General features: G+C 43.3%; 1 protein-coding gene across 1 annotated transcript; it reads left to right on the top strand.

The window, feature by feature from the left end:
• Nucleotides 1–13,560: 13,560 nt before the first annotated feature.
• On the top strand, nt 13,561–95,816 carry pou2f2a (POU class 2 homeobox 2a; the record flags this gene model as incomplete). The annotated part of the gene is made up of 16 exons (XM_079258877.1): nt 13,561–13,660; nt 79,022–79,087; nt 80,095–80,123; nt 80,772–80,828; nt 81,678–81,812; nt 84,219–84,494; nt 84,567–84,681; nt 84,755–84,846; nt 87,496–87,744; nt 87,830–87,971; nt 89,522–89,670; nt 90,709–90,906; nt 91,018–91,066; nt 91,528–91,666; nt 93,313–93,386; nt 95,443–95,816. The coding sequence occupies 16 exons, from the start codon at nt 13,561–13,563 to the stop codon at nt 95,814–95,816; spliced, it is 2,244 nt and encodes a 747-aa protein (XP_079115003.1).
• Between the last annotated feature and the right edge of the window lie 29,528 nt (nt 95,817–125,344).

Here is a 125,344-nt window from a genome sequence, read left to right as displayed (position 1 = left end):
CGGCGGGAGGGGGCGGGGCCGAGCGGCCGTTAAACATTTTTCTTCCCTCTTAATTGTTTTGACTCGAGCCATCGGCATCCCGATTAGGAAGAATCGATTTCCCACCGCTAAGTGCATTGATTTCTACATTTCTCATTGATCCCCACTTCTAAATCTACCCACACACACACACACACACACACGCAGTGTGTCTGTCTTCCCTCCGCTCAGGCTGAACGTGAACATGTGTGTGTGTGTGGGTGTGTGTGTGTGTGGGTGGGTGATGAAGAGATAGGAGGCGTGTAGAGACCGACTGCAGGGAGGAAGAAGCAGAGAAAAGAGATTTGAGAGGTTAGTCAGGTGTTTATGGAGCACAAGAACCGGGATTAGAAGGTTTTTCTGAATAAGACGTACATCTCAAAGGAGACCTGTGGTGTGTGTGTGTGTGTGTGTGTGTGTGTGTGTAGATTGTGTGTGTGTGTGTGTGTGTGTGTGTGTGTGTACATATAAAATCTTCAACCTTTTATTTTCTTTTTTCAAGAAACCGTTTGTTGCTTATTCCTCATTTCCAGAAAGGTTAGCAGGTTTTCCGATTGAAAGACAAACTGAACAGGATCCATTAGAGCTTTAAAGGTGGAGTACGTAAGATTTTCAATATTTTCAAAATAAATTAACTAAAAAATAACTACGATCATAATTAGATAGTTTTTTAAACATGTAGGTTCCAGTCTGTCCATATTTGATGCGTTATTAAATTACAAGTTTAATTAATGACAACGACCCTTCTTGAATGTTTTCCTGACCAGTAAAAAAAAAAAGTGCTTTTTGTCATTAATTAAACTTCCATCCATCCATCCATCTTTTGCCGCTTATCCGGGGTCGGGTCGCGGGGGCAGCAGCCTAAGCAGGGAAGCCCAGACTTCCCTCTCCCAAGCCACATTTGCCAACTCTGTGGGGGGGATCCCGAGGCGTTCCCAGGTCAGCCGAGAGATATAATCCCTCCAGCGTGTCCTGGGTCTTCCCCGGGGTCTCCTCCCAGAGGGACATGCCTGGAACACCTCACCAGGGAGGCGTCCAGGAGGCATCCTGACCAGATGCCCGAGCCACCTCAACTGGTTCCTCTCGATGCGGAGGAGCAGCGGCTCTACTCTGAGCCCCTCCCGGATGACCGAGCTCCTCCCCCTATCTCTAAGGGTGAGCCCGGCCACCCTGCGGAGGAAATCCATTTCAGCCGCCTGTATACGAGATCTCGTTCTTTCGGTCACGACCCACAGCTCATGACCATAGGTGAGGGTAGGAACGTAGATCGACTGGTAAATCGAGAGCTTCGCCTTCTGGCTCAGCTCCTTCTTCACCACGACAGACCGGCGCAGAGTCCGCATTACTGCAGACACCGCACCGCTCTGTCTTTCGATCTCACGCTCCATCCTTCCCTCACTCGTGAACAAGACCCCGAGATATTCAAACTCCTCCACTTGAGGCAGGACCTCACTCCCGACCCGGAGAGGGCAATCCACCCTATTCCGGCTGAGGACCATGGTCTCAGATTTTGAGGTGCTGATTCTCATCCCAGCCGCTTCACACTCGGCCGCGAATCGCTCAAGCGAGAGTTGGAGATCACGACCAGATGAAGCCAACAGGACCACGTCATCCGCAAAAAGCAGGGACCCAATCCTGAGGCCACCAAGTCGGATCCCCTCAACACCTCCGCTGCACCTAGAAATTCTGTCCATATAAGTTATGAACAGAATCGGTGATAAAGGACAGCCTTGACGGAGTCCAACCCTCACCGGAAACGAATCCGACTTACTACCGGCAATGCGGACCAAGCTCTGACACCTGTCGTACAGGGACCGGACAGCCCGTAGAAGGGGGTCCGGTACCCCATACTCCCGGATTACCCCCCACAGGAGCCCCCGGGGGACACGGTTGAATGCCTTCTCCAGGTCCACAAAGCACATGTAGACAGGTTGGGCAAACTCCCATGCCCCCTCCAGGATGGTATAGAGCTGGTCCACTGTTCCGCGACCAGGACAAAAACCACACTGCTCCTCCTCAATCCGAGATTCAACTATCTGGCGGACCCTCCTCTCCAGGACCCCTGAATAGACCTTACCAGGGAGGCTGAGGAGTGTGATTCCCCTGTAATTGGAACACACCCTCCGGTCCCCCTTCTTGAAAAGGGGGACCACCACCCCAGTCTGCCAATCCAGCGGTACTGCCCCCGATGTCCACGCGATGCTGCAGAGGCGTGTCAGCCAGGACAGCCCTACAGCATCCAGAGCCTTAAGGAACTCCGGGCAGATCTCATCCACCCCCGGGGCTTTGCCGCCAAGGAGCTTTTTGACCACCTCAGCGACTTCAGCCCCAGAGATAGGAGAGTCCACCCCTGAGTCCACCAGCTCTGCTTCCTCATCGGAAGACGTGTTGGTAGGATTGAAGAGGTCTTCGAAGTATTCCTTCCACTGACCCACTACGTCCCGAGTTGAGGTCAGCAGCTCCCCACCTCCACTATACACAGTATTGATGGAGCACTGCTTCACCCTCCTGAGCCGCCGGATGGTGGACCAGAATCTCCTCGAAGCCGTCCGGAAGTCTTTCTCCATGGCCTCGCCGAACTCCTCCCGCCCGAGTTTTTGCCTCGGCAACAGCCGAAGCCGCATGCCGCTTAGCCCGCCGGTACCCATCAGCTGCCTCCAGAGTCCCACAGGCCCAGAAGGTCCGATAGGACTCCTTCTTCAGCTTGATGGCATCCCTCACTGTTGGTGTCCACCAACGAGTCCTGGGATTACCGCCACGACAGGCACCAACGACCTTACAGCCACAGCTCTGGCTGGCCGCCTCAGCAATAGAGGCACGGAACACAGCCCATTCGGACTCAATGTCCCCCGCCTCACTCGGGACATGTTCGAAGCTCTGCTGAAGGTGGGAGTTGAAGCTCGCTCTGACAGGGGACTCAGCCAGACGTTCCCAGCAGACCCTCACAACACGTTTGGGTCTACCAGATCTGACCGGCCTCCTCCCCCACCACCTGAGCCATCTCACCACCAGGTGGTGATCAGTTGACAGCTCCGCCCCCCTCTTCACCCGAGTGTCCAAGGCATGTGGCTGCAGGTCCGACGATACAACTACAAAATCGATCATCGAACTGCGGCCCAGGGAATCCTGATGCCAGGTGTACATATGGACACTCTTATGTTGGAACATGGTGTTCGTTATGGACAATCCATGACGAGCACTGAAGTCCAATAACAAAACACCATTTGGGTTCAGAGGGGGGGGGACCATGCCTCCCAATCACTCCCCTCCAGGTCTCACTGTCATTGCCCACGTGAGCATTGAAGTCCCCCAGCAGAACAATGGAGTCCCCAGAAGGAGCACCCTCCAGCACTCCCTCCAAGAACTCCAGAAAGGGTGGGTACTCTGAACTGCTGTTCGGCACATAAGCATAGACAACAGTCAGGACCCGTCCCCCCACCCGGAGGCGGAGGGAAACTACCCTTTCATCCACCGGGGTAAACCCCAACGTGCAGGCACCAAGCTGGGGGCTGATGAGAATGCCCACACCTGCTCGGCGCCTCTCACCATGAGCAACTCCAGAGTGGAAGAAAGTCCAGCCCCTCTCGAGGGTTCTGGTTCCAGAGCCCAAGCCATGCGTCGAGGTGAGTCCAACTATATCTAGTCGGAACCGCTCAACCTTGCGCACAAGCTCAGGCTCCTTCCCCACCAGAGAGGTGACGTTCCACGTCCCTAGAGCCAGCTTCTGCAGCCGGGGATCGGACCGCCAGGGTCCCCGCCCCTTGCTGCCGTCCAGCTCACATTGCACCCGACCCCTACGGTTCCTCCCGCAGATGGTGAGCCCACGGGAGGTGGGGCCCATGTAACCCTTTCGGGCTGAGCCCGACCAGGCCCCATGGGCGAAGGCCCGGCCACCAGACGCTCGTTCTCGTACCCCACCTCCAGGCCTGGCTCCAGAGGGCGGTGCCGGTAACCCGCGTCCGAGCAAGGGAACATTCATGCCCAGGTTGGTCGTCATCGTAGAGGTCGATGAGCCGTGCTTGGTCTGGTCCCTCCCCTAGACACCTGTTTGCCATGGGTGACCCTACCAGGGGCATAAAGCCCCCGACAACATAGCTGCTAGGATCTTCGGGACGCACAAACCCCTCCACCACGATAAGGTGACGGCTCAGGGAGGGGTTAATTAAACTTGTAATTTAATAACGCATCAAATATGGACAGACTGGAACCTACATGTTTAAAAAACTATCTAATTATGATTGTAGTTATTTTATTAGTTAATTTATTTAGGAAATATTGAAAATCTTACATACTCTACCTTTAAGAGACACGAGAAATTATTTTAATGTTTTTACCGGATGTGCTTTTATTACGACTAAAACTTTTAATAAAATGCAAATATTGCTAAAAGTTTTTATTTTCTCTAGAGGTGCTTTTCAGACGTTTCGATCCAGAAAAGTGTGATGGAATCGCGTTCCCTGACGTGACGTTTGAGGATGATGCCACCAGTTCATTTCAAGTAAAGCTAATTTTTTAGACAAGGCAAGTTTATTTGTATATCACCTTTCATGTACAAGACAATTCAAAGTGCTTTACATAAAACATAAAAGCATTGCTGGAAAAAAAAAGTTTTTCTATGAATTAAAAAAGGAAATGAGGCAGAATCACTTCAAAAAGCTGTGGCAAATTCTTCTCAGCAAGTAGAAAAAACGTTAAATTAACGCTACATGGCTACTTTGCATCAGCAGTTCTTGTAAAATCTCGTCCAGCTGATGAGATTTTCTGATCCGCTAAACAATGGAAATGCCTGCAGATAGCAATTTTTTTGTCAAAACTTACAAAATATCGCCTCTTTTTAGCAACAAAACTGTGACGGAAACGCAGCTACTGAGTTGGAAAAGAGGCAGAGAAATGTAGAAGATTTTATACAAGATTATTCAGTCCGAAGATTAACTGGTGACAGGTGAGGGTGTCAGCGCTGGGTATAAAACAGGCATCCACCAAAGCTCAACTGCTCCAAGCAGAAATGGGATGTATCTCACTGCTTTCTGCCAAACAACATCAAAGAATCATCAGTGAGTCTGAAAAGTTCTCTTTAATGACAGATTTGACAGAATTTCCGTCTTTTCCAGAGCAGATTTTTTAAGAAAAAGGTGGGGGGCAGGGATAGAAACCACTTTGGATGACTATGACCTTTGACTCCTCTGTCAGCGTTGCAGGAGAAATCCTCCTGACACGATAATAAATTCAGCTCCATGGACTCAGGAGGACCTTGGAGAACCATTTCAACCCAGTCCACCAGAGTTCTCTGGACCACCAGTCCATCAGATGGTCAGATGGGTCCACATTTAAACTGGTTTGGCATCGGTGTCCGTGGCATGGAGGACTTCAGGTGACGTATTTACCCAGCAGTTCTACGGCCGTTCCAGAAGGACAAAGTCAGACGTTGAAAACATCTGGAACATCTCGAATAACGGAACAACAGCCATCCTCAGACTGCTGAGCTGCTGGTTCCACACATTCATCTGAAATAACCCAAAACCAATCAGAAACTCCAGAAGATTCCAAACCGGCGAGAAGTCACATGACGTGGAAACTCCAGAAGATTCCAAACCGGCGAGAAGTCACATGACGTGGAAACTCCAGAAGATTCCAAACCGGCGAGAAGTCGCATGACGGGGAAACTCCAGAAGATTCCAAACCGGCGAGAAGTCGCATGACGTGGAAACTCCAGAAGATTCCAAACCGGCGAGAAGTCACATGACGTGGAAACTCCAGAAGATTCCAAACCGGCGAGAAGTCGCATGACGTGGAAACTCCAGAAGATTCCAAACCGGCGAGAAGTCGCATGACGTGGAAACTCCAGAAGATTCCAAACCGGCGAGAAGTCGCATGACGTGGAAACTCCAGAAGATTCCAAACCGACGAGAAGTCGCATGACGTGGAAACTCCAGAAGATTCCAAACCGGCGAGAAGTCGCATGACGTGGAAACTCCAGAAGATTCCAAACCGGCGAGAAGTCACATGACGTGGAAACTCCAGAAGATTCCAAACCGGCGAGAAGTCGCATGACGTGGAAACTCCAGAAGATTCCAAACCGGCGAGAAGTCACATGACGTGGAAACTCCAGAAGATTCCAAACCGGCGAGAAGTCACATGACGGGGAAACTCCAGAAGATTCCAAACCGGCGAGAAGTCACATGACGTGGAAACTCCAGAAGATTCCAAACCGGCGAGAAGTCACATGACGGGGAAACTCCAGAAGATTCCAAACCGGCGAGAAGTCGCATGACGGGGAAACTCCAGAAGATTCCAAACCGGCGAGAAGTCGCATGACGGGGAAACTCCAGAAGATTCCAAACCGGCGAGAAGTCGCATGACGGGGAAACTCCAGAAGATTCCAAACCGGCGAGAAGTCGCATGACGTGGAAACTCCAGAAGATTCCAAACCGGCGAGAAGTCACATGACGTGGAAACTCCAGAAGATTCCAAACCGGCGAGAAGTCGCATGACGTGGAAACTCCAGAAGATTCCAAACCGGCGAGAAGTCACATGACGTGGAAACTCCAGAAGATTCCAAACCGGCGAGAAGTCACATGACGGGGAAACTCCAGAAGATTCCAAACCGGCGAGAAGTCGCATGACGTGGAAACTCCAGAAGATTCCAAACCGGCGAGAAGTCACATGACGGGGAAACTCCAGAAGATTCCAAACCGGCGAGAAGTCACATGACGTGGAAACTCCAGAAGATTCCAAACCGGCGAGAAGTCGCATGACGTGGAAACTCCAGAAGATTCCAAACCGGCGAGAAGTCACATGACGTGGAAACTCCAGAAGATTCCAAACCGGCGAGAAGTCACATGACGGGGAAACTCCAGAAGATTCCAAACCGGCGAGAAGTCGCATGACGTGGAAACTCCAGAAGATTCCAAACCGGCGAGAAGTCACATGACGGGGAAACTCCAGAAGATTCCAAACCGGCGAGAAGTCACATGACGGGGAAACTCCAGACCATCCCGGCTGGTCCAGAGAGTTTTTACCGCTTCAAATGGGAGAGCTGCTATTTCAGCACCACAATACTTTCAGACGGATGCTGGTTAACACCTTTAACTTCTTATTTTTCTGAGCTATATCAGTCCACACACACACACACACACACACACACACACACACACACACACACACACACACACACACACACACTCTTTCCTCTTGATCGTATTCCATGGTGTCCAGGAGAGCTGGGTCTGATCCTCTCGGTGTTTAAGGCTCTCTTCTCCCCCCACCTCTGCAGTGATCTCTCTCTCTCACACACACACACACACACACACACACACACACACACACACACACACACACACTCCAAGCTGCATGTCATCGGCATTACCTCCAGCCTTGATGCTGCATTTGTGCTAAGCTAAGCTGTTTGGGCTCAGCAACCAGAGTGTGTGTGTTTGAGTTTGTCTGGTGTTTTCACACTTCGTTGCATGTTTGCATGTGTGTGAACTTGAAAAAGAATAAAAGAGGGGGGAAAAGTCGATATGCCCCCCCCCCCCCCCAGTTCCCTCCTCCTCCCACATCTTAAACCCATTACAACCAGTCCAGGATGAAACGGGATGCAGAACATGTGTGAAAAACCAACAGCAGCAAATACCTTCAAAGCAGGGAATAAAATTACTGCATGAAGTAAAAAGAGAATATACATGACGCCACCCCCCCCCCCCAAACCCGGTCAGATAAGAGTGCGCACGGCGAGGGAGCAAATGCGTATGCACAAACCGATTTTCACGCTCGCCGTTATTTCCAGCGAGGTCGAGGCGAGCGCACGAGCTGTAAGCAAGAGCATTGATCCGCCTCGATGATCGTATCGAGGCGGCGTATCGTGTTTTACTCTTTTGTTTGTCCTCGGCGGCCTGAAAGCGAATAATGGATACGTAGCGCAGGTATCGGCAGGGCCCAGGCGGCTTATTGACAAACTGTCACCATTGATTACTTAGTCAGGCTGCAGGAGGAAAATAAGAGAGATGTACAGAATAGGAGGAAGAAAGCAGAAAATAATGCGCTTTTATAATGGTCTGCTACACAATACAATACTCAGGCATGTGCAGGAGTGTGTGTTCAGGTGTGTGTGTGTGTGTTTTATAATAATCCAACAAGAGTGTAATCGCTTCTTTCCTCCAGAGTGTGTGATTATTTTACAGCTTTTATTAAGACTCATGTAGCAGCCTGGTAATGATTCTTTCCTTTTATTTGCTCTGTCTTGCTGACTGTGTGCTGTAGCGGAGGAGTATGTGCTGATATAATTGTAAGCTGGTATTGATTGGCCCCCCTTGTTATTGATGAGGGAGAATTTAATTCAACCAACTCGTTTGTCAACATGACACTGCCATTTAACAATGAACTCTCTCTCACACACATATTTATAGACACACACACACACACACACACACACACTCGCAGAAGACGGATAGAGACCAATAAGATCCATTCCCGCCGTTGTGGAGAGGGTGAGCTTTGTTTGATGTGTTTCTTTAGAAGCTTTTATTCTGCTAAACCAGCCTCCTGCAGAAGGTGGGACTTATGTGGATGTTGTGCTTTTATAACTGTTTAATTATGAGTCATAAACACTGAATTCCTTCCTGATAATGTGACAAATGCAGGTTTCTGTGCCTCGTTTGCACTGATGAGGTCTGGATTCAGAAACAACAGGTTTGCTCTGGAAGATGAAAGGAGTCTGCTGTGTGTGTGTGTGTGTGTGTGTGTGTGTGTGTATGTGTGTGTGTGTTGATCAGAAGTCCACACCGGCCCATAAGCCTGCGATGTCAGACAAAGTGACCGCCGCAGCAGGTTGCAGAGTACTTCTAAAAGGAAAGATATTACAGGAGGGAAAAAGACCATATTGCTATTGATGAGGCTCGCCAAGCGCCATATTCTTCACCTCTCCTTCAAATCCACACATTCCTCCTCCTTCCTCCCCCTCCTCCTCCTCCCCTCCCTGCGATGGACGCACAAAACACACTATATTCTGCAAGAAATAATTGCTTTTGTCTGGAAGGAGTTTGGATCGGGGCTCCTGTGTGCTTTGCCCTCTGCTGGAGAGGGGGGCTCTGGAGGGACAACCGGTCGCTTCTTTATTTGACCGCCTCCTCCTCCTCCTCCTCCTGCTCCTTTTCTTTTTGCTCCCCGTGTCTCTTGCTGGGCACGCGGATGTCATCTGTCAACGGGGAGTGGGCTTTTTTTTCCCTAATAGGAGGCCCTCCTTTGTGATGTGACGTGTGTCTATGCATAGGCGACATCAAAAGCTGCAGCTTGTAACGGAAATGCTCTGAATCAGACACACGCCTGAGATTAAGAACAAATACTGTACGAGTGCAAAGCAAATGGGCCGTAAACCGGACGAGCAGGAGAGCAGAAGTCAGGAAGAGTAGGAATGTGGCTGGAGTTTTACCCTCATGAGCCACACAGCAGCAGAGAAGAGACATTATTTTAATAAAAATCAGTATTATTAGCAAAGAAGCAGCTGTTTGTAGCAGCATCAGTTAAAGTTCAAGGACATTTCTTAAAAACTATCAGGATTTATATTTTAGTTTAAGATAAGTGTATATAAAGATATATTTATATATTTATATATATATATATATATATATATATATGTATATATATATATATATATATATATATATATATATATATATATATATATATATATATATATATATATATATATATATATATAAAATCATGTCAGATGAAGAAAAACAACAAAATGTTCAAGTAAAATAATAAAAGTATTTTGTGTAATTCTAAATGTGATCACAAAAACACGTCAAAGCATTTCTGCTGATTGAGAACTGCAGTTTAAAAACAGTCGACTGGCAGTCGGATGTGTTTCTGGATCAAGTCGCTGGTTGTTGAGAGAGGAAAAAAGTAAAGATCAATTCTCACATGTATACATATAATCTATAAGTCATGCTTTCAGTGTTTACAACGACAAACACGTACAGGATATCTTTAGCATTTAGAAGATGTGTATTAAAAAGACAAATCTATCACACTTTCTTGAGGCTTTTTTTTTTTTTTTTTTTTCCCCATTTAGATTTTTTTTCCAGCAACTTTATGAATCATATCCGAGTTGTCAGAGGTTAAAAACACTCATCAGCTGCTTCAGATCTGAGCTGGTAAACTATAAATGAAGCTTCCTAAATCATGATAATCAGGCTAATACAGTCTGATTACGTATAAAGAATATCCGCCCTCTAGTGGTCATAGAGCCAACTGCGCCTGAATGGATGGTTGTGATGTAAGAAGAATGTATTTCAGCTCAAACACTGATCTGTTTCTAACTCTGCTAAAGTAAAGTTTCAGCATTTAGCTGCTCCATCTCGATTCTGTGGCTTAATCAACTGAAACAAATGACAGGTGTAGTCGCATCATCCTTTACAGGATGGAATTATAAGTCATATTTAAGGTAACCTATGTAGAAATATGAGTGTTTTCATTTGAGAAATTGTTGCAATAAAATGGTAAATTAATTATAGATTTTAAAAATTTTAAATATTTTATTTCAATTCCTGAAGACCATTTTCTGTCTTCCACTTGTGGATGTCCACTGCAGTTGTTTATTTTAAAAATGTTTTTTTTAAAAATGTCCTTATTGTTGCAGATGACTTCTAATTAAAACTATAGTGACTTTGGAAGCGACTAAAAGTCCCAGACAGGCAGAGGTTCAGAAATATGCTTTATAACTTTATATTAGAGGAAAAATTCAATAAAATATACTGATAATAATGAATCCAAATCAAGGAAACTGGCTCATATTTGCATTCTCAGCAGTAAAAGTCTTAAGTATTATTACCCGTATCCATGTGACCCATAGTCCCTCTGATATAAACAAATAGGAAAATATCAATAAACCATTATGAAATACATTTTCCTTCAGCTCCTCAAAGAACCACAAGCAACAGTAAATCACTGCCAGCCTTTGGCAACAGCATCACTTCTCAATTTCACAACTTCAGCAGCGAATAAGACTCGCTAGTTGATCTTAAAAGATGAGGTTAAACCCAACAACATAACATTAGTCCCAACTTATTGGCTCCTTATTTCAGCCAACACGCATCATGACTGCAGCTGCTGGCGGAGGTGCACGCTCCTGCGTTACACTGGCTGTAATTAGGTCCGATGTGCATGCAGCAGCTCGTGCAGCAGCAGCAGCAGGAGAGTTTAGGAGCTGAACCTGCAGAGCTGTGAGGAGCAGGAATGTCAGCAAACTGCGTTGCAGCTGTAAAGTCAGACCAAGAGGCTTCTGATGATCCGTGTAGCAGGTGGTTTATGGGCTTTTCTTCCTCTCCCTGCATGCGCATTAGCATTGGGAAAGAGCCCGAGGCCTTTCTAACTATGAGGGCCATAATTGATCGATAACTTATTAACAGCTCAGTCTCTCCTCGGAGTGTATGCAGGAGGAGGGAGATGGAGAGGTGCGCGCGCTTTGGTCGATGTTCTCGTATTGACTGCGATATTTAGCGCATAGATTTTTCTATTTAAAAAAATCCATGTTGGTGATAATCTGGAGTGTGAGCGCGCGGCGGAGAGCATAGGAGAGCCGCTTTTCCTCGGACACGCACATGTGTACACCACGCACCTCTTAATGGGAAAAAAACATGCAATTTAAATTCAGCTCAGCTGACATTTTACGCACATTTTACGCATAAACGCACGTGGCCTTCCCGAGCCCCTAAAATAATGACTAATTTAACACCGGCGCGTGACTCTGCAGGCTTTGATTATCCAGCTCTGAGGAGAAGAAATACATTAGTTGAGTGCTGCAGGTGACCTTGTGTAGCCACGTAAATCTATGTGAGGAGAGATCCACCTGCTGAAATATGCATCACCCCCCCCCCCCCCTCCCTTTGAATCCATGTCGGCACATTGTGAAGAGGCTATCGATTTTTCAGAGGCCGGGGATGATGTGATTATTGGCTTCATTATAATGAAATAATCAGAAGATCAATTGGCTGAATCAGAGGCGGGCTTGTACAGGATGGAAGGAAATGTCTGACTGGAAACACAGAAACTTTAACATGTTCATAAAGATGTATTCTAATAGATTCGGACATAATTACGTAAAACAACACATGTGCTGTCTTTGTAGGTGTCACGTGAGGTCATGGAGAGCGCGCGCTAATGTTTATGTATGTAGAAATGTTAGTGTGCCAAAAATGAAGAGTTCCCCTGAGGATGGAGCTGCGGGCTCGCGCATATGGATGTGGATATTTCAGTGTGTGTTGGGGTGAGGGGGGATGCAGAAGAGAGGGGAGGGAAGATGGGGTAAAAGTAAAGGGGGGTGGGGTGATGTGGGTATCTCAGACTGTCTCGCGGCCACAGAGCTCCGACGTGCCAGAGTGCGTTCAGGCTGCGCGGTGTCGGACCGAAAACCGCCGGGATTCCCGAAATAAAGTAATCAGCGCGCGCACAGACACGCGGGATACACAGTGAGAAAGGACCGGGCAGGTGGACAGACACACACGCGCGCGCGCCGGCGGATGGAGGAGAAGACACCGCGGCGAAGCAGAACCGGGGTGCCGCTTTTCTGTGTCTCTCTGCCGCTCCACGCGGGGAGGAAACCGGAGGAACGGCTGATATGGATTCTCTCCTTTATTTTTCTATCGATTTAGCTTTAATTAGTGACCCCCGCTAGAGGCAGGGGAGCGCGAGCCGCGAGGGGAGGAGAGGGAGGAGCGACAGTCAGAGTGGGGGGGGGAGGGGGGGTGCCTGCGTAGCCTTACTTTATTATTTCATTAATTCCATCTTTTACCAAATTATGCTTTTTATTATTGACTCGCTTCGTGCGCGTGCTTGCTTCCACAGACCAGCCAGCTACAAACCAAATCTGTAGGAGAACCAAAAAAAAAAAAAAAAAAGGAAACTCCAGTTTTCCACGGACACTTTTCCTCCCTTTTCTCCTGGATTCACGGGTGGACAAGAGTTTGAGACTTTTGATGACAGTGCAGGAGGAGAGATCCATCTCATCCCCAAACGAACCAAAGCAGAACCGGACAGTCTCCGCGAGATCTGCACGCGCAGCTGCGTGGACACAATAAAGCAGCGAGTCTGGTCGTTTCCACGCGAGGAGTGGGTGCGATGATAGCGGACATCCTGCCAGCCTGCGTGGATAAACACTGAGCTTTATTCCTCTCCCAGCGCCAAACCGGCTCCGCTGCGCGCTCCGGACCAGCCGACAGCAGGGAGGCGCAGACACGGAACCGCCGCATCCACCTGCGCGCCGAACCGGCTCAAAGTCTTTCCTACAGAAAGAAAAAAAGGAGGAGATGTGAATCTGTTTGAGTTGGAGGTTTGATTCACCGAAGAAGAAGAAGAAACTTCAACTCTTTTTTTTTTTTTTTTCCCTTCATTCATCCCGGCATCCTCATCCTCTGCGCGGCTGCTCAGAAGCCTGGAAAGCAAAAGGCCGAAGAAGGACGGCAGGACGAGCAGCAGAGGAGAGGAAGCGAAGTGAGACTAAAATCCAACAAATCGCAACGACCAGCAGGTCGACAGAGGACCATGTTTGTCCCCCTGCCGGTCCCCTTCGTCTTTCAGAGAACAGCGTCCGACTTCAGCGCCTGGAGACTCAAGTCCTCGCTGGCTCCGCGGTCCAGCCCCGGTAAGCTGCCCCCCCCCCCCCCCCCCCCCCCCCCCCACCCCCCGCCTGCCTGCCTGCCGGCACACAGGACAGCATCAGCACTCACAACCTCATGTCTCCATTTCAGATTCTTACTTTCATACATTTAGTTAAAACCTTAAACATTTTTATTCATCACTAATTTTCCTGTTGGGAAGTTAAAATGCAAAAATCCGTTTATGAAAGTAAATATTTGACATAAAATTTCACAAAATAATTTTTAATCATTTAAAGCAAAAAGACAATTAGTTACTTCATTGTTTTTTTATTTAAAAAAAATCCTGTCAGACTGTTTTTTAATTTAAAATTTTTCTGTATGTCTGATATTTTTTTAATTAAAATTTTCTCGTTCTGCTTTTGCTTTATTTAAACTTAATAAAATTATTTTCACAATTGTTTTAAGTTTTAAACAAGAACAACTTAGTTCAAACATTCTTTTCACCTTTTAACTCCCCAAACATGGAATCTGAATAACGTAATACTCCTACCAGGACGACGTGCGTGCAGATTAATCCGACATGTGAAACCGGAACGTCGGATACGGGAATCCTCGGCTCATTAGCATCCATCACAGTCTCACACAGCCTCCACGTCTTGTCCTTTCATTCATAGCTATCTATCCATCTCGTCCTCCATCCCATCTGTCTCCTCTCCTATTGTCCTTCTTGCTCTGGTCTGAGGTGATATTCATGCTCATCTATTGATCAGGATGCATTGATCCCTGACTGGAGCCACGTTGGGGAAAACGGGATCATAGCTGAGGTGTTGAAGGAGGGAAAGTTTGGCAATTTGGAAAAAAAAAGGAAAGTGATTTAAATTAAAACTGCTGTGAAAAAGGAGCTAAAGGCACACAAATGTCTATTTTTTACATTTTTTTTACTTTTAAAAGAGTTGATTGGCTGATTAGATTTACAGTGTCAATCAATAGTTCCTATAATAACCTGCCTTTAATAGCTTATGATGACTGTAATATTGCTTCAGCGATGTTCGCTCTGACCTGCGATGACGACGCTTCACACAGTTTCTGCTTATTTAAAGTGAATGTGCGCACCTCATTCTGCTCCGTCATGGAGCATTTTTAGTGTTTTTACAGTCATGTTGGGAGTTTAAAGCTGCACCGTGTGTGTGTGTGTGTGTGTGTGTGTGTGTGTGTGTGTGTGTGTGTGTGTGTGTGTGTGTGGATCCACGCGGTGGTAATTTAGCCCATCAGCTAAAGTAGGTGTCAGGAGGAGAAAAACTGCAGGTTTTAATGAGACCTGCTTCTGGCGGCGTTGACAGACGACATGTAAGCACTAGCTGCTACTTTTGGGGGTGGGGTCCACTTCTCTGCTGCTTCTCTAAGAAATTAAAGTAAAAGAACTGTTGGGGGGGGGGGGGGGGGGGATGAATGGATGATGTGGTGCATAAATGAATAATGAATGAATGAATGAATGAGGTGGGGGGTTAAAGTATCAGGAAATTAACAGGTGACAGAATGGGATGAATGAAAGGGGCGATTCAGACAGAAGGGACAACTGAAGGGCTTAAAATGAAGGACGAAGGTGTTGGTCGTCTAAAGAACAAGACGAATGGACGTTGGATTCGTCTACGAGCAGATGAAGTCTGTTCCAGAAAAAACCAAAGAGTCGCAGTTCTTTTTATTTATCGGAGTGATAAGCAGCTGACACACATGAGAGAAATCAACTGGATCGTCCCTCCTCCTCTCTACTCTTTCCTTCCTCCGTTCGCAGCGTTTCTCCGGAGAAAATCCTCTGTTTCCTGTTCTCTCTCATTTCTTTGAAGTGTTCACTTGACAGAAAAATGCAAACTCTCCCGTCTTGGCTTTGGTCTGCCTGCGTCTCGCTCCCTGCAGACGGCCGGCTTGTTGCATCGGATTTGCCTTGTGCGCTTTGGCCGGGCCCCATAAGCCACTTTAGCTAAGTCTGTTACCCACAATTCTTTGCCTCTCTCTGATCTGAGTTGTGCATGCGTGCGTCTCTACAATGGCCTGCACCTGAGAGCGTGCACACATCTGTGTGTTTGTGTTGGAGCCAACACAAAATGGGGGTGTCAAAAGTCTGAGATGGGGTGAGTGAGGTTCAGAGGAGGAGGAGGAGGAGGGGGGGGGGGGGGGGGGGGGGGGTAATAAACAGCAGACGCTGCAGACCGCGGCTCGACTGGATCTGAAGCTTAAGGCTTTTTTTTTTCTTTCGTTTTTTTGGGTAAACGCTGCAGAGTTACAGCGACGGGCTGCACAAGCTGCTGGAAAAGTTGCTTCATTTAGTTTCTCTGTGTTTTAACAAGAAAAGCAGCGTGAGAGCGCAGACCTCGATCAGCAGCTCGTCTCCACACATCCAGGGATTCCCAGCCGATGTTCCAGTCCTACGTTCATCTATCAGATTCCAGATCTATCGATAATAAATCAACAGTGTCTCGGCTACATTGTGGTGTTTGTTGCATGTTTGTTCTCTTGCAGGGATAAAAAAGTTCCTGTTGTAGATGGTAGTATCCAGAACGTTGTTCCCGTTCTGGATGGTAGTATCCAGAACGTTGTTCCTGTTCTGGATGGTAGTATCCAGAACGTTGTTCCTGTTCTGGATGGTAGTATCCAGAATTTAGTTCCTGTTCTGGATGGTAGTATCCAGAACGTTGTTCCCGTTCTGGATGGTAGTATCCAGAACGTTGTTCCTGTTCTGGATGGTAGTATCCAGAACGTTGTTCCTGTTCTGGATGGTAGTATCCAGAATTTAGTTCCTGTTCTGGATGGTAGTATCCAGAACGTTGTTCCTGTTCTGGATGGTAGTATCCAGAATTTAGTTCCTGTTCTGGATGGTAGTATCCAGAACGTTGTTCCTGTTCTGGATGGTAGTATCCAGAATGTTGTTCCTGTTCTGGATGGTAGTATCCAGAATTTAGTTCCTGTTCTGGATGGTAGTATCCAGAATTTAGTTCCTGTTCTGGATGGTAGTATCCAGAACGTTGTTCCTGTTCTGGATGGTAGTATCCAGAACGTTGTTCCCGTTCTGGATGGTAGTATCCAGAATTTAGTTCCTGTTCTGGATGGTAGTATCCAGAATTTAGTTCCTGTTCTGGATGGTAGTATCCAGAACGTTGTTCCTGTTCTGGATGGTAGTATCCAGAATGTTGTTCCTGTTCTGGATGGTAGTATCAAAAATGTCATTCCGGATTTGGATGGTAGAATCCAGAATGTTCCTGTTCTGGATGGTAGAATCCAGAACGTTGTTCCTGTTCTGGATGGTAGTATCCAGAATTTAGTTCCTGTTCTGGATGGTAGTATCAAGAATGTCATTCCGGATTTGGATGGTAGAATCCAGAATGTTCCTGTTCTGGATGGTAGTATCCAGAATGTTGTTCCTGTTCTGGATGGTAGGATCCAGAACGTTGTTCCTGTTCTGGATGGTAGTATCCAGAACGTTGTTCCTGTTCTGGATGGTAGTATCCAGAACGTTGTTCCTGTTCTGGATGGTAGTATCCAGAACGTTGTTCCCGTTCTGGATGGTAGTATCCAGAATTTAGTTCCTGTTCTGGATGGTAGTATCCAGAATTTAGTTCCTGTTCTGGATGGTAGTATCCAGAACGTTGTTCCTGTTCTGGATGGTAGTATCCAGAACGTTGTTCCTGTTCTGGATGGTAGTATCCAGAATTTAGTTCCTGTTCTGGATGGTAGTATCCAGAACGTTGTTCCTGTTCTGGATGGTAGTATCCAGAATTTAGTTCCTCTTCTGGATGGTAGTATCAAGAATGTCATTCCGGATTTGGATGGTAGTATCCAGAATGTTCCTGTTCTGGATGGTAGTATCCAGAACGTTGTTCCTGTTCTGGATGGTAGTATCCAGAACGTTTCCAGGATCCACATCTATCTTTGACATCATGGCATCTCCTGGATTTTCTCACCATTTATTGTGGAGTTATTTGCAGATATACTGAAAATGGTCCGATCTCGCAATGAGGAAGAATCCTTCACAACATTCCTGATCCAGATGCGGATCCGGATCACTCACAACATTTAATGGGATCTAAGTTAGACCAAGACCCGTTTTCTCAGAAAAACATGAAAATCTGTTTCTGCATGAAGTTTTTAACGATCAACAAGCACCTGAACGCACCACCAACTCCTTGTTGGAGGTAAAGTTACTTTTTATATAAAAGCTGCGAAAGTTTCCTTCATATATCTGTGCCGAGATTTATTAAAACATGCAGACATGTGAATGCATCATATGAGCCAAAAGCAGCTTTAATCTTCTTCCATCTGAACCCTGCAGGACAAACCTTCCTCGTAGTCTTCAGGAATAGTTCTCCAGTCCGCCTAAAGGACTCTCCAAAGCTCTTCTTTGGATGTTTACGCCTTTTGTTCCGTTCTCTGTGCAGATGTTGCCACGTTGTCTAGGTAACGAGGTGCAGTTCTGCACAACAAGCCTACATTTTGTTTGAATGTAAACTTTTTGAAGCGGCACTGTCTCATTATTTGGGCAGAAAGGATGTTTGTGCTTCACAGCACTGTGCGGTGATGATGATTAGCAAGGAGGACTTAGGGCTCCTTTCTGGACCACAGCGGGTCGTATAGGATGCACATCAAGCAAGAAGTTAACCTTTAATGATTGCTGTGCTTTCAATCTGAGTTATGTGCTTCTCTGTTGGTGTTTTGTTTACATTCAGACGATGCTGTTGGGATGTTTGTTCTGATTGAGTGTTAAAGTCGGCGCCATGGCGATGGTGGGCGGTACAGAGGTAGCAAGTTGCTGACATTTCTTCATGTTATTTTATCTGAACGTGCAACGATGCGGCTTGAACATCTCCTTTAAAAGCTTCTTTTTTCATCTCCTCTGAAGAGCTTCAGCGGGAAGTTTCATGGAAAGTTTGCAGACTCTGACTGATTAATCCAAACGGCACTGATTTAGGTTCTTTATTTGAAATAAACTAAATAATCTGAGCAAGTCTGATTTAACCCTTTAGGCATTTTACTGGAAAATTTTCAGTTTATATGAAGACTTAAAAAGGCTGTAACTGATAGAGACAAAGCTTGTTGTAAACGATGGGAGTAAATTGATCCTTCCATTAAAACAGTTGTCTGACTTTCAGTCCAGTTCATCTTCAGCCTTTTCCCCCTTTATTCCAGGGGAGCCCAGTAGCTCTTTTAGATGCAATCCTCCTCTAACACACCCGGATGTCTTGTTACCTCTGCAGAGCTGAGATGGAGATGGGATCCATGGAAAAGTTGCAGGATGGGACCGGACCTCTTTATCCGAGCCTCACCATCACACTTCAGTACGTCTAACTTCCACCACAGAGAAGCGTGTCGCTGTGGTTTTAGGAGACTCTTTCTTTTATTTATTTATTTTTTTTAATACAATTTAAAATTTCCACTTTAATATTGAAAGCCAACCTTCATGATAGAAGCTCAAATAGTTTTAGCATTTAGCATGCAGAGGCATTTTAAATGTGACCAAATACGGGCTTCCACCTTCCATGGAGACAGGGTTTGAGTGGCAGAGAGGCGTTTCAGAGCAGTCAGAAACATTATTTTCTGTCTGTATGCACCTGATACAAGCAGAAACTTCTCGTACACGGGTGGAGAGTTCCTCTAAGAGCCACAAAGCAGAAGAAACTAAAGCATGTTTGGGTAAATCGGTGAACTGTGCTGCTGTCCACGGTGATGGAAGACAGAAAAATTGAGATTTATTAATAAATATAGAGACAAACTGACTCATTATTGGCATCTTTTTAATTTATTAGACTTAAAGAACCTTCTGGAAAGTAAAATGAGACATAACCTGGAGGGGGGGGGGTGGTTTCTCAGTGTTTTCCAGCTCCTTTTAGCTCCACTGTAAGTCAGACTCTTTCTAATGAGGTTTTACTTGCAGTAAATGGATCACCTGAAGGTCCAGATGCACCTCTCAGGTCCTGGTTCAGGTCTGGATTTGTTCCTGTTTCTTCAGGACATCGCTTTCAGATCCTGCGAATCATTTTCCTTTTTTCATGCTGAGATATTCCAGGTTTTCAGCTCGCGTCTGAGAATCGCCTTGTTGCTGCGAAAATCTTGTTTAATCTTGTTTTGCACGTGTCAACTACACATTCATGTCTTATTTCCTCAGTTTGGAGCTCTTTTTATGTCTGGATGGTTCATATGTCACCGTGAAGTGTTGAAACACCTTCGTCTGAAGATGATCAGGTACAAGGACCGGACGCAACATGAATGGAATACATTATTAAGCCCTAAAGACCTTCAGAAAGCTGGAGAAGCACTGGCTCAAGACCACTTTACAAAGGTTATGCTCCTGTCGGTCTGCATGGAAGAAAAATCTGAAAGAAATCTTGAATTGGTTTGCTTTTTATGTTGCATAAAAATCTCATTTCAGATGAGAAACTTCCTGTTTTTGTTAGTTTACAGGTCATAAACCAGCAGGAAGACAAAACAACTGATGTTTTTGTGTTTGCTTGTCATCAATGCACCCAGAAAACTTACCATCCAACTCCTTTTCAGCATCAGACACTTGCAGCTAAGAGTTAAATCCTCCTGTTTTGTGCAGCTCAGATCTGATCAGAAAGTGTTTCAGACGGCAGGCGAGGCAGGAGGGACCTGTAGCCGCTGCTGCTCTGCAAAAAACAACAAAGCAAATCTAAATGCTCTTTTTATTTTATCTACACTGCCGCCGTATCCTCCAGGGCCGCTGTGGCCCATATAAAACTGAGAGATGTCAACTTGTGGATTGAGAGAGATGCTTTATTTATGCCGGCGACTCTGAGAGGCACGTTGCTGGTTTTAGCCTCTGGTCCGACCGGCCCGCTTCCAGCCCGCTTGCCTCGCTCGTAAAACACGAGTAGCGTGTTGAGAAGTCGTGATGATGATCAAACAAAAAGAGCTGTTGGGAAAAAAAAACTTTATTCATTAAATATACAACAAAGAAAACAAACATATGATGGTTATAAATCACCATGGGATCAAAACACTGCATGCTGAAAGTATAAGGCAATATAGCAGCAGATGTACTCCTTTAACAACACTGCAGAGAAACTTTTTATTGCAGAGTTCAAAGCACAGACCTCCTGCCCACACACACACACACACACACACACACACACACACACACACACACACAATGCTCCGTGCTGCTTGATAACTACCTCCCCTCACACCCAGGATCTTCACCTCGCAGAGCCCAGGAGGGGGGTTGTGGTGCCGGGCTGCACCAAACCGAGCCTGAGCAGAGCCCACCGCGCCTCAATTAACTGCCTTTCAGTGTGTTTGTGTGTGCGTGCGCATGTACATGCACGCTTTCTTTCTGCAAGTGTGTCTGAAGAAGGACGTATGTGTTTGTGAAAGGAAGACAAAGCATTTTGTTCAGGTGGGGAGCAGCCAGCATGAGGTGTGTGTTTGTGTGTGTGTGTGTGGGTGTGTGTGTGTTTGTGTGTGTGTGTGTCGGCAGGTATTTGGACTCCTGTCTGGATGAAGCTGCACACATTGTCTCAGCTGTGTGAAAATATTTGCGATTTTAGAGAGCGAGGGCAGAAAATTCATGCAAGTTACAATTTATTTGGACAAACTTAGGTGTGTGTGTGTGTGTGTGTGTGTGAGAGAGAGAGAGAGAGAGAGAGAGAGAGCGCATGCAGACAGGTAGATGATTCAATAATTGCACAATGAGGTCAGTTATGGATCTTTCCGGCATGTGTGGTAAACCACAAGCTCATTGCTGCCCGTTGTGCGAGTGGTTTTAACCTTCCACCGGTATTGATTAGCCAGCATTGACTTCTCCCACAACCCCGTGTGTGTGTGTGTGCGCGTGCGCAAACTGTTGATGTGTGTGCATGAGAATTTGTGGTCGTGGGGGAATCGGGACTACGTGAGTGCCATGTGGTGACATGAACAATTGCCATGAATGTGTGGGAATGTGAGAAAGTGTGTGACAGTTGCCTTAATATGCGCACGTGTGTGTGTGTGTGTGTGTATGAGATTTTAAAGGGCCAGCGTTGTCGGTGAGTCCCGGCGTTAACGTGATTGCCAATGACAAAGCGTCCAGGCGGGTTTGTTAGCTCCATAATGGGGAATCAATAGACACAACACAGATGTCAATACAACATGCTTTATTGCGTTAAGCCGCCTCACTCCCACCCTGGGCTCTGCAAACACACACACACACACACACTTAAACTCCTTCTGAGGATGCATCTGAAGCTGCCGTTGGAAATGCATGCAGGTAATTAAGTCATTAACACACCTGCCATGTTGTGTTGCGTATTTACCATTGTCTGATGTGAGTAACTGATCAGGTCTGTGTGTTCTGATCAGTTTTGTCCACCTCTTGTTGAAACCCTCCGGTGAAGAAGTTTGCAGACACTGCAGACACCGATCCCAACATGCAGCATAGCAACATGATGGGGAGAAACTGAAGCCAACCTGACCGTTGATCAACATGATGACTTCCTGACATATTTACCTGCGTGGTTTTTCCTGCAGTGTTTCTTCAGAAAGTTTCCAAACACCAAATTTGTCAGCAATTCTGCTGCTTTTTTCTTCTCTTTTCTTTATCCGGAGCTTAAACCGAGCCACCTGGAACACATGAAGCATCAGCGGCTGGTTTGCCTTTTCCTTGTGTAACACATTTATTCCAGAAGCCTCACCTTTTCATCGTTACGATGTGTCGCTTTGGTCTGTCAGCGAGCGATGGGAGCAACCGCCTCCCTGGTGCAGTGATAAGACTTTACATGTCTTATTCTTTAAGCCTAAATGCTGAATAAAAACGTTCATGTACAAAGCGACGAATCTATTCCACTGTGTAGACAGGTTGTAACGTCTTTGTGGAGTGTTCAGGTTCAGCATGCAGCAGCATGTCTCACCATCACTGATTGTTCTTCACATCAGTTTGGTGAATAAAAGTCCTGAAAACTTCCTAATTGTAACCGTTATAAAAGCTTATGAGCAACATTTAAAGACTCGGTCCACTCCAGTTCTGTCTGGTTCACCATAATCCAGTGAAAGAAGATGATAAAACCACTGGAACACCTCCACCAGCACCAGGAGGTGCAGCGTCGGGTGGGGAGGACAGGAAAGACTGGTCAACAAGCACCATAACTGTAGATCAGGTTCAGTCCATCATGAGATACCTTCCCTCCCCAGCTGTGTAACACCAAACCACCCTAAATATATCGCTCATATTTGGGTTTTTATCAAAAAGGAAGCCTCGTCTGAAACATAGAGAGGATGTCCACCTCCTGAACTCAGACTGGCCTTAAATTAAAAACCATATTTATATTAATATCTCACTGCTTTTTTAAAATAAATTATGTTTAGTTGCATTAGAATCAACGTTTTATGTCTCCAGGTGGGAAAATGATGTTTATGTCATAAAAGAGAGGAAACAATTCCACTTTTCAGACGATGATGATTTCAAAAGAAGTTCAACTTTATTCAAGTAGAAAAAAAAGATTATAATGTCCTGTTTTTTTGCCAGATAAGGTTTTTTTTTTCCTACCACACACATCCTGTTTAAAACTAATGTCAAGCTGGAACTATCAATATATACAAGCAAAACTGTCACTTATAATGATCATAGAAACGTCATGGCCTGTGTGTTACCTGCACACATGCATAAACCTGTTTATGTACCCCTAAACACACACACACACACACACACACCGTCTGCGCAGACCTTTTGTTTTTGTTCCAGATAATAAAATCCATTTCTCTCATGGACACCACCTGCTGCGCACATATGAAACAAAGAGTCCCTGCAACCAAAACCGCTCGCCTGAACTCTGCTTCCCCTCGCCGCTGTCCGCGAACCGGTCCATCCAACTTGCTCATGCGTCCGTTGTTACCGTGGAAACATTCATAGGCCATTAGTCACACATATAGACGGAAAAGAGTCCAGGTAAACACGGTCCTCTTCCACACATGCTGCATTGGACAGACAACTTGATGGTTGCCCTTAATGGCACCAAAGACCATTACGGGCTAAATTGGCTGTACTCAGGCTATGTCTGACTGCCCCATGTGTCCTGCTCTCTTTGGGTATGTAATCAGCAATCATACATCAGTGTGTATCTGCAGCCATTTGTGGCCACATCCTGGTATGTCTGCCCATGGAAACACCAGTACTATATGTGTACTTCTTAAGTACTTATATTTTGTGCATGTGTGTGTAAAATTGGTGTTTCCCTAATGGCTTGTTTTGCTACTTGTGTCTGTGTCTTTATATGGCCAATGTCCATTTTACACTTCCGCTATATAATGAATAGCGGCTGCAGCAGGGGACCGTTTTTGGTTTAACACCAATGCGCACCCTTAATCGAATGCACTCAGCGTGTGCGGCCCCCTTTGTCCAACAAGGTGTCTGTCGATAGGCTTTCTCCTCGGTGCACATAAATGCCATAAAGAACCCCGTGCCTATTCATTCGCCTCATAGCTCACATTCCTTCCCTCCGTGCCTCTCTCCCTTCTTGCTTTCACTTGCTCCATCGCTGTAATTCCCTGCCTTTGCCCGCCGTGCAACCCGGTGTGGTCGGCCCACAACTGGGAAAAGAAATAAAAAAGGAGAGAAACATGAAGGAGCTCCGGCTGATCCGCAGTCAGGGCTGCTGTTCGACTTCTAATTAGGCAGGTTTCACACCACGCATGAATCGAAGTTTGTGTTTATGTGATGTTTATCACCAGCAAGATAAGACCGGATGCTGAGGGAGGTCTCTGTGAGAAGGACGTGGCTTCTAAGAAGAGGTGATGTTGAAACCGACTCAGCCAGAAGAGTTTTGGATAAACGCTTACACTTACCATCTTCCTAGTTGTGTATTCTGTCAGTCTGGGTGGATATTTCTCAGCTGAACTGCAATGGAGCCTAAATGGGAAGCCAAAGCTAAGTGATCTGAGGAAGACGGAGCCAGTGCTGGCGTTAGCAGCAGGCTAGCAGCCTTTTGAGTGGGACTGTTACGTTCACTTACATTCACATGTCTGCAATCAAACCAGCTGCTCCTAAAGGTGTGCACTCTGGAAAATAAGATCAAATAATCGTAATTCAGACAGACTTTTTGCAAGATTTACTCCCGTCAAACGCTGAAATCATTTAATGCATTGTAGTGCTTCACCTTTTCGAACAACAGTAGAGGCGCCATGTGTCAAAAAACCTCGACTATACCGATGAAACCATGACATCTGATGTTTCATGGAGTGTTCACCAGGTTAAGAGGTTCGTGTTTCATAAATATCGCAAACTGCTTCGGGTTATTTGTCCGGTTACATCCGGTTATACTCCTCTAGTGGAACTATATGGGATTTTAGGATCTTTCATGGATGCGGTAAAGACAGAATAAAAGTTGTTTGAAAGGTTGTATGAGCTGCATTTACTCTGACAAAAATCCAGCGTTTATTGCGACTTTAGTAGCTACTGAAACCACGTAAACATTCACTAATGTACCGGCCAGTCTTGTGTATTGTAGCAGGATCTATTGTTATGCTGCGAATGGTAATGATCCACAAAACTTCAAGGAAAAAAGTCAACTTTAGGCTAATTTAAGAAGTACAGTTGGCTCCATTGTGGAGGATAAAGTTGCAACTTCAGGGTCCTTTTTTAAATCTTTTGTCGTGTTATAGATTATTAGGAACACCAGCTATATTTGTATGTGTGAAACTTCATAAATGGAGGGCCCTCGTATATTGCAGGGGGGTTATGTTCTGAAAAAACCCTGCAGTAAATAAAATCTGCAAAATGACAACCTTATTAATTTTTCACAATTCAAATGCATGTAGAGGCTTAATTATTTCTATTATTCCCAAACTATAATAAACATTTTCAACATCCACACTTTATACACTCTCAAAAACCTTATATAGGCTGTTATGAATTGTCTTTCATTATGTTTTCTTCTCTGTCTGTAAAGCGTCTTGAGATGGCATTGCCGTGATTTGACGCTATATAAATAAAGTTGAATTGAATTGAAAAACCTACATATATTAACAATGTGAATTTCTTAGTAATTGCTCGCCATATAAACCATATTCCAGCTTCTCTGCTGGCGCTGCCTCCCCGCCATCGTCTGTAACATCGCTTTTCACAGAAATAAAGCAGCGCATTAATGTTTACCAACCCAATCAAGGAACAAGGACTCCTACAGTAAAATTTGGACATAGAATGATTGAAATAGGACTTAAATGTACTTAAATGTGCAGCGCTACATTAAAGAACAGCAAGACCGCAGAAGGTAAACCGCGATATGGCGAGGGACCATTGTACTCTGGTCACGCTGCCTTTTAACTTCTCTTTCTCTTTTTCTTGGCGATGGTGAAAACGGCTCCTGCATTTTGTAAAAATGAACTTTCCGGGGCAGTAAGTCTCTCGCTGATCTCCTCTGGCGCCTCGATCACTGTAGGCTCGCTGGAAAACGCCTTCTTATCCCAACTTGGTGCTTTTTGTCCCTTACCAGCAGCCGTAATTTCAAGATGGCAGACTGTCATGGCGCTTTAGTATGAGCTTTGCCAACGTATGTATTAACAAATATAAAATTAATCACTTATGAGAATCCAATCCAATCCACTTTATTTATAAAGCACATTTTTAAAAACAATGTCGCCAAAGTGCTGCACAGAGTCAAATATCATGGAATGAAAATAAAATGAAATAATAATGTTGTTAAAATAATAAAAACAGGTAAAACAATTAAAAATAAATAAATACCCAATAAAATAATTAAAAGGGAAAATAAAACAAATAAAAGACACAGAGGACCACACAGCTCACACAGTGTTGAAAGCCAAAAAATAAAAGTTGGCCTTTAGACGAGACTTAAAGCTTTCCACTGTGGTGGCAGCTGCGGACATGGAGGGGCACAGTCCAGAGTACAGGACCGACTACGGAGAAAGGCCTGTCTCCTCTCGTCTTAAGTCTCGTCTTAGGCACCACAAGCTGGGACTGGCCCTGAGACCTCAAAGTGCGAACTGGGGTGTAGATTTGCAAGTATTCGGTAACATATTGAGGGGCCGGTCCATCTAAAGCTTTAAAAACAAACAATAAGATCTTAAAATCAATTCTAAAACATCCAGGCAGCCGGTGGAGAGAAGCTAAAACCGAGGTGATGTGATCATGGATCAGGTTATTAACAGACGCCATAACACACCAGTGTTAACATATATAAATACAAACAAACCACAGAAAACGTCCCTTAAAAGAGAAATTTTTTAATGTTTCAAAGTTTTTGTTAGCTTTTGCTAATGTTTAAACTTTGTGTTGACGCCATGTTCTAAAGGTGTGACGTAGTTCTGCATGAATAATACACCATTTTATCCAAAGGTAGCTGTTTTCCATCCTTGTCCATGTTTAGTCTGGTCTGAAGCGTTGACTGGGATGACTGGAATTACAGTGTGGTGTTTTAAAAAATGAGACCTTAGGGGGAGGAAGTGGTTGCCCAGCGGTAACAGAGCTTGGATCTGGAGGACCCAGGTTCAAGTCCCCGGTGACCGAGATCAACCACTCTGGTTACCAAAGCAAGGCCCCTAACCCCTCATGGATTCAATGCAAAGTAATTTCCCTGTTTATCAGAACCAGCTGGACTGTGAGGGTTATCTCCAGAACCTCCAGAAGCATCTAGAAGTCACATCTGACTTTTTCATCTTTACCTAAATATGTGGAGGTTTCTGGTCTTAGTTTCCCACATTATTGATGCTCCAGATCATGATTTTGGGTTGTAGCTCGTTGTTTGGTCCACGTCCGTCTTTTTACCATCATGTGTAACTTCCTGCACAGCTGCGCGTTTAGTGGTGCAGCAGTGAAAAAGGTCCCCCTTCAAACAGTTTTCTCCAAATTCCCTTTGATGTTTAATCTGTTTTAAACAAAGTTGTGCATATAATAAATTCATAGCAAAGCAAAAAAAAAAAAAAAAAGTAGTTTTCAGCCATTTATCTGCTGCAGAAACGACCCAACAGGCTGAATGTTGAGCAGCTTTCTTCTTTTCCACCAATAACAGACAGTAAAAGTTTATCATCATCGTTCAGTTTAGGATAAAGCCTTAACTTAACTTTCATTTGCCTTAAATTTGTCTCTTGTACTTTGCCACACGATGAAGACTCCATGCCTTCAGCGTTTGTTTGATGTGAACCAATCAAACAGCTGAAATGTTTTTTTTATTTTTCTTGACTTAGTTTGTGGGTTGGAAGTCTTAGGTGTTTGGCTGCACCAATATGTTCATGTTTAAGGCTGCTTCTTCATATTCCACAATTATATTTATATCATACTATTTATATTATTTGTTTTAATTTATTAATGTCTTTATTAATGTCTTTACACATTGTTTTTTTTTGGAGTCCATAGAAATTAAGGCTTTAAATCGTAATGATAATTCTATCTTCTTTAATATTTTCATTGTATTTTAATTTGAATATTTATTTTTATTTTTTATTTTATTTCATGTTAATAAGCAATTAAACTCCAATCCAAAGGTTTTAAATCCTTTTGGATTGAATGAATTTTCTATTCGTAATAAACACACAAATTTTTTATTCTGTTTTACTTTCACACAGTTTTGCTCTGGTTTATGGTTTTATAAGGTTTACACATTTAAACTACATGTTTACGTTTAGGAAATAGTAGGTAGTTTAGGTTTATGGCTCTGCAGATACAGTTATGTGGTGTAGGAACAAAAAAACATCTTCCTCCTGGAGTAAATGACTTTGACAATATCACAAAAAAATGTTGTATTTGTGTCCATCTGCAGACAAAAATTGATTTTTGTCTTGTGCCTGTTGTAGAAATCACCGTGAAACCAGCCTGCATGAAAGAATTTAGTCTTTTTCACATCTCTGTAATATGATGAGCAGTATCTACCAGGACCAACAGCTCACAGACAGAAAGGAAAGTAATTCCGGGATTATATTTATGTATTTTGTCACGGTTTGACCGCTAGTCAAAAATTTTCTGTGCCTTGTAGTAATAATGCAAAACCGTGGCTTTGAAGGTAATTTTATACACGTTGAAAGAGCAAGTCTGGTAAATACTGACGGGTGTGTGTGATCCAGCAAGTGCGAGTGTCATCGCCTGCTGCTGGTGTGTGTTATACACATGTGTAGATGTTTTGTGCAGACGTGAAGGCAGCAGTCTGGCTCCTCTGCCTGCATGAATGGAGCGAACAGAGCCGAGGAAGAGCTGCTGTCCTCCTTCACAGCTTTCTGACATAATGAAGCCAGTTTGGGATCTCACAGAAAAACCAGTCTGTGGCGGTGGGATTCATCATGTTGATGCAGGCTTTTGCCATCTCAAAGGTGTTGGACTCTTATAGACATTCAGATGACAGGGCTGTGGATAACGATGCGTGTGTGCTTGAGTGTTTGCATGTTTGTGCGCGGTGCTTTGCAGGACCAAAGGGACGTTAAAGTCGCCAATATAGTTCGCAACGAGGAAACCACATTCAGCGAGCAAACATGTCCTTTGTGCAACACTTTTGCATGACAATTGTGCATTTATACATATAGGACTCTGTGTGTGTGTGTGTGTGTGTGTGTGTGTGTGTGTGTGTGTGTGTGTGTGTGTGTGTGTGTGTCACTAAGCAGTGGGAATCCCTGCAGCCAACCATGTGTTTCTTCCTGCCTCTGATACATTTAGCTAATAAAGTCAGACGACAAAAGTGGGGTTAGTTAGATTGGATTCCGCCTCTATTGTCCCCCCTCCCTCCCCAGTCCGTCCTCTTTGCTGGTGGTCAGTGTTGTTTTGGGGAAGAGTGCAGATTTAGACCCCCCCAATTTAATTTAGCCAACAGGAGTTATGGAAATGAAGTTGAGGCTATAAGAAAGGGGCTTGGGATGAGAGGAGAGGATGGATAGGAGGGAGGTGCAGGGGTCCCCCCCCCACTCATTTACCTCAGGAACACCACGTCCTCCTTGTCCTTCCTGGCCCCAACCCCTCCTTCCTTAAGCCTGTCTTATTGAGGGGGCCAGTGGTTACTCTGAAGGGTTTTTAGTGGAGCAAGTAATGCAATGCAGGATGGGGTGTTTTGGGGGGGTCTGCATGTATGCACAGAGACAGAAGTAAAGTGACAACAATAGAAGATGGAGAGTGAAAGGAATTGTAGGGGAGTGGACAGTCTGGCCCTTTTTAATAAATCTGAGTGCTCTGGTTAGTGCTTCAATCTTCTGTACTCAACTAACCCCCTGCCCACATCACACACAAACACACACACACCCCACCAAATCACATGCACTTATTCTCTGTGACTCATTTTCACCCACATATGCTGCCGCCGGACCACGAGCTCAAGGGCTTTTAGAAGGTGTTTTTACCAGATTGTGCAGCTGATGCTGCCACTAATTGAACCGTCCTCCAGATGTGGACACAAAAGAAGGAAAAACAAAAGTATTAGTGCTTTTTATTCTTTGCTTTTACACTAATTCAGACTTTTTCATCTGTTGAACTTCCTTGTTTACTGTTTTCCCTCAATTGGCTCAAAGTGGTGTAGATGTGCAATTTCACCAAGCGTAGAAATTGTCAAGAAAGCCGAGCTGGACAGGAAAGCACTCCTCACGAGCACCTGCACGGGCACACTGAATCCAGTTTGGAAGCTTTTTAAGTACCTGTTAAATTAAAGCGAGGGGGGAAAAAAAAGCTCTAGCTGGCTCCGTGCCTTGCATTTCTGGGTCCATTTTGTTGTTCAAAGGTGTAATTTTCTTATTCGTCAAAGATAACTGGCCCAGCAGCTGCAGTGGAGTTTAATAGCAGCAAATCTTTGGCCTGTTAGGTGCATCAGCACTAAACAGCAGGTTCTGGTCTCAGCCACTCAGATGGAAAGAGCGAGAGCCTTGTTATACACCTTCCATTTTGCACCGGTGTTTAACACCCGGCACTGTGAAAATCACCGCGCGTTCTCCATAATGTGAAGTCAGAGACGTGTTGAGTTTCGTACATAATAGGTGTGCGTCCTTGGATCATTGATGCTGCTTTTACCGACACATCTGACAGTTGGGATCAGAGCTGCTCTGTGTGTGCCGTCAAAAGGCAGAACAGCGCATGAAGGCGGCCACAAAGCGGAGTAATATTCGGAGGGAGATAAGTCGGAACATTAAACCACTTCATCATCAAATAACTCTCTCGAGGTTTAACAGTGTGAGACCAAGTGCAGCTAAAGCAGCTCGCACTTGTTGAGGATTCTCTGGACGACAAGCCGCGTTTTCGTCCTGTCGTCGTGTAATTTGATTTCAGACGCTTACATGGGACCATGTTGCAGAGGCGCCCAACACCTCCCGCTACCTGCTCATCTCATCTGGAGGGATGCTGATGCATTTCCCAGCCATCCGAGGGATCTGATCCCTGAGGAGTCCTGTGTCTACCCTGAGGGCTTCCTCCTGGTGGAACACGTCTATAAAACACCCGTCCTGGAAGGTATTTTTAACCAGATACCCAAACCATCTCAAGTGAGGAGAAAATATCCTTCGTGTTGCCTGGTTTGGATTGAAGGAAAAGAAGCTGCAGAGTGTTTCCAGCAGGTTCATACCGTCCTCCGTGTACAGAACCAGTAATCTGTGGCCTCGGATCGTTGGTAACCCAGGCTACAGAGGCGGGCTTTGGTTTGGAGAACCAGGCCTCGAGTCCCCTGATGTTCCCCAAGAGGTGAACCACTGTGGACCTTAACCCCCTCCCCCCCTCAACAACTTCTCCCCAGACGCCAAACCGAACCCTGGCAGCCCTCCGCTCTCAAGAGACGAGTTCAAAGCAGAGCTGGATCCAAAAACCTCGATTTTATTCTATTTTGTTTACTTTGAAGCGATCGATGATTCACATTTGTGTGTTTCTGATTTGCTTTGCTGCTGAACAGAAACCCGACACGCGCGGCGGTTTGATGGCGACTCCTTTTGGTTTAAATGAAAGCAGGAAAAGACGAAGCTCCTGAGTTTTTAGTTCAGGCTTTACATAAGAGAGAAGTTGCAGCGTAATGTATTCCTGCTTGCAGACTCACTTACTCTCCGTTTTGAACACATAATCGTCTTCACACACTGTGGATCCAATCTCTTCCTCTTACAGTACACACACATTTACTACATCAGATAAAGAGGAAATCTCTTTTTTTTTTTTTTCCCTTTGCGCTGTTTTTCTCCTCCCAACTCACCTTCTTATCACTGCCCCCCTTCTTCTTCTCCGCCTCTATCCTCTTATAATATCCCCCTCTTTTTTTTCTCTAAGCAAAGCAGTGCTCAGCCCCGAAATGAAATTAATCTGTTGTACTACTCCCCCTCTCCCCACCTCCTTCCTCCTCCTCTTTCTCCTGCTTTCCCTCCTCCTCCTCCTGCATCTCAATCTCATCCTGCCTTTGCTCTGTGGGGAGGATTGGACTCGTCACTTTAACCTCTTCATATTGGATATGAATCTGTTAGCCTGCTTGGCCCTCTCTCTAACACTCCCCACCTCAAAGTTCACACACACACACACACACACGTCTATGTATACAAACACACACAAAGAGAAAGGTACTGTCACACTTATTTAGGCGCATGCATGCACACACTGCAGTGAAAACTGCACTCACACACTTCATTCCACACCAGTATCTAAACAAATCTTCCGACAAATCCCAATCCTTGTGCACACACACAAACACACACACACACGTGTGTGCATGTTGACATCTCTGACAAACCGTCCTCCAGCAGGTTTCTCCCGGTGCTTCAATCAAAGCCATTGATATGAATCTGGGCTGTTTTCTCCATGCTGGCAGCAGCAGCAATACAGCCGCTGTACTTTTTAGCAGCAACACATCTTTCATCGAGGCCTGTGTCTGGAAAATGGCTGTTTACGGCTGCCCTGATCCTTTTATTCCACACGCTTCTACATACAGACCGGCGATATTGCTGGATTTTAGCGCTGGCCTTGGCTGAACCGTCCTGCCTTATTAGTGGGGATATGGAATGAATGAGAGAGGCTTCATACTTCATATGAAAGAGGAAGACAGGGAGATGCATGGAGGGAGAAATGGGGGATGAAAGAGAGAAATGTGGGGACTGAGCGAGGTTCTCCTTAATGGTTCCCCCAAGGGGTTTTAGAAGCCATACCAGCCACAGTAAAATGGTGAAGATGTTCTCCCTCCTCCTCCTCCTCCTCCTCCATTCGAAAGAGTGGTATGAATATGGTAAATCCGCTGTCCACTTGGCGGCACGATTCTCTCCCAGAAATGGCCCTGTGCCTGCATCCCTTGGGGGTATAAGCTAAGGAGATCTGCATTTAGGCCCAGCACTCTCTCCCTTTCTGCTCTCTCGAGGGTTTGAAAGGATCCCGGTCAGCCTCAATCCGCCTATCCATCTCATCGCCACGGCAACAGGATCGCACACGACTCAGCAGCCCGGCTTAAACACGGTGCCTGGAGTCGCTGCACAGCCAGCGATATCTGGACGCACAGCTTTTCCACTCCCACAGATGCAGAGCCCTCTGTGCGTCTCAGTGTCTCACTGACTGGGGTGAGGTCCATTTTACTGGTGTCCGCCTCAGGCGGGGAGGAATCACTGACCAACATCATCATGTTCTGTTGCACACACACACACAAACACACAAACAACACACATGCATACGCAGGCTTGTTTTGCGCTGCCAGCTCTGCAGCAGCAGCCTTGTCGAGGTCAGAGAACATGGTTGGATGGCAGCTCAGTCAGACAGTCTGTCAGTCATCCATTACTGGAGGAGACAAAGCATTCAGTTTGTTTGCACCTAGTTGGCCTTAGTTGTACAGCTGGGAATTTCTCATGCAATCAAACTGCCTCGCTCGTCTCACACAACACTTCAATTTCAGCGATGTGACAAGCAAAGCTTGAAACTAATGAAGTACAAATGCTCCAGCAGAGTTTTCAGGTATGTGGACTTTGCCTGAGTGGACATTTTTACACCAACTTTTCACTTTTTCTACCAACATGTAAACACAAAAATCTGCACTTTCAGTTATTTTAGCTGATGGACATTAAGCTGTGTTTCCACCAGTGGGGTCTGGCTTGGTATGGGATGAATCGGTACGCTCTCTTTTTGTGTTTCCACACTTAAAAAGTGGGAAGATCCAATCCCACTTTGTTGGGATCCATTTGTTGGGGTCCTAGTCTGACTAATTCAACCCTGCAGATTAATGTACTGATTGGATGAAAGAGAGATAAAACTTTGTCTGCACCAAATGGTGATGGAAATTCTTCTCAGACAGGCTCGTGGTTTCATGTTTAAAACATTTAAAATATGTATAAAACACAATAAAGATGTACAAGGAAGGAAAAACGACCGTGTGCCTACTTCACGGTGGTTACAGCAGAGGAATAACGGATTTGTCTAGATGTTTTTCAGGCCAGTCGGACTTTGTAATGTTTGCTTGATGGTAACAACTGAAAGAAGGTGTAGGTTGGATGATCAGGGTCACCGAGTGGCTGTACATTTCAGACGGAGATGTTTAGTTTGATTATTATACTGGCCTGATTGATTTGAGTTTTGTTTTGTTTGATGCTGAGGTGGCTGACCCAGGAGGAAATGTTCAAGGTGAGTATTGAGTATAGATTTAATTATTGTTGCCAGGAAGAAAGAACTCAAACTGCTCAATGTCCGCCATTCTTCTGCTTTGTTTCGGTCTTGTTCTTTGCTTTAATCCAAGGAAGTTGTCCAGCTGTGATATTATGTAGTTGACGCGTCCATCGCTATCTGGCTTTTACCTGGCCTACCAGGTAAGGAAATGATCTGTTGTGGAAAAGTAACGTAGAACCAAAACCATATGATGAACCGTTTTGTCTTGAGTCGGGTCTTTTTGGTGAAAACGTGGCTTTCATGTTTACTTTTGATGATTGAGAACCTTCCCATCATCAATATCAGCTCATATGGATATGAGAGAAACATTCACAAATGACAGTCTCCATGCTCAATCCATTACAACCACGCGGCAACCTCCGGCGGTTAAAAGTAAAGCCTAAGTGGAAGTGCATAAAACTGCAGTTCCCGCTTCATCCACTAGGGGCTGCAAACACGAGCAAATCTCTATAGACTCCCATGTTAAAAAGACCAACTTCACAGCAGAAATAAACATGATTACAGCAGGAATAAACATGTTTACAGCAGAAATAAACATGTTTACAGCCTGGTACAAAAATCTATTTTAGGTTTAATATGTGAGGTTTACCTTCATGACAACTGTGGGGGGAGTGAATTTTTTCTATCTCATCCGTTTAGAAGTAATTTCATCTCTAAATTTGACATATTTAGGGACGTGTCCCTTTGATTGACAGGTACCTGATATTCCACTGCAAGAAGGCAGAATGTAGCGTTATTTAGCTTTAGCCTGCCTACCTCCGTTAGCTGGTTAGCTCCTGTTATCTCCGGGTTAGCTCAGTTAGCTCTAAGCTACAGGCAGGTCGAAGTTTGACCAATGTCAATCATCCACCCCCACGCTCTCAGCCCTCCTCTCAGCTCCACCTCTCCACCATTTGCCCATCACACGTGTGATGCTGCCGAGATGGCGACGGTAGGAACTGTCCAAAGTTCTTTAATTCTGCTCTTCAGAAACCTACGGGTGATGTCACGGAGGATACGTCCATTTTTTACATACAATCTATGATAACATTTTATCCTTAAATATTTTTGTCATCTTTAATGATTTCTGTAAGGAAATTTTTAATATTCCTCAAATGATGTCAATATTTGAGGATCATTTGACTTTTCAGTGAATTAACTTCATTATAAATGGATGAATATTACTTATACCTGATGTAAATTTCAAGTCCTTTAATTTTGATCACTTTCAATACTTCTACTTTTATCAAATCCTTTTTTTAATGTATCACATACTTCACTTAAAACTGGGGTAGATAATGCTGCTCAGAGACATTTTACTCTAGGTGAAGTGGTTCCCTGTCCTGATAGTAATCTATACATTTTGTAATCATAAACAATAAGAAATAAAGTTAGACCCCTCAGTTTACTGTAAATCTGTAAAAACTCTGACCAATCCAAACGTTCCGACCAAAATGGAGTTGTTCATTTCTTATATTTCCTAAGCTTCTTCTCCCGGCTCCCCTCCTCCCCCTCCAGCAGCGCATACCTGATAGCCACACCCTGCATATAAACATAGGATGAAAATACAAAGTAGTGAAGAATAAACTCGGAAGGCAAACATGGCTGAGAAAATGCAGGAAGGATTTCCCGACCCGGCTCGGTTTATTTGCCTCCTCCTGCTAAACAGCAGAGAAAGAGAAAATCATTGGAATAAGCTACGAATAAAAAAGCCTCGGATCACGCAAGGAGCAAAACCAGAGGGGGAGGAGCCAAGACAGGGCGCCACCTTCACATCTCGCTAGCTCCCCAACATTACCTAGCCCAGCTTTAATGAGACATTTTGGTTGTTCTGAAGCGGGCTTGTTGGACATATGAGTAGAAAGCATCTCATGTTTAGCAGGTGCTCTGTTTGGACAATCAGGAGGAAATCCTGACGTGTGAGCCAAACTAAACGCAGCACGAGGCCGCAGAGGTGAAAATTATTCTGCAACTCAAACAGCTCAAACTTTTAACCTTTCAAAAGCTTTTGCATTGCAGACTCGACATGCTAAGTGCTGCTTTTCACTGCATGCACAGTGGCTGATCAGGTGTCATGCAGAGTCTGCTAGACTTATCTCAAAATACCAAAGAATGAAAAGCCTGTAAAGAGACAAACACTTAACCGTCTGTGGGACGTTAATGCCCAGCGGTGAGCTCTCCAGCTGCTTATCGGCGGTAAGATACGCTCTGCATCGCTGATGTGAGGTCACATGATGTATTCAGGTTGAGAGAACGGAGAAGTGATCTAATGCAAAAGCCAAAACCGTGTTAAAGTCGCTGCAGAATACATAAATTCCTCCAAACGTTCAGCTGCAGCCAAAACAGTGGATTTTATACAAACTGAGTTTGACTGTTTAATTCTGCTCCGTTTTGAATGAAGTTTGTCCTAATCAGCTGCCATACTGGTCTCATCTGGTGGGAGATTGATGATGAAAGTGTTTTTTCTGCCTGATCTGTTGGAACAGTTACTTTAAATGTCAGCGTTTGGATGTAGATGTGATGAAAGTTGGTGTTTCGCTGCATTGTTTTCTGATGAAATGGGCGTGAATGAACGTGAGGGGCGTCCACGTGAGCCGAGCAGAGTTTGTTTGGTGCATCTGCCTGTGTGTTCATTTCCCTCTCACCCGTTTGCCCCCTCCCTCCATTGTGGCAGAGGTCTGAGGGCCCCGTGTCATCCAGAACCCCCCCCTCCTCTACGCTCTTTGTCTGCTCGTCAGTTAGGGAGCGGTCCACGCGGCACTCCGGGATGCGGGGGGTTGACCTTTTACCCCTAACCCCACCCCTCCTCCTCTGCTTTGCCGCCAACGATTCATATGCAAGCGACCCCCGTCACCCTCCTATTCTTCTCTTTCATCTGTCCACGCCTGGCCGGGCTGTTGTGTCACGTCTCAAGTTCAAGTCCCGGGACGGTCTGGGCCATGCGGGGTCAAGCCAGACCACAGCAGACCAGATCTGGCAGGCAGCGAGGACCGGGGGGGCACCTGTGTTTGGATGCTCATTTTTTATCAGGGGTCATTGAGAGGTGGTTGGCCGGTGGTTTGGGGATAGGCTGGGGGTCATGTGCAGGGGTCAGCTCCGCTGTAGTAAACATGTCTGCCGGTACTGGGATTCCATCTGTTACGAGACCCGGATGTCTTGTTAGTTGGGAATAAACTAAACGTTCGAGCTGATTAGAGATTCAACCATCAGACTGTTGGAGTTTATTTTAATTTAGATGTTTAAAACAGATAAAATTTTCAAGATTTTGGAATAGAAACATAATAATTTATTCGTTTTTTTTTATTATTATCATCCTTATTTATTTATTGCACACAGCAGTTCCTGTTTTCTACTCTTCATCCACTTATTTTGTTTTTATTCCTTTTATTTTGTATTCTTTCCAGAAATGAGGCTGCATCATGTTAATGTTTGCAGCGCATCACTTTGTACAGCTTTTCCATTTTATTACAGAAGCTCCTTTGTCCTTAAACCAGAGGCCTGCAGTGGGGGTGGGTGCGTTTGGCTCAGGGTCAGGGTCAAGGTGGGTGGAGCTTGGGTCAGCTAGCCAGACGGACGCGCAGACGGTGGACTTGACATTGAGTGGATGAGTGGATTAACAAGATTGGGAGGCTCCTTGCGTTTAAGTGTATCGTCAGTGAAGAAGGCCAGAAAATGTTTTTGTTTTTAGTAGAAATGAATTATGCTGAATTCAGTTTCAGCTCTGCTGCTGGAGATTAATTTAACCTTTTAAACTCCCAGTTAAAAGTCTTAAAACCACTGCGTTTCCACTTAAACAGGGCCATTTGGACATTCACCGACACAGCTCCTGTTATCTCCTGGAAAAACTTAATCATACACACACATTGTCCTTCAGCTTGTAGATGAAAAATAGTGAATGAATGCAATGATTGAGCCATCTGCAAAAAAATAACTCTTTCATTAAGCAGAAAAAATCCCTCCATTGTCATGGTTCAGCACTGCAGAGGAAACCCTGAAATGAATAAAACACCCAGTTTGTGTGGAATAATAATAATAAATAATAAATAAATAAATAATACAAATATGTATTTTTTGGGGGGGTGTTTTTGTTTAGTTTCTCCTTTTTCATGGGAAAAAAATGCTTAATGTGACATTCCTTGAAGAGATGCACACAAAGTCCAAGGATACGCTAAGTGGGAAAAGCATTTCTGCAGGAATCTGACATTTAACCCGCTGCTAGTGTTTGTGGCATTCTTGCCGATAATGGGCTGGAGTTTGTTTTGAAAGCATCCCCAATTGACAGTTGATTGAGCTGGCCTGAAGGTTATCCAGCAAATGGAAGATGACATCTGGCCTCTTTGAGCCAAAACTAACCAGCTGGTAATGGCTGTTCTCAGATGTATGTAGTCAGCGCACAGACAAGCCAGGCTTGTTATTTTTCAGATGAGCCTGTGCTTTATGCTGAGGATACAAAATGAATGCAACAGACAAACGAACCCTTCTCTGCCCATGTTTTTGTTTGTTTGTTTGTACCGTTTGTGTCTGTGTATGAATAATATATGACTGATGGTCTTATTTACTTGTGTTTTAGCAGCTAAAAAAGTGGTAGAAATAATTGTTTGAGGCAGAAATGTTTAATTAAAAGCATAAATCCACATTTTTACTTATAGCCTGTATTTTTGACATCTAACAAGATGAATTGATTGAATAGAAAAGCAAGGAAAAAGCTTTCAGGCTGCTGTAAGACACTATTCTGCCTCGAACATCAGTGAAACTCGAGTTAAAATACTGATTTCTTGTCTTTAATGATTCAATTAGTTTGTATTCTCTGCTTTTTTTTGCAACTAACTCTTATTATGTTGGTGGTTTTACACTTTTCAGAGTTAAAGCAGACTTCTGTCGCTGTGTATGAATGTACATACATGAAAATGCTCTGGCCCTGACCCGTCTGACAGCATGCCAGGATGGCTTCAATAGAGACTAGTTGTGTTTAAATAGAAGCATTATTTACTTCGTATTTACTTCAGTGAGATTCCTTATTTGAATCCAGTCAGGAAAAGAAGAAGGTGAGAGAGAGTCAGTGTAAATCACCCATCAAACAGGGAAATATTGATGAGATTCACAGAAACGGACAATTCTGTGACCGAAGCATTCAGAAGAGCGAATTCTTTATGTTTTAATCAAACATAAGTTTGTAAAAGATTCACCGCTTTTTCATCTTCATGAAGACATTTTTGTATGTTGATTTTATAAGCAAAACTATTCATCTTACAGCTGGTAATTATCACAACTCCACATTTAACCATATTATGTACACAACCAGTGTGATAACGAGATTATGGAAAGTTCGGTTCGTTTCAAAGATTCGGTTCTTTTGACTCCTTCGGCTGCCAAATGGCTTTTTCTTTAGTTTCACTCTATTTAAGTCAAATCAAGCAGATGTAGCCATTATGACAATTCATTTAATAATAATAATAGTATAAATAATAGTAATAATAATAATAAATGACCAGTGAAAATTGCATCCCCTCATTTTCATCATCATCTTGAGTCATTATTCTGCATATGCATATGAAACGTCCCTGATGCTGTCCAATCAGTGACTTTCTGTCTCCCGTCACACAAAAAAAAACACAAAACATCTTGTACCGTGATGGTTAGGTGGCGGAAAACTCTGCATTGTTGGCTGCAGCTGGAAAAATGGACAGGTGACACCACCTCCAGCTCCCCCGTTGTCCAACTCACAGTATTCTAAAGCTTATTGATTATTTGGTCGGCATTCGATGCATTTGTTGTTGTTTTTTCTTTTTTTTTTTCCTGAACTGAAACACAGCGTGCAGGTCGGCACATCGACTGCCGGTGTTGTGAAAGGGTTCTGTGGAGACTGCGTCATAAAACGAAGAAGCATCGAGGTTGTTCACGTTAAAAGAGAAAAGGTTGCGTTTGCAGAAGTTTTTATTGCTTCTGATGTTTGCAACAGTTCTGTGTTTGCTATCTTCATAAGACGTCGTTTTAAATAGTTTTCGTGATATCATCGGCTGCCACACGCGCTACAAATTAAAACCTTTTGGGCAGCTGTGTTTCTGTAACCATGGCGATTAGCTGTCCTGCATCATTTTGACCCCATGTATAAGTGATGGAAAGAATAAATGACATAAACAAACCTGTTTATTTAACATTAAAGGTGTAACTACATCAATATGTGACTTCTAGATTGAATGAAATGTCCCACAAACCAGACAGCTGACTGGCTCCTGCCATGTTTGTTACGCCTAATGTCTTAAACCGAGACGGGTTTCTTCAAATTACATTAAATACAGCATGGATTTTATAAAAGTAGGAAACACCAGACACAAGTTTCTGAAGGACTGATTTAGGTGTCATAATTCTTATCATTGAAGAAACTGAACATTTTTCTGAATCAGGCTGAAGCAGGAAGTATTCCAGCTGTAAAGTTTAGCATGTTGACTCAAGCTGGTTTGTGTTTTGTTTTGGTGCAGGCTCTTAAAGAAACTTCCATCTAACGTTGGAAAAGCTCAATCTAATCTAAATGTTCAAACCAATAATGCATTCTAGCACAACACATGTTGTAACAACGAGCTCGAAAAGTCTTGACTGATGAAAGCACGTCTGCCGATACTTCATGGAGTGATTTAATGCATGAGCAGAACAAATTCATGGCATGGAGATGACTTGTTGAAAACATACCAGGTTTTTCGCATCAGGTTATGGTTATGGTCAGTGATAAGTCTAATGCCAGTTGGCATTCACACGTAGTTCGGCAAGTTAAATCACCTTTACATTTCTCGGTCACCATAGCAACACCTTAATCAGCTGGTTCAGATCAGCTGGCTTTTGACAGCTGAATAAAAGAAACGCGTTGTAGCTCGGCTACAGTTGTTTAGCATTAAAAGTACATAAAATAGTTCCTATACTGTATCATATTTGGCAAGTTCTGTGATAAAATGCTGTAAAATTTGCTATGAAATGTTTACTGTGTGAGATAATGGTAAAAGTAGATTAAACAACTCTTTGCATTAAAACTGTGCATCGTGGTTTTGTTCTAGATCCGTGTTTTGTATTAAAAGTCCCATTACCAGCATGTTGAAGCACAGTATGTATTACTCCTCCAGGCTCCTGACAGCTGTAATGCACCAAAGCAGTGCATCTTTGTGGCTTACCAAAGTCATACAAAAAGATTTTGACAGCTTTTTCAGCGCTACGTACCACAAAAAAGGCGTTTTAGGTAATTAAGCACAACCAGAATAAATTCATACACAAGGTGCGCCGGTTCTTCTCTAGTAAAAATGTATGTTGATGTAGTTTCAGTAGCTTTCATAGTCTCGGCTTTTGGTGGCGGTAACGCAGAGTAAAATTAGGGCGGAAAGCTGAATTCACTGTGACAAAAAGCTGGCATCTACTGCGACTTTACAAGCTAAAATTTACCTGAACAGATTGCCGGTGTATTTTAGCAGGATCATGTTGCGCTGCTATGGTAACAAGCCGCACTGTCTAACAAATCCCAATGAAAGAAGTGAGCTTTAGGCTTAGGTTACTTCACAAGGAAAAAGCAACGTTTAAATCTTTCTCCTTCTTGAGGTCCTTCCTCCTGAGACGGCCAGCTCCCTGTTGATCCTCCTCTCTGGATGCTTCAGTCACGCTGCCTTTTTAAAGACGCATTACGTAACTTTCTGACCTTAAAGCTCCACGTTTCAGGCTTGTTCGATGACACAGTGACATCTATCATGTGCATTTCTAGAGCTGCTGCTACCGGCCTACCAGCAGTGTCTGAGAATCCGACAGTATACAACTTTTGCACCCGAGAGGCGACGTGACGTTGCAGCAGAGTTTCATTTCACGCTTCACACTGGATGTTTCAAATGCGCAACGTCGTTGATTCAGGAAGGAAACGCAAGGAGATTAACAAAGAAAAAGGGACAAAACAAGAGTCATTGTAAAATTGTCTTCTGCTGTCTGTCCTCTGCCGGAGGTTTCCTTCCTGTTAAAAGGGAGTTTTTTCCTTCCCACTGTCGCCGTGTGCTTGCTCAGGACGGGAGATTGGAGCCTCCAACTCACTGTGTTGGTTTCCTTATATAGGCTGTTATGAATTGGCCTTCATTATGGTTTTTTTTCTGTCTGTAAAGCGTCTTGAGATGGCATTGCTGTGATTTGACGCTATATAAATAAAGTTGAATTGAATTGAATAGGAGAGAGCTAACAGGTCGGGTGAGTTAGCCGTCGATAGGGGGCGCATGACGGGTTAGGTCTATAATGTCCCTTTTGGCAATGTTGAAAATGGCATTTTGAACATTTTGCCATCTTGTCTTGGTAGTAAGCTTCTCGCTGATCCTCTCCTCTTGCGTCTGGATCACTGTGCACTGCCTCTCACGGAAAACGCCGTCTTATTCCACGCTGGTGCTTTTTGTCCCTTACCAGCGGCTGTAGTTTAAAGATAGCAGACTGTCATGGCGTTTTCCTAACGACTTACCCGTCATATGTATGAACAAATCTAAAATTCTCACGCTCATGAGAATATGTCAGATTTTTAACACATAGATAATAACATAAATGCAGACATGCATTTTGTTTAAAATATTTTTATCGAAAGCAGTGGAAATTATGAACAGGTTTTCCATATGACATGTGCTGCTTGGATTTTTTCAATATATGCACACATATACACAAAAAGGGAAAAAAAAACAAAAAATGTAAAAATAATAATAATTGTAATCGGGGGGAAAAAAACCGCTCACATTTTAGTCCAACAGACGAGAACAGACATGGATTTTAGGTAAACAGCAGAAAATTTTACGTAATGTTCCTTTAAGGAGCTGTAGTTTTTTTCCTTCATGTTTCCATCCTATAGCTTCTTCCCTGTATGTCCAGGGTCTCCAGCTGGTCCTCGAGGTCCTGCAGGTCATGTATCCCTGTTCCAACACTCCTGACTCAAACTAATCACACATTTTGCTAAATTTTATAGGCTGTCGGATCCATTTAATTGAAACCAGGTGTGTTGGAGCAGGGATACATGGAAAACCTGCAGGACAGCGAGACGAGGACCGACTTCTTTTTGTAGTTTGGTCATAAACTAATAAACTTCATTTCAGACATTTAGCATTCACATTTTGTTAATGAAAGAAAATTTTTCTTTTTTTTGTTGCTCACATTTTATCTAAGTAGAGCGATAAAAATAGCTTCAAATTCTGGTTTCTGAGTTTTAAAAAATGCCCTGCTGCTCATAAGAAATGCTGTGAAATAGTATTTTTATATGTTTACCACAACATTTTACACCTGCTGCTTTTTGTTTTACAAAAACTGCAGAAAACCTTCATCCTGTTCCTAAAAAGTGAGTTTTTTTCCTTGCAGAAAGAGACTTTTAGCCTGCCGCTGATGACACGCCATCAGTGCTGACAGAAACACGCAACCTGCCATTGATGGCAGCTGACACTTTCTCCTCCTCAGTGCTGAAATTACTATCCTCCAGCTTGTCAGTTTTCACCTCCAAGCCCTGTGTTTTTCCTTCATAATGATCAAATTACACACAAAACGTATATTTTTTACTTTAAAATGGGGGGAAAAAGTGTTAAAGTTGAAAGGCGATTCCATGTTTGAGTTTTTCTGTGGGTTGAGGTGGTCACCGTCGGCTCCTCGCCGCTTTAATAACCATCAAAAAGCAGGAAAAATCCAACAGATCTCCGCTGCAGTCGCAGTCAAAGCTAAGACTGTGTGACGCGCCTCGCTTCTGTTTCACACCTTCTGATTTAAGGAAAAAATAAGATTTTTCTCAGGTGCTTCAGAAAGTTTAAAAGCTTTTAAATGACACAATAAATCCAAATCTTTCCTTCTCCCAGATTCCCCCCCACACCTGCCTCCTCTGTTTTCCTTCCCTCAGGACAAAACCTATAAAAAAAAAAACCCAGTCAGAGAATGGTGGTGGGTGGTTTGGTCATGAGAAGAGAGCCAGATCACTGGTCAAAGAAGAAAGAAGGAAGGAAGGAAAGAAAGTCAGAGGGAAAGGGACATACATCAGAGCGAGGGGGAGGAAGAGACGGCTCTTTGAATAAAAGGAGAGGAGGTAAAGATGAGCAGGAGGGCGACAGACAGACAGACAGACAGACAGTGAGGCATTAAAATTCATGGCCTTTTTTATTTTCCGTGCTGAAAATCAATACTGTCTACTATGGATGAGGTGAGATGTGGACAACAGCGGTTGCCGGCCAAAGCTGGCAGGAGGGAGGGAAGGAGGGAGGGAGCCTGGGGAGGGGGGGTGTCGTCAATATTAGCAGTGACACAGCTACTGCAGGCCAAGGTAGAGCTGGAGAGGAGAGGGAGGACTGTGGGGGGGATGGGTGGTGTATGTTTAGATGTATGTATCTATGTGTGTGTGTGTGTGTGTGTGTGTGTGTGTGTGTGTCGGGGGTGGGGATGGGGTAAGGTTCATTAAGTCTGACCAGCAGAGGTTTTGGTCAGCGTATAGCAGCAGCAGGCTCTTTGTCCGATGCTCTGGACACACACACACACACACACACACACACACACACACACAGATGGATGGACTGATGGATGCTGCTCCTCGTTCTCATTGTAATTTACAACCCCCTCAGAAGCTCCATCATCTAGACGATGGTGTGCCTGACTAATGTCTGGCAGATGTTCTAACGCCGCACACAAACTATTGTCACTGGGCCAGGGTCACTTCTCTTCTAATTCAGGAAATGGAGATTCTTGTGCGCTCGCAAACTATAAATCTTCCACCATGAAAAGGCTCATCCCTTCTAGACTCTGTGCTTATTACATTAGTTTCATTTTACAATTTAGCCGCATGCAGGGCCACCGGGACCGCAGCGCGCACGTCAGCCCTCCAACAATGCCGCGCTCCGCGCAGTTCAGCCACCTTTGAACTTCAGGAAAGCAGCTCAGCCTGTTAAACTCTGTCCTTTCCCGTTTGAATTATGCTCTTATTATGTTTTCTTGTCTCTGCTTGTGGTTGTGTTGCGGCTTTGCTCTGAGGAGACCATAAACACTGCAAAGATGATCCTCAAGGGCACCGTGGCTTTTATGCACTGCTTATTGAAGTGTGCAAAATGTGCCCGTCAGTATTAATGCTATAGAGGCGGAAAGTCAACAAAGATTCTGTTTTGTTGTAATAATTGGGTTAAAATGATCTGAATCTGGGTAATTTGAGCCTTTTTCTCTGTGTGTGTGTGTGTGTGTCACCGTGGTGGTTATGGCATTTTTAATGCATCATATTTAGGCAAAGCAGGTTTATCTGTAAAACATATGTAATGTCCAAGACGATTCAGTCTTTAAAGAAAACATTAAAATCAGTGCAGACGGTCTAAAGAAGCATATAAAAACAACAAATCAGTTTAAAGTCAGCGTTCAGGTTTCATGCAGGGAACAGAAATGTTTTAACATGGATGTAAAAGGAAGGTTTATTTATACAGCACCTTTCATGTACAAGACAATTCAAAGTGCTTTACATGAAACAATAAAATCATTGCAGATGGTGTGAGAAAAAAAAAGCATAAAAGAAAACACAAATAGCAAAATCACTATAAAATCATATTAAATATTAAATATTAAATAATTAAAAGAATGAATTAAGTAAAAGTTACTGTGCAGATGTCACGCAGGCGCAGGAGAAAAAGTTTTTAACCTGGATTTAAAAGTTTCTACATTTGCAGAGAGTTTCATCTCCTCTGGAAGTTTGTTCCACTTGTTTGCAGCGTAACGGCTAAAGGATGCTTCTCCATGTTCAGTCTGGACTCTGGTCGGGTTCCTGGTCTGGACTCTGGTCGGGTTCCTGGTCTGGTCTCTGGTCAGGTTCCTGGTCTGGACTCTGGTCGGGTTCCTGGTCTGGACTCTGGTCGGGTTCCTGGTCTGGACTCTGGTCGGGTTCCTGGTCTGGTCTCTGGTCAGGTTCCTGGTCTGGTCTCTAGTCTGGATTATGGTTTGGACTCTCTGGACTCTGGTCTGGATTCTGGACTAATCTCTGGTCACGTCTATGGACTGGACTTTGGTCTAGTTTCTGGTCTGGTCTGTGGTCTGGACCCTGGTCATGTCTCTGGTCTGGTCGGGGGTCTGGACTCTGGTCTGGACTCTGGTCGGGTTCCTGGTCTGGACTCTGGTCAGGTTCCTGGTCTGGACTCTGGTCGGGTTCCTGGTCTGGACTCTGGTCGGGTTCCTGGTCTGGACTCTGGTCGGGTTCCTGGTCTGGTCTCTGGTCAGGTTCCTGGTCTGGTCTCTAGTCTGGATTATGGTTTGGACTCTCTGGACTCTGGTCTGGATTCTGGACTAATCTCTGGTCACGTCTATGGACTGGACTTTGGTCTAGTTTCTGGTCTGGTCTGTGGTCTGGACCCTGGTCATGTCTCTGGTCTGGTCTGTGGTCTGTTCTCTAGTCTGGATTATGTTTTGGAGTCTCTGGACTTTGGTCTGGTCTCTAGTCTGGATTATGGTCTGGACTCTGGTCTGGTCTGTGGTCTGGACTCTGGTCTGGTCTCTAGTCTGGATTATGGTTTGGAGTCTCTGGACTTTGGTCTGGTCTCTAGTCTGGATTATGGTTTGGAGTCTCTGGACTTTGGTCTGGTCTCTAGTCTGGATTATGGTTTGGAGTCTCTGGACTTTGGTCTGGTCTCTAGTCTGGATTATGGTTTGGACTCTCTGGACTGTGGTCTGCACTCTGGTCTGGTCTTTGATCTGGACTCTGGTCTAATCTCTGATCAGGTCTCTGAACTGGTCCGTGGTCATGTCTGTGGACTGGACTCTGGTCTGGTTTCTGGTCTGATCTCTGGACTCTGGTCTGGACTAGCTGACCTGAGTCTTTGGATCTTGGTTTATCTTCTCTAAACGTGTCACAGAGGGACCTGGGAACCATCAGTAGGGTTTAAAATCTACCCTGTGACTGACTGGAAACCAGTTTACAATCTACTCTGTGACTGACTGGAAACCAGTTTAAAATCTACTCTGTGACTGACTGGAAACCAGTTTAAAATCTACCCTGTGACTGACTGGAAACCAGTTTAAAATCTACCCTGTGACTGACTGGAAACCAGTTTACAATCTACCCTGTGACTGACTGGAAACCAGTTTACAATCTACCCTGTGACTGACTGGAAACCAGTTTAAAATCTACTCTGTGACTGACTGGAAACCAGTTTAAAATCTACCCTGTGACTGACTGGAAACCAGTTTAAAATCTACTCTGTGACTGACTGGAAACCAGTTTACAATCTACCCTGTGACTGACTGGAAACCAGTTTACAATCTACCCTGTGACTGACTGGAAACCAGTTTAAAATCTACCCTGTGACTGACTGGAAACCAGTTTAAAATCTACTCTGTGACTGACTGGAAACCAGTTTACAATCTACCCTGTGACTGACTGGAAACCAGTTTACAATCTACCCTGTGACTGACTGGAAACCAGTTTACAATCTACCCTGTGACTGACTGGAAACCAGTTTACAATCTACCCTGTGGCTGACTGGAAACCAGTTTACAATCTACTCTGTGACTGACTGGAAACCAGTTTACAATCTACCCTGTGACTGACTGGAAACCAGTTTAAAATCTACTCTGTGACTGACTGGAAACCAGTTTACAATCTACCCTGTGACTGACTGGAAACCAGTTTACAATCTACCCTGTGACTGACTGGAAACCAGTTTACAATCTACCCTGTGACTGACTGGAAACCAGTTTACAATCTACCCTGTGACTGACTGGAAACCAGTTTACAATCTACCCTGTGACTGACTGGAAACCAGTTTACAATCTACCCTGTGACTGACTGGAAACCAGTTTAAAATCTACCCTGTGACTGACTGGAAACCAGTTTACAATCTACTCTGACTGACTGGACACCAGTTTACAATCTACCCTGTGACTGACTGGAAACCAGTTTACAATCTACCCTGTGACTGACTGGAAACCAGTTTACAATCTACTCTGTGACTGACTGGAAACCAGTTTACAATCTACCCTGTGACTGACTGGAAACCAGTTTACAATCTACTCTGTGACTGACTGGAAACCAGTTTACAATCTACCCTGTGACTGACTGGAAACCAGTTTACAATCTACCCTGTGACTGACTGGAAACCAGTTTACAATCTACCCTGTGACTGACTGGAAACCAGTTTACAATCTACCCTGTGACTGACTGGAAACCAGTTTACAATCTACTCTGTGACTGACTGGAAACCAGTTTACAATCTACCCTGTGACTGACTGGACACCAGTTTACAATCTACCCTGTGACTGACTGGAAACCAGTTTACAATCTACCCTGTGACTGACTGGAAACCAGTTTACAATCTACCCTGTGACTGACTGGAAACCAGTTTACAATCTACCCTGTGACTGACTGGAAACCAGTTTACAATCTACCCTGTGACTGACTGGAAACCAGTTTAAAATCTACTCTGTGACTGACTGGAAACCAGTTTACAATCTACCCTGTGACTGACTGGAAACCAGTTTACAATCTACTCTGTGACTGACTGGAAACCAGTTTACAATCTACCCTGTGACTGACTGGAAACCAGTTTAAAATCTACCCTGTGACTGACTGGAAACCAGTTTACAATCTACCCTGTGACTGACTGGAAACCAGTTTACAATCTACCCTGTGACTGACTGGAAACCAGTTTACAATCTACCCTGTGACTGACTGGAAACCAGTTTACAATCTACCCTGTGACTGACTGGAAACCAGTTTACAGTCTACCCTGTGACTGACTGGAAACCAGTTTAAAATCTACTCTGTGACTGACTGGAAACCAGTTTACAATCTACCCTGTGACTGACTGGAAACCAGTGTAAAGATATTAAAACTGGTGTGATGAGTCCAGACGTGATCCGGATCCCGCCTGTATAAATACTTAAAAACACGTAAACCATTTTCACAAACTAGATATTTAAACCACACTTTAAACATCGTTTATACAAAGAAATCTGAACAAAAACATGCAAAACTCTGATAATCCATCAGGGATCCTCAAAGCCCAGCGTCCTGCAGGTTGTAGAAGTTTCCCTGCTGCAACTCAGACGTCTGCAGAGATCAAATCAAGTCTACTTATTACTCACTGATTTGAGTCAGGTGTGTTGTAGCAGGGAAACCTCTACAACCTGCAGGAAACTGTCCCTCAAAGACCAGGACTGAGGATCTCGGCCTTGTCGGACATGTTTGCAGAGTTTAGTCTTTTTGCATATTTAAATGGGGGTACCCATGGGGGTACTTCAAGGCATTCCAGAGGTTACGTGAAATTTTTTTCATCCTTAAATAAAATAATAAAACTATAATATTATATAAGTATTTAATATATTTCAATAAATGTTAAGTGTGCATTCATAAACTGGATTTACATTTAGGTTTACACCATTTCATTCCTCCCAAAATCTCGAATTCCGACGCGAATTTACGAGCAAAATCATATCCGTTGGTCACTGTTGCCTTGACAACGCAAACAATGAAGTCCTGGTTGAGGTGGAGTAGAGACATGCACAGTTTAAAGTATAATAAACCAAACACAAATGATAAAATGCTGTATTTCATGTGTTTTCTTAACCAAAAATACTTTGCAGTGTTGAGGGGGTACTTGGGTAAAAAATTTTTTTTACTTTTACTATTGCGAAAAGGTTGAGAACAGCTGATCTAGATCTCTCCGATGTGACGACACTGTTTTAAAATCTTCAGAAGGTGATGACAGAGGAGGGGTTATGCCGTTCTCCTGACATTTACAGATAATCCACAAATATCTGAGACAGAAATGTGTCTTTTTGCATCTGTAGGGACTTAAAGATAAACATCAGAGCTTTGGTTTCAGCCACTGTGGAGATTCTGCGCTGTGTTCGATGTGCAGCATCCTGCTTGTCGAGGCGACACTACGAGGCAGAGTGAACATTTTGACATGGACGCGCAGCATCTCTGGAAAGTAGAAACAGTAAAGACACATCAGAATTAAAGTTGAGAGAAGCCGAATTGTCCAGCCGGTCTCCTGAGATGCTTAAATGTCATGTTTTTAGCATCTTGTGGTGTTTTGAACTACCTGCGTGATGTGGCCCATCAAACACCTGCTGGTACCGAACCATCCCGCAGGCTGCTGTCTGACTCCATCTGTAGCGTTGCTGGAGACCGGGCTTAGTGGTTACTATGGGGATGAGGTGGTGGAGAGAGTCGGAGTGAGTGAGGTAGGCTGTGGTTTTGAGGTGTAAAGCGTTATAAATAATGGAGGCTGCACCTCACATTGAAATGCAAAGGCTGGAGCTCAGGCCTCAGCAGAGGTAATGCTGGCTTTCTGAAATTTATTTTTCATAAGCATGATCCCCCCCCAGCTCTGTATAACCACGGCAACCCTGCACACCTCGGCCCCTTATAGAAAACATACTTTAACATGCGTTTGCGTTCCGAATTTCATCAAGTCTGCCGGAGCAGATTATATTTTATTGAATTCAGTCGTTCATCAATCGCCCGTCAGAGGCAATATCAAAGTGAGCCTAGTTACTGAGGCATCTTCACGGCAGCATATTAAAATATTCATCTTTTTTCTGTCTGTAGAATGAAAATGCGATGCAGTAATAACATATCTGCATATCATTTATGTGCAGCAGGTATTAAAAAAGCTGCTTTTCTCATTTTGAGCCGTTGAATTGAACGTTATTCTCTGAGGTTTGAGGCGGCGAAGAGATTTCTGAACTTTTAAAGACGAGGAGTTTGTGTGACGGTGAGACGGCGGACTGAAGGCTCAGCGTGTGCGTGGAGGGGGTGCATGCACACGGCTTTGTGTTGCATTATGTCCACAATAACATGCCAGCGTCAGCTGGAGAGAAAGAAGGTAGACATTCAGCCAGAATGTGGATGAGAGTCCTAACCATGTGTGACTGACTGAGGCTGTTCACATGTGTGTGTGTGAGTGTGTATCTGCAGAGTGAAACTCAGAAGAAATAGAAGAGATATAAGAGATTTGTTCTTTCTTTTTTCACTGCATGCTGATTTCTGGTCTGGCTTAGAGATGACTGTGTCATTTGTTTAGAAGACTGCTGAAAAACTTTCCTTCCAGCCTTCGTTTCTTTCCTTAAATCCAGAAAAACAGGAAATACATGCAGGATTAAAAACATATAAACATGAATGGAAATGGAAATGTGGTCTAAAGGGACAGAAAACGGCATTTATACAATTCACACTCATCTTCTTTTAAAGCCTTTAAAGAAGATTTCCTGTCATTTCTCTTGAGGAACAGTTCTCCGTGCTTCATGAAGGACTTTGTTTCTGCCTTTTGCTCCATTCTCCGTCCAGACGAATGTTCAGGTCCGGGTTCTAGTGGGGGGATCCAACCCCCCATCAGACCTGTTGCTGCTGATTTCCCGTCCAGTTCTTGTGTCATGTGACAAACCTGTGACATCCCTTTTCTCCTCGTTTCTCTTAAGAATGGCTACTTGGTGGCTGCGTTTCCATGGAAACCGTTTCTGATGAGGCTTCGGCAGACAGTAGGTGGATCACATGAAGGTCCAGACACATCTGTCAGACCCTTTGTTTGAATTTGTTCCCATTTCTTCAGGACTGGTGTAGATTTTCTTCTCTTATCCTCCAGTTTCAAGCTGAGATATGCAGAGTTCTCATCTAACGGCTGTTTGGGAATCACCTTGTTGCTCCAAAAAAATCTATTTTCCACCAATTAAACTGTCTTATCTTTCATTTTCTAAGTTTTTATATCATGTGTTGGAACAATTCTATTTAATCCCTTAAGTTTGGACTCATTTTTATGCTTGAAGGAGTCGCAGGTCCGTATGTTAACCCCTGAATGTTCACACTAAGAAAAGATTTTTTCCTAGGAATAACATTAATTACACCACTGTCAGTGGGAATTCCAATGACAGCTGGTTGCAATATTTTCGTATATATGTACAGTAGTAGTAGTAGTAGTAGTAGTTTGGTAAGTTAAATCATCCTTATATCTCTCCGTTATGGGGCGTTACCATGGCATTGAGTTAATGAACTGATTCCGATCAGGTGCTTTTGACATGTTTGTTTTGCATAAGAAGTACCTCGAGGCAAACATGAAATAGTTACAATGCTTTAGCATATTTAGTGAGTTTTGTAAAAAGACAAAAAAAAACATTTGTTATAAAATGTTTACTGTATGCGACCATGGAGCTCGAAGCTGTGCATTACACGGTTATAATGCATGACGCGGAGTCTAGAGCACCACGACGCGCAGCGGAGAATCAAAGCTTTTTAGCAGATAGTTGCGATAAGGTAATATGTACAGCTGCATAATCAAACCTTGAAAAAGTCATGTGATAAATAAAGTTACTTCTGGCAGTAGATACCCAAACTAAGCAGGTTTTCTTCCTCAGATTTCTAATAATCATTATGGTTCCCAAAAACTGCTCTGACAAACGGTAGAACGGGACATGGAAAGTTTAAAGGGGCTTAATTAACAAAAAAAAAAACAATAGTCTAGTACAAGAAGTAGACGGAGGATCAGTGAGAAAGCAGCCAATTTCTAAAGAATTTACGATGTAGGAACATTTAGTTAAACATACGACATCCCCATAGAATGTGTGTAAAAAAAAAGTGGGCGGAGTCTCTGTGATGTCACCTGTCGATTTCTGAAGAGCTGAATTGGGCGGTTCCTACCATCGCCATCTTGCCAGCGACACGCGTGTCGTCTCTCCCTTAAAATACAAAAATGGGCAAAGATGTGGAGCTGAGAGGGGGGCTGTGAGCGTTTCGTGAATGATTGACATCGAGCGAACTCTGACCGGCCTGTAGCTAAAAGCTAACCAAGCTAACCCACAGCTAACAGGAGCTAACAGGAGCTAACCAGCTAACGGAGGTAAGCGGGCTAAAGCTAAGTCATGTTGTTAACTGCCTAAAAGCTGTGGTTCTTCAACATTCCCCCTTATTGAACACCTATCAATCAAAAGGACACGCCCCTAATAATGCCTAATTTCGAGATTAAATTACTTCTAAAGGGAGGAGGTAGAAAAAATTCACTCCCCCCACAGTTGTCATGAAGGTTAACCTGACGTATTAAACATAAAATGGATTTTTTGAACCAGGCTGTAAACATGGTTATTTCTGCTGTAAACATGTTTATTTCTGCTGTGAAGTTGGTCTTTTTAACATGGGAGTCTATTGGGATTTGCTCTGTTTTGGAGCCCCTAGTGGATGAAGGGGGAACTGCAGTTTATGCACTTTCGCATAGGCTTCCCTTTTTTAATCAACATAGGTTGCTGCTTGGACATCCCTCATAAAAACCTCATGAATTTTGTGTAACGTCATGTCAGAGTTTAATACTGTACCGTCATGTAAAGTCGTCCAGTTTCTCCACAATCTAGAAGCGAAATCCATCCAAATCGTTGTCGGCGGTCTCGGACCATATCATCATCATGGAAGCTTCTCACCTTTTCTTCTTTCTTTTCTACTCTATATTGTTTAATAAACAATACACTATAAATAATACTTCAGCAACGTCTTTCCCTCTCATGTTGGAAATATTTCAGACCTCGCTGGGTAGATTCCAGTGTGGAAATATCTCACAAGATTCCAGATTCTTCATCATATACTTTGTGTCCATTAAGTTTTTAGTGTAAATTGTGTAAATTACGTTGTTGTGGTGATCTTGTTCATAAAAAATCCCATCAGTTTATTAATCATAATCTCCTGAATCAGGCTGATGTTAGCATGGTGACACTTTTATAACAGATTTGTGTTTTTTCTTTTATACAGCATTTTTAGATGCTCACATATATGCTATGTTTAAAACATCTGTTCTTTCCAAGCTGGTGTAACTACAACAGGAACTACCTGGTAATGACGTCACCTACTCTGGAACGCGTCATCAGTATCTGATTGTGTACAACAGCATCTTTTCTACCATGAGTTGATGCAACTCATGAAGTTGTTCGTCTCCAAATCAGCTGATTTCTGTTCATTTTTTAACGTTGCAAACATATGAGCAACTTTTTACTCCTCAGGATCTTCCAGATCACTAAAAAAAGCTTTGATTTAGATCATCCGTAACTTTCACCGATAGTTTCTTCTTCTTTGTTGGAAGTCCTTCACAAGCTGAGAGTTCAGGAGGAACATCTTATATTATACATAGATAATCGGAGCAGTGTGAACCGGTGCAATGCTTGCAGCGTGTTGCAGCATGAAGCCTCATTGAACACATCAAACCCTGAATTCAAAGCTGCAAAAACATGAACTCTGACTTTATGATGATTTTATATGTTTTTTAAGCACGCTTCTCTATTAGCGGTGCTTGAAAACTCAAGTCAGCGTTGTGTTTTTCACCCGTCTCTGCAGCATTTCAGGGAGGCGTGGGACTGCTCTGTGTCATCAACATAGCAATCAGTGCCACACACACACATACTGTAGCTGGCTGGCGTCAGGCCAGAGCATCAATAAAGCCAGTGTGAGTTTCAGAGCCATTTAAGGGCCATTTTGCCCCAGACCTACAATCCTCCATATTGCTCACTACAGCACCTTGGTGACCATCAGGCTGACCCTGTGGAAGGCGAGATGGATGGAGAAAGAAGTGAGGAAAGAAGGATAGAGCAGGGGGAGGCGGGACTGAAGAGAGAGGCAAGCTGTGATGGAGAAATTGTGGATGAAAGTTAAAGAGTGAAAGAGTGGCGAGGTGTGTGTGTGTGTGTGTGGGGTGGGGTGGGGGGGGGGGGGGGTTGTATCGTGGGAGTGTTCAGAAAGAAAGGAATGATGCTGCAAGTTTAAGTTGTCAACATCAGTAAATGAAAGGAGTTGCACTTTCCTCCAAAAAAAACCCAACAAACGAAAAAAATCAAGCAGAAAAAAAACATCCAAGGAGATGCAGGAACGACCAAAACCGTGTTCAGAACCGTCGAACATTAAAAACTGGAAGGATGGTGGGGAACCGTCGTCTTCCAGGAGGAAATGTGATCCTGAATGATGGAGACCAGTTTGACGTTTGGAGAAACCAGATGGAAGAAAAACAACAGTAGAACTCAGGACCATGTTTAACATGGAAGTAAGAACGTTTCCACGGCAACAGCTGTGGAACCAGAAGAAAACCACGGATCAGAACCAGCAGAAAGACTGGAGTCTGGAGCTGGAAGAGGGTCATGTGGTCTGATGGGTCCAGACCGACCCTGTTCCAGACTCATCATGTGGTCTGATGGGTCCAGACCGACCCTGTTCCAGACTCATCATGTGGTCTGAGTCCAGACCGACCCTGTTCCAGACTCATCATGTGGTCTGATGGGTCCAGACCGACCCTGTTCCAGACTCATCATGTGGTCTGATGGGTCCAGACCGACCCTGTTCCAGACTCATCATGTGGTCTGATGGGTCCAGACCGACCCTATTCCAGACTCATCATGTGGTCTGATGGGTCCAGACCGACCCTGTTCCAGACTCATCATGTGGTCTGACGGGTCCAGACCGACCCTGTTCCAGACTCATCATGTGGTCTGACGGGTCCAGACCGACCCTGTTCCAGACTCATCATGTGGTCTGACGGGTCCAGACCGACCCTGTTCCAGACTCATCATGTGGTCTGACGGGTCCAGACCGACCCTGTTCCAGACTCATCATGTGGTCTGATGGGTCCAGACCGACCCTGTTCCAGACTCATCATGTCTGATGGGTCCAGACCGACCCTGTTCCAGACTCATCATGTGGTCTGATGGGTCCAGACCGACCCTGTTCCAGACTCATCATGTGGTCTGATGGGTCCAGACTGACCCTGTTCCAGACTCATCATGTGGTCTGCTGAGTCCAGACCGACCCTGTTCCAGACTCATGTGGTCTGACGGGTCCAGACCGACCCTGTTCCAGACTCATCATGTGGTCTGACGGGTCCAGACCGACCCTGTTCCAGACTCATCATGTGGTCTGATGGGTCCAGACCGACCCTGTTCCAGACTCATCATGTGGTCTGACGGGTCCAGACCGACCCTGTTCCAGACTCATCATGTGGTCTAACGGGTCCAGACCGACCCTGTTCCAGACTCATCATGTGGTCTGCTGAGTCCAGACCGACCCTGTTCCAGACTCATCATGTGGTCTGATGGGTCCAGACCGACCCTGTTCCAGACTCATCATGTGGTCTGATGGGTCCAGACCGACCCTGTTCCAGACTCATCATGTGGTCTGATGGGTCCAGACCGACCCTGTTCCAGACTCATCATGTGGTCTGACGGGTCCAGACCGACCCTGTTCCAGACTCATCATGTGGTCTGATGGGTCCAGACCGACCCTGTTCCAGACTCATCATGTGGTCTGACGGGTCCAGACCGACCCTGTTCCAGACTCATCATGTGGTCTGATGGGTCCAGACCAACCCTGTTCCAGACTCATCATGTGGTCTGATGGGTCCAGACCGACCCTGTTCCAGACTCATCATGTGGTCTGATGGGTCCAGACCGACCCTGTTCCAGACTCATCATGTGGTCTGATGGGTCCAGACCGACCCTGTTCCAGACTCATCATGTGGTCTGACGGGTCCAGACCGACCCTGTTCCAGACTCATCATGTGGTCTGACGGGTCCAGACCGACCCTGTTCCAGACTCATCATGTGGTCTGATGGGTCCAGACCGACCCTGTTCCAGACTCATCATGTGGTCTGACGGGTCCAGATTGACCCTGTTCCAGACTCATCATGTGGTCTGATGGGTCCAGACCGACCCTGTTCCAGACTCATCATGTGGTCTGATGGGTCCAGACCGACCCTGTTCCAGACTCATCATGTGGTCTGACGGGTCCAGACCGACCCTGTTCCAGACTCATCATGTGGTCTGACGGGTCCAGACCGACCCTGTTCCAGACTCATCATGTGGTCTGACGGGTCCAGACCGACCCTGTTCCAGACTCATCATGTGGTCTGATGGGTCCAGACCGACCCTGTTCCAGACTCATCATGTGGTCTGATGGGTCCAGACCGACCCTGTTCCAGACTCATCATGTGGTCTGATGGGTCCAGACCGACCCTGTTCCAGACTCATCATGTGGTCTGACGGGTCCAGACCGACCCTGTTCCAGACTCATCATGTGGTCTGACGGGTCCAGACCGACCCTGTTCCAGACTCATCATGTGGTCTGATGGGTCCAGACCAACCCTGTTCCAGACTCATCATGTGGTCTGATGGGTCCAGACATCATCCTCAGTCCCACCGGCTGGTAAAAACTTTCAGGATGTGCCGGCATGATCTGGGGTTGCAATAGCTGCTCAGGTTTAGGTTCAGGTCTAGGTTCAGGTTTAGGTTCAGGTCTAGGTTCAGGTCTTGGTTCAGGTCTAGGTTCAGGTCTAGGTTGAAGTCTGGGTTCAGGTCTTGGTTCAGCAACATTTATGTGTTTAATAAATGAGCTCAGCTGACTCCCTGAATATCCTGAACAAGCAGGTTATTCTGTCTTCCTGATGGGGCGGCCATACTGCAGGACGACAGCAGCAGGATTCATGAGGTTCAGATTGTTACAGACCAGTTCAGGGAACAGGAGACATCAGTCTCACACCTGCAGAGTCCAGACCTGAACCCCACCCAGGATCTTTGGGATGTGCTAGAGGTCCAAATCCCACATCAACAATACAAGAACTAGGAGGAAAATGAACGCAGCTGTGGATGGAAGTAGAAAAGATGCGACAGAATTCTTCTGGAATTTAAGCGAAAGGTCTGACAAGTCCGACTTCTTTCCTTTTTGTGTTGTTTTATTCAGTTTAGTAAAAATAACAAGTTTTTAGGTAATTAATTTTTAGGTATCCAAGCCGGCTGAAGCAAGAGTTGCGTTACCATGGCAACTGTTTGACACATTTCCGACCGGTGACACAAAAAAAGCTGATCGTACGTGATCATTTGTGTTTCGCTCATGTTCATCTTCAGCTTCTCCATCTTCCTCCGCCGTCCCTCCATCCCGAGCATTCCCTCATCCTCCTCTCCCATCCCCAAATCCCGCCATCTTCAGGTACAGTTGTTCTTATCGATCTCCGCGCGCTTTCTTCTTCAACTAGATTACAAGCTAAGTCATCAAACATCCAGCCATCATTTCCATTAACACTTTAACCGTCTCCCCGTTACATCCATCGACCTCCTTCCTCGCGCCGACGTCTTCTCACCACTCATCTTCCCTCCTCTCCTCCTCCATCTGGCTTTAATTCATTTTCTCTTTTTATCCGCTCGTAATACTCCGTCTTTTTGCCCTTTTTTTCCATCTGTCCCGTGTCTCCCGAAGCCCTCGCTGCTCCGTCAGTCTGCAGCGATCCCTCTTTCTTCCCCCCTCCCCTCCATCCCTCCCTCGCTATTGATCCAGCCATAGTTTTCTGTCTTCTCCGTGCTGGCTGGCTGGCTCTAATCAATATAGATAATTGTCTGCTTTCTCTTCATGCCAAACACGCAGTGTTTTTTCTCAATGAGTACAGGTCTTTCCCTACGCTACCTGCCAGCTCCCCCCCCCCCCCTCCATGCGGGAATCCCTCCGTTAATGACGGTAGATAACCTGCTTTCCTTACCGATTTTTTTTTTTCTCTCCCTCCCCCCTTTTTCGATCCCCCGCTTCCCCTCCTCCCCCTCCTCGTTCCCTTGTTCATTGATTACCGTGAGATATCACCCAGTGTGCCCCCTGTCAGTAAATGTAAACACTCCAGCCCGCGTGGCTGGCCTCGCACTGCAAACACACACTCCTAAACAAATATTCAGATGTTCGACTGTACAAAGTTTGGTCACCGTGCAAACGCAGACAGTCAGCAGGGAGACGCCGCAAACATCCTGATGACAACGTGCGTGATTATTCAGACCTATCCCTGCAGATCTGCAGCAGCGTCACGACTTTAAACCACTTTTTTCCTCTTTTGATGGAGTTCAGAAGCTGAAATAAGCTTCGTTTTACAGCGTCATGCCTCAAACTGTTGAGTTCAACTCATTTTCTGGAACTTTTTTTTTCTTTTTCAACTTTTATTAAGAAGCTTTAAAGAGTTAACACATGCTGAAAGATATGAATAGATTAAAAAAGCCTTAAACAACAACTTTGTAGCATCAGCAGAAACATTTACAAGCTTTAAAAACTGTGGATAAACCTTCTCCTAAATGTTAAAAAGTTGTCTTAAAAATTCATTTGTGATGTGGAAAGTTTCATTTTTAGTTTATTCATGATGTGAACATGAACTGTGAGTAGGTATTAGTGAAGTTTTATCATTGAAATCGTCCAGTATCGCAGCAAGTCTGGCTCAGTCTGTTAAAGCAAAGCTTCATGGTTGTAAAAGACATGAAGCTTTCTGAATATAAGGCTCCTTTTCACACATTATTATTCTTTATCTTTTCAACTGGCTATCTCTGATTTGTACATAAATGACCCGACGGAGGGACAGAAGAAGTTAAATGAAGAGAAAAGAAATTTTTTTCGTCTAAAGATCTTTAGAAGCATCTATAAGAAGACAAACACAGAAGATCATGAAATATATGTCAACATAACTGAAGATGCTGGTGATGAAACAAGTAGCATGACACACTGACTTCATGTGCACGCGTTAGTGTGTGTGTGTGAAATGATCTGATCATGCAGATGCAAACATGTTCCCTCCTGCAGAGTGATGGAGGTTTACACCTTTTAAAAAGGATGATTTCTCTCCATAGAACAGGCCTATTCAACTCTGCTGCAGGCCTGCAGGTTTTAAATGTGTCCCTGCTTCAACACACCTGAATGGATCCACCAGCCTGTGAAGTTCTGTACGGCGGCACTGTGTGGTGCAGGCATGCATCAAAAAGCTGCAGGCCTGCCATGCATGACGCCGATGGAAAAGCTCTGAGCTCCCGAAAACAGAACGAATGAGGTTACATGTTTAAAAATGTTGTTTATTGCTGGACAAACAACGTAACCGCATGCTCCTCATGAATGATTACAGCGTGGAAATGGCAAATAGAAACGCAAAGAGACGATTTCTCACTTGGACAACGTAACGGCATGCAGTTTATTCAGGTTTCAGTCACAACAACACAAAACAACATGATGCAGCTCATTCAGTTAAACCAGAAACCCCGTTCTTAAAGGGACAGTGTCCTTCAGAAGCCCACTGCGCTCAGCGTTCCTGAGTGATCACCAACATATTATAACATCAATCAATCAATCAAAGTTTTATATCACTTTTCATACAAAAGTAGCAAAAAAGTGCTTTACAAAATAAAAAGCAAGAATAAAACAAGGTTAAAAACCTGCCTTCACATACAAAAATATACAATTTACCCAAAGTCTTACACATATACTCACTTTTCACACACACTCACGTAGATAAAACACATAAAACACTCTCATCGAACCAATCAGCCTATGGAACATAAGGCTACACGGTGTTACTGCATTATGAGTCCACTACAAGTTTATTTCTGAAGTGACACGGCCATAAGATCAGGACCAGATGCGTAATATTGCGTAGGTTGTCCATCTGAAGGTGTCGGGTACCAGGATGTTTGTGGGTTGAGCTCTCTTCCCATCAGAATCTAAGCTGGAGACTTCAGACCAGCGATCGCCAGAACCATCCTTCAGAAACAGCTTTCTGCAAGCTGATTGTTAAAAATGCACCATTTAAAAGTCCAAAACTTTTCTTCAGACCTCCCTGGAAAACATGCTTCAAACACGGAAACGTGCATCGCTTGTTTCACAGACCTTAGTGTCCCTGTCATCTAGGTGAACACAGTATTTTAATGTAACATGCTAGCTAAAGTAGCTAACCAAGCTCTGGTCCTTTACAAGAGCTCCAAGCCACTGAGAGCGCGTTATTCGTACATGAAGACGGGCACTTGTAGACTGGTACGGGGGAGGAACAAATGGCAGCTGAGTTTGATTGACACATCACCGTCCAATCATCCAGAATGGGCGGGTTAAAATAATCGGATGGTATTTTTTCAGTCCTGTCCGCTCCATTGGGTAATAAATGTTTTTAATTTTGTTTTAGAGCCTTTAATTAGCTTCAACCAGGATTGTGAACAGAATTTCAAGGAATATAGAAAGAAAATGCTTCTGGAAAACATCTCCAACTATTTTTAACTTAGCTTATTTTGCATTTTACTGGTCAGACACATTAAAAACATGAAAATAAACGAAATAAAAGACATCTTCTGTTGGTTTTTTGAGCCTTTTTTCTGCCTTCATTCATAAGACTGTTCAGGAGTTGTTGGTTTTACAGTTTGACATCCAATCCTGCAACAACCAAAACAAATTTAATCAGGTGTAACTGAGACGTTCTGAGACTCCTGTAATCGTGTTAACGGGCTCGGCAGAAGTGTGAGCATACAGGTGGAAAAGACGCTTCGCTCAGAGTGTGACAGAAACAATAAAATCTCTTTCTGCGGTCAGATTTATTAAACGTATCATTTACAAGGTAAAAAAGGCTTTTTGACGCTTTTATTTCCCTTGTTTTAACCTGTTTGGAGATAAAAGGCTGCACTTAGTCGGCATTCTTGATGAATTGTTTGCTGTGGTTTCATTCTGTTGGCGTCGAGTGTTTTCAGATTAGCTGTAATTTAACTGCTCAAGTGGTTTGATATTTCTGCCCTTTCATTCATTCTTCCAGTTCTTCTTATTCACTCTGAGAGGGGCTCTACAGTGTCATCCAGCTCCTATGTATTACATATTCAAACATAAAGTAATAATATGAATATGAAAATGAGCTTTTACATCAAAATGCTGATGAAAACCAGGTAAAATACTCATGAAATGAAAGAATGAATAAATGCAGTCATTCTCCTGCCAGTCGGGAATTTGTGCTGATTTAAAGGAATTTAGTTTGATGTTAAACAGCTGGTTAATACATTCCTGCTAGTCTATCTGTAACACTTGAAGCCAATACAAACTCCCAATTTCATAAGAGGACGCAGTTTAAAATGTAGATAATTGTCCATGTTTTATTATTTTATAGAACATAACTACATATCAGATGTATTAACTGAGATATTTCACCATTTCATGGATAATATGAGCTTATTTTGAAATCTGATAGCAGCAACAAATGTATTTAAAGCTGGAACAGGAGCAGGAAAAGTGCTGGAAAAGTAAAAACTGCAGGACAAATGATTGGGTTAACTGACAACAGATCAGGAACAGGACCGGTCTCTGGGATGGAAAGACGGACATAGCTTCACCACTCGGAGGCAAACTGGGTCAAAAACCTGTGGAACAATTTCAGAAAAATATTCCTCAGCTTAAAATTGTGAAGATTGAGAAGATCCCACCATCTACATGTGCAACATTATCTAAGCAGTGACGGAATCAGGAGGAGTCTCTGTATGCCGGGGACAAAGCTGAAAGTCCGAACTGGGTGTTGGTGATTTTAGGATCCTCAGGCAGATTCTCTTCTAGAAATCACCACATGGACTCAGGAACACATGCAGGTTAAAGCTCCATCATATGTGCAGAGGATCCAGAAACACGCCGTCTTCTCTGGACCAAAGCTCATTTAAAATGTTCTGAGTGGAAACCTGGATGAAGATGTGGAATTGTTTGTGGACAGCATGGACGGCGTGTCCTGCAGACTAAAGAGGAGAGGGAGCATCCAGCTTGTTATCAGCCTGCATCTCTGATGGGATGGGGTTGCATTAGTGCCGATGGCGTGGGCAGCTTCCACATCTGGGAAGCTCCATCAATGCTGAAACATCTGCTCCCATCCAGACAACGTCTCTTTCAGGGAAGACCTTGCAGGTTCCACCATGCTGGACCACATCCTGATGGTGGAACAGGAGAACTGGTCTGCTGCAGTCCAGTTTCACCAGTACAAAACATCTGGAGCGACATGGAAGCAGCTGGAATCCTGCTTCAGACCAGAACGGGACGACATTCCTCTCCTAAAACTCCAGCAGCTGCTCTCCTCACTTCCCAGATGTTTACTGAAGAAGACATGATGCTAACGAAGCTAAACGTCACCCTGGAGCTACTTTCAGACGTGTTAATTCCTTTAAATGCAAAAAAAAAAAGCTCATATTTTCCATAAAATGGTAAAAATGTCTCTTTCAACATCTGAAATTCATGAGATTCCCAGATTATTCTGTTCTGCGTTTTTAGAAATTGGGGTCAGAAGATTGTAACGTTTAGTTTTTTCTGGCATGTTTATAGAGCACTTTTCAGCACACTCAAAAACACTTTTCAGCAGGAAAAACTGAGAAAAATACAATAACTTCAAGAACATAATCAGCAAAATCAAAAACGTAAGACATTCCTGAGATGCCTCCTCGCACCAAATCATTTAAAATCATTCAAATCAATAGAGGCAGCTCTAAAAAGATGTTTTGGTGAGTTTTTTTCTAACAATGTCAGGTCAGAGTCTTTGGGGAGTGAGTTTTAGCTCGGGTCCCTCCAGGTTCCAGGTTGTAGGTTAGACTCTTAATTTAACCTCTTTCATGTTAATAAAAAACTCAACAAATCTGCTTTCAGACGTGCTTCAAACTAAAAAAAAAACAAACTATGAATGAGAAAGATTTGTGCTTCAAAGCTTTCGGCTCTCTTTTACTCCACAACGGCTGAAGAATTAGCTGTAATCTTTAAAAGCCGGATTTCTTTTCAGGTAAGAACAAATGCATTGCAGGAGCGACGTATGAATAGTTTGCTTCCATTCAGCGACTTGTGCGGATGTCAGAAGCCCAGTTCTGCCAATAAAGGCAAACATCTGACATGAGCGCAGCATGCAGACAAGCATCCACACAATCAGGCAGGGTTGAGGAGCAAGGCCACGCTGTAATTACATAGTTCTATATGAAGCCGAGTCGGACGGGACAATGAAAATAAAGGTTAACGCTCCGTGTTTACGCTGCCGCTTCGTGACCAGAGTCGCCGCCTTTTGTTGGGCGAAATAGAGGCGTAAGATGCAGGAATATTCAAGGCCATGTTGGTCGTTAATAAAGTCAGGAAGTGATCAAACAAACAAGCAGAATCACAAGCTTCCAAACGGTCCCGATCAAAGCAGAGCGATAAAATATGCAGCATTACTTCGTTCGCTCGCGCGAGCGTGTCGTCTGGAGGAAGGAGGAACAAAATGCTGGAAGTTTAGCCAGAAAATGGGAGCAGGAAGTTTTCTATTTCCTGTTTCACGCCGGAACATGACTCGCACCGAATCGCTGGTGTCAGAAATCCTGGAAAATACTTGAATTTCATTACAGTCTTTTTATTTATTTATTTTTTATTATTATTATTATTATTTTATTTACTAATTTGTTGGGTTTTTTTTTTTTTTTTTTTGCTTTTTAAGGAAAAAAAGGAAATAGAAAAAAAAAAGAATTTCATTATCATTTTTAATTTTGAACCGTGGTTTTGAAAAAAACACTTATAGAAAATGTTTTTTTTTGTCATTTGCAGGCAGAAATCGGTGCAAATACATTAAAATTTTTGCATTGTGTTCAAGTTTTTTTTCCTCAGAGGCTCAAACAGGCGGAAAGACGACTTTCTGTACGACTAAAAATCTCCTTTATTTTACATCTTTAATCAGGCGTTGATCTGATGAAACGTCCGTGTCTTTCAGCCTGGTTGCAGGTCTGTATGACACGCTAACGTCATGTGACACGGACCTGAAATCACCACGATGAGCCCTTTGAGTCATTTATCACTGGGACAAAATGCCGGAAAAAAGGGAAAATTCACCTTGGAAAAGGCTGAATTTGACTTTGGGAAGGATGTCGGAACGCCGCTCCTTATCTCGGCTCTCCGCGCTGCTCTGTAACTTTACACACCGGCTCCAACCGCAGCATTTCAGCCATTTTGAGCTTGTTTTGTGGAGCATTTTTAGTGTGCGTGTGTGTGTGTGTGTGTGTGTGTGTGTGTGTGTGTGTGTGTGTGTGTGTGTGTGTGTGTATACATGCACTTGTGTGCGTTGTCGGCGTGTGTGTGAAAGCGTGCCGGTGCAGAGAGAATGGACCCTTATCCAATTTGTACTGGTCAGTAGTGTGAAATGGTGGTAGGTCAGTCAGCCAGGCAGCGTGTGCATGTGTGTGTGTGTGTGTGTGTGTGTGTGTGTGTGTGTGTGTGTGTGTCACACACCGTGGTGGTCTAGCATGTGCCAGTGGGCTTTCATCTGCGGTGAATAAAGACCACTGTGCTCAAACACACACAATGAAAGAGGAGATTATAGTGCAAATGACCAGACATACATTGTGTATTATTGCGGTGAAAAGTAAACGGCGTCACACTGGCATCCCTGTTGTGTGTTGCAGTCAGGAAACACACCCAAACACCCACAAAAACACACACTTTTCTATTAAATTGCTCGTTACTGTATAGCCGACCCCCTATGGATCTGATCCATACAATGACTCCAACGCGCACACACACACCTTTTCCCTTTGTGTTGTTATAATTATCTCTGCCCCGGGAGCCTGTACGTGTGTGTGTGTGTGTGTGTGTGTGTTAATGTGTGTGTGTGCAGGTTTGTTGCTATGTGATTATTTTCACAGCATATTTCATGTGTTTACTCTCAGGTGTCGCTTCTGATTGGACCATTTAAACTTTTTACATCAGGAAATAAAATGTTTGTGGTTACAAGGTAAAGAAAACGAAGCCGCCGCATCCTTTGTCGTTCCTTTCCCTACTTTTCCTTAAGTTCAGATTAAATGTAAAACGTGGAAAGATGGCGTTTTGCAGGGAGGTGTGGAAACCAGTGTTAATGCAGAGGGAAGCAAACGGCAGGTCTGGACACGGCCGCGGAGCCACACACTCGCCTGATGACTCGGCAGCACCGCAGTCCTGCTCTACATCTGTAATTGTGTGTGTTTCTGTGTGTGTGTGTGTCATTTGGTGAGTGAACATAAGTGGGTCTGGGGCGGTCTGTTGATGGAAGGAGTGTAAAAATAGAGAGATAACAGCCACTCTGGAGCGAGAGAGTCGGAGGAGGGGGGGGGGTCAGAGCGCGGTGGCCTTGAGCACCCATTCTTCCCTCCAGCCGTCCACTCGTCTGTCCCTCTTTCTCTCTTTCTGTCTTTCGCCATGGTTGGCACGGCGATTCGTTCAGCTCACATCAACAAAATGGAGTTTGTTAGGAGGAAGGTGGCGATGGAGGCCAGGAAGCTTAATTCAGACCATCGGTCGGGAACGCGGAAGGTTTGATGTCCAGATCGGGGGGGGGGGGTTCTTTACTTTGACTCGTAACGATGCTGTTTGCATACATTACTGCAGCTCATCCATCCACCCAGCAGGTATCCTGTGCTTGTTATGATCCACCTGGAAACCAGCTCAGCTGCTCAGAATCTGATTCATTTCACTGAAAAGTTAAAGCAAAAAATAAAATAAGAAATGGAAATGAATGAATGCAATAAACGTTTGGTTCTGATGTCTGTTTACTACAAGATGGAGCATTTAGTCTAAAATTAGTCTAAATGATCATTTCATGTGGCTCGTAAGAACCTAAGGCGCCTAAGGTCTGTAAGGCAGGTAAGGTCTGTAAGGCAGGTAAGGTCTGTAAGGTCCGTAAGGTCTGTAAGGCAGGTAAGGTCTGTAAGGTCCGTAAGGTCCGTAAGGCAGGTAAGGTCTGTAAGGCAGGTAAGGTCTGTAAGGTCCGTAAGGTCTGTAAGGCGCGTAAGGTCCGTAAAGTCCGTAAGGCGGGTAAGGTCCGTAAGGTCTGTAAGGTGCGTAAGGTCCGTAAGGCGGGTAAGGTCCGTAAGGCGGGTAAGGTCCGTAAGGCGCGTAAGGTCCGTAAGGCGCGTAAGGTCCGTAAGGCGCGTAAGGTCCGTAAGGCGCGTAAGGTCCATAAGGCGCGTAAGGTCCGTAAGGCGCGTAAGGTCCGTAAGGCGGGTAAGGTCCGTAAGGCGCGTAAGGTCCGTAAGGCGGGTAAGGTCCGTAAGGCGGGTAAGGTCCGTAAGGCGCGTAAGGTCCGTAAGGCGCGTAAGGTCCGTAAGGCGCGTAAGGTCCGTAAGGCGCGTAAGGTCTCTAAGGTGCGTAAGGTCCATAAGGCGCGTAAGGTCCGTAAGGCGCGTAAGGTCCGTAAGGCGGGTAAGGCGCGTAAGGTCCATAAGGCGCGTAAGGTCCATAAGGCGCGTAAGGCGCGTAAGGTCCGTAAGGCGCGTAAGGTCCGTAAGGCGCGTAAGGTCCGTAAGGCGCGTAAGGTCCGTAAGGCGCGTAAGGTCCGTAAGGCGCGTAAGGTCCATAAGGCGCGTAAGGTCCGTAAGGCGCGTAAGGTCCGTAAGGCGGGTAAGGTCCGTAAGGCGCGTAAGGTCCGTAAGGCGGGTAAGGTCCGTAAGGCGGGTAAGGTCTGTAAGGTCCGTAAGGTCCGTAAGGCAGGTAAGGTCTGTAAGGCAGGTAAGGTCTGTAAGGTCCGTAAGGTCTGTAAGGCGCGTAAGGTCCGTAAAGTCCGTAAGGCGGGTAAGGTCCGTAAGGTCTGTAAGGTGCGTAAGGTCCGTAAGGCGGGTAAGGTCCGTAAGGCGGGTAAGGTCCGTAAGGCGCGTAAGGTCCGTAAGGCGCGTAAGGTCCGTAAGGCGCGTAAGGTCCGTAAGGCGCGTAAGGTCCATAAGGCGCGTAAGGTCCGTAAGGCGCGTAAGGTCCGTAAGGCGGGTAAGGTCCGTAAGGCGCGTAAGGTCCGTAAGGCGGGTAAGGTCCGTAAGGCGGGTAAGGTCCGTAAGGCGCGTAAGGTCCGTAAGGCGCGTAAGGTCCGTAAGGCGCGTAAGGTCCGTAAGGCGCGTAAGGTCTCTAAGGTGCGTAAGGTCCATAAGGCGCGTAAGGTCCGTAAGGCGCGTAAGGTCCGTAAGGCGGGTAAGGCGCGTAAGGTCCATAAGGCGCGTAAGGTCCATAAGGCGCGTAAGGTCCGTAAGGCGGGTAAGGCGCGTAAGGTCCATAAGGCGCGTAAGGTCCGTAAGGTGGGTAAGGCGCGTAAGGTCCATAAGGCGCGTAAGGTCCGTAAGGTCCGTAAGGTCCATAAGGCACGTAAGGTCCGTAAGGCGGGTAAGGTCCGTAAGGTCTGTAAGGTGCATAAGGTCTGTAATGTCCGTAAGGCTTGTAAGGCGGGTAAGGCCCAGAAGGCGCGTAAGGTCCATAAGGCGCGTAAGGTCTGTAAGGCGCATAACATGTGTAAGGCCCGTAAGGCTCAGGGAGTGAAGATGCGGACCATGAACTGGACCAAAGCGAGCCGGGTCAGGGTCTCGTTTCCCGTCTTCTCACTTGTTCCCTGCCATCTTCCTTCACTTAACGGCATAAAATGACCAAACGGGATCTTCTGATGTTCTGTCAGTATCACCGCTTGTTTCCATCCAGGTTTATATTTATTTTAACACTTAAATAAGTAAAAAATTAAATCAAAGTGTTGCTGATTATTTCTGATCTTTTCCAAGTCATTTTGACTCATTGCTGGAACAAATAGTTTGATGTATTCATCCAAAAGAACAACACAAAACAGCTTTATTTTACTTTTAAAACAGGGTTTTTCATTTTTGTACATTTATTTACAGCTTATAAAATTACAGCTATAATAACTGTGATATAAAAGAACAGAATATTGATTTTAATAGAAAATTTTTGAACGGTGATCAGGTGTATTGGTGTTCATGGAGTTAATGTTAGGGGAAAAAAAAGAGTGATGCAGGAATGTTTTATTGTCATTCACTCAGGCATAGCAGCAGAAACATGTCTAACGGTGTAAAAACGTCCTATGAGGTCTCCACATCTGCCTGAACATCAATAACATGAATATAAACCGTATTACTGTGGACCAGTTCTTCGTATAGTTTGAGTCTTTTCAGGAATTTTATCTGAAAGTACGTCCAGAGCTCAGCAGGAAAAGCTCAGCTGAAGGCATCATCATGCTTTCATTGATTCGCATCCGGATCCTTCCATGATCCAGAAACGACCTCAGTCAGGATCATCTGCAGAGATTTTTACCTGATGCTTGTATCTACTGGCTGATTATTGCGTGCGTATATAAGTAATAGGAGTACAGTGTACAGTGTTGCAGCTTCCAGATGTGGAGGTGTGGACGGGGAAAACTGGAAAACAGGAGTGTGTGTCCTTTTGTGTGTCCACTGAGAAGTTGTGTTCACAGAAACGTGGCACAAGAGGGAAAACTATACCTCTCTGCTTCCCTTCAACACCTCCCTCTTTCCATCTCCAGCTCCATCCCATCCCTCCATCCCTGGGGGCGATTTCCAAACATGCATCCCCATCCCGTCTTATCCTTAAATTCGGAATCTGCCCGGAGCATCCTGATCCCTGCCTGCTGGAACTGAGGACGGTCACGCTCCCAGATTAGGGATTTCTGATGCAACTCTGGTCAGGACGGCGGCTCAGCCCTGCAGCCGGGGATTGTGCTTTGCCAGCGCGCATGTGTGTGTGTGTGTTCGTGCACGTCTTCCTGTGAGCTGCAGATACACATGAGCATATTCATGCGCTCCAGGCGAGTGTGTTTCCACCTCTGCTCGTGTGTGCGCGCGAGGTGGAGAGTCTTCACGTCTGCATCGGCTCTAGTTTAGACTCTGCTCCTGTTTGAGGCGTGTCTGTTGCATGCAGGTGAATTTAGAGGGGAAAAAAAGCCCCCGCTTTGTCTCTTGACCTCTCCGAACCGGAGAAGGAACCAGCAATTCTGAAAAGAAGATGGATCGGAGAGAAAGCAGAGGGAAGGGTGTGTTTGGCTGCTGCGAGGGGGGGGGGGGGCGCTGCAGGCAGGAATCGGCGGCCTTTGCGAAAGGGCCTCCAGTGTGCACGGGTCTGGCTACCCCCTCTGTGGGGCCCCGATCGATACAAACTCAGAGCAATAAAGCTTTCCCCCTGTCATCTCCACAGAATACAAAGCAGAGTGGGGAAGGGAAGGGGGGAGGGAGGGGGAGGAGGTAGTGAGGGGATGGGGTGGTGGGGAAGGAGGGGAGTTGTTCCGCTAGCCACACCAATTTCCTAACCCCCCCGCGTTTTCACCTTCTTCTTCTTCTTTTCTCTCTCCAATTTTCATCCCTAACCACAAACCACCTTTCCTTTACCACCTCCTCTTCCTCCTCCTCTTCCTCCTCCTCCTCCTCCTCCTCACCCTCTCCATCCGCGGCCGGTTCGACTGACAAGCTGCTTGTATTTTATAATTAATGCCGTTTGAATAAATACGCTTAATAATTCATCGTTGTTATTTAAGAAGAGATTGATGGATTGAGTTGAGAGAAAGTCGGAAGGAGAAACCGAGCAAAGATCACATCTGGGGAAAGGTGGAGAAAAGGACAGGGCTGTGTGATGGGGGGGGGGGGAACAGAGGATGGGGTGATGGTCACAGATGAGGGGGGGAAGGGAGCGGAGGTATTACGCAGAGCGAGAGATGGATGTGTCGATGGAGGGAAGCTTGGCGTGAGGGAGGTGGGGGAAATAGAGAGGAGATGGAGGTGGGGGGGATATTTAACGGGACAGGAAGGAGCGGACAGGAAGGGGGTAAAGAGGTCAAATAAGTGCTCTGTTTAATTGGGAGCCAATTTAAGTCGGGTCCAATCGATAAACCTGTAAACCCTGACAACTAATGGCTCGCAGCGCGCGCCATAGATCACCGGACGTCCACAGCTGGAGGGGGGGGGGTCCGCACACCTCAGCCAGACATCCGTCCGACACTTGTAGAGCTGCAGACCGGATGGCACAGAACCGGACCCGGAACTGAAGCCGATCATCGCTACGACGGAGAGGCTTCGTCGGGGTCGCTGCTCACATGGCGGGAAAACAGGAGCACATTCCGGACCTGGTCAAGCTGCAGGGCTTAGACCCTCTTTCACGTTGAACATTAAAAAAAAAAAAAAGGGTTTTTTTAATTAATTTTTAATCAGATTTTTGAGGGAATTTTCCAGATTTGGGATCAGGAATCTGTCCATCAGGAAGCCGTGGCACCGGTCGTCTCTGAGGCCTTTTTTTCTTCCTCTCAAAGCGGTGTTTCGGTTTTTCCGTCATCTTCCCGTCCACCCTGTCGGTTCATTTTGTCATTTACTCTGTTGCCCCCCCCCCCCCATCCAAGCCATCAAGGCGAGGCTGTGTGTCTTTGTTAGTCCAATTGTCACCATCTTCTCCTCCCTGCTATTTCCTGTGAGGATGCTCTGTCACGCTGCCGCTCTCGCTCCTTCTTTCACCTCCTTTCTCCTCTTTTCTTTCTTTTTCACCCCGTCGCTAATTTAATGTTTTCTTTCTCTTGTGTCTTTAATTTTCCATCTCTTGTTGGTGGTTTTTTCTGACCCGCCGTCCCTCTGTCCGTCCATTCCTCCATCTTTTCTCCCTCTAATTCTCTCTTGGCAGCGCTCATTATTTTTCCACCTTCATCCCCAGATTCCAATTCTCTCTTTGTTTCTTCTTTGTTGCCTGTTTATCGTATTATTTGTTGATCTGCTCTCATTGTTTCTGCACCTTCTTCTCATGTGTCTTCCCTACTGTCCCATCAGTCCCCCCCCCCCGCTCCTGCCATCATCTCTCCCTTTACTCTCCTTATTTTCTCTCTTTGAAACCCTCCCCCGTCACGTCTCTTTGCCTCCTCTGTTCTCCTCCAAATTCCCAAATTTTCCAGCATCTTTCGCTCATTTGTTTCCACCTTCCGCCCCGGCATCCGAGCGCCTCTTTCCTCCGTCTTCACACCCCAACACGGTGGATTCTGGGAAAGGAAGTAGCACGCAGTGGCCATTTCCTCCTTCCCCTTGTCCTCCCTCCCTGTATTTCTCTGTTTTCATCCCTCCATCCATGCCTTGTGCTCCTCGGGGAGGGCAGTAATAATGGTGGAGAGAAGGAGAGGGGGGGGGGGCGGTGCGATTATTGTCTTGTCGGGAGTCAGAGGAATCGATCGGCACAGAAATATGTGGTGCGAGAAAGAGGTACTGTATCGGATATAATAAACACTCTGGAGACATATTCGGAAAGCGCTCACCCCTTCGCGCGCGTTCACGTGCACGCATGAGGCCGCACACGCACGAGCACGGTATACACGTGCACAGGACATCACACGCGTGCAGTACTTTTCCAGCTGTGCATAAAGTGTAATGAAGAATCAGGGACGGATCATCAGCGTTGGGCAGCAGCTCCAGAGCAGCCTCCTCTGTGAGCTGCTCCCGAGGAGGCGCACGGAGTCAATATTTATGTAGAAAAGTCCTCAACTCCTCAGCAGGAGCATTATCTGCCAGAAGTGTATCAGCAGAGCCTGAGTGGGAGTCCTGAAGCGGAATGTTTTCATGCAGATCCTGAATAAATGTAGTCTTTTTAAGGAGGAAAATGAAAATATTCAAGGAAAAAAAGAGAAAGTTTCTTTTTTATGAACATAAAACTGCGATCATGATTGGTTTTTTTTTACCATAAATGTCTGATTTATTTCAACCTTGTTGCTTCGTTCCTGTGAGTCACTGTCAGACGGCGTTTTCTTCTTCTCTGATGGCGAGCATCACCTGGAAAATAGCATGAAACATGCATGTGACGTGCACAGTTCAGGTGCAGACATTAGCATGCGGCGCTGCAGGTTGGCTACAGGCGGCCAAACATGTTTATTCTTAAAGATTAACACTCTCACAGGTACACACCAAACATGTGAGCTGCAGTTCACGGATACGGCGGTGTGGCCGCACACACACACACACACAGTGATCTTTCATTGCTGTTGCCTGGCAACGGGTCTGTGTGTCCTGTGTTAGCAGAGCGCTGTCCAGCCGAGCCCTGACCGCTGCGGCTGACCACTGCTGGAGGGTGGTGGGAGTGGGGGGAGAGGTGGAGGAGATGGGGAGAGAAAAAAAGTGAAGGAAGAAAGACACAAACTGCAGCTGGAATGATACAAATGTTTCTCCGAGGCAGAAATAATCTGGTTTTACTGGAGCCTAATGGTGAAAGCACAGTTGATCTGTCAACGTAGCGTCGCAGCGAGTCAGACAAGACGGGCACCAAGCCCTGAACAGGACCCGACACCTGCAGCGACGAAGAAACGACGCTATTGAGTTCATTATTTGAAAAAAAAAAAAAAAGGGGGGGGGGGGGGGTTTCCTGACTTTAAAGCATTAAACTCCTGCATGGTTGTTTTGATTGTCTTAATACAGTTGTGCTCATATGTATTCACACCTTTTATTAAAGAAAAGGCTGAATTTACAACAGTCACTCAAATAACTGGAGACTTAAAAAAGGAACAACAACTGAAAATTTGCAAAAATATAACTTAATAATATAAGACACTGTTTTTTCATTTAATTGAGTTGAAGAAAGAAAAAAACAAACAAATGTGTCCTGGACAAATGAGAGAGTTTTCTGTTGAACAGTGGGACAAAATACCTGTCAACAGGTGCAGAAGTCTGACTGAGAGGAACAGAAAACACCTGACTGGAGCGGAAACATTAAAGGATTGTTCAACTAAATGTTAGTTCATGACTGATGGAATATGGAATAAATTATCTTATTTCTTTGCTTTTCAAAAAAATATTTCTATTGAACCAGAATTAGAAAATAATGTCATGATTTTTTATAAATTTTTATTTATTATTACTTTCGGCAATTTCAACTTATTTTACAGGCAGCTGTTTTTTTCCTTCTTTAATGAATAAATATGAGCACAACTGTAACTTCTCACAAAACTCACCAGAAGACCCGGCCGCTAGCCGACCTTGTTCCTGATTCCCAGTTAGGTTTTCCAGGAAGCACAAAGACGAGCGTAGAGGTTCCCGTCATGTGGAATTTAGCTCATTAGATGTTTAGTTATGAAGAAAAGAGAAGGGAACGGCAGCATGTTTCATAAAGCAGGCATGACCGATGGGGGAGATGCAGGTTGGAGGGAAGGAATAAAGGGGGATGAATGAGGAGAAGAGGGTGAGAAGGATGGAGGGATGTCCAGATGAGAGCAGTGAAGGACAAAGTGAAGGATTTTTATAAAAGGAAGCGTGAAGCTGGAGCTCAGGATGAATCCTGATGCTAACTCTTTAGCTCGAAGGCTAACAGCTTTATCTGCTCCTTCAGGTTTTCAGTGATTTTTTTTTATTTAGCTTTTGCATCAAGCCATGAAAAAAACCCAAAACATTTATATTGATAAGTGTCCACAGAAGCCCGGCTGTGTGTCTGCAGGAAAACGGAGGTGGAGGTGGAGGCGTGCGTAGCCAGAAGCTGCTTCTGGGAGCTCTTCCTTCCAGATGGAGGAAGTTTTATATATAAGGTTTAAGAATTTACAGGTTTTATTTTAATGTTTAATTTAAAGGGCAAATGCTGAATTATTCATTGTGGAGCCTAAAAGACATTTTGTGCAGCAGTCGACCAACTTCTGGAGCGTATTGATGGAAACTGTGGAATAACCAGTAGAGCGGTGGATGTTTGGAGCTGGAACCAGTCAGCAAACACACTTTTACTTTTTATTATTGTTGTAATGAAAGTATGGATGTATTTGTTCTGCTTTTTGTTTCTTTTCAGCTTCATGTTGATCATTTAAAGAGGAAAAATCCTGCTTTTCTAACATGGTTTTTATATAAAATGTATAAAACAAGCAGCTAAAAGCGCGACTGTCGAGGTTAACACGTCTGCACTTCTCAAATTAAAGAAAAGACGCTGAAATCAGCTGAAAGCAAAGCAACACACACACACACACACACAAGAAAAAAAAAAGGATTATCCAACGCTGTAATTGTTCCAGTTTATTTATTTTTTTAAGAATTTCAGTGATAAAGAACAATTTAAAGACAATTATTTACTCATCTGAAACATATATATTAATGAATTTTTATTTGATTTGATTTGATTTTAAATCCATGAAAAACAATTTTTTAATCAGTTTTATGGCAAATATTTTATAAAAAACCCAGAACTGTTAAAGTTGTTAGATTAAAATTATTTTAAAATGTCCGTAAAGCAGAGCCGTGTGTGTTTGATTAAGCTTGTGTAAATGTGTGTGTGTAAACGTGAGTGTGTGTGAGGAACTGAAATGAAGCCGAAGTTAAATTTTCCCGTCATGTGGCCGACGTGTGCAGCAGTTGCAGCGCGGCGGCTGCGTTCGCTCGCTGCTGAATGTGACCAGGGACAGGTGGAGAAGCCGGGCAGCTTGTGTGTGTGTGTGTGTGTGTGTGTGTGTGTGTGTGTAGAGCGCGAGGTGGCCGGGACCATGTGCCTGACCTTTGACATCCACACGCCAAACAGCCCCAACAGCCACCCCCTCTTCAAACACACACACACACAAACCCACGCGCCGTCTGTCACCGGCCCCTGACAGGCGTGACCGAGGCGGGGTGGGTGGGCAGAGGGGGGGGGAGTGGAGGATGGAGGGAGGGGCGATGAGTTGAAGACCCCTCCAGCCATCCTAACCCCCCCCCCCTCCACCTTTCTCACTCATTCCCCTTTTTCTAATTCCCTGACAGTGACCCTGCACTCCCCCCGTTTTACCGCTAACACACACACGCAGCTAACACACACACACACGCAGCCACGCTGGTCACGTCAATGCCACAAGATACATCATCTGCCCGGCGGCCCCCCCCCCCCACACATACACACCCTCTTCAGTGGGTGTTATTTGCACTGATAGGACGAGTAAGAGGCGCTGCAGGGGGCCGCCTTGGAGGAGGTGATAACTTGTGAGCAAAGCTAATAAAAGAAAATATTTAACCTGGAAATCTAAAAAAAAAAAAAAGGCTTAAAATGACCCAAAACATCAATGTGAGATATTTTGTTGTAGAGTGAGGGGGGGTTAGGTGGTCGGACGGCGATAGTCGCAGGACGTAAGAGGAAAACCAGCTGGTGTGTGCTGGACGGACATGTGGGACGTTTGGGATTCAGGCTGTTGGATTTGTTCACACACACGAGGCTCTGGATGGAGGCGGGTGGGGGTTAAAGAGTCCATGTCCAGAGGGGTTAGGGACAGTTGAGGCATTGTGGAGATGGACGGGGGGGGTGGAGGTTGAGCATGATGGAACCTGGAACAACAAAAACTGTCTTTTAGTCACATTTCCATAAAACAGATTCAGATTTGTATTATTTAACTAACAGAATTTCAGTTTTAGTGTTTTTATTATCCTTAGTTTCTCATTTAATTTAAACATTTTGCTGGTAAAGATGAAACCAGTAGCAGGGATTTAAGATGTTGTAAAAAGTCTGCATTATTGTTAACTTTTTAATTGAATATTTAATTTTGTCTGAAGGTCAAAAAAAAAAGTAAAACTGAACAAACAGAACGTGTTTAGGACGTTTATTTGGAGAAAAATGATCACTTTCTTTGCTTTTTCCTTCCATCTTTTTTAAAAAAAAAAGCATTTTATTGAAGAAAAAGCAGAAAAGTTGGAAATGATGATTAAATATTTCTGTTTCTTTACATGGTTGGTGTTTAGTCTCAAGCTGAGGTTGTTTTTATTCAAAGCTCTTCGTTTACTCAAAGTTTCCTTTAAAATTTGTTGTTTTTAATTCATTTCTCTGTACTTTCGAGCTGAAACACAGAACAGGTTTTCTTGGCGTGTTCTGTGTGTAAAACACACTCCTGCAGTCCTGAACATGTGATGGAGGGTGATGCCACCATCTGGTCTCATCCTGCAACTGTCGAGTTTTCCACTTCCACTCATTTTACTCCTCATTTTACTTCCCTTAGTCTGTTTTACATTCTTTTATCGCACTGATATTCGGCCTTTTATCAGTTTTATGCATCATATTGTTGAAGTTATTGTTTTTAATTAGATGATTTTATTGGAAATGAAGCCGTCAAACGTTTTAAAGGAAATTATCAGACTGAAGAACCGTTTTATTCTTCAGATTAATTATTACTTTTCATGCATTTCAGTTCAATTTAACGTTCATGTTAATTATCCTACAGATGGAAAACGAGGAAAAGTTGATGATAAAGTTTGAGTTATCGTCTTGTTAAGGCCTGACACGTCTCTGTCTTGCCGTCTTCCATCTTTCTTTGTCCTGATTATTACCCCCCCTCTGTCCAGGCCCCCTCCCTCCCTGCCCTCCATCTTCCCTCTGCACACCTTGAACCTCTCACTGACCCTGATGATGAGATTACCACACATACAAACACACTGCGCTCACACTGCGCTTCTGCATCATCTCTTTTCTTATGCATGCATCTTTTACCTCCTCGTGTCGTATGTTCTGTGTGATCATCTGCAGAAAGTCTGTCCGTTATGTCTTTTTTTGTATGCGTGCATTATGATATGAAGGAGGCAGTGAATCAGCAGGACAACTCCGGGTCTGGAACAAAAAGCAGCAGGGTGGAAGATGCTGGCTGCGGCTTTATGAGCTCCTCTTTGATTATTTTCACTAGTCGACTTCCTATAAGACACACGGACCTCGTCTCAAAGACAGGGTGTGTGCATTAGATCCCACAGAAGTTGAACTTTAAGCTCCTTCACACTGTGTCGTTGCCGAGCTTTGTCCTTTCTGCTGCTGTCAAACCCTGAGAGCAAGGCAGAGAAGTTTAAAGCAGAGATGTGATAAAAAGAGGATCTTTTTTTATCCGTCATAGCGGTGCTGATTAATATGTGGTGCTCAGATAAGCAGCTTCTCTGGCTTCATTCTGTATGGACCAATTAATAAGTGCAGCATACAGAGGCTTCTTCGCAAGATTTCTGCCACAAAAAATGGATTTCTGATCCATCTTCCACCATAAAAATCAATAAGGTTTGGATCCAAAGAGCTAAATTTGGGATTGCATAGCAGGGAATTTTTATTCACGTTTTATGGATTTTTCCCTCTTCGTCAACGTCTTCCTCCACATTCAGTTGAAGGTTATGACTAAATGTTTTCTGTAACTAAAGAGCGCCGTGTCCGTGACTTCATGCTGGAGTGGATGTTGGAAATCCACTCCAGTGTCTGCAGCGTCGTGAAGAAGAGGATCAGACGTCTGCAGCCAGCGAACCGTACGGAGTGCAGAAGATGACAAAATTAAAAATAAATACATGAAAATGACTTCATAAATAACTTGATTTGCTCATAAATTATACAAAAAAGGGGAAAAAAAATCATTTTTCCACTGAGAAACCTGATGTGACTTCATGAATTCATTTTTATTTTCTCATGTTTTAGTTTAACTTTGTATTAATAATCAAATTTATTTTATTTTCTACGTAAAAGTCAAAGCCAGGTTTGCTCCGCGGCAAATAGGAGAAATTAATGCAAAATTAAAACAGTTGTAAATTTATACAAACTGATGTCACATTTGATAGAATTCTCAGTGGAAAAACTTAATTTTTGTATAATTTATTGGCATATCAATGTGTTTATTGACAAATTCACTAAAAACACTAAAACGATCCACATCTTCCCAAACTGTTAAAAAAGAAATCTCATTCAAGGGAAACTGATGGAAATATGACTATTATCCAACTTTTCCCAGCAGTTGCTGCATATTTAAATTAGATTTATTCAGATTTTCTAAATAAATTGAAATTTATTTGCGGCGACTCTGGAAATAATCAGTTTAATACATAGTATGTTATATCATGTCAAATTTATTTCTAAAGCACGTTTCAAAACAACCTGATGCAACAGAGCAGATAAAATCACAAAGTCGACATTTAACTAAAATGAACCAATTTATCTAATTAAACAATAAAGCAGAAATATTATGAAATGGATCATTGCAAATTAATTTAGGTTTAGTTTACAAAAAAAGACTAAATATGATACAAAACTAGAGGAACAAGAAGGAGAAAAAGTTGAAAAATCTTGTTCGAACTTTTTCACATCGTTTGTCTAAAACAGCTTAAAAAATTATCTGGAAACTATAAATCATAAAAAAAACTGGAAACCCTTCAAAAATTAACTCTTTAAGGTCCACTCATCCAAAAAAATGCAAGAAATAAGAATAAGAGTCTTTATTTGTCTCTTTAACAACTGTAACATAAAAATAACATCTCTGTATTTAACATTTTTTCCTGTCTGATATGTAAAAATTGTGACGTAAACTTCTGCTTCTGTTTGGAGGCACCAATCAGATTGTGTTTACCTGCGATTTTACCTCACACACCTGACGGAAGTGTGTGTGTTTGTGTGTGTCGTTGCAGATATCAGGATGTCCAAAGGATCTGGGGAGGAGAATCCTGGAGCAGACTATCCAGGGGACAGTTCAGGTATCATCCATCAAAACAAACGAATTAATCCGAGTTCGGATTTCTGAACCGTTCTTCATGCAGTCAGATTCATGTGTGCAACAGTGCACTGGTTCCCAACCTGGGGTCCCCCAGAGAGCACTGGGGGTCCCTGAGACTGCGCAGAGCCGGTGGGATTTAAATGAAGACCATGTCCACACAGACGAGTTGAGGTGTAAGCAGTAAAACGGGTCAGTTCGGTTCTCCAGGTACCCGTCCTGCACCTGTCGGTGGAAATGGAGCTTAACTTTGCACCCTTTCATCATGCAGGAGTAAAGCCACTGTGCAGATGATTTGTCTTGATTTTTGGGGGGGAAAAAGATAAAAGTAAGGACAGGAATCAGCCAGAATGTAGCATTTATAGCGAGAAGCTGCTGATGAACGCAAAAAAACACCGTTTCAACAGGAGCTGCAGGGTGGCGCAAGAAGAGGGTCAATAACCCTTCATGCATGCTGGCCTTATAGTAGACACCTATTTACAAGCTTTTTTTCTTGCATATTAATTAATAAGGATGGTATTTTTGTAAATTAAACCCTTCAGTGGATGTTAGTGAGTCATCCAATACGTTTCCACTTACTGGAGAATAAATGAATATATGATATGGTTGTATATAATGTAATTAAACAATTACATCAATAAGAAAAAAAATACAGCTGTATTATATAGAAGATTTACATCATATATTATGATTATATATTATAAATATTTTTAGAGAACATTAAAATGAATTATAGTTCATGATAAATTCAAAATTTCACTGAAAAACAAAAAAAGTATCTTTGCACATGTCTGTAGAGGTAAAATGTTGTTTTTTTTAAAAAATGTTGGATTGTTTTTTATTAATTCCTGCATGAAAGGAAAATAAGTTGGGAACCGCTGGTGTGGAGCAGCAAACTGAAGTCGTGCTCTGCAGAGAAAAGTTGCCTCTTTAACAGACTTTAACAGACTAATACGTCCCATCTAACCAGTTTGTTCTTTTATTTTTCAGACTCTGACAGAAACAGTCCCGATGACCAGGTAAGTGTTTCGCTTCTCACACACTCTGCTTCTCCACGTCACTTAATTTCCACCCTTTATGCTGTTAATGATGATGGTTGAAGCAGCTGTCTGAACGGACACTGGCGCCCCCTGCTGGTTCGCATCTGTACTGTAGATTTTCCATCATCATCAGGTGAAGTGGCAACGAGGTGCATTTGCTGGCGTGGTGAAGCAGCGACTGCTCGGGCTGATCTTCGCTTTGCTTCTTGCAGATCTGAAAGTCCTGAAACTTCCCAGAAATAAAGCTTTTCTGCTTTCTGCAGTTTGCTTTAAGTGGTTTGAGGCTGTAAGTCCTGAACTCTGCAGAAAGTCTTGCTGTTTGAGAGGTTCTGAATAAAGAAGGGAGACAAGGAGTTACAAGTTGCCATGGTGATTCTGTGTCTGTACAGGACACGTTGATATATTTCTATTAATGAACTGTTTGATGAATTTTTAAGGCAGGTTAAAGAGACGTAAAACATCCAAATTAGTGTGTGTTGGTGTGTGATAAAGTCTGGTTCGTGACCTGCAGCAGCCGGTCCACTCTGCAGCTCGAGATCAGCTGCAAACCTGCTGATAAAGTTTACTTTAAAGTTTACGGCTGTGTGAATATGTGGGATTTATTTCCATCGTTTAATCTCACTGCAGATCCAGACGATGAAAAGCAGCCCCTACAGCCTCTCTCCACCGCCGGCTGGCAGCAAGGTGAGCCAGCTGCAGTGTGTGTGTGTGTGTGTGTGTGTTCAGTGTAAACCATGTCAACCGCTTCAATACCAACAAGTCAAAGGAGTCCAGATGTTATTTCTGCATCCATTCAGCATAAAAAGCACCAACAGAATCCACTATAGACGTGTGTGACTGCTGCAGTACTTCATACCAAATATGTAAAGTAGCTGTTGCGTGCACACCTGCCGTACGGTGGAGAAAAGGTGGGAACAGAAAAAGAGGAACAAGTGACAGTGAGTGACGAACATAAAGAGCAGAGTGCAGCCGTGATGGATGGGAAATGATAGAGCTGTTAGCAGGTAATGACAGCCATGGGTCAGAGGTCAGGAGCTTCTGGATTTTTCTGACACCATGAAAGGCAGAAAGATTGACTCGTCGTTTTGCAGATACTTCAGTCTGGGCAGAAAGTCCAAATTAGGAGAGTAGAGTGCTTTTCTTCCCTTGGATGGTCTCGCTTTTCGCCTTTTCTTCTGCTCCTCGCCTCTGTGAAAGCATTCGGGTGTCTTCCACCTCAGGTCGACGACGTTCAGCAGCTGCTGAATTTCTAGTAAATGAGGGTTTTTCCTGCAGTTTTCTGGTGGAGTAGTGCTTTAACTTGACTGCATGCAAAGGCTGCGAACACAGAGAAAGGTATTTTGTGGAAAACCTGTGATTTCAAGCTGAACACCTGCAGGCAAACTGGCATTTCCTCGCAGAAATGTGCTTCACATTTACACTTTGAGTGTGAAGTTATAAAACCTTCAGCTGGACGACTGGCGCCGCTCACATCCACTCTGAGAAACGACGCTGAAGGTTTCTGATTGACTCTAAATTTATCTTTGATTTCAGGGAAAGAGTGAAGAGAGCGCAGAGATCACACACAGCACTCCTCTTCCTGCTCCTCCAGCACCTCCTTCCCAGCAGCAGCAGCAGCAGCAACACCACCACACGCAGCTGATGCTTGCTAGCAGTCAGCTGGCAGGGGTGAGAATACACACTCACACACACCAAACAATCCAGAACATGCAGTTCTTCTGGAACAACAGCATCTTTTGGTCATTTTAGTTGCGTAATGAGCGTAAACACAGACAGGAGGTGTGTTTGTGTGCCCGTTAGCGCCACCGTCTTTGCATGTTGGAACTTGTTACTGTTCACACTGCAGGACCTTTCTTCCTTATGGAAGTTTTTTAGTCCCGGTGGGGTCACGGAGGTATCGATCCATCAGATTCAGCTCTGCAGACAAACGACATGATGTTTCACGCTGAAAACGTCAGAAAAATGTCCTTTTGATAAAGTTTAAACATGTTTTGCAGAGCTTCCTGTCTCATGCACCCATCGTCCTCAGCTGGAGCGAAAAGCCAATTTATGTCTGTTTTAAACGTTTTCATTCATTGCTGCCATCTTTCTTTTATATTGCCATAGTTAAGTCAGTTCATTAACAAGGGGGCGGTGCTGAATTCACTTCTTTTTTCTTTTTTTTTCCTTTGTTTTTGTCTTGTCCAGCATTTAAGCAAGCAGAATGATGGTCTGGATGCTGTGTTCTGCTGAGCAAATTTACTTTGCCAAGGGAAGCTTTGTAGATATAATGATCCCCTTGACTTTGTGAAGTTTATTTCTCTATTTATTTTAAGTTATTGTTTGCATTTTAGAGTTTGTACTACTGGACCGGACTGGAGAGGACAGAAGAGAGACACGAGAGACAGAAAGAGAAAGAAGAGAAAACACCTTATAGGGAAAGAGATAAAGAGAGATGAGGAAAAAAAACCTAAACAAACTAAAAAAAAAAAACAACCTATATATATATATGTATATATATATATATATATATATATATATATATATATATATATATATATATATATATATATATATATAATATATACGCACAAACACATATATGCACTCCCCAGTATGAATACATACACATACAAGCTAACTTTAGATTCATAGTAACTAAACTATGTGTCTAAAAAGTTCAATATAAATGAGAAACACAGAAAACTAGCTGCTGTTAGTGGATGAACCTGCGTGGCGTGACTGTGTCACATGCAGAACATACAGAGTGGAACGTGTTCAGAGAAGAGTGATCCTGCCAATGTGACCCCTCCCACATGAAGGCAGAGTTCACTTCTATAGTTTGGCACCAGTTGGTAGCATTAAAGACACATTACGTAACTTTTTTACCTTAAAACTCTGCATTGGATGGATGACACAGTGTTGTTGGATGACACAGTGACATCTATCATGTGCATTTCTAGAGCCGCTGTTGCTCAGCAGCGTCCCGAGACCGAGAAACTGACACTGTGCAACTTTTACATCATGACATGACGTTGCAGCAGAGTTTTTACTTCACGGTATAATAAGGAACTATCTGCTTTGAGCACACAACGTTGCTGATTCAGCAAAGAAATGCAGGAGATTAAAAGAGAGAAAGAGACAAGATCGTCTTCTGCTGGTTGGAGAGAGCTAACAGGTCTGGTAGGATGCAGGATGGATGCCGATTTAGCCGTCGCCTAGGGGCGCGGGACGGGAAGATGGTTTAAGTTCTGTAGCGTGTCTTTAATGCGCCACTATAAAGTCATTTACTACCATCTAAAAACACCAAAAGAAGAAGAATAAAAGCATGTTTTTACTGTTCTCAACTTCTTCTTCTGGTGCTTTTTATTTGGCGGTTTCTGTGTCTTCTTCCTGTTCGTCTTCTTCTCTGGTTTGTTCCTCTCTCTAGTTGTGTGCCAGCTAAACAACTCAACATTGCCCCTGTGATTTCCAGTGATATTTCCCAGTTTTCTGCATCAGGTGACAGACAGCTAAGCCTTAAAAACGAGTCAAATTAACCAAACGCGTAACCGACAGAGAAAACAGACGAAACTGTCAGCGTCTGTATCCATTGGGCTTTAACTCAGCATCTCCTCCTCTGCCTCCTGCTCGATGTGGTTGCTGTTTGACAACGTGCATGAACCTTACAGAACATATCCTGGAAGCTTCCACACAGCGATGAAGACCTCTCAACAAACACAACTTTATGCAAAAGTCAGGCTTCAGATATTGAGTGTGAGCTCGGCTCTGATAGTTAAATGTCCCATAATCTACCTGAGCACTTGAGGTCAACATGAAACGGAAATATTTCGAATGCACGGCCCGTAAAGCAGGTATCGCCCTGCAGAGAAATCCTTCAAAACGCGGTTTTTCCTGCAAAATGAAACTCCTGTAATTCCAGATAAATGTGAACTTTCTTGTTTGTCTTGCTCTGCTATCCTGCCTCCGTCTGCAGACCTATTTACAGCTGTGCTCTGCAACCCCAAGCCGACACCTCTCTGTGTTTTACCCAGCTTTTCTTGTCTTCACTGCACTCCTCAACTCTCTCCTTACCATCTTCCTCCTTCCTCCCAGCTTGCTGCTCTCCTCCCAGCTCAGCAGCAGCTGCTCCTCCAACAGGCTCAGGCTCAGCTGTTGGCCGCGGCCGTTCATCAATCGAACGCTGCCCATGCCGCTCATGCTGCTCACGCTGCCGCGCAGCAACAAGCCAACCAGCAGCAGCAACAACAACAGCAACAGCAGCAGCAACAGAACCCATCTCAGTCCCAGCAGCAGCCACCAACCAAACAGGAGCAGCAGATCCAAGCTCCACAGCTGGCCCTCTCACAGCCGATCCAGCTCACCGCACAGGTGCGACCGGCTCCGCTTCAACACGCTTTATAATCTCAAGCTGCTGTGGACTGAAACGCGTCTGTGTTGCAGGACATCCAGCAACTGTTGCAGCTCCAGCAACTGGTCTTGATGCCAGGTCATCCTCTCCAGTCTCCGGCCCAGTTCCTCCTGTCTCAGCCAGCACAGGCACAGCAACCACAGCAGGGTGAGGAAACACATGCAGTGTGTGCACATCAGCTGGTTATTCTGGTTTTTAACCAATTTCTCCTCTTTTCCAGGATTGCTCTCGACACCAAATCTGATCCAGCTACCTCAGCAGAGCGCAGGGGGACTTCTGACAAGCCCACCTCGCATGGGACTCCAAGCACAGGTGGGAAGTCTCCTTTGTTTCATTTAACCTTTATTTCACCTGTCATATCAAATAAATAAGGTAAGAACCTGTTTTATGACAAGCAACAACCTCCAACAGCATAGAAAGTCTCTTAAAACATGTTAAAAACTTAAAAAAGAAAAACAGAAATATTAGATAGCAGTAAAGGACTCATCTAACTGAATAGTTTTCCCAGACTCTGTAAGTCCAGGTTGAAGGTATTCCCCCCAACCTTGGTTCTGATGTAAGGAACAGATAACAACAAGGCCGCTGTTCTGTGGTTTTTTTTTTCTTTGGTTGTGCTTCAAAAAAAGAAAAAGGTTTTCACACTTACAGGGATGGAGCTAGAAAGAGGGGGCAAGGGTGGCTTTGTCCACCTCTGAAATCTAATTGGACCCACCAGTTGTCACCTCAGGTTATTTGACAGGTCGCCAAAGGAGGAAGATAGAAACATATTCTCCAGACCAGCATGGATCACCAGTATCACTACACCAGCTTCAAGTACAAGTTCGCTCATTTTTAACCCTTTAAAGAGGCAAAAAGTGAAATCTTTTCATCACAAGTTTGTTCTTGTGCACCACTTGTAGACCAAATCAAAGTACCATGAGTCACACCTCCATTTACCTCTTCTTCCCTCTCGCCTCGTCTGCAAACGTGCAGAACATCACTGTTTTATGAAACATGCGAAAGTAACTTATAATGTTTGTATAGTTACCTGCAGGAGAATAAAAGCTATCTCCGAGTAAAACTGCAGCCCTACTCGTCCTCAGGTGAACATTTTGTTCTGTTTAGCGCCATTTGGCTTTAAAAATAAGGGGCGACATTGCTCGCTTGCTTCAAGAGAAAGAGGAGGCAGCATTTCACATGAACGTGCGGCCAGACCAGCTGATAATAACGCAGCTCGAGCTCAACACAGAGAGATTAAATTACACTTCTCGTCCTTCACATAGCAATTTCTCCAGCATTTAATCAAACTGAATGATTTTCTGGATGCTGTGTTATGCTGGGAAAATTTACTTTGCCAAGGGAAGCATCATAGATATAATACTCCTGATATTCTGGATTCTTATTTTATTTTTCTATTTATTTTGCATAATTGTAGCATGTACATAGTCATTTTTCTAATTCCTTTAATCCAGACATGTTGTCACCACACTGCTCCTTTAATTTCCACTTATTGCACTTTTAAAATATTGACATGTGGCTGCACAGTTTTAAACAACTATCGCTGTGATGTAAAGTCAATAACCCTGCTAGCATGAAGTTCATAGTAGTGCTAAGCTAGTTATATGGCAGCACTATATTAGTTTAAGGATAATGTGGGGAAAGTATGTCATATTTAGCTTTCAGTGAGTGTATATCAGGACTTTAAGTCAACTTAGTTGATCAACATTTTGACACTGAAGCTGAAAATAATCTATAAAGATGCTCTAAAGTGCCTTGGTATCAACGTCAAGTAGCGCTGACTAAGCTAGCACCTGAGGTTAGCAAGGCTGCTAGTTGGTTTTAAGTAGCTACACATGAAAATGTGTGGATTTATATCCTCAGTTTGATTTTATAAGCTCTTGGAAGATATAAGAATGATGAGAAATGAAGATATTTGATTTTTTTTTGTAAAGAGGAAGAACACAGATCAGAGTGTAATCCCAGGTCCAGTATCAGCAGCCAGACATGGAGCTAGCCAGTCTACCACCAGCACTAACAGTAAACCAGCGGTACCAGTGGGATGTGTGAATCCACCTGAATGAGTTATGTAGTTGGGACATTTATAAATTAAAGATCAACATCATAAAGATTCAGTAAAAATGTAAATAAAATCAGTGTTTTCTGAGCTTGTAGTGGAAAAACAAGCATTGTCTACAAATCCTACCTCAGTTTAAGTTTTATGAAAACATTTTCAATGTGACATATAAAATATCCATCCTGATTCCCAGATAATTTGTTAACGGCTCCATTTTCTCCCCATGAGATGATACTATATCAGGAATATGTGAAGCCTCGGTTTTACAATGGAAAAACTCTGTTTTGTCTCAATTCAAAACCGAATTCAGCTTGAAAATTTGCAAAACTTAAAAAGCAGATTGTGATTCTTGTATGCATTCATTAATGATGGAGGAGGACAGCGTAAGTTGCGTAAGGCTCATTGTATGAAGGAGGTTTTCTGCAACACAAATACAAGCTGAGTCACACACACAGACATTTTCTGTAGCAGGACACCGGTGTGAAGAAATACACCTGATTTTACAGCTTAAATGACTTTATTTTGTAACAAAAAGCTGACATCTGCTGCAGCAGCCTGTTTGCTTATTATTCAGAGGAAGCTGCTTAATAAAAATGTATGTTTCCATGGATCCATAGACCCATTGGTCTTTAAGTATTCACCCATACCTCATCTCATATCCTCATCTTTTATCTAACATTATGCATGAATGCATCCTCACATATCCACACATCTTTATACATTTATGGGAAATCGTCTGCACACAGCAAGACACGAAGCATCACATATCACATATTATTTACGCTCAATAAGTTGGTTTGTTTAGGCTTGCAGGGTCACAGCTTTGACACACTTTTCATTTCTTGGGCCTCACATGCTCAGCATAAAATTGCTTGAGTGAAACACATGTTCCTTTCCTGATGTTGCAGAGGGAGAAGAGCAGCGATGCCAGAAGCAGCAGCGGCGGCGGCGGCTCTATAGCCGCCAGTGGAAGCAGCGGTGTTACATCTGGTGGAACCACCTCTGCATCCAGCAGCGCCATGGCTTCCTCTTTAACCTCCGCTCTGAATCCAGGCGCTCAGGTGGCTCACATGAGCGAGGAGCCCAGCGACCTGGAGGAGCTGGAGCAGTTTGCTCGCACGTTCAAACAACGGCGCATCAAGCTGGGATTCACGCAGGTAAAAAGATGCTGAACAGGAGGGTTTTCCGGCTGAGGTGGGAGCGTAGCTGCTTGGCGTGACACTGAGTATCTGTCTTTCGCAGGGCGATGTGGGTGTGGCGATGGGGAAACTGTACGGCAACGACTTCAGCCAAACCACCATCTCCCGCTTCGAAGCTCTAAACTTGAGCTTTAAGAACATGTGCAAGCTGAAACCGCTGCTGGAGAAGTGGCTGAGTGACGCAGGTGAGCCCCTGATACCTGTCAGAGCAGGTCTGCATAGTTCAGCTGGATCTCGCTGCTCTCTGGCAGGCAGAGCGATGCCTGGAGGAGGGCAGGGGGGAGACACCGGCTGGGATTTTTATCATATTATAAACATTCTAATGAAATTAATGCTTAAAATTTTTTGTAAATGCATCAGAAATGCCATTGAATGTTAATCACATGTCAAAACAGGCTGCGGTGCGGATCTTTATTCTGTTTCATGGCAAATTTATAAGAAATCTCTGTGCATCTGTGTTGTGTGTGAAACTACACAGTTTGTCCTGAAGGTGAAGCTTAATTTATAAGCTAATGTACCTCAGAGCTGGTGAGGGAGACAGTAACAGATAGAACGCACCACTCTGTGACGTCAAATGAACACCATAGACTGGACGTGAGAGATGGACAGAGCAAATGCTTAAATGGAAACAAAACAGCTGAAATTGAAAACAGTGATAATAAATAAAACATCTATAAAAAATCATTACAATATTTTCTAATTCTGAATCAATAGAAATATTTATTTTAAAAAGCAAAGAAATATGATAAAATAATACATATTACATCACAAATAAACTAATGTTTGGAGAAAAATCCTTTAATGTTTCCGCTCCAGTCAGGTGTTTTCTGTTCCTCTCAGTCAGACTTCTGCACCTGTTGACAGGTATTTTGTCCCACTGTTCAACAGAAAAGTGCTCGAATTTGTCCAGGACCAATTTGTTTGTTTGTTTGTTTGTTTTTTATTCTTCAACTCAATTGAATGAAAAGTCGCCTATGTAACTTAATTATGATTTAGCTCATTTTTAGTTATTGTTCCTCTTTGCAGTCTCCAGTTATTTGAGCGACTGTTGTAAATTCAGCCTTTTCTTTAATGAAAGTGTGTGAATACATCGAGGATGACTGTATACATAGATTATCTCCGCCGCCACTGCATATTATCTCTGCAAAGGAGAACTCTGATGACGGAAATCAGAGCAAAAATGTGAGATTTTAAAAGCTGGTCATTTTGCCACAGTTTGTCATCATGTTGGCAGTTTGTGGACTTCATCGGGTTTTCCAGGGTTCAGCATCCAGAAGAACTTTAATATAAAAGGTTTAAAACATCAACAATGTATTTTATTTCAAAATAACTGGAAGAAAGTTTCTGTAAATTTCTTCTGGTTACATGACAGCATTTTATTCAGTCATTTTTGTCAACATTTGCTTATATTGAATCAGACATAACTCTCATAATTTGTTATGAAAGTTCTGAAACTGTTTACAGTTAAATAAAGTTATAAAACAATCAGGTTTTGATTAAAAATGATTTTAAAAAAAAATAACTGGATATGGAATTTCTTTATATCTGTAAAATCTGACATTTCCACTCCAGTCATCGCCACATGCACCAAACTTGGCCTTTTTTTAATTTAAATCTGAGGCCTTTAAGACAAAAACATTTTTTAAATTAATATTCTTAAGTCAGGCTGTTACGATTGTTTTCAGAATACCTGGGTTTCCAGACGTTTGCCGACGTTTATCATGTTTTCCTCCAGAAACCATGGCTGTGGACAGCATGCTGCCGAGCCCCTCCTCCCTCTCCTCCCCCATGCTGGGCATCGAGGGTCTACCCGGACGCCGTCGGAAGAAACGGACCAGCATCGAGACCAACGTCCGCGTGATCCTGGAGCGCAACTTCAGCTCGGTACGGGGCGGGCCCAAACGGTGTTCCAGATGAAAAATGTCTGGCAGGATCAGCATCCATCTTTATACGTTACTGCAGGTTTTACAGGGAAAATTAAGAGTTTTATTTAAATAACATTTTTACACTGATTACGTCCAACATAAAAATATAAAAAAAGATCAAATTGTCAAACGTTAAACTAATCAAATAAAACTCATTCATTTTATTTTCCCTTCTGAATTTACCAAACTAATTTTATTTTTAAATATTCATTCAACCCAAAATTTAAAAGAAATTATGACAGAAAAAAAATATTAAGTTGTTGAGCTTAAAGAGAGGTAACTAATAAGAAATAGCTTATTAATTTATTTACCTTTTTTTAATTTCCTTTTTTTATGTTTAATGTTTATGTTCTATGTATTTTCATTTTTTTAACTTTAAATAAATATCAATAAATTAAGTAAATATCAATAAATATTTTAATAAACTTTTTTGTATATCATAATAAGAAATATTGTAATTTTAGAACACAAAAGGAGTTAATATATTGTTCATTAGCTATAATAATCAGCTGATATTTTAAAAATATTTTAATATTTTTACTCTTTTAAAAAAATCATGTTTATTTTCTCTTAATAAATTTATTTATTTTAAAACTCAATAAATATATATTTTTAAATGCTATACCTTTATTTAAATAACTTTTTTGTATTTAGGTAAAAATGAACATAAAATTTATTTCAAAACAATATATTGATCAAGTAAAGCCCGTTGTTGTTTTAATTTATTTCCCCTTTTATTATTTACCCTATTTTTTAATATTTAATTTACTTTTATATAAATTTTAAAATAGATATAAATGTAAATAAATTAATAAATTATAATTATGATTGCAGTGCATATTCAAGTTAATATTTATGTTTTATTTTTTGCTTGTTAATTAAGAACTATTTATTTATTTTAGTGAAGAATTATTTAAAACTATTTAAAAAGAAAAGTGCCATAACCCCATGACCCCGGCGCTTCAGAGCTCCTTCATGTGAGTCGTTTCCTCCTCAGAACCAGAAGCCGACATCGGAGGAGATCCTGCTGATGGCGGAGCAGCTCAACATGGAGAAGGAGGTGATTCGTGTTTGGTTCTGCAACCGCAGGCAGAAGGAAAAGCGCATCAACCCGTCCAGCAGCACCACCCCTCCCCTCCCCAGTCAGATTTCACCTGTGGTGACGCACAAAGCGCCCTGCTACAGCCCGCACATGGTACGTGCCGCCATGGAATAAACAAGCCCCTCCCACTTTTAACTGTGTGACTTCAGAAGCTGAGTTGATGTTTGTTGGACGGCCGGCTGGACTTTTTCTCTCTCTCTCCAGATATCGAGTCAGGGTCTGTCCCAGGTCACCACCAGCCTCAGCACAACAGGTGAGCTGTAATTACTCTGCTTCTGGTTGTGTTTCTGGACCCAGAGGTCTGTCACGGGAAGATTAAACCGAACAAGCTGATATGTCTGATTCTTCTGCTTTGATGAAACACTGAAGAATCATCACTTTAAAAAATGTTTTCAGCAAAACAGAGACAACAACATGGAGGCGCTGCTGCCATCTTGAGTTGTTTACCTCCTTGACTCATGACTCGTCCTGGTGATTTATAGATGGCGGCGGCAGCATGAGCCGTCTCAGGTGTCACAGATATGAACGATGATCTGACGGTAACAAACACGGCTGCAGATTTATTGGCCCGTGTGGCGTCCAGCCTCACAACTCTCTGCAGACTGAAACACTGAAAAAGCTCCGACTGCTGACGAAGAGCGCCATCGCATCAGCAGAGCTCTTCAGTACGGTCACATCATCATCATCATCATCATCCTCTTTCTTCCATCTCAGGCACCAGCTTGTCACCGTCGGTTTCCTGCACCATGACTCCAGTCAGCTCGGCCGCCATCTCCTCTTCTGTGACTCCGCCTCCTCATAGCACAACCAGCCAAGCCCCGCCCACCCTCGGGACAGCTGGCCTCAACACTGGGTGAGTGTCTGGAAGGCCACAAAACCAGATTTCAGTCCCGGAAGTTTAAAACATCTCGTTAGCGTACGTTAAGTAGTGTGTTCTTGTGACATAAAAGTAAACCTGCAGTGGAGAATTTTTACATCTCTAGCTAAACAAACAAAGTGAACGCAGGGTTTGTTGTTGCTGAGGAGGCTTGTAACCATAGCAACCATAGGAGAGAAATGAGAAAGAAGCATTAAGAAGTAGTTTTAGATGATTCGTACGATGTTACATTCAATACAAACATGTTTAATAAGCTGATGGAGATGCTTCAAGTCAAAACTATTCAGCAATTTAGTGAAATTATTCATTTTTTTTACTCTGATTTAGTTTTGTTACATTAAAACCTGTTCTTGTTTTATCTTTTTATGGTAAATGTAAGATACAAGCGTAAGCAATTTGGACCCTTAATGTCTGATTTTATTTACAGGTCTTTATAAACAAAGTAAAAGCAGGAAAATAATCAGGAAAAATAAAATGCTATTAAATATTAGATAAATTAATAACGATTAAACCCCGAAAAACCACTTCTGAACTTTTTCTTTTTTTTTTTTTGTGCTCTTTTTGCATATTTAGTTATATATTATTCATTTAATCAAATCAAACTTAATTTGTATAACACTTTTCTTGCTTAAAAAAACAATACAAAGTTCTTCCCCTAATAAAACAATTTACATCAGATAGATAAAACACACACACACATACATCTATAGTCCCCTTAACATCCACCCACAACCACCCTCACCCGTGTCCTATTGGCCCCTATAACAGGTAAAAGAAGACGAAAGGCCTGGTACATGTGTATATTTATTTACTACGGCTGCTTCAGGAGAGACTTTAGGACGTCTGTGATGCAATCTGAGGATTCCTTCAGCAGCTAGCTGCTACCTTGAAGCAGTAGAGAATAAAGACTCTCAGCCATGATGATACAAAGTCTGTACGAAGTAGCAGCGACAAAATAGCACCTGCGTAACTCGCAACCAGCTCTCATTACGCTGTTGACATGCCTTCTCTGATTGGCCGATTGTATGTCTGCCAGATGTGAAATTAAGACGAATCTACTTAAACTTAAACATTTTTTTAAAAAGTAATAAAATCACTGGATGGAATTTTGCCAAAGATGTGAACGTTTCTATTGACTTGACATAGATTTACTAAAAATATTGACGTGTAAATTAATTGGACGAAATAGTCTGAGCCGTTTAAGCAGAGTTTGCAACGGAGACGAAGGATGAGTAAATCTGCTCCCGAGGGACCTTTTTTTTATTCAGATGAAGTTAAAAGTTAAACTTCCTCACATCTTATCATCCACTGCATTAACCAGACCTGGAAACAACCTTAACACGACTCTATCTTGTGAAGATGGGATGTTGTCCAACGAATCTTTGGTGTTTAGATGCTGTTGCACAGAACGGCGACACGCACGTCCATCACAACACGTCTTAGCCTGAAGCAAGCAGGGAATATGAATGCTAATAGATTAGAGCAGCAAACTTTTAGGCTGGAATTACTGGATTTAGATGATTTAACTTGAAATTTGTTTCTCTACATGTGTGAATGTCTGCATGTGTGTGTGTGTGTGTGTGTGTTTGTGTGTGTGAACTTGCGGTCCATCCACATTTCAGGAACACAATGATGGGAGTAAGCACAGGGATGAACCAGGCCCTCATTGGCAGTAATCCCCTGGCTACCATGCAAGGTGTGTGTGCCTGAGTGCATGTGCATGCATGCACCCCCCCCCTTCCCTCCCCATTATGCCTCAGTCCTCGCAAGTCTCCATTTCTAAAGACCACTTTCTATTTCACCCTTCATCCACTCTGTCCAAAATGAATTTCCCTGCAAAGCCTCAGAGGAGCGTCGCCGTCAGCAAGCCTGCACACACTCCTCCTCCTCCTCCTCCTCAGCACAAACTTTTTGAATCGCTCAGTACGGTGAAAGATTCAATTTCATTCTCATACAATAGTCTACTATTATCAAGAGGTGACAAGGGGCCCTTATGGCAAAGCTTAGGAGGCCAAGTCAGCTTACAGTAAACAGACGGACACAATCCCCTCCGTCACAATATCCAGACCTGGTGGCTAAATAACTAGTTTCCACTCAAAATTCCCCGTTTTCAGTGAGAAAATCTGCTGCCAAATCAATTAGGCTTCACAAATAAGCTGCGCTTTGAATCCGTCACGTGCTCCATCTGCCGATAGCGCCACTTCACATCTTTCTCTCCCGCTCTGTTCAGCGCCATTCAGGGCCGGCGTCCTCCGGGCCATGTGTTGATGAGGAGGATACAGTCTGTTATGGAAACTGCAGCTCTGGCGCTGTCGCCTCTGATGGAGTTTTAGGCTGAAGGAGGAGAAGAAAGATGAGGCTCGATGAAAAGACAGGGTTGAAATGAAGTGTTGACAGTAGAGCGTTGCAGGTTCGGCCCCCCCTCTGGGGCCAAACATGCTGCAAATGTTTACAGTCGCGGAGCTGTAACGGACAGAAGTGTTTACAACGGATCCAGCAGTTGGCTGAGAGTTAATCTGCTGCGTTTGGCAGAAAAGTGATGGGATGTCATCTCATGCAGCGTTACGAAAAGAAACACAGCTTATAGCTGAAATAAACCTTTTTAGGCCACTAAATGCTTCATCAGACATGTTGCTGTTGATGTCTGCAGTAAAACATACACAGACCACAGGAGACACGCTTCATGCATGGCCATATACAGCAATCAATATCCAGCATCCATAAATCTATCTATAAATTAGTAAATATAAACAAAAGCAGTCAGTTTGCATAAACTACTAACAAATATAAACCCTACATTTCCAGAAAAGTTGGGAAATTTGGGACAATTTACCTTACAATTGCTTCTTTCAACTTGTTTTCATTAGTTATAGAAATTTAAAATGACATCCTGGGAGGAGACATCACACTGATGGGAGCATACGTCCCTACAACATACCAACATGGACCTTTGCATCATCATGCAGATGAAGTTCTTCATGCTTGGAGACACTGATGCTCCCCCCGATCAGGCTGGATGATCCCTCTCATCTTTGGTACATAGAAGTAGAAGTCACTTTATCCAAAAGCAGCTGCATTGTGGAACAAGTCTCCCCTGTCTTATTGTCCATCTGAGAGGAGCTAGTGTCCAGAAAACTCTATGTACAGGTTTTCTGTAGTATTCCTGAGCCTTTAGACTTTTTAAATATCTTTCTCTATAGATGCAGACAGACCAAAGTTCTGCACAACCTTGCATGGAAAGAACATCTTTTTCATGGAGTTTGAAAAAAAAAACCTAAACCATGGCCCATCCTTGCTTTAAACACAAGTTCTTTTGTGAATGCTCCTTTTATACCCAACCCTGGCACCCTCACTATCACTAGTTTCCTATTTATCTGTTGTTCTTTTCTACTTCTACATGAAATTTTTGACAAGTGTTAAATTAACTAAATGAAGATAAAAGTTCTTGTTTCAGTTTGGAAAACTGACCATATTTTCTGCTAATGGGATTCATGCAGCGACGTTTAGTTTAGTGTGAAAATGATCAGATTTACGGATGAATTGATGTTTGAACCGTTTAGATGCTCAGATCCTACTTTCCATTTGTCAGTCAGCTCTCCTTGCTTCACTGTCTGGGGTTGAAATGTTTTCCTTGTTGTTCCTGATCACTGACTTCCTGTTACTTCTCTCCCTCTTTCCTTCCATCCTTCATCCTTCCTTCTGAAACCTTTGTCTCCTTGTCCTTCATCACGTCATCCGTCCGTCCGTCCCAGCGCTGGCAGCCAGCAGCGGTCAGCTGCCCATCTCCGGACTGGAGGGGACAACGGGTCACATGCTCCTGGGCGGACCTGGAGGTCCAGCTGTCCCCTCCTCCCTTCGTCCATCTCTCTTCCTCAATCGCCCTGGCCTCCTCCCAATGGTGACCGGCTCCATGGCAACAACCTCCACGCCCCCTGCCATGGGACTGGTCAGCAGCAGCGGGGGGTGCGGCCCTAGACCCTCCTTCTGCCAGTCTCCATCCACCGGCAACCTCATGAGCCCCACTTCATGCCCAGAGGAGTCCGCGTCCCCATGCTCAAGCCCCGCCTCTTTCTGTTCCTTCAGCGAGGCCTCACCGCCCCCCTTGGGAGGCGCCATGGCCGAGTGATCCCCGACTGACAGTCAAAGTATCCAATTAGAGCAGGAGGAGGAGGAGGAGGAAGAGGAGGAAGCAGAGCGATCGGAGCGGAGCTTTAAAAATCAAATCTACAACCTCGCCTTTCAACCAAAGCCATCTCTCTGTCTGATCCATCTCTGGCGTCGTCTCTTTCTGCTCGCCTCCCCGCTGACGTCTTCTGATGCCAAAAATATATCCGGACGGACGAGGGGAGGAGGCACAGAGAGAGGGGGACGGAGAGGATAGAGAGAACTGCAGAACGAAGCGGGGACATTTGAAACCAAATAATGATCTACAGCTGGAGAGGCGGCACTGAGGAGTGTTTTTGCTCGGCATCGGAGAAATGAACACCACGCTTTTTAAAGCTTGGAGAAGAAAAAAAAGACAAAAAACAAGTGGATGAGGGCAGGGATGAAAACTGAGACTGTGTGAGGAATGGGAGGCAACAACAAGACTTGCTCAACAAGCCCAGAGTTTCATGGTGCCAACAAAAGCAAAAGAAACAAACCAAAATCTCCAAATACCAAAAACTGAAAACCAAAAAAAAAAAAAAAAGAGACAGAAAAACCAACAAACGGAGAGAAAAGCTTTAGATCAAAAAGACTTGTGCATCCTGATCCAACTGGGGTCAGGTTAGAACTTCATAGCAAACATTTTCCATCTTTCTCTGCATTGATTTTCCCATTTTCACCTTCAGACCAACAAACATCTATTTTTCTATGATTTTATACCCACATCTCTTTATGTTGGACAGCTGATCCCACATGCAGGATATCTACCTACCTCTCTTCACAGCTGTACAGCGATCAGCCCACCTCACACCCCACCAGACACTGTTTATTTCACTGAGCCTGGAGGAACTGACGGGCGAGGTTTCCCACCAGAACCGCCGGAAACGTCAGGTAGAACGCCAGACCACGGCAACCGTAGTGCAGAAAAAAGCTTTCCAATGAATTCCTCGGCTTATTTTTAGTATTTACTACGTCATTCTAGGAAGATATGGGTTAAATCTACATGATGGTTATTCTAAGTTTTTCTTTCTTTTTTTTGTCTTTTACTAAATAATCATCATCATTATGTTATTGTCGTACACACCCATACCATCGTCATCGTCATCCTCAAGACTGCTCATCTACCACCAGACAGTCACTCTTGGATACCAAAGCATCGCCTCTGGCAGCGTTGTCTCCAGATTCGCCCCGGAGACGAGTGTACAGACAAAACCTCAGCAGTGTCAAAGGGAAAACACACACACACACGTGCACACACATGCATATACCACAAACATAAGAAAGAACAAAACCAAAAAAAGGAAGAACAAAAGAAAGAGGTGAAGCAGCGGCGTTCCCCTTACTGCCCCCAAACCCCTGCCCTCCACCTCCCTACCTCCCTCCCATCTGCCCCTCTCCTTTGTCTCCAAAGATCAGATCAAAGGGCCAAAAGAAAAACGAGGAGAAGAAGAGGAGGATGAGGAGAAGCGGTCAGCAACAGAGGAGCCAAAGGTTTGAAAAGCTGCAGGGAGGGGCACGAGGATAAAGAGGAGGAGACGGAAAAGAAGGAGGAAGAGGTGCGCTGGAAGCAGCGGACCAAAAAAAACAAAACAAAACCAAAAAGTAAACCGAAACCAAAAGCTACTTCTACTGCTACGAGTTATGTACGAGTGACTGAACTGTAACCAAACCAAATACAAACAAAGAGGGGGGAGGACGAGGGAGGAAAGGGGTGAGTAAGCCCCGTCTGTTTGTCCGTCTTTAACTGTGAGTGCTGTTGTTGTATCGACAGACAGAACGACTCCCTCCCTCCCCCTGCCGACGACCTCGGCTTTGTTCTCACTTTCTTTTCCTGGATGGATAAAATAAGGAATAACCTCATCAAACTGAGAATATCTATATTTTTGTTCTTTTGCTTTCCATCGTGTGTCTGTTCCCGACGTACGGATCTGTCTTCTTGCTTTTTACTTATTACACTGTTGGAAGGAGGAAGGGGTCGGGTTGGGGGGGTCGGGGAGGTGACGGGTCCGGCGACATGTTGCCTATTTTCATATCTCGTCTCTTCGGTTGTGCTTCAGGGTTTTTTTTTGTTTTGTTTGTTTCAAGCTTGGAAATAACTGTGAAAATGTAGCTTCCAAGGTACAAATATATACATATAAATATATAAGAAAAAGCTTTTCAGTCCATCCAGAATGTTCCGTGTGAAAAAGCCAAAACTGAAAACCAAAACTTTTTAGAAACAACCGAACCAAATAGAACCAAACCAATGCACAAGCTGTGTGCGTGTGTGTGTGCGCGCGTGTGTGTGTGAGAGAGAGAGAGAGAGAGCATGCGTGTGTGTAAACTGTAAAGCATAAATCTGTTAGAAATCATCGGGATTATGTTTGACTGAAATGTCGACCCTTTTGGCTAAAAACGTGTTTCCATAGTTTTCCAATCACACTGATAATTCGATCGTATCCTGTAGAAGCTGGAAGGATCAACCCAACGCTGAAATGCAAAAACGTTTTCGTTTGATGGGTTTTAAAGTAGAATTTAAAAATAATTTTTCCTCACTGGAAGCTAAATTTCATGAAGAACCAACCCTGATGGGTCGGTGTGTCCAATCGTTTACATGTCCCAGCCTGCATGCCCATGTGGGGCCCATACGGGTTCAGTTTGGCTGCAGATCAGGGTCCCACGTGGGTTCGTCCCCAGTTTCCACTGTGGCTTCACATGCTTCTCGGATGGCTTTCAGGTTGGTTCTGACTGGTTTTCAGCTGGTGGTTAACTTCAGAGAAACACATACATAAATAGAGCTTGTATTTTTTATAGTAGCTTGTAAACCCGTGATGTCAGATGGACGATGCCCAACAGAAAACACAGCAAGCCCTGAAAATTGACCAAAACGTTAAATATGACCCATAACGACACTTTGAAACCACTGGTTCACAACTTAAAAAGTCCCTTAATGGAACTACCAAGCCATGAACCCCCGAGTCCTGAAACCATCCCGGACTCACCACAAATGATGCTTTTTTTTCTTTTAAAAAAAAAAAAATGGGGGGATGAATTATCTGAACTCTGGTGTTTTATTAATAAAATGCTGGAAAAATCAGGTAACCATGTTAGACAGGAACTGTTCCACTAGTACAGGTCCACTTACCTCACTAAACCAGTTACGTCCATTTAAAGAGAAATTTCATCTCAAAATTTACCATATTTAGGGGCGTGTCCTTTTGATTGACAGATACATGATATCCCGGTCCAAGAGGGAGGAATGTAGAACAACCGCAGGCGCGGCCAAATAGGTGCTTTTTTTATATATATATATTTGGATTATGGAAAGCAGATTTTGATTACCCTATTTAATAATTTTACGTCCCAGTTTTTTAAAAAATAGCCTTTTCAGGCTCTCTAAACATCCAAATCATGAAAACCTTAAGTGGATGCACCTCAACTCGTCTCCATGTGGACGTTAATTCTAACAATAACAGACTCTGTACAGTCAGAACCTCGCGAACAGACATGTCGTTCCCAAACTGTTTGAACCGCAATCCCCAAGATAACATGCTGCCTTCCATGTGCCGTAAACTGGGCTGAATTCAGATTATTAAAATAACTTCTGTAATAATTTAAATTGTCTAATGCTAAATATAAAGCTTAAAAACTGTCCGTAACTTCATAAATAAAGTGGATAAAGTGGGTTATTTTTGGTGGATTCAGTTCACTAAAACTGAATCAAGCAATTCAATTGGATTCAAATTCAGTAATAACTTTGTTGTTTATGCCTTAAAAAAATTAATCCATTAATTCCACAGAATAATCTCTGTGCATCAACCTGCTAACTTTGACAACCCTAATTAAAAATCACAGATTTACTAGATAAAATAGGTAAGATCACAGAAACAAACAAGAATAAAGTAGGATGTGCAGTCTTGTAAATATATTTGATTATTTTAAACCATAGATCATCAAGGTATTACGTGGAGATGAAGACAAACATGTATATTACACGTGTTCTTTTAAAACTGGGTCCATCCTTCACGTTCAATCAGATTCAATTGAAATTTTCATTTGTCAGTTTTCTGGGCAAAAACGTGAATTTTTTAAATTATATAATAACTTAGGTTGACGCCAAGCCAGCAAAAATAGGAAATATCTAAATTAAAGTGTATATTTTCTTTTCGATCGTCTTCACAAGCATTTCTAAGAAAAAAAATACAATTTCATTCCCTATTTCCTAATTTTCAGGATTATTTTTTTTCACTCTAAACTCTACAGGGAGAAACACTTGTTCGGCTTGAACCGGTTTGATCCAGTTTCATCTGGTTTGAACCGGTTTAACATTGCTCTCAAGCCATTTTCAATATCTGTGCGACTGGAAAACATGGAAACAAGCACTGGGTTGAAACCAGCAACAAGCTTTAACTTAAATGGACACAAAAATGAAGGCAACCAGTGATGATGATGATGATGATGTGAGGTTGGGGGGAGGGGCTTTTAGGGGGGAGGGGCCAGACATCTGAAACCAACTAAAGGCTGATTACGACCACTTTTCGAGGGAAGTGTTAGTTCTTCTAGATTTTGTAGGAGGAAACGAGCGACGTTGACCTGCTCTGACTTGTCGCTGATGTTGAGAGGCTGAGACTTTTATCCGTTCACCCAGACCGAAGACGACCATTTACGAATCAAAAGCTTTAAAACTCCCATGGGCTCCTTGTTGGGGGAAAAATGTATTTATTGTATGAGGGAGGTGTCTGCTTTTTGGAGGGGGAGGGAAAATTACTGTGTATTTTATGAACCTTTTTGTCTCTTACTTAATTTATTGATTATTTATGTATTTATTGGATTCTATTTAAGTCTTTCTTGATCTTTGTACTTGTTTTTCAGGGGTTGTTGTGAAGCGTGTACCTGCAGAGAGAGAGAGAGAGAGAGAGAGAGAGAGAGAGAGAGAGAGAGAGAGAGAGAGAGGTGATGTTGGGGTGGAGACAAAAAGATGCCAAAAGAATGTTTCAAACCAAAACCAAACCTGCTGACTGTTGTTACCTGATAGAGAGACAGAGAGAAAGAGGAGAAAGTGTGACGGAGGAATGTTTTTACATTTACAATACAGACTTTAATAAACTTTGCTCTCCAGCTTTGTGCATTTTTGGACCTTTTGCATCACTTTCAGCCTTTTATGCAGCTGTTTTGTGCAAAAAGTCTAAAGTTATGAGCTTTTTATAAGAATATCCCCACAATGGTTGCTTAAAGGCAAGCTTAGCTTGGCACAACCTGAACAAAAGGTCCAGTCAAAAATATTTAGTTTTGTTTTTCTTTAAAGGCCTCATAACTGAGAGAAATAAACCTGGATGTTTTGATGCAGCAGCCATCATAAGGGACTGTTTATGCTCGACACAGAACGGATACGCAGACAGGCAGCTTTGTTCGTCTTTTGCACTTCTTACGCACGTAATTTTGTCACTTTTCAACTAGGTTAACCGTTCGTCACTTGATGCGGAAAACTGAGCAATACAACTGGAAATCGTGGGGGCATTGTTGAGTTGTACAGCCGACACACAACCAGCGAAAGGAGCAAACCAGGGAAGACTACGCTAAACAGCCAAATAAAAAGCACCCAAAGAAGAGGCAGAAGAACTTTGTGGTTTTCTTCTTCATCTTCTTCGGGTGATTTCGGATGGTAGTAACTTAAAAGTGGTGCATTACCGCTACCATCCCACGTCAAAACGTGGAAGTAAACTCTGAGCTCAGCACTGCCCTCTAGTGGATAAACTGATTTAACAACTATACGTAAAAGACGGACGAAAGTATGAATGTGACGACATATGACGACGTTTGAAACGGACGTCCCTGTTTACGTATCTAAAGGTGCAGAAATGGGCCTTAATATCTGTTTAAAAGTGACTGAAAGCTCGGAATGGTTTCGGACAGGAAACATCGGAGCATCCTCTCTAAAAGGAAAATATTCAGTTATTTTTATAAATTAAACAAAGAGGTAATCTGCGTGTGACTCTTTCATGTTAATGTTTTTCTCTCTTATGACAGTAATACAAGTATTTAATTGTTTTTTGTAAATTGTGCTGGTTTTGACAATAATCATAATTTTAACAGAATTAAATTTGGATATTATGCTGAAAATACACGTCCAAAATTTAGATTTAGTTACCACCGAAAAAATTAAAACATTAATCAAAATTGTAAAAAATTCAAAGATTTTTATCTTTTATTAAAAATAATATTCGACAAATGAGAAAAAATTTAATGGATATTGAATTAATATAGGAATTAAAAATTCTTGCGTTGATTTAATTTTCACTCCTGTAAACTACACCTACTCTCTTTTTTCTCTTGCTGGTGTGTTTCGTTTTGGTCTTTTTTTTCCCTGGTAAGCTTTAGAAAAGCGTCAGAGTAAATAACAGTTTGACTGGACCTTGAAGTCGAATTTAACTGGCTGAACTGGAGACTTTTAGCTGCAGGAACGTTAACGCAAACAAACCAGTTTCACCTAATTTTTAAGAATATAAACGAAATGGACAATAAAGTCTTCACCAAAAATAATTGTACTTTTTTATTTGCAAAATTTTTGCAACCTGTTGCAGAGAATTAATCATTTAATTTGACAAAATAGTTTCCACCATTTTAATCTGATTTAATGTCCAACATTTCTATTTCCAGTTTCCTCCATCCACATCTTCCTCCTCCTCCTCCTCTTCCTCTCTCTGTAAAGATTTCTGACTCCCTCCGTTTCGGGACGAGGGTTCGAACACATACCTCTGATTCTCTGATGAAAAACCAAATAGACGTTCAAGCTTTAATGATGACAAATAATTTAAGATGTGACTTGTCTGAACTCAGGAGCGAAGGATAGTCTGATGAAAGAAACAAAAGATTTTCGTTCGCCGGTTGTTTTAATGGCTTTAACCGACACGACACGCGACCGTGTCCACGGCGCTGAGGATCTGGCTGTTTCGTACGGAGGAAAATGTGTGTGAGTGTGTGTGTGTGTGTGTACACTCCAGGTTTGGACTTGTAGAGTGTCGCTCATCACTCGGAGGCATTAAAAGTCCACTGTGGAGCTTAAATCCTGAGCAGATGTCAAAGCAAACTTCACATCTTTTCTATTTTTTACGATTTGTGTTGGTTTTTGCTCCCACGGCAGCGCAGCTCCGTCTGTACGTGTGCCTGTGTAGTCGGACTCATCCGTGGTGGGCCGAGAATGATACCAAAGCTAAAACCACCACCGTGAGACTCCACTACAAACACAACACACACGCTCAGTCATTCCATGTGTATATAAGCATTCAGGATTCTTGTAAGTGATGAATTTAAGGATGTCCAGCGCCTGATGTTCTGTCAGATCAAACCAGCACTTCAGGCATTGGCAGTTTTCTACTGTAGTTCTTCTGTGGCTGTGAATGTTTATTTTACTACACTGCTCAAGTCACCATGAAATATTAAATAATTTCCTTTTTTTTTGGCCTTGATAAGAAAAAAAACATCCCAAACAGGAAGAATAAATTAGAGAATAATGTCTTTTTTTTTTTTTTTTTTGCCCCGTTTTGTTGATTTCTGAAGAAGGAAGCTAAAAGAAACTTTTCCTTTCTATTTTTTCTACAATGCAGCTTAAATCCAAAGGTTAAGAGGACAGCAAAGATAGATTTTACTGCTTGAAAAAGAGAGAAAACCTCAACCGTGAAAACCAAAGAGCTCCACTGTATCTTCTCACTTTGATTTTCTCCGCATTGTAAAACCCCGACGATTTTATGATGTAAAACTCCAAAAGTGTTCTTTGATATAGCCTAACGATGATGGTGATGATGGTGGTGATCAACTTAAGTATTTGATTTTCTTTGCGAGGGGCGGGTGGGGTGGGGGGCAGGATTTCTTTGGGGTTCTGTTTTAAGGTATGCTTACGATATGCTGTTTATTTTTTACCTCAAGGCTCTCTGTCTGAGTTGATTCTGAAACCTGATGGAAACGATCGGGTGTGAAACTGTTCTCTACTGTCCCTTAACTCATCGCTATCTGTGTGCCTGTTGTTTTCGGGGGTGGGTGGGCAGGGAAATGGGGGACAAAACAAACCTGTAAGTGTTAGAAATAAAGTGCGAATTTAGACCAAAGTCATCTCCCACGTCTCTGTGTTCATTTTTCTTTTTTAAGTTCCTATTTGGCTGGATGATGCTGGTCCCCGGCGATCATTCTGCAGGTTTTGGTGTTTCCTCATTGTGACACGCCTCATTAACAGGCAGGTGCAGAAGATGACAAGTTGCTGGAGAACCTTTTTCATTTGAATCAAGTGAGTTGTAGCAAGGAAACACTCAAACCTGCAGAATGGTAGCTCACAAGGACCGCAGTTGGAGACCCCTGGTTTAGAAAATAACTGACTGACTGCTGTGATGTTGTTGACCAGAAACAAAGCAAAGCAAGAAGAAGAACCTGTTTCCATCCATCTTCTGCCGCTTATCCGGGGTCAGGTCGTGGGGGCAGCAGCCTAAGCAGGGAAGCCCAGACTTCCCTCTCCCCAGCCACATTTGCCAACTCTGCGGGGGAGATGCCGAGGCGTTCCCAGGCCAGCCGAGAGATATAATCCCTCCAGCGTGTCCTGGGTCTTCCCCGGGGTCTCCTCCCAGAGGGACGTGCCTGGAACACCTCACCAGGGAGGTCCAGGAGGCATCCTGACCAGATGCCCGAGCCACCTCAACTGGTTCCTCTCGATGCAGAGGAGCAGCGGCTCTACTCTGATCTCCTCCCGGATGACCGAGCTCCTCACCCTATCTCTAAGGGAGAGCCCGGCCACCCTGCAGAGGAAACTCATTTCAGCCGCCTGTATACGAGATCTTGTTCTTTCGGTCACGACCCACAGCTTATGACCATAGGTGAGGGTAGGAACGTAGCTGCTTCTTCTTTTGCCACTTGATTACTTGTGGGACATAGGGCCACAACACTCCTCCATCGCACTCGGTTCTGGCTGGTCCTCCTAAGAGAGGACCCTTCCTGAACCAAAAAGGTTTTAGGGTCTTTCGTTGTGGTTTCTGTAACAGGCTTTGTTTTGCAGAATTGGGTTGTTGGCCTTATTGAAACCCCCAACCTGGAGGACCAGTGAGTGCTCTTAGCCTGGCCTCTACCCTTCAACCTGTCTGGCATGGGTGACCCTACCAACCTACCAACCTACACAAGCAGTTCAAGTCCTCTGAATCAGGTCAGTTGGAGTTGGAAACATCTAAAACATGCAGGGAAGTTGGTTCTGAGGACCAGGATTGACTAACATTACTATGTTGAACACGCCACCAAACCCTCTTGGGCCAGTGTCCTGCATGTTTTCAATATGTCCCTGCTGCAACACACCTGACTCTTAATTAGATGTGTTGGAGTAGGGGCACATGAAAAACCTGCAGGACACTGGTGCAAGAGGTCCAAGATTTGGTGATGCCTGCTCTGTTGGAGGACAGTGAACTCATCGTCATGCTGGAGATGATGTGAGCTTTGTGACATGGTGCATCATCCTGCTGGAAGTTTCCATCAGAAGATGCTACACTGTGCTCAGAAAGGGATGGACATGGTCAGCAGCAGGACTCAGGTAGGCTGTGGAGGTTAAACCATGTCATGTTGGTACTAAGGGGACCAAATCGGTTTTATTTCTAGAGGAGATTTCATGTTCTGGACAACTCAAAGTGCTTCACATAAAACATTGAGAGTAAGGTGCAAGAGCAACATTAAAAATAGGAGACTTAAAACAAATAAGAATAAAATAAAAGTAAGAGATCTTACAAGATCTGTCCAGCTACCCAGTTTAACCCAAGTGTTGACCATAATGCTGCATCACCTTCACATTTACCGTTTCTGTTCCTGCCTGGATGATGTGATGAAATTGTTCAAACTGGATCCATAAAGTAGACGGTTCTAACGAGAGATGCTAAACATAATTTCACGCTCCACCTCGTCTTCCTTTTGTTCCTGGGTGGAAGCTGCAGTAACGTGCAGAGCTGACTGGAAACAGATGCCAATAAGAAAATCTCAACTCGGGGAAAAACAAGTTTTCAAAATAAAAGGCAGAAAAAGGAAAAGCTTTTAACCGAAGTGAACCGTCGTGTAGCTGATGTATGACGCAGTACGTAAAGCAACTCAGCTGGAACATCACACATCGGGACACCTGCCAGGAGTTCATACAAAGACCTCACCGAGCAACTACTGTAACTTAGAGATGTGTCGTTAAAGGAACAAAAATCAGCTTTTTAACGCATCTCATCTTCTTAAAAGTTAAGTTTTACATCCTTCTGATGTGCTTTTTCATGAGCCACTATAATCCACATCTTCCTCTTGGACAAAGCGGCTCATTCAGCTAGTCACACAGGTATCTTCAGAGTAAACGTAGAACTGCATGTTCTGCCTGTTTTCTGCTCGTTTTGTTTGTTATCACTGTAATTTAGGGACTTATTTGTCTTTGTCACGGTGTTTTGAAGTATTTTCTACCATCTGCTGCAATCTGTGGTGAAATAAAAGGCAGAGTAGCAGATTTGAAGCTCTGACTGCTGCTTCCCTCGTGAACCCGTGTCATTAAATAATGATGCTGCTATTGGTTCTGGGTGGTTCAGATCTGGGTGGCCTGCTGTGTTTGTGTGTTTCCAGTCAGCTCCAGTCTCTCTTCTGGGAACTAACATGTTGCAACCCACACACATCCCTCAAGAGCTTCGCCTGCTGCAGAAGAAACCAGCTCTGTCTCTTTCTGTCCTCCCGTGCTCGGTAAACCATGAATGAACCTCTGTGTTTGCACCTTTACGTGCTCTGCGTGCCAGATGTGAATAAGCCAAATGTTTGGAAAACCAAATAAAATGCCAGGTGTGAAGCCGCAGAGCCAATGCTGAACTCCAGGGAGTCAGATGTTGGGGAACGGCCTGCAGAAGGTGTCAGCGTGATGACAACTGTTAGGTGGCTGTAGCAAGAACAAACGATAAGCAAGTTTTCACCTTTAAAATAAGAAATCTACTAATTAAACAGCACAGAAGGGAAGAAAATAGGACAAAAATATGGGAAAAAATCCTTAATTCACATAGATATGATGCATATTATGACATTTTCCCACTTTAAAATGAAGCTCCTCCATCAGAGTGGATGAAAACGTAACTGAACATGTTTACCAGCAGGTGGCGCCACTCGTTGCATCAAAATCAGACTCGAGTCATGAATGAGCCTCAAACTTTTCATACCTTTTTCATTTTTCAAGGTGAAGTGGCATAAATACAAGTTTCTGATAAATAAAATGCATAGTTTCATTCTATGTTTGCATTTAAAGACATTTAGATGAAAAAAAAAAGTGTAAAGATGCTTCACTGTAAATAAACTTACAATATAAAACACACTAAAGAACGAAGAAAAACCTGGAAAAACGTCACGATGTAAAACACACATAAAAAGTTTAATAACTTTGCTTCTAGTTGGGCTTGTAAAAATTATGTGATAATTGTTTTAAAAAATTAAATTAAACTACATTATATAATAATGATCACACACACACACACATATATGATATATTGAATTGATTTATATGTAATTCATGGAATTTTTATTAGCACTTAATTGATCTGTTTAGGATGATTTAACTTAATTTATTTTATTTATTCATTTCATTCAATAGATCAAAACATGTTTTAAAATCTGAACATATTTTCAAGTTAAAAGTTGAATTAAATAATGAGCAGCGGAAGTAAAGTCTTATATTATGTGCCCCTTTTCACTCAAACATCAGAGCAGTAAATAAACAGTGATGAATGCCCAATTACAGCTGGGGTTTTTTTTTTATTCTTTATTATTAAAATCCATTATTTTATCAATGCTCTTTATTAAACATATAGATATATGTAGACATAGGGATTATTTACATGTTCTTCTGCTGAGTGTTTTTTACTGGTCTGCTACTCTTGTAATTAAATTGTGCTTGAAATCAGATTTTGTGGCACCTGAACCAAAAAGTCATGAGTTTTAGGACTCTCTGGGTTGACCAGTTATAGTATAAGGGAGGAAAAAAGAGATTAAAAGCCTTTGTTGTGGAAGAAGCTGCAACTGCTGCAGTGCATGAGTCCCTCCACCTCATCTGAAGACCAAACAGAAGACTAAACACAACAAACCTCGATGCGACTGCTGCTGTTCTTTTGCATGTGTGTTGCGCAACATACTCTTGGCTGATAAGTTGCATCTTTTGTGCCAAATTCAGTCAGAAGCTGTGTCCTGCCCTGACTTAGAGAAACTGCAGAAGATTGCTGTCGCGTATGGAGAGCAACCGGTTCTTGCCAGAAAGGTCCTGCTGCTCCTTCAGTGTTGCCCCGAGCCTTTTGGCAGCCTCCCTGGCAGCTTCAACCTTCTCCTCATCCTCCCAGCAGTTTTGGAAGGATTTTCTTGTTTTGCAGCATCACTTGGTGCCATATTGTCTCCACCTGTTGGTAATTATTCTTCCTGTGCTCCAACTTTTTCCTCTTATAGATTCCAATAACTCCAGATGTCATTGATGATTTCGGAACTCGAAATGACTTTTTTCTTGTTCAGTCGTTCTGTTGTTGATCTGCTGCTGCTGTTTGGGATCATCGTCCTGCTGCATCAGACCGTTTCAGCCTATAGCTGACGGACATCCAGAGGAGTCCACTCAGCGACTGCAAGCTGCCTACATCATCATCCCTCCACCACCATGCTAACAGCTAGTCTGTGCTGAAATGCTGTCCCTGCTTTGTAGCTGTGCAAACCGCAGCCATGCTGCCATGTTTAAGAGCGTTTCTCCTGCAGCCTTTCAAAGCATTCCCAGCTTGTTCAGTCTCTTATTCTTCTGTCACGAACTTCAACATTTAACACTCTAGCTGAAGCCTGGGGAGTGTGAGATGTAGCTCTTGTTTTTTCCTGTTTCTCTGAGGATTACATGGACTGAACTTGCTGGAACATACGCTCCTGACTAGATTAGCAGCTCAGCTGGATGTTTTCCCCTTGTCATTGATTAAATTGACTTTATAACCCTTCCCAGATTGATGGACAGCAACTTTTACACTGAATGCTGCAGACAAACCTTCTGATTTTACAGAAGTTCTCACGCTGATGTGGATCAGTCTACGTCTACATGTTGATTATCCTGTAGGAGTAAAGATGTTCTGTTGTTTATCTGAGGTTGTTTTAACCTCAGCGTATGACCTGGTGAAGACCAGACAACAGGCCCAGATTTAGACAGTAAATGAATTCATGTGAAATATGAAAGTTAGAAATCTAAAAACGATTATGTTTTGTCGCACTTTCGTACATCTTTGGTTTTCTGTTAGATGTTTAAATGTGCTCATAACGGTGCAGCTGGCTGGAGGAAAAACTCTGGTTTTTAACACTATTTGCTGATAAAAGCTGCGAGTTTATGGTCTGATTTGAGAGCCAGAAGTTACAGAAACATGTAGAGCTCCTGTAAAACTCTGCTCCTCCGGCTCGGTGTGAACTTGGCTCCTATTTTCCCCCCAGACTTCATGTCTTTGCATGACGGCGAACAGCAACACACCTAAAACGTAAATACATGTGAAAACATGGCACCCACATCTGTGTCTGACACTCGACTGTCTCCCTGAGGTTCAGACACCTCAAGACACAGGGCCCTGGTAACCGCGGTGATGCAGACGGCCACTCTGTAGCTATAGTAACCAAACTGCGCGGCCCCTGGTGTGTGGTAGGTGGCCGACGCGCTTGCGGTCGTCTGGCTGGCTGATCACCGCAGCCCTGGTGTGATGTCTGTTGCCATCGTGCTCTTAACTTCAGCCAAGAAGAGCAGGACTCATGCGTTCTGCAGCGCCTATAGGCTGCTTCCCGCTCAGCCAGCCCAGCCAAACCTACACAAACACAGTGCCAGCCAATCTCAACCCAGCTCAGACAAACTCCGTCTCAATCCAAACCCATCCCAGCGTAACTGCGTGCAGCCAAGCCCACCACTCCCCACCCAGCATTTGATATTTTATATTCCAGCCATCATTTAGCCAACGCTCGCCGCTACAGCAACCCAGAGCTGCAAACAGTGGAAGGAGTCTTAATTGTGGGTGGCAGGATCACCCTGTGGGTAGAGGGAACGTCTCAAAAGCTGAAAGGTTACAGACTTGATTATATTGACAGCTGATTTGTCTGTCAGTCTGCTGTCAAAATGTGTCAGCAAGACTCTGAAGCACAAAACACTCTTCCTCGGATACTTTACCAGAGTCTGCAAACAGCCAAAACCACCGAATTACAAATAAAGTGTAAAAGATAAGTCTAAATCCAGGAAATTTGAAAATATCAAAGTAGTGATGCAATCTTTTAGTTTTTTAGCTAAAAAAAAAAAAAAATGGAAAAGCGAGTCATGAAGCAGGCTTGGACAAGTGTGGACATAAACCAGGGCTTGTAAAGCACATGACAGCAGACTACACACGTCAGCCTGAACATATACAATGTATTCAAACAGTAAGAACAGGAGGATGACGGGGAAAGGGTGAAAACTGCTGCCGAATCTCAGCTCTGTTTAAGTGTCCATGTAGGAAACACGACAGAGTGACGAAGAACAGAAGCATGGGAGGAAGAGAGAGAGGATGCCGGAGAAAAAGGAAGTGAAGGAGCAGATAAATGTTGAACTGAAACCCTGCAAAGCGGCTGGAGAGGAGAGGCTCACACACCATCCAAACCGCAAACATGTCGTATTTTTATTGGCCTGTTGCAGTACAAATACTGTCAGATTTACACATTTTTATATATTTGCTGTCAACAAACAGTAAAATCACTTGAATGAACTGCTGTGAGACTAAACGACAAGAAGCCTCTTTGCATCACGAAACCACAATAAATGCAATTTTACATTTAATTAGGTTTACTAAGGAAATAAGCTGATTTGTTCCTAAAATGATGGAACAGCCGTGACTTATTTGAGCTAATGCCACTTGGTTGTGTGTTTAACTTGATGATTTCATTTTCTGAGGCTTTGGTGTGTGTGGAGTGGCTGACCAGGGTGGTCGTCTGTGTTTGTGTGCTGAAACTACACTGCTCAGCCTCCTGGAAAAGTTCGCTCCATGATGTTGGAAAGGAGACTCTGACCTATCTCTGAACCCTGGATTCAGGAGGACCGCAATGCTTTCTGCATCGGCTGTAGAACAACCAATCACCTCGGAGAGCTACTGACTTAGTCTAATGATGCATAATGCATCTTGAAAAGTAGTAAGCATCAATGATAGACGGGTCAGTATAGACCACAATGCATTGCAGGAAGGAGCTCAAAGTTGCACAAGTGACACGACCATCAAAGCAGGTTAAGAAAAAACCAAGTGGCAACCTCCGGCGGTTAGAAGTGAAGCCTGTGCGGAAGTACATAAAACTGCAGTTCCCCCTTCATCCACTAGGGGCTGCAAAACAGAGCAAATCCCCATAGACTCCCATGTTAAAAAGACCAACTTCACAGCAGAAATAAACATGATTACAGCCTGGTTCAAAAATCCATTTTAGGTTTAATAGGTCAGGTTTACCTTCATGACAACTGTGGGGGGAGTGAATTTTTTTCCAACTCCCCCGTTTAAAAGTAATTTAATCTCGAAGTTCGGCACGTTTAGGGGCATGTGCTTTTGATTGACAGGTACCAATCTCTGGCTTCAAGTCAGAAGGACTTAGAACAACCGCGGTTTTAAGACGGTTAGCAACATGACTTAGCTTTAGCCCGCTCACCTCTGTTAGCTGGTTAGCTACTGTTATCTCCAGGTTAGCTCGGTTAGCTCACAGCCCCCCTCTCAGCTTCACCTCTTTGTCCATATTTGTATTTTCCGGGTGAGACGACACGCATGATGCTGCCAAGATGGCGATGGTAGGAACCGCCCACCGAGCTTCAATTCAGCTCTTCAGAAACCTACGGGTGACGTTACGGAGGCTACGTCCATCTCTATATACAGTCTATGGAAAAAAACTCATTCATTTTGTATCCTGATTTTTTCAAATAAATATTCAACAAAGAAAGGATAAAACACAAAATAAGAAAATAAAATATTTTCACTCAAGTTTGGATTGAATTTGGAATGACTTGGTGGTTGCCGTTGTGACAGTCGGTAGTCATGTGATCAGAGACGAGAAGAAAATCGCCAGCTTTGTGTCTGAATCACCAACAGAATGAGTTTACCATGCAGTGTGCTATATAGCGTATCCCTGTGTAGTAAAGGAGGGGTTAGTGGATAGTGTGGACATTCAGACAAAGCCACAGCCTACCCATAGTGCCCCTGTCCCCGGTTGCCTAGCAACTGCAGATGCAATATCTACCCAATTAAAGCGTTTCCATTCTTCCATGATTTTTTTTTTTTTAAATGGAAGAAAATGGAGCCAGAAATTTACCTGTCGGGCAGAAACATGTGGAAGAGGCGGCCCAGAAGATTTCTCCTCGGGCTCAGAGGGGACCCTGTCAAGGTAACCTTAACGTCATGAAAATAGTGCTGGTGAGAACCGTGTAATTAAATTAATTTGCTGTCATTAAGCAAGCAACAAGTGGAACTGAACTTTATTTGATTATTAAAAACCAAATTTATCTCAAAGTAATTGGTCCAAGTCTGGTGATAAAAAATAGACCTGTGCACTAAGGATCCACCTCTTGTAGCCGTCGCTAAACGGCAAGCGAAGTGAAGGTTTCTAGGTGGATTCGAAGGAGCCGTCCCAAATGGGACGCACGTATCCGACAAAGTTTCACTTCGAAGTAAATCCTGAATTGGGGCACGGCTTTAGCTTATTACTTATTCCAGAACATTCTGAGAACTCTGAACAGGAAAGGATGAAGGAGCTGTGCAACCCTGTTGCTTGTGATGAGTCGTCATTGCAAAAGCTGTGATTGGTTGGTCCTGAAAGCTACATAAAAATACTTGTCATCTGGCATAGAATGGACCATCAAATCATAGAATCTAATCTCTATGATACACATATGATATACATCATAGGTGTCCAGTTCTAGTCCTCGAGGGACACAGTCCTGCAGGTTTTCCATGTTTCCCTGCTCCAACATACCTCTAATTAATCAGTTGTTGTGCAGAACTTCATGTTGGATCTATTTAATGGAAGCCAGGTGTGTTGGAGCAGGGATGCATGGAAAACATGCAGGACAGCTGACTTTGGACACTCTGTTTTACATTTTAAAATCTCTTTTAAGAATAGAAAGCAATATTTTAAATGTATCCTACAAAATGTGTGAAAACCATAGGGGTGCAAACTCAGGCCTACTTGCACAGTATTCACATGCTGATGTTTCCATTTATTTACCAGGCTACCGTGTACGATTGACTTTTAACTTTTCGACTCCATTTTGTACTAACATTGTTGAATTTTACGTGTTGCTAAATACCTCAGTGGCGACTTTTTCATGATGTTTTTTAATTTGGAATTATCTGCAGTCCTTGGTTTACAAACAAGTTCCAATCCTGCATCATGGCGTAACTCAAAATTCTGTGTAAGTTGGATTTTTAGCCATAAATATCCCCTAAATCACAAAATAACTATCTGAATACACATATTATACATCATTATAATAGAAAACAGTACAGACAATTAAAATAGACTTTTTAATTTAAAGAAATATACATGCTTGTCTCAGCCTCCGCGTCAGATGTCGTAAGAGCTTATACAGAACCTCAGAACTTGCTCTATTTTTTTATTTACATTTATTTCATGAGCGTTGTAAAGTGGCAACGACGCAAGTTGAGAACCGTGTGACCGAGGCCCGCCTGTACTGGGGTACTTGGACTGGTTCCTTGCTGTGTAGATGGTAAAGGCCTTTCTTTTTTCTTTTTTTTTTTCTTTCATTTTGTTTTGTAAATTATAACTTAAAGGGGACATTTTGTGCACTTCATACCCAATCTGAAACAGTTCTCTGATTTATCAATTACACTTGGGAGCCTTGCTTTGTTAAATGCAATCCCCCCCCCCCCCCCCCCCCCCCCCCCCCCCCCCTCAACAGCAATGCTCAGGTGATGCTTCGTTCCAGGCAACTTGTTTTTCTCATAAACTGTATATAAAAAGGTGGGCTGAGCTTCCGTGATGTCACCCGTAGGTTTCTGAAGAGCTGAATTGAAGCTCGGTGGGCGGTTCCTACCATCGCCATCTTGGCAGCGTCATGCGTGTCATCTCGCCCGGAAAATACAAATATGGGCAAAGAGGTGGAGCTGCGAGGGGGGGTGTGAGCATCATGGTGGATGATTGACATGGAGCGAACTCCAAGCTGCCTGTAGCTAAGAGCTAACCGAGCTAATCCGGAGATTACAGGAGCTAACCAGCTAACGGAGGTAAGCAGGCTAAAGCTAAGTCACGTTGTTAACCGGCTAAGAACCGCGGTGGTTCTACGTTCTTCTGACTTGAAGTGGGAGATCGGGTACCTGTCAATCAAAAAGACTCGCCCCCTAAATGTGCTGAATTTTGATATAATTACTTCTAAACAGGGGAAGTTAGAAAAAACATTCACTCCCTCCACAGTTGTCATGAAGGTAAACCTGACCTATTAAACCTAAAATGGATTTTTGAACCAGACATTTAACCAGACAAACCAGACATTTTTATCTGCTGCTGTGAAGCTTTTAACATGGGAGTCCATGGGGATTTGCTCTGTTTTGGAGCCCCTAGTGGATAAAGGGGGAACTGCAACTTTTGTCACATAGGCCTCACTTTTAACAAGGTTAAAGGTTAAAGGTTGCCACTTGGTTTTTCCTCTGATTCTGGGAGTTTATGCAGGGAAGCTTCTATCATCCGGCTGGACACAGCTCCTACTGCTTCGTGTCGGGCTGAAGGTGGGCTGAAGGCCGTTGGGGCGGGCAAACCCCACACAGACATGGGCGGTGTTGAAGACCAGCAGAGGGAGAACCTTTATTGTCTATGACATCATAAAAAAGGGGATTTTGAAACAAGCTGTTTCGACTCTTAATTTCAAAGTTTACTACAAACTAATTGGTCCTGGGGTTGTTTTTTTTTTTTTTTTGTAGGAGTTCTTTGTCTCTTGGTGACTTAAAACGTCACACGGGACAATTCTAAGTACTTATAACAGCAATTTTTGAATCAATATCCCCTTTGAAGTTGACAAGAGGTCGCATTACTTTAAATTACAATAACGCTATTGTTATAGTTTTAACAATCCAAGCTACGAAGCAACTTTATTTGCACTGGAAGCTGCATGGGTGAACTTTGTAGACTGATAAAAGCCGTTCTAGGAAACTTCATAAATCTGCCCTAAAGCAGGACGAGCTGTCTTTTAATACATACAAGGTTGCCGTTTCCTTCGGCGCACAGACAGTGTGTTTCCATATCGACACATGACGGAGTAGTCTGGGTATTTATGGAGTGTATTATGGGTGGAAGTGGTGCAGAGTGCCAATAGCAATAGGAAGAGGGAGTTCCTCCAGAGATAGTCGAAGGAGACTGTTAACACATGCACGCTGAGCTCTATATAGCCTGACACCGTTCCACACATACCTGCCTCTCACTCTGACTGCTGGCTGCTCCTCTTCCTCATCCCTATTTCCACTCTGTCTTTCACTCCCTCTCTTCCTCCTCCTTTCATTTCCATCTCCCACTCTGCTCTCCATCGTGCCAACTCATGCTTCTCTACTTTACAGGCTTTATCCGCCGTCTGTCTGCTCGACCTCTCGGGTTTCCCTTACTCATGTTCTTCCCTCTTCATTACAGACTTGGCACAGGGCTGCAAATAGGTCAAATATAACTCTCACATTCCTCCCGGCAGTCCCTCATCCTCTTCAGGGGCTGAATGTGGCCTCCGACTGTTTCTCTCTCTGTGTTGAAGGTGGATTGAATATAAATCCTACTAGAAAATCTGTGCAGGAGATTAAATACAAGTTTTAACTTGACCACTTTGTTGTACAGAAAAGTCACTGAGCATGGAATATTTTATTTCCATAGAAAATGGTTCCAGTGAGACTGCTATGCCTAATCCGGGGTAAAGATGAAGTTGAATAAATGGGAGGAAGCTTCCTAAAAGATGGTCTTTGTGTATTTTACACCATTATAGCGGCCATGTCTTGGTGATCTGACGTTTTTCTTGGTTTTGATGGTTCACAAAACTCAGTAGATTGCTGCTGTTTCTTCACAACAAACTGATGAAAATGGTAGTAACAACCCACAAGAATCAGAAAGCTTGGATGTCCAGGAGGAAAAGTGGTCATCTTTCAACCGGAAGGTTTGGAGGTTGACCCCTGACAGCACGACGAAGACCCCAAGTTGCCCCCCGATGTGCCGGTTGAAGTGTGTGTGAATGGGTGAATGTGCCATGTGGTGTAAATTGCTTTGAGTGCTCAATATGACTGGAAAAGGGCTATATAAGTACAAGTCCAGTTACCATTTTCAGTACAAGTCACGTAAACGGGAAATAAGTTTTCATCAGTTTTCCATGAAGAAACACCAGAGATCTACTGAGTTCTGTGAACCAGCTAGACAATTAAATGCACTTTGTCCCAGAGAAACGTCAGACCACCAGAAACATGGCCGCTATGCCAGACTGTCAGGGCCATTTCTAGCTTTTTGGGGGCCTCTAGTTTGTCAAACTGTGATGAAGAGATTCCTAACCCTTTAGTTGGTCTACCAAGATGCCACAATTTATTGCTCTTCATGATCAAAACAGGCTGCAGGTCAAAGTAAAGATCTTTAAGTTTAAAGTTAAATTGTTTAAATAAAAAAAAACTATAATACTAGCAAAAGAATTGTCTATATATTATTGAATAGAAAATATTAAGTATTTATAGTAAAATAATAATAAAAAAAAGGTTTACTTTGAATTAGAAAATCCAACAGACCAACATTTAAATGCTAAATTACCTTTGTCTTATCAGCATAACATCTAATAATAACACACATTATTCACAATAACAGAGTATCATCCTCGAAATTGTCTGCTTCTTGGACATCATTGATGTCCTCATATGATAGCTGTTTGCCCATCTCACGGTTGCAACCATATTCTGAACCAAATATGTAAATAGTTGCTGACTTTCTCTTGACTATGGTTCACTATTTATTTACATTTATTATTTTATCAATATAGAGATACAGTTGTACAAAGTCAGAAAATAAATGCATCAAAGTTGTACAAATTAAAAGTTAACAATGGAACGTGAACAAAAAGAAAGAGAAAAATAGACCCGTATAAAACACTAAAACTCGCAAAACTAAATCATCTGTCATGACTTGGCAGCAGGACGCCGACCGCTGACGATCAGCTCAGAAGACAAGGAGCTCTAACGCCCGAGCCAACTGCCACCTTGTATAATTTAACCTCATCATGCAAAAAAAGCCAATGAGGGGAATCATAAGCACATAAGATAGCTACAGATAAAACCGGACATTTTAATTCTCCTCAGAAGAGACTGAAGCGGTAGCTGTGGGGCCCCCTGGTGGCTGGAGGGCCCCAGGCATTCACCTAGTTCGCCTATAGCAAGAAACAGCTCTGGGTCAAATAGCATCGTTTTCTTTCTGTACAAGCCCGTTTTGTACCAGACGTTTTATGACTGGAACACAGGAGAAAAGTATTTTCCACATCAAAGTGTGTTCGTGTCAGAGAAAGCCAACTACTACTACTTCCAGAAGAGAGCTGTAAGTGTCTGAGGCGCGTTTGACAGCTCCATCGAAAGCCTTGAAGGTTTCGATGACCTGCTCATTACCACGGAAATAGGTGTATATTTGTAATAATGCAAAATTGGGCACAGCATGGAGATTGTCATCATTCATTGTCCAAAACAAACCAGATCTTTAAAATCTTCTTGAACATGGCCAGTGCTAGATCTGTCCCCGTTCTTCGCAGAGAGGTGGGCTGGTTTAGCCGACAGAATCGTGATTAAAGATGTTTTAGAGGCTTCTTGGGCAGGTTAGACTAACCTTTGGCAATCTGTAATAGTTTCCTTTTTCTTCAACTTCTTATAAATCCACTTCTATAAAAGCCATTTCACCTGAATTAAAAAAAATAATCTGGGTTTACTGGGAAAATAAGACTTTTTCTGGCCTCTTTTGGTAGTTACGAGCATGCATTGGTGACGTGTGCATACATTAGGAGAAGGGTTTGTTGGAGAACATCTACTAAAGAGAAAAGAGAAAAACTAATGCCTGAAGCTCCTATATTTTCTCCATCTTTGTTTAATCCTTTAATTTTCCTTTCAGAATGGCAACTCTCCAGCCATCATTTTATTTTTTACCTTCTTGTTTTAGTTTAGTTTGAAAACTTTGGAGTTTGTTTCTTATTAGTGTCCCTTTGTTTAACCTGTTTTGTCTTTTTTTTTTCATTTGTTTTGTTTTTTTATTCACATTATTTACACTGTATTTGGATGCCAAATTTAGAAACCGTCTTGGACAGGATTGACTTTTTAACTGAATATGTGTCTTCTATCCCATGAAAACCACAGTGAACATGTTAACAAGCTTCTGAAAAAGCTTCGTTTTTTCCAAGGTGCTTCCCTCTTACACAAGTTCTTCTTTTATCTCCTTAGGACAGACCTTGCCAATATAAAAACAAACACTTGACTGTAGAGATTTGCTTTTATTCTTTGTGTTTTCCAGTCGTGACTGTTTTTATAAGCTGAAGGAGATTTCCACGTCTTTGAGCTTGAGAATATGTCTCTGATCGAATCGATTATGGTAAGCTTTTTGTCTGTTTGGACGGGACTGTGTGTGGATGTGCATTAAGGGAACAATGTGCAACACAGCCAAAACGTTTAAAAATACTGGTTTAACTTGTAATAAGATGGCTTTTTATACAAATGTGTTGCTCTGTTATGTGAGAAACTCCATCTATTCCAGGTGGAAACCTTCATAACTACCTGGATTTATGGGTGCATTCACACCAAATAATCTCAGTTCAGTAGGCGGAGGAACATTCTTCCAAACCGAGACTGTTTTCACGCTGAACTTCCCAAACAAATCAGACCTTTTAAACAAAAGTTTCCCTCCTTACCAGAGGCGGCGCCGCACCAAGAATTACTGAAGGAGAAAACAAACTCAAAATAGAGCTGCATCTGATCCTGGTGGTTCTGGGTTGCTCATATTTCTATAAAAAATCCAGGAGCTATTTCTCCCATCCAAAGCCACTTATTTTCCCCCCACGCTGATGCTACACGCTGAACCTTCAATACACTTTATTTTGTAGTCCCCTTCCTGTATTTGTCTGCATTTGTAAGCCGACCAACACCGCTTATTTGACCCAAATCAGAGCCTGTTGGCCCAATCACGATACCCTAAATGAAGCAGACTTTCTGAGCAGACAGAACACAGCTGCATGTCCATTAGTTTTTTTACAAACTAAAAGCGATATCTGTAAATTTTGACATTGCTCCACATAGCATTGTTTAGCGCATAAGCCATAGTTCTCGTGAGACGGACAAGATTTTACAGGAATTGCGGCTTATGGTAAATGGACTTGTACTTCTACAGCGCTTTTCTAGTCATGCAGACCACTCAAAGCGCTTTACACTACTTGTCACATTCACCCATTCACACACACACACTCATACCCCGAGAGGCACATCGGGGAGCAGCTTGGGGTTCAGTGTCTTGCCCTAGGACACTTCGGCATTTTAGTCAGGAATCGATCCCCCAACTTACCAGTTGAAGGATAACAGCTCTTCCTCCTGAGCTACAGCCGCCCCTTATGCAAGGTAGCCACGTAGCGTTATGTTTCTACTTGCTGCGGAGAATTTGCTACAATATTTCCAAACTTTTCTCCCTCATTTTATTTTGTAAAACTCAGAAATTCGCTGTTATTTGTTCCACACCGCGTCATTTTTACCGAAACTGGTCACGACCCCCCATGTCACGTCCTGGGACATGGAAATCCGAAAAATGTTTCCATTACACTTTCGCGATATATTTGTCTATCGATATATTGCGATATATTTGTCTACCTCTTGAGAGCAAAAACTTTTTTAGCGATATTTGAGACTTTTTTTCAAAATGTAGGTGTTTCCATTGTCTTTTTATTGCGATATTTAGTTGTTTTTGTTTTGCAATTCTAGGTGTGATGGAAATGCCCTAAGAGATTCTGTGAATGTGGCCTCTAGGCCCATTTATGCTCCAATCAAAGAGGCTGATGTGAATGTGTCCTAACATTTGGTTTATAACAGTCGGGTGTTTCATGTGGAGAATTTCTATTTATTTTTATTGTAGAACGAGTGTTTTTTAAAGATGAGAACAAGTACATATAAGTACATATTTCTGATCACATCAGAACATTTATATGGTCAGAAAGTATTAATCTGATCATTAAAAGTATCTTGTTAAATGGTTGACTGTATGAAGATTGGGTTTGAAGTGTGTGTGTGTGTGTGTGTGTGTGTGTGTGAGAGTGAGTAGATATTCAAACGAGTCCCAAATGTCCCCTTTGACCTCCTGTAGCCTAATAACAAGCTAATGGAAAGAGCTCTGCCCCCTTTTACTTTCCACGATACATTTGTTTTACTTTTCAGAAGCCCACTCTCTACTCCCCCTCTTCCTTCCCCCCCTTTCAGGCTTCCTCTCTCTCTCTCTCTCTCTCTCTCTGTCTCTCTCTCTCTCCTCCCCCATTTCTTCCATGGCCTCATCTTCCTCTCCTTCTTCCTTTTGAGTTTTCTCTCTTCTGCCCAAAGTGGCAGCGTGTTAATCCCATTACACGTGTGAATACAGGCTAAAGGAGAGAGGGCAAGAGACAGAGGCATAAAACAGAGAGTGTGTGTGGTGTTGGGGGGGGGGCGGCGGCCGGAGGGGGCTGGAACAGAGAGTGTTTGTGTCCAGTGCACACAACTGTGTCGGCCTGATGCAAAAATCCCCTGAGATGATGTAGTGAAGTTTACCGTCAGATAACGTTCTGCATCATGATGAGGTGTCATGTAGGAGTTTCTCGTTTTTCTGCTACTGCAATGAAGAACAGAACATCATCATCATCATACGAGTCAAAAAGAGGAAATACCGTCAGTTTCAGTGTGACAAATTATGCACAAGTTAAATAAAAACTATTTCTGATCCAACCTGCAGTCAGATCAGCTGCGCTTTGTGCTTCTACCAGCTGTTGGTGATGAAGGTCCGTCTGCAGGATCACGGGTGTCCAGCTAATGCCGGGTCCCAGAAACTGATCCAGGTTTAATCATGTATCAGAAAGGCTTTCCTTTATTTCTATGAGAAGCACAGATTGTAGACAAATCAATGATTTCCTGGCGTTAATGGGCGCTATCACAGTTTTTACTCGTTATGTACCTCATTAATAACATTAAACTTATGTGTTTCAGGCCTGAAATGAATTTTTTTAAATTTTATTTTCTTTTTGAAGATAAAATATGCATCTAATCTGGTAGATAAATCCATTTTGTCTGCTTAAAATAAAGCAAATCAGTCATTTTTTTATGGTTTTATTCCTTTAAGATGTTTAATTTGCAGATTATTCAAACATCAGATGCATGAAACGGGAAAGGCAGAATTTTTACAGGAGGAATCTGCTGCATTACTGAAGCCAAAGAAGCTAAAATAACTTATCTAAAGTTAAAGTCCTGCATTTAAATCTTCACGAGATAATGTGGAAGTGCTTGCTCCTTAAAATTCATTTTATTAAATCTACTTTCTGCTTCTGGGATTTACAGAGGAAAGAAATAAAAGTGGAGCCAAACACAGGAAAGACTTGTTTTAACTCCGTTTGGAGGGCTCCTCTCTCAGCAGGTTTAACTAAGTGAGCGCTTCTGATCTTCAGAAGTCCTTTTTCCACGCTTGACGTGCTTGTTTTGGTTCTGACTTGACCCGGCTCCTGTCAGTGATTCAGGGCCGGTTGCTGGGATGTCGGGCAGGTGACGAGGACGCCAACTAGACAGCGCAGACGGCCCCAATGTGGCTCCCGAGGAGTTCAAGCGCCAAGAAAATAAACAAGCCTTTTGATCACAAAGGACCCATTCACTCCCTGCCTCCCTCGCTCTCTCCCTCTCTCTCTCCTCACCCTTCGTAGTTTTCTCCAGCTCTCCTCTCTTGACCTCTATCTTTTTTTTTTTTTTTATCCTGCTTTAAAATCCCCTCTCTGTTTCTTCACTCTTTTTTATGTCTTATCTTCACATCCAAGGCCGCTTTGAGTGAAAGACAAGAGCAGCAAACAGACAGACATCATCTGACCAGCCAGAGGCGGACGGACGGACAGAAACACAGACAAGGGTCTCCTTATTCCACAAACATACTGTCATGGTTGCAGCTCGGGGGAACACGACATGGAAAATGTCTCCATCACTCCATCTTTAGCTTAAAAACAGCAGCAGAGTTGCAGGCACGCTTCCCCCCTCTGGCCTCTTCAACACTTTCTCCTGTCACGAGCACACTAACCTTCTCATTTCCACTCTACTCTGCAAGTGTGTGTGTGTGTGTGTGTGTGTGTGTGTGTGTGGAGAGAGACACAGTGTTTTCTTATGCATGCAGATGTGTTGGTGTGAAAAGGCCTCTCCCATTACATTGCTGTTGTCAGCAGTGAGTGCTGCTCGCTCTGGGTGTGGTTCAGCTGCCATTTGCCCCCTCAGGCCCGTTTTCCATGTTCAAAACCAGCCAGATCTCCTCAGATAGGAACAAAAACCTGATTTTAAAGTGAGAAGCAGCTCAGCGAATGGGTATCTGGAAATGAGAGGCAAACTTGAGGTGCATGCTGTACTACAGCTAACATTTTATTTAAACTCGCTGGTTACAGACAGCAACTTATTTACAAGTTTTAAGACAGTTTTGTGTCAGAAATGAACAGATATTCTTGTCTTTACTGTGCACTGATCAGTGCACACCGATTGCTACTCTTTACAGATGAGGCTCATTACCACCTCAGTAATGAACAGAGAGTGACTCTGTTGATCAATTAGCCCCAATCGCTGGAACCAGTTCACACCTATATAACCATCAGATCTCCTGCTGGGCTTTTGTTGCTCCTGCTTTCACATGCAGCCGACATCTGCATCCCCCACCCAGCCAGGCTCACGTCACAGCACTCGCTGTTTATCATTAATCCCTTCAAACCTGCATTTATTGACAATTTTATAACAACAAAATAGATACAGGAAATAATCTGGACAAGCAGCTCATTTCCATGCATGATAGAAAAAATCCTTTTAAAAATTCATGTATACACAATTCTTTCCAGATCATCCCCGAAAGTTAATGGAATCTAAGTTGTAACAAGACCCATCTGAAAAATCTGTATGCAACTTTATACAAAGTGAAGTTGCTGACAAACTGACAGAAACACAAACTTATTTGGTAGAGAGGTTTATACAAAAAAGAAAAAAATGTGAATAAATAAAACAAAAACGTGAAAGAAATGAATAACAATTTATGAATACAACCATTAGTGCTTAACTTTAATTAATGCTTGATCAATCTATCACAACTTTATTACAAGACACATGTATGATCCAGAAAAAAGTTCTCAATTGTAAAGTAAAATAAAAAGGTGTAATCAAATATATCATATAAACTAAAATACACCTCTATGCACTCTACATATAAAACACCCTTTTGTTTGCTTTATTTATAGTTCAAATCTTATTGGTGGCATTGGTTGTTGTTTTTAATCTTGGTTTGGTATTAATTTGCACTTTTTATTTTGCAGTGATAAGTGGGCAAACTCAGTTTGTATTTAAAAGTTAAAAGAAATTATCAGTAGACAAGAAACATAAGGTATAAAATGCTGCAAATACAGAAATGTAATGCGAAAACAGAAAAGCGCTGCAAAAACAGAAGAGTGCTGCAAATACAGAAATGTCATACAAATACAGAAAAAAAAATGCAAAAAGAAACCTCATTTGGAAACAGGAAAGTACTTCAAATACAGAAAAGTACTGCAAATACAAATACAGAAACAAGCTACAGAAACGTAATGTCGACACAGAAAAGTGCTGCAAATACAGAAATGTCATACAAATACAGAAACAAGCTGCAAAAACTGAAACGTAATGCGGATTATTTGCATATCAATGAATTTTTAAACTGTTTAAAACTATGATGTGTGATTTTGTGGCTCAAACATTGCTTATATTCAAACCGTGTTTCACATAAGGGGGTTTACAGAAACTTCACATTAAAAAGGAGAATAACTCTCATATCTTTTTGATCCAAATTCAGTTTGTATGATGAGGTGAGTCAGTTCAGGTATAGTCAGAATTACACATGTGGAAATGTGCACATATGTACTGTTAAAACAACTTCCAGCTCTTGAAAAGTTACTCTAATTATACCAAATAGTGAATATTTTAGTTTCTGACACCTGGGATTAAATGTTTGGTGATTCTGTAAATCTGTTGTGAATATGTAAATGAAATGTGTGAATATGTACAGTAAATAAAATAAATTATTTATAGATATGTAATATAATGTGTAAAATAAAATATAAGGTATGTTTAACATAAATTAATTCAATCAAAATTATTTTAAAAAAACATTTAAAATTGATCAATTTTACAAATGTAAATCAATATATTAATTTTTTTCCCCCATAAATTCAGATATATTTATACAGATATAAACATATGTTTGGTATTTCTTATAAATAAATATATATTTAAAAAAAACAAAAACAACTAATAATTGAATAAAATTTAAATTTCTAAATAAATAAAAATGGGTAACATAAATGTGTAATAGAGGTTAACAGCTTTAACTATTTTTCAGAAAATTAAGGTGTTCATTTTGTTTTTAAATAATTTATTAGCTGTAAACACCTTTATTATGTACTTGTACATATTTGTACTAAAATAAAGGGAAAAAAATGTTATTATTTATATGTTATCATGCGGTTCGGACCCACATTGGGGGCCTTGGACTAAAATGTAAATGGACACCTCTGTTTTAGAGGTTTCTGGGCTGATAAGTTATTCTACAGGTGGTGTAACGCTAAAAAAGTTTCTGAAGCATTTGAATGAAGAAAGAACCTGCTGCTTTTTCACAAAGGTGGGTTGGGAGGTTGTTTCTTATGTCTGGCATCTCCCCACCTACACAGCTTCACATATTTGCCATCACTCAGGACTAAAACCTCAAAAACAAAAAGAAAAAATGTTGGATTTGCATTTTATTATAATTTGCAGGTTTCCCGTAAATGGAACCGCGCTCGTTTCACTGTCATTTTCCTTCTTGGTACTGATAGTCGGAGTGGAGCAGAGACGTAGTTCTGGTCCAGGACATTCACGCTTCGCTTCCTGAAGGTGCTAATCTTGACGCATTGTTGGGTTGAGAGAAAGTTCAGCAGGAGACACGAGGTTCCGCGGCGGGAACAATCATTACCGTTTGACTGTCTTCAGTTGCCCCAACAGGAACAACACAGCTGTGACAGTCCGTACCACTACCTCACTATTTATTATTTACACCCGGGACATTTTCACACATGCATGTGCCCTGAAAGACTTTCTTGCACTTTACCCATCCAGCCACTGGAGAAGGAAAATCCTTCAGAGATTCTTCATGCTTTTTTAATGATAACCTGCTTTTTTGTTGTTGTTTTTTTTTTTAGATAGAACAGTGGTGTCACTGTCAATCTCTTTAGAAACCTACGGGTGACGTCAGGGAAGCTCCGCCCATCTTTTTAGATACAGTCTATTA

This window comes from Telmatherina bonti (genome assembly GCF_933228915.1).
Source record: "Telmatherina bonti genome assembly, chromosome: 19".
Lineage (NCBI taxonomy): Eukaryota > Metazoa > Chordata > Actinopteri > Atheriniformes > Telmatherinidae > Telmatherina > Telmatherina bonti.
The sequence above is the reverse complement of the archived record's forward strand: the minus strand, read 5'-3'. Positions and strand labels throughout refer to the sequence as shown.